The 128,354-nt window shown below is 40.1% G+C and overlaps 5 protein-coding genes and 1 pseudogene across 9 annotated transcripts in view; 2 read left to right on the forward strand and 4 right to left on the reverse strand.

Annotated features, from left to right (window-relative positions):
* LOC122081919 (protein S-acyltransferase 10) overlaps positions 1 to 9,581 on the reverse strand; it is a gene marked incomplete in the record, with an annotated part of 29,925 nt that extends 20,344 nt beyond the window's left edge. Inside the window, 6 exon segments of the mRNA XM_042649328.1 lie at positions 2,616 to 2,649; positions 6,188 to 6,325; positions 6,577 to 6,648; positions 6,774 to 6,848; positions 9,069 to 9,183; positions 9,286 to 9,581. Coding sequence (XP_042505262.1) covers positions 2,616 to 2,649; positions 6,188 to 6,325; positions 6,577 to 6,648; positions 6,774 to 6,848; positions 9,069 to 9,183; positions 9,286 to 9,379 — 528 coding nt within the window.
* A 12,456-nt stretch (positions 9,582 to 22,037) lies between these two features.
* Positions 22,038 to 29,607, forward strand: LOC122082354 (sufE-like protein 1, chloroplastic/mitochondrial). 2 transcript variants are annotated; one of them, XM_042649854.1, is made up of 2 exons: positions 22,038 to 23,259; positions 29,252 to 29,607. In XM_042649854.1, exon 1 carries the CDS (start codon positions 22,158 to 22,160, stop codon positions 23,226 to 23,228), a length of 1,071 nt encoding a protein of 356 aa, XP_042505788.1. In that variant the 5' UTR covers positions 22,038 to 22,157; the 3' UTR covers positions 23,229 to 23,259; positions 29,252 to 29,607. The 2 variants fall into 2 exon arrangements, with proteins under 2 accessions (XP_042505788.1, XP_042505787.1); XM_042649853.1 differs by having other exon boundaries at positions 22,044 to 23,252.
* A 770-nt stretch (positions 29,608 to 30,377) lies between these two features.
* Positions 30,378 to 51,903, reverse strand: LOC122082699 (elongator complex protein 3). Its single transcript, XM_042650424.1, has 9 exons — positions 51,270 to 51,903; positions 37,889 to 37,958; positions 37,610 to 37,782; positions 36,103 to 36,277; positions 35,744 to 35,910; positions 35,373 to 35,592; positions 35,137 to 35,241; positions 32,681 to 32,833; positions 30,378 to 30,953 (listed from the first exon to the last, which is right to left on the reverse strand). Exons 1-9 carry the CDS (start codon positions 51,737 to 51,739, stop codon positions 30,795 to 30,797), a joined length of 1,692 nt encoding a protein of 563 aa, XP_042506358.1. The 5' UTR covers positions 51,740 to 51,903; the 3' UTR covers positions 30,378 to 30,794.
* Positions 51,904 to 62,134: 10,231 nt separating this feature from the next.
* On the forward strand, positions 62,135 to 97,847 carry LOC122082445 (spermidine-binding periplasmic protein SpuE). 4 transcript variants are annotated; one of them, XM_042650012.1, is made up of 7 exons: positions 62,135 to 62,613; positions 63,031 to 63,200; positions 63,689 to 63,937; positions 69,177 to 69,311; positions 94,284 to 94,466; positions 94,888 to 95,049; positions 97,052 to 97,279. In XM_042650012.1, exons 1-7 carry the CDS (start codon positions 62,202 to 62,204, stop codon positions 97,130 to 97,132), a joined length of 1,392 nt encoding a protein of 463 aa, XP_042505946.1. In that variant the 5' UTR covers positions 62,135 to 62,201; the 3' UTR covers positions 97,133 to 97,279. The 4 variants fall into 4 exon arrangements, with proteins under 4 accessions (XP_042505946.1, XP_042505944.1, XP_042505942.1 ...); XM_042650008.1 differs by having other exon boundaries at positions 62,137 to 62,613; positions 97,063 to 97,847; XM_042650009.1 differs by having other exon boundaries at positions 62,137 to 62,613; positions 63,046 to 63,200; positions 97,063 to 97,847.
* Positions 97,848 to 101,312: 3,465 nt separating this feature from the next.
* Positions 101,313 to 105,047, reverse strand: LOC122081050 (probable cinnamyl alcohol dehydrogenase 1). The gene is made up of 6 exons (XM_042648000.1): positions 104,898 to 105,047; positions 103,877 to 103,990; positions 103,548 to 103,778; positions 102,170 to 102,455; positions 101,843 to 101,993; positions 101,313 to 101,711 (listed from the first exon to the last, which is right to left on the reverse strand). Exons 1-6 carry the CDS (start codon positions 104,984 to 104,986, stop codon positions 101,515 to 101,517), a joined length of 1,068 nt encoding a protein of 355 aa, XP_042503934.1. The 5' UTR covers positions 104,987 to 105,047; the 3' UTR covers positions 101,313 to 101,514.
* A 7,981-nt stretch (positions 105,048 to 113,028) lies between these two features.
* Positions 113,029 to 118,448, reverse strand: LOC122081051 (annotated as a pseudogene).
* Between the last annotated feature and the right edge of the window lie 9,906 nt (positions 118,449 to 128,354).

A 128,354-nucleotide genomic window follows, 5' to 3' on the forward strand; every position in this document is an offset into this window, starting at 1 on the left:
GAAAAATAAGACAAGAAATGAACCAATTAGAGTTCATTTAGAAGTAGCTCTAACACATGAGAGAAAGTCATTTGAAGTGGTATGGACATGTGCAACAAAGAGTCGGAGACCACAATAGGATAAATACTTGGTGGTTGGCCTTCAATTTTTTATATTTTACACATTGTAGCCTGATCTATGACTTCACGGAGCCGAAACTTATTTTGTGTTTTCAAAATTTTTTTTTTTTTCTAGAAAAAATAAGGTTAATACTTAGTTTTTGGAGCTCAATTTTAAATATGTTTGATGCAGATACAGCTGCACTTACCTGGGTGGACCAGCATGACCAGTTGTGGAAGTCAAGGGCTAAGAAGAACCAGTCCAGCCCAGGATTTTGGTCCAACAAGGGCTGGAAATAAGCAGTAGTTTCCTAATAGTCTTTTATTTCATGCTTTTACTTGAACATAGGAGTTAGGACTTCTTTCCTTATGTTAGTTTCCTTTTATGCTTGTTTCCTAGTTTAGGCTGGATACTAATTCTAAATAGTTTCTAATTTCATGTCCCTATTTTCCTATATATATAGGTTGTAACAGATGGAATACTTAGAGTGAGTTTATTTTGAATAAAGTTTAGTTTGATTTGGATTGTGAACTGGTGCGTTTCCCCTTTCTCCCCCCTGCCCCAACTGAAGTCGCTACTGCAAGAACTTTTAATCAAAGAACAACTAGATACCAACCAACACAAAACAATAAAATCAGACCAATCAGAAAATAAAAGCAAACCAGCAGCTATCAACTTCAACATCCAGCATTACTTAGAACAGATCAGTATTGATCAAACAGGAATGAACCAGTAGCAGTATTAGGATGCTAACAGCCCCAAATCAACAGTAGACACTACACAAACAGAATAGGACGGCTCAGAACAATCGATTCTGGTTCTGCTCTGGTAAGGCCACTACAGGACAAGAAATCAGAGATTTCTAATGACTCGCTAACCACAGACCAGATAGGGATCAGAACTGGGTCAAGTTCCTCTTTGAATGAGGGAAACCTCTGGTCAAAAGATCAGCCAAAAGTGACCATGGGTTAAGCCTGAACAGAAGTCGAAATTTCTTCACAGGAAGCCTATCGCCTGGACAAGACTGATAAGAAAATATAACTAAATATTTGTAGCAGAAGATCAACAAGTTAACCCCTTGAATACCTTAGAAGAGATGAGAGAAATAGATTGAAGAGACCTCTTGGACTTCACGCCGCAAAGAGTCACCAGATCAAATACCAGTCCACCACTTTGATCACACACAATGCAAACTCAAAAGAGCAAACAGCAGCATAGCTTTTCATTCATAAAAATCATGGGCTGTAGTGTGAGAGCCCTCCTTTATTTATAATAGTGATGGGGGTGATTACAACCTAGAAACTCCAAAGGTACTAAAAACCTGAAATAGGAAACTAATAAAATCTAGTTACTAAAACTGGAATTAGAAACTAGGAAATAAAACACCTGAAATTAGAAACTAAATAGTGCTGAATATTTAGAAACTAAATAACCCCATCGCAGCCCAAACCGTGGGCCTATAGGCTAGATCTGGTCGACCTCTACTAGCCACTGTCAACCCTTTTCTTCCTCCTTGAATATGTCTTCAATTCTGCATCACTCTTATTAATTATGGCAACTCCAACAAGGGCTCAATCCCTTAAATAAAACTACCAATTAAAGAAAAGGACTTGAAAAAGAAGTCCTAATCTAAATAGATTTCCTAAACTAGAAACCGGACAAATTTCAACACCCCAATAACTTGATCGAGACTTTCCTAATATAGCTTGAGATAGCAAGATCTTGGTCTCAATGGTTCAAACAATACCAATTTTTTACTTTCAAAATATAAGCCCTAAGAAATGTCAGAGAAACAACTTATTTTCCTATAATGAAATACTCCCAATCACAAAAGAGCTACTCTTACATTCTGTGGAGCATATCCAGAACACTTGATTGGGCCTGGGGTGCTCCTGCATTAGCAGGTGGAAGTGGAACCCGTAATAAGAGACTTCTCTTTTGTTTTTTGCCTCGCACGTTTTGTGAATAACTGGTTAGTCATAACAATTAAATTGTAAAAAATAAAAACAAAAAATAAAAATAAAAATAAAAAGAAGGTCCATGCAAGTCCACTACAACAACTCCGCATTATCCCAACTAAATGGGGTAGGCAACATGGATCCTTGACCTCCAATCAGCTATATTCGACGTCATACTTAATACAAGGCCTAAGCTAAGTTCCGTGCAAGTCCACTACCACATACAATAAATGCAAGATTAAACAGCATCATCATAAATCTCTTCCCCAAAAGGGAGACAAAAATGGTTACACCTTCCTCGAGGAGGTGGTGGTGGTATTTATTATAATTATTGCCCATGTTTTTCTGACCAGAGTGCCTTGGAAGACAACAATACTCAAGCACACAAATATAATATAATATTCTGTCTTCATATAATTGCAAGAAACAACAAATGGCACATGAGATCTAATTTCTATAAAATGACGATCTTAATCAGTGGAGCAAAACAAAATGCAGAAGTTGATAACATTTGTTACAAATTTATGTGTTATAATAAGGACATGAGAGTAGTAGTACCTGCACAATATTACAATAAGTGCACGTCCAACTTCTGCAAGACATAAAGTAGTCTATAGTTAGTTATAGAATTCGTGAGATATAAGCTGCTAACAAAATATGATTTATTTCTACACATATGATATTACATGAAATCATGGACATGGAACCATAAAAGCAAAAAAAATATAAGGCAACTGAATCTCTTCACTAGTTCAATGACGGAGTTGCCAAGTGGGCTATGGTTGGCTTCATAAAAAGTTTAGTCTTTGGCAGCCTAAGCCCAAACATGGTGCTTCAAAATACAGGGTTGTTGGTTTATATTGTAGGCCCAAGAAAATTCATTGATATGGTCTGGGATAGACTGATTATTACTCTACGCTTACGGGTATTATTGTAATCTGAAATTTAATATTATATGAGTCTTTTAGCTGTCAATGGGTATAGAATTCCTAATAGGGTTTCTAGGGACCTAAGGGACATAGGGAAGAAATCTCAAATAAAAGCCAGAATCGCAAGGAGCAGGAACAATAAAACCAGATAAAGAGAAATATTTTAACTCAACAAAGATCACTCTAATTAGACTCATAGTCTGGTCGAATACTAAATTCAGATAGGCAAACAGTCCTGCAAAATATGAGTTGAATGCAACAGATGGATTTAAAATTATAGAGGTTTCCACTTTAATTAGGAAGCTCAGGTTCAGACAGAAACTCAGAATCTGATTGCAAGGATTTTGTTAATCTATAAAAGAATCAAGTAAGGGCCTCAAATACTGAATTAACATCAATAAGAAACAATAATCAACAACATAAATCAGAGTCCTAAACCAGAGCTAGAAAAAAAATCTAAGTTTTGAAGAAGTTGACTGGAAGTAGTTCTGAAATCAACTTGAATACAGATTATGATAACAGATCTGAAAGACTGAAACTAGTATTCAGTTAAGCAGAGAGAGAAGTTGCATCTGACCTATTCTTTGATTGGAGAATAGAAACAAGAAAGGAAAAATATATGATCAGGAATCCACCCGACCTGGCGGTGGTGGAAACACCAGTTCCCTGCTGAATCCACAGCATTCACACCTGAATCCACAGAAGAAAGTCTGGATCTATAGACAACTAAGCCAAAGCTTCATCTTCATTACTAAATTCGAGGGTATAGCACAGCCCTTGCAAATAAGTACATAATACTTTAAAACGGAACTCAAGCAAAGCCTAAAACTCTTCCATCCAATAGATTGGTTTGGACGTGGTCTTAACTGACTAGGATTCTATAAAATAATCGAGAAAAGAGACTGAAATAGACTGGATTTATATTAACCGATCTAGTCCCACTATTAAAATATAATAATTGGAAAGAGAATTCTTAAAAAAAAAACCCACAATTGGGAGAACCAAGTCTGGACCCACTGCAGTAGAGTAGTTCTGAGTCCAGCTTGCTTTTGAATATTATTCTCAGTTCCAAATTGTGATAGGGAATCCTTAAGTGGGTTGACGTTGGGATTTTTAGAAGCTAAATTATGTGTAATCACCCTATCGATTAACGGTTGAAACTAATAGAAGAATTATGGGTTTTATGTTCCATTATTGCCTGTGACTGTTTCTAGATTTCTTGCTGGACGACTGATATCTTTCTCCTCCTTCCTAGCTTGAATCAGATTTGAGTCCATCTTCACAGGTTGATCACTCCTACTATTACTCTCCTATTCTTCTTCTTCCTTTCTCAGGCAGAACCCCTATTATTTTAACAGTTCTCGGCCACTATATTTATTCATATCTTTCTCATTAGTTATCGGTTTGTTTCCAACTTGACATCTTCGATTCTGTCATCCAAATCTTTTATAATCTAAGCTTAGTTTTCAGATTTCAACTCCATATATTTAAATCTCATTAGCGAAAGTCAGAAGAAGGAAATTCTGTAAGCTAGGCGGCTCTATCGGGTAAGGCGCTTCATGAGAGAACACCAACTCCAAGTAAAGGTGCGCTGTTTTCTGGATATCTTTGCATTAGCCCATCGCAACATCTAAAGTTTCATTAATTTAATATTTTCTGGTTTGAACTTAGCTACAGGACAGGGCAACTCTAGTACTAGAGTTTCAGCATATCAATTTGTATCTGACAAATTGCAGATCAGTTCTCCAGTCCATCTTTTATCATCTAACTCCTCTTCTTGTTTTCTGAAATTTAGAAACTATTAAGGTAGTGTTTAGTAAGTTATAAAACAATTCATTTTTTTTCCTTGACATCACATCAAAATTCTGGATTCATTCTGTCAATTCTGATCCTGGCCCTTAAGGTGTGTGATGCAGGTGCACAACCTTGGGCCGATCTAAACCCGTTTAGGTATCCAAACAGAGATGAACCGGGTCCATATTTGAGTCTTTGGCCAGTAGGATATTTTAGGATTTTTATTTTGGGATTAACATGCAATCTTTTATTTTAGCTTAAGTAGGAATAGATACATAGGAGTTATTTCCTCTTTTTCTTGCTTGGGTAGATTTGGTAGATACTGTGTTCCCATTTGAGTTTATTCCTTAGTAGAAGAGGTTTCTATTTTTGAGATGATTTTTCTCCCATAAATATGTAACCAATGGACAAGTATTTAACAGATTTGAAGAATGAATTAAGATTGGTTTGTGTGGTGTGTGCCTGCGTGGCTTGGCAGCCCTTGGCTCTGTGCGATTCTCCTTCCTCCCCACCCCCTTCTTCTTGAGTGATTCCTCTCTCTCCCGACAACTCTGAGACTCATCTCAGGGATTCTTTCCCTTCTCCTAACCGGCCCTCCATCAATGTGGTTTCGCCAGTCAAGAGGTTCAAGGTACTTTTCAGAACTCTGAACCATATCAACCCCTGCATAGGACATGTCTCCAAAGTTATCTTAGCTTAAAACTCCTTACTTATCCATTCAGGTCATTAAAATTTAAAATTTAATCAACACTATCTAAGTAATACATATAGTGGGTGAGCCTGTGGCACAACGGTCAAGTTGCACTATTGCAACATGTTGGTCACAGGTTCAAAACTTGGAAACAGCCTCTTCTGCAAAGCAGGGGGTAAGGCTGCGTACACACTTGCCCCTCCCAGACCTTGCAGTAGCAAGAGCCTCGTGCACTGGGTTGCTCTTTTTATCTAAGTAATACATATCAGTGTCATTATTAGGATGAGTCCTATCATCAGTTTGGCAAGTTGTCAAGTATCGGTATCAGGCAGTGTCTGTAGAAGCTGGTTGTATTGGTTATGTATCGTATCAGCATGGCCAATCTCGATACACATTGGCCATACTGGTCCATATTGTCTCGATACTTGATACAATTACCGCACCTACGGAAGACCTATTTTGATCTTTCAATTGTCTGATGTATATTGGTAGACCTATTTTGGGCTTTGAATCGTACAATGTATATTTAACTTATTCAGCATCTTCCATCTTCTAATGGCAGAAATGGGACTAAAGGCATTTATTATAGATGTGGATAATCTCTAAAATCCTTGAAACCTCACATAATCAACATCGTGTGATCCATTTATAAAAAATTATTCTGCAGAAGTCTGACAACAAAATAACATAAAAACAGACTCGACAATTATGCTTACCTAATGGATGATCCAGGAGGATAAAAATCCATCACAAGCTTCGTCCATGATGTGCTATTAGATCTTGAAATGCTTTTTCCAAGCTGGTCTCCTTCCACATGGATTCTCAAGCTTCCATTTGTTCTTGAAGCAGATTGTCTTTGCTTAATCAACAGAAGAGTACAGTCAGCAGTAAAGTTGCAGAATCAGTTTACAAACCATTTCCTATAACCAACAGGTGTAAATTCTAGTACAGGTTATGGCACAGATTAAAAGCAAGCAAGCCCATCCCAAAGTGTTTATACTTTTCCCATTTTGCATGATTATTAAATCCAATGCTGCAACCCCCACCCCCCCACCCCAAAAAAAAAAGAACAGTAACAAGAAAATAAATGAAAATCAGCACTTACTTTGAAGCCATCGATGTCTTCCCGAATATAGCATGTGTCTCATTAGCAGCCTTCATTGCATCAATGACATAACTAATATAACATACATGAATGAAATATAAAAACCATGTTAGCCAACAAAAGAAAGAAAATTAAAAAAATTAATTTTGAACTCAAGGCTATCTGAGAAATTTGTTATGCATTAAACTAAGATATACCCAGGAGAAGAACCAGATGTGAAGAAGTACTGAGCCAGTGTCGCAACAAAGAGAGACAGGAACAATGCAGTGTACCTGAAAAATTAAGGAATGGTGTTGGCTAACATAGGATAAATTTGACAAGATCATCAAGCAACTATTGTGACATCACTACAATACTGACCTACAGAAACTCCACATCAAAACTAAAGCAGTCATGAGACATGCGCTATATGCATGAATAGAAACTTTTTCCCTTGATTGAAAAGAACTAATTTGCATGGTCCGAAATTTCAGTTTAAATGACCAATATTTCACAAAATATTTCGATTTCGTGAAGCCTCAAAATGTAACAGGGATTGACTCTGCAGGCAAACCAAAGGTTTTCAGTATCAGTAAAGGGTATGGTATCGGATGGGTGATTTTAAGTTATGTTCTAGTTGCTGCCTTATTTTCTGATTATATTCTACCATATTCAGAATTTGATTTGTGTTCTCATTCTCATATTCAGATTTCTGCTTTGAAACAATTGATTTCTGGCTTCCCAGTTCAAGTCTCAGTCTGTTTACTCTCAATTCTGATTTGTTTTGCCGAAACTGATACAGTTTACGGCTAACTCCTCAACTTAAATCCCTGTTTAATATTCGTTTTGAGTTCTTCAAATTCCCAAATCGATTCTGCAGTTTCTCTACCTAATATACTGACCCTTCGGTTAAAATTTCAGACCCATCAGATCTGTTTTGTTCGAGTTATTAGAGTTCCCTCAAATCTGATTTTAGTTCATTTCCCTGAGATCCTAAAATTTCTGGTTTTCTAACAACCCTATTCTGTTAGAAGGCTAGAAGCCCTATTACATACCCTACAGGATTTCCACCTCACAAGTTTAAATGAATTAGGAGCTTTATTTAGGGTATATTTTAGAGTTTCTGTCTTTTCTCTATTTGGGAAACACTCACAGGGCTTTTTTCAATCTGTAGTGGGAGTCAAAATATTACGTGGGGTCTTTGATTCCAAATTAAGTGAGGCTTGAAGCCGGTTTAAGTAACTTAGATGGGTTTGATCATCTTCTAGACCCTGTAATGAGGGTATTAGAAAGTTAAAATTTACCAAGTTTCAAGAATTATAAGCCCATATAAGAGCAGGGGAGGCATTCAAAACATGAGATGGTTATCCCAAATATGTTTTAGGGAATTGAAGAGCAGTTGTTGCTATGTTTTGCTGGTCTTGTTGTTAGTGCCCCTAAGTTCAAGTGCTAGTTGTTGTAGGGCCCTCTCTCTCTCTCTCTCTCTCTCTCACACACACACACACACATCCACACACCTATGCACACACATATTCTACTTGGAACTTCCATTGGGAGCAAACAATTAGCTTTAGATAAAAAACCAGACCTGTTTCAAAACCAATCCTAAGAACTCACTGCCCTAGACACAGTTAAAGGCCATTACGCATTGCTGGTCCCGCCTGTGCGAGGTCGGGGTCCAGGGAGGAGTGAGTTTGGAGACGGTCTTAGACTTTGGTTTTTTTCACACAAAGTGGCCATGACTCGAACCGGGCATTTGCCCTGGAAGCCCGAACTTTTTACTATTGCACCAAACAATGGCCCATACACTAAACACAGTGGTATGGAAAACACCTATCTAAACACTGACAACAAAGTTTTTTTTTTTTTTATTCTTTCCTAATAGTGCTGACACCATGTGTGTGCATGTGTATGTGCACACATTGCTGCAATGTTCACTTTCTCTCCACACCCCCACAGGTGATATGTAAGATGTTCCCAAAAGTAACATGTAAGATGTTAACGTTTTGTAGAGCACTTTTATAAATAATAATCATGAAAATACAAGAAAGTTGATTCTAGAGATCAAACTAAAATATAAAAACATAACCAGAGATTCCATCAAATTCTTAAAATTATATTGCAATCTAAATTAGTCAGCATATGAGACTTGACAAATTCTTACTTCCACAATTACCTTCTCTAATTCATAACAGGAAAATCAAGAACTCTAGTGAATCAAATAAGAGCATTTTGATACAGGGCTTTACTCTTCCACGCCAAATCTCATAATTGATAACCTAATGATGGTTTAGGGTTTAAAATTTCGTATAGTCAAATATAAAGCATTAAACAATAAGGATTTATTGTATTTATTAGGAAACATTAAACAAAAGTCTTTCAAAAATGTAAAAAAAGAACTTTAAACATATTAAAAAAAAAAAAAAAAAAAAAAAAAAAAGAGAGACAGAAAAACACAAGAAAATACCATTCAGCCACCAAGAAAAAAAGAAAAGAAAAATGAGAGCAAGTACCATGGTTCTTTTTTTGTTTTCTCTATCAAATCTCTATCAAATAGAAAGATAACACCAACATATACAATATGAAGCATCACCAAAGCCACTTTGAGACCCCATGAAGATCGCCGAGCTGAAACCCACAATCAAATTCATAAAAAAGAATCAAAAATTCCAAGAGATGGACAATATGAAAAGCTACCCATGTCAGGGAAACAAAAGCAAAAGGGTTTACCAGGATCAGAGAGACATGGGAACAGATGAGAGCATCGATCCCCTGCTTGATCACTTGTTTCACGGGCAGGACAGCAGAAACACCCAATCGTCATCAAAACCGCCCCAAAATGTCAAATGTCAAAGCCGACTTTTTCAGAAGAGAGTCCCCTTACTCCCTTCTCGTTGTTTACAGGAAAGAGGAAGACATGAAAATAGTCTGAAAACGAAAATGGAGCTCGGAACCTCGGATGTATGTATAACAACCCAACTCGAACGAACCGTCAAACAACAATGTCTAACTAACTGAACAGAGAAGACTGGTAATATTGGGGTTAATGTCAGGGCTGTTTTGCCGTAAATGAGAAATGAGGGCCAAATAAATTCTGAAGGCCCCATTTGGTATGATTCCTATTTCTAATTTCTATTTCTATTTCTATTTGAGTTGGAGATTTTTTATTTAGAAGTTGTTTGGATTTTTTATTTTTTTTTTACGAAATTAAAGTCAATTTTCAATGAAATTCCAAAATAGATGAGAAGCTCTTTCACTTTGGAAATTTAAATTTAAATATTTGTTTCTTAATGATAACATAGTAATTTCATGTTTAAAATAAAACACCACCAACCTTCTTCTCTTGATTGTCTTCGAAATTACGACCAATGCCTCAATGACTCATGAACTTATGAAAAGGTTATCTTTAGGCGGTGTTGCTATCGAAAATTTATATGAGGCTGAGCGTCGACCCTGCACAAGCATAGAAGGTAGAGGCCCCGAGATGTCTTCGGGATTAGTCCTCCGACGCCCAAGTTAGAAACCGGTAGAATAGTTTTTCACAAAAGTAATGGTATATGAGTATTGACCTACCTCTTCCCTCTTTTAAGGTTTCCTCTTATAGGGTTTTCGGAGTCCCACCCGGATACGTCCTCCCTCCTTCGGGGGGGAATCTCCCCTCCTCAGGTATCTCCTCCTCCGTAAGTCCTTAGAGTCCTTCGCGAGCCTCTCTCCTCTTTTTTCCCACTCTGGAGTCCTAGTCGTGGTGGATGTCACCCGGTTGGGTGCCACGTGTCCCCTCTTGGGGTACCACGTGTTCTTGTCTCACCGGGTGACTAATTTAAGTGTATCAAAAGCCGCCTTACTACCACTAAGAACTCCTTCTAGTGGGAGTAACCACGCCTTCCTTTTTCCCCCTTCTTTTCATGTTCCTTCGGCCCTCTCTATTCGGGTTCGGTCTTTGTCCTATTTGTGGTAAAGGCCTCCGGTCAGGCCTGCTCGGCCTTGGCCTGAGCTCACAATCGGGGTAGTGACCTTCGGTCAGGTCTGCTTGGCCTCGGCCTGAGCCTCCAACCAAGATGGTGACCTTCGATCAGGTATGCTCGGCCTTGGCTTGGGCCCCCAACCGAGGTGGTGACCTTCGGTCAGGTCTGATCAGCCTTGGCCTGAGCCTCCAACCGAAGTGGTGATCTGTGCTCAAGTCTGCTCGCCATTGGCCTGAGCCCCCAACCGAGGTGATGACCTTCAGTCAGCTCTGCTTGGTCTTGGCCTAAGCCCCCAACCAAAGTGGTGACCTTCGATAAGGTCTGCTCAGCTATGGCCTGAGCCCCCAACTGAAGTAGTGACCCTCGATCAGGTCTGCTCGGCCTTGGCCTGAGCCCCTAACTGAGGTGGTGACCTTCGATCAGGCTCGGCCTTGGCCTGAGCCCCCAACCAAAGTGGTGACCTTCGGTAAGGTCTGCTCGGCTATGGCCTGAGCCCCCAACCAAAGTAGTGACCCTCAATCAGGTCTGCTCGGCCTCGGCCTGAGCCCCCAACCGAGGTGGTGACCTTCGATCAAGCTCGGCCTTGGCCTGAGCCCCAAACCAAAGTAGTGACCTTCGGTAAGGTCTGCTCGGCCTTGGCCTGAGCCCCCAACCGAGGAGGTGACCTTCAGTCAGGTTTGCTCAGCCTTAGCGTGAGGACCCAACAGAGGTGGTGACCTACGGTCATGTCTGCTCGGCCTTATCTTGAGCCCCCAATAGAGGAGTTGACCATCGATTAGGTCTACTCGACCTTGGCCAGACCCCAACCGAGGTGGTGACCTTCGGTCAAGTCTGCTCGACCTTGGCCTGAGCCCCCAACCGAGGTGGTGACCTTCAGTCAGGTTTGCTCGCCCTTGGCCTGAGCCCCAAACCGAATTAGTGTCCTTCGGTTAGGTCTACTCGGCCTTGGCCTAAGCCCCCAACCGATATGGTGACCATCGGTTAGGTCTGCTCGGCCTTGGCCTGAGCCCCCAACCAAGGTGGTGACCTTCGGGTTTTTGGCTTTTGCAATGCATCACTCTTGTCTCTGGCTCGAGCGACATGTCGCTCGTGTCTTTCTTGGAGTGCCTCGGGAATCAACATTAATGACATGTCTGGGTCATTAATGGCCTCGAGCATGGATCGTCACTTCCTTGCCTATATAAAGTGACTTTCCCTCATTTTAGTCACTTTCTACCAGAGCCATCAACCTTCGGTCTAATACTCTCCCCTTCATCTTCGATTTTTTTCATCCATCATCATCAGTAAGTTCCATGTCTAGCTCCTTCAGTAGTAGGCCCTCGTCCTCTGAGGGGACCATCTCTAACCCGAGGTATTGTAGCCTCGGAAGTGTCCGAGGCATGTCCTCAGGTTCTTCCTCAAAGTCCCATTCATCCCGTGTCTCCTCCTCTATTGCAACACCTCGCGGATCCGCAGGTGGTCCGTGCGTGGAGGATATTATGGAAGGGGTTCTTGAATCCCGAGCCCAGACAAATGAGTCTCTTCCCGTAGTGGCTAGGGACATAGTATCTATTATGTCCGAGGTCGAGGTCGAGCTCAATGAGCTTAGGGTATCCTGTAGTATCCCAAGTGAATTCGACCTTCGGCTCCCAAGGCCCACCGACAGGGCCAGTTATGGGAGCCTTGGTGAACTCTGCTTCTACCGAGATGCCTTCAAGGCAGGGCTTCGGCTTCCGCTTCACCCTTTCTTTAGCCAAGTGTTTTGGCACTATGGCATCTGCCCCGCCCAGTTGACTCTGAATGGGTGGCGACAAATCCATAGTTTCATAGTATACTTTTCTTGGATCTAGAGGCCCATCTCCCTTCCTCTTTTTCTCAACTATCTGTCCCTCGGAGCCAGTAAAGGGGACTCGGGCTGGTATTACTTTAGCCCTCGGAAGGACATTAGGCTACTGAATGGGTATCCTTCGTCGATCCATGGCTGGAAGCATAAGTACTTCTTTGTGAGATCGTCCAAGGGTTTCCCCATCGGCAACGTCTAGGACATCCCCAACTTCGGGGTGGACGCGGAGTCTTTGGCATTGGAAAAACGCAAGCCTCGGAGTCTGCCAGTCGAGTTCGATAGTCTTCAATTAGACACCATCCTGTTTCGGTTCTGGCTTAGCCTGGGTGAGTTAGGGTCACCCGATTCCATTCTTGCTTCATCTGTTTCTACCTAATGCTAACCTTTGCTTCTCTTATGCAGTGCAACTCTCCAGTGCGGCAGCGACCGTGAGGCAGGCCTAGGAGAAGGAGGGCCGGGTGAGAGAGGCCCGAGTGAGGGAGGAGCAACAGAGGTAGAAGCAAAAGCAAAAGGAGATGAGGAGGGTTCCAGCTTCTGAGCCGACCGAGCCTTCTTCTAAGAGGAAGAGGGGTCTCGCGCGTGACCCTATTGAAGGGGCCATTGAGGCCTTAGCCACGTAAGACAAAGATGCCTCTGCCCCACCTGAGCCTCCGTCTAACGTTCATTTCCAGAGCTCGACACCGAACAGAGGCAGGTGCTAGTGTGGCTTCGTCCCCGACTGGTCCGTGAAGGAGGATGACACTTTCGCAGTTGGGAGGGTGTCTCAGGAGCTGGTGCTGAAGGGGAACCTCCCAAGAGATGTTTCCGACTCCCAGAAGCAGGGTACCTCGACCATGGTGACCAACGCATGCTTCTACATGGAAGGGGTAAGATTCCTTCAATCTTCAGCCTTCAGACTTCCTTCTCGATCACTATCTCATTTCTGTAAATGTTTTAGGTCCAGAACCAACTTGCCCAACTCATCGTCCGAGTTGAGGCTATGGCTCGAGACTTTGAGAGATCCGAGCTGGAGAAGGTGAACCTGGAGAATGAGCGCTCTATTCTACTTGAGAAGGTAGAGCATCGGGAGACTAAACTCCTTCGGGTTCGCCAAGAGCACGATCGGGAACTCTTGGAGCTTAAGTCTCAAATGTCTGCGAGGCCTGAAGCAACCGAAGCCCGAAGGGTCAAAATGTACAAGGTCTCGAAAAGACTTCTATGAAGAGGTTAAGTAGGCTGCTGCTCCTGGATACACGATGGGCTTGACCGAGGTCCGTGACTGGGTTCTCGAGCATTACCCTGAGGTGTCCTTCGAGGATAGTGGCCTAGTTTTTGAGGAAGAAGGTGGAGCTGCCTTGGCTCCAGCCCCTGTGGCTACTCAGGTGACTGAGCTCAAGGAGAGTGGTGATGAGGAGGAGGTTCAGAGGCCCCGCGAAGTCCCCCTTACTCCTGGTCGTGACGGTTCAGACTGAGATGTCCCTGGTGCTGTCGATAGCAATGCCGTTCTCCCAACCGAACCCCTTGAGATGTCTGTCTGTTCTTATTCTTCTTATTTTTTAATACTTTTTGCCTTCGGGTCTCCATTTTGTATCTTTTTAACTTGTGCCTTCAGGCCTCTATGTAATTTCGGCCTCCGAGCTTCTTCGATGAATGAAACACCTTTCTCCTTTCAGATTCCCTTGTGCTCTCTTCTCCTCATTTTTTTTTATTTTAACAATTAACTTCGTACCCGAAGGACAGTCACAGGGCTTTGGCTTCGCAGGTAGGGGTAGGAAAGCCAAAGCTCTTATGCAAGTGATTGTCAAGTGATAGTCAAACCTTAATTATAAGTTGGGAGCATAAGGTTGAAGCTTCTATGCAAGTCGGTGTTTTCCTTCAGGCCCAACCATTGGTGCTTCCTTCATGACAAAAGGATGAGGAGGCACTGTTGGTGGCCCTCCTATCGCAACGAGTGGTCCGTCGGTCGGGCCTTTTCGACTTTGCCCAAGCCTTCCATCTTGGGTTCCCTATAGTCAGGTCTACTCGGCCTTAGCCTAAGCCCCCCGACCGAGGGAGGGACCTTTGGTCCTAAGCTCGACCTTGGCCTTAGCTCCCATCCAAGGGATATTCCTTCGATCAGGTCATCTCGGCTTCGGCTTGAACCCCCAACCGAAGGGTGTACGTTTCATAGGCATTATTTGGAAACAATTGCCATGAACCATCTTATATATTATAAAATGAAAATCCTCCAGAGAGCTTGAGATGGAGAATTACAACTTGAAGGCGCTTAAGAATTCAAAAAAATAACCAAGTAAATGTAAATGTGCTTGCTACTACTGCTTAGGCATATTACTACTACTGGTAGAATTTCCTCAAGTTCTTTGAGTTCCATGATCGGGGTACCCTTTCTCCCCCCATAGTCTCCAGGTGATAGGACCCTAGTCGTATTATCCTAGAGACTCTGTAAGGCCCTTCCCAATTTGGAGCAATCTTTCCTTTATGCTTTGGGTCCGATACCTCTGCCCTTCTTAGGACGAGGTCACCCACCCTTAACTTATTTCTTCAGATTTTTGCATTGTAATGCCTTGCAACCTTCTGCTGGTAGGCTACAATCCTTTCTCTCGACGATTCTAGCACTTCATCCAGGAGGTCCAGATTTGCTCTAAGCCCTTTGTCGTTTTCTTCTTCATCGTAGTACTAAACCCGATGGGTCATGGCTCTTACCTCCACCGAGAGCACAGCTTCGGTACTGTAGGTTAAAATGAAGGGTGTTTCCCCAGTGGCGGATCTCTTAGTCATGCGGTAAGCCCAGAGGATGTTGAGTAACTCTTCTGCCCATAATCCCTTGGCATCATCAAGTCTCTTCTTTATTCCTTGGAGCAGTATACAATTGGTTACCTCCATCAATCCGTTGGTTGATGGGTAACTAATGGATGTTTTCCTATGGTCGATGCCGAGGGCCTCACAAAACAAGCTAAAAGTTGGGTTGACGAATAGAGTTCCATTGTCTGTTACTGTCACCCGGGGGATTCCGAATCGATAGACCACCACCCTCTAAAAAAAGTCTCTTACATTCTTTTCGGATATCGTACCCATGCTTTGGCTTCTGCCCACTTAGTGAAGTATTCTACTGCCACCACAACAAGCTTTCATTGCCTCGTGGCTAGGGGAATGGGCTTAGGATGTCCATTCCCTACATGGAAAATGGTACTGGGCTTGACAATGAGGAAAGCTCGGTAGAGTGCTGCCGATGGACTTGGGCGAACATCCGACACTTAACGCACTTCTTGATGAACTCTTCTGCATCCTTCCTTATGGTCAGCTAGAATAGGCCCTACCTCAGCACTTTGTGGGCCAAGGCCCCGAGCTCAAGATGTTGGCCACATATCCCTTCACGCACTTCTCGGAGTGTGTAGTCGGCATCGACAATGTTTAGGCATTTGAGGTATTGTGTGGTGAACCCTATTTTGTACAGTGTCTCATCCTTTAATAGGAAACATGCTGACCGCATTTGTACCTTCATTGCCTCATCCCTATCTCTGAGGAGTACTCCTTCCTTTAAGTACCTGATTATGGCATCCATCCAGCTGGGGCCGTTCTCGCCAACGAGTAACACCTCTTGAGGTCTTTCAATGCTTGGTTGGGGTAACACTTCAAAATACACTGATTGTCCAAGGTTCGTGAAGTCAGAGGTGGCCAGCTGCGACAGTGCATTCGCACTGGCATTCTCTGCCTGCGGTACTTGCCTTACCTCGAACTCCTTGAAGGTTGTCACTTTCTCTCGCACCGTCTTCAAGTACTCGGCCATCCTTAGTTCTTTGGCTGCATAGTCTCCATTGACCTATCGCACCACGAGCTATGGGTCACTGTGCACCACTAACTCTTGTACCATCAAAGCCCACGCCAGATTAATTCTGGCTATTAGTGCTTCATACTCAGCTTCATTGTTGGAGGCATCAAAGTCGAACCATAGGGCATACTTAATTTTGAATCCTTTAGGGATGACTAGTATGATCCCTGCGTCGCTTCCCACACTGTTGGATGCACCATCCATATACAATGTCTAAGTCTTTTATGCCCAGGCCTTGGCAAACTCCTGGGGTTCATCTGGGATCGTTGTCTTGGCTATGAAGTATGCCAGAGCCTGTGCTTTTATCGCGGTCCTCGGTTTGTACTGGATGTCGAATTCTTCCAACTCTATGGCCCAGTTTACCAGGCGGCCGGACATATTCGGCCTCTGTAGTATCTTCTTCAGGGGTTGGTCTGTGACCATGCATATCATGTGTGATTAAAAATAGGGCCTCAACTTTCTTGCCGCTATTACTAGGGCATACGCCACTTTCTCCATATGTATCTTGTTTCGGCATCCAAAAGGGTTCGGCTAACATAATATATTGGCCGCTATTGCCTTCCTTCTTCCTTTATTAGTACCGCGTTTACCGCCACTGTTGATACAACAAGGTATAACTGCGAGGTATCCTCAGTGTCTGGCTTCGTCAGTAGCAGAGGCATCGCTAAGTACTCCTTCAATTGTTCAAAGGACTTCTCGCATTCCTCCATCCATTCGAAATTTTTGAATCCCTTCAAGGTGTTAAAGAAATGAAGGCACTTGTCAGTTGACCGAGACATGAACCGTCCTAGGGCGGCAACTCTGCCTGTTAGCTCCTGAACTTGCTTCACGTTTTGTGGTGACTTCATATCTCGAATGGCCTGTATTTTCATCGGGTTGGCCTCAATCCCCCTCTCCGAGATGATGAAGTCGAGGAACTTTCCTGACGCTACTCCTAATGCGCACTTTGTCGAGTTCAACTTCATGTCATATTGCCTCAGTACCTGGAACGCCTTTTCTAAGTCTCGGATATAGTGTTTTGCCTTCAGGCTTTTCACAAGCATGTCATCCACGAATACCTCCATGGTCTTGTCGATCATCCCCTTGAAGATCTTATTCATCAACTTTTGATAGGTGACCCCTCCGTTTTTTAGTATGAAGGGCATCATTTCATAGCAGTACAGTCCCCCCTTGGTCAAGAAGGATGTCTTCGGGACATCGGCCTCAAACATCTTAATCTGATTGTACCCTGAGTATGCATCCATGAAGCTCAATGCCTCATGTCCTGTAGTGGCATTGATGAGGAGGTCTATCTTTGACAGGGGGTAGCCGTCCTTTGGGAAGGCCCTGTTCAGATCGGTGAAGTTGATACTGATCCTCCACTTCCCATTCGCCTTTGGGACCATCACCACATTGGATATCCACTATGAGTATTGGATTTTACGGATGAACTTGGCCTTCAACAACTTCTCTACCTCTTCGTCTATCTTCTGCTGCCTCTCGAGGGCGAAGGTCCTCTTCTTCTACTGTACTAGGCATGTTTAAGGCTGACCAGGCAAAGATGTCAGAATTTTCTTAGAGGAATGAGATGAGTTTTTCTCGTTGTTTCCTTGGCATTATAGCCCCAACTTGGAATTGACGAGTATTATCCCCCTCTTCGGCTTCAACTTGTATAAGCTCCTCAGCCGATTCCCCCTCTGATAACTGGTGTCATCGTGTAGATCTTCTATCCGGAGTGCCTCGCCTGCTTTTTCTTTTCCCCATAAGGTGGTGGTGTGGCACTTTCAGGACCCCTCCTGATCGCCTTGACATTCACTGACACCGTTATTGGTTGAGAACTTCATCTTGAAGTGTGGTGTGGAGATGAGGGCCTTCAGCAGGTTTAAACTGACTCTCCCTAGATGGTGTTGTAAGCCAGAGTGATGCCCACTACCAGGAAGTTGATCATGACTGTTACTTGGCGGTCTCCAGTATCGACTCTTATTGGCAACTTAACCGATCCCTCTACTTTGATCGGGGCACCCGAGAACCCTTACAACGGGTGTTCGACCTTCTTCAACTTTCCTTCATTTAGGCCCATCTTTTGGAAAGCTTCAAGGAACAGGATATCAGCTTAGCCACTGTCATCCACCGAGATCCTTTTTACTCTACAATCGGCTATGGTCATGGTGATTACCAGGGCGCATCGTCGTGTGGCGTCTGCACCCTTTCTAGGTCGTCATCCGAGAAGGAGATAACCATCCCTATCTTCACCTTATTGTTTGTCCACTTAGCCACATGCACGCTTCTCGTATAGGCTTTTGCTTTCCTGACCGAGATAGAACTTTCTTTAGTGGTTAGGCCTCCACTAATAGTTGCTATAACCCTAGTTGGGCTTTTATGATCATCCCAGAGGAGATGGTCAGCTTTCTAGGGTGTTGGGTCCCTTCGTCGTTCCTGATTGCCTCTGCGGGCTGGCCCCCTTCTTTTATGGTGGCCTCTGTTGTCTCTTTGGCGGTTGTCCCTGCGGTCATTACCGTCTTGGGCATCCTCCTTTTTGTGGTCTATGAATCGGCCCAGATATCTTCTTCGGATCATTCCTTTATTTCTCCCTTTAGGTGCCAACAATCTTCGGTGTCGTGGTCGTGGTCCCTGTGGAAGTGGCAATATTTGTCTATGTTGCATCTCTCAGGGTGTCGTCCCATCTTCCCTGACCACTTCATGGCTTTGGCATCTGGGGAGTCCTTTATCTACATTAGCACATCCGTCTATCTCTAGTTTAGGGGCGCATAATTCTCGAACTTCTTCGACGGACTGGGCGCCCAATCACTTTCGAACTTTCGTCTCTTACCCTCGGAAGGTTTGTCATTACCTCTTGAGGTTCTTTTCCTCCCCGTCTTCGCTTCAGTTTCTTCGTCAGCTTGAAGGGTTTCTTCCATCTGAATATACTTATCACACCAAGCCCTTAACTCGGCTAGGTTCCTCAATATATGCTTCGCTAAAGACCTTTTTAGCTCTTTGTCTTTGACGCCTCCTAATAGGGTCGTGAACTCTTCTTTTGGGTCTAGGTCTCTGATAATGATCTTCTCCTGCTGGAAGCGCTTCATGTAATTTCGCAGTGACTCTCCTTCATGTTGTTTGACGTTGGTCAGGTTCAATATGGTCTTTTGAAGAGGTTGGTTACTGCAGAATCCCTTCACGAAGAAGTAACTCAAATCACTGAAGCTATGAATTGATTTTGTCGGCAGGCAGTTGTACCATAGCCTTGCCGCTCCTCTGAACGTCAAAGGCAAGGCACGACACATGATGTTTTCTGAAACTTGGTGGAACTGCATCGCGACCTTGAAGCCCTCTAGATGATCGAGGGGTTCCCCAGATCCGTCGTATGTGTCGTATTTGGGTAGACAAAACCCGATCAGGAGCAGATCCCTCATGACCTCCTCAGCTAGAGCCGTGTCATTAGTGAGGTCCAGCTCGCAAGTTCCTGTCTGATTTTATGCTTCCTTCTGAACTTCGTCTTTCAGGTTTAGGATCATCTGCTTCAACCCTGAGTCTTCATGTCCCTGACCGTCTCTTTGGTGTGGTTCCTCATGACCGGCCCTTGTGGCACATCGCGTCCTTTCTTTGGGTGCGAGGCTCTCTCTTATTGCTCGATTTCGAGGATTCTGACCAGACCTTGTTGATCCTAAACTACTCCGATCCTCATCTTGAACTCGTTTTGGTTGGACATGGGCGCCTCGCGCTGCTCCACCGGTCTCCTGAGAGATAGCTTTGGAGACCTCCTTCATTGTCTCGGTCATTTAGTTATACTTCTCCTGAAGGGCGTCGAACTGCTCCCTCGTCACATATTCCTGCTCCCTAGGAGAGGGTGGAGGATTACTATCTCTGCACACCGAATGTCCAACCGAGCACTGGTCCCTCGTGGAACCTTCCCAGTCATTATTTCCCCGTTCTTCACTGATGTCGGTCGAGGGGGGGGAAAGATTTTGAAGGTTCCCCCTCATTCATATTTGTACTCGACGCTGCTCTTGTTTTTTTATGATTGTAGATTTTCCCCACCATTACTCTGTCGTTTCCCATGGACGGTGCCAATCTATTACTACCGAAAATCTGTATAAGGCTGAATGTCGACCCTGCACAAGCACAGAAGGCAGAGGCCCGGAGATGTCTCCAGGATTAGTCCTCCGACGTCCAAGTTAGAAACCGGCAGAACAATTTTTCACAAGAGTAATGGTATATGAGTATTGACCTACCTCTTCCCTCTTTTAAGGTTTCCTCTTATAGGGTTTTGCGAGTCCCACCCAGATACGTCCTCCCTCCTTCGGGGGGGAATCTCCCATCCTCGGGTATCTCCTCCTCCGTACGTTCTTAGAGTCCTTCGCGCGCCTCTCTCCTCTTTTTTCCCACTCTGGAGTCTTGGTTGCGGTGGATGTCGCCCGGCTGGGTGCCACGTGTCCCCTCCTGGGGTACCACGTGTTCTTGTCTCACCGGGTGACTAATTTGAGCATATCAGGCGGCATGTGGAATGATGATATTGAAATACTAATGATAGACATAATATATAGTCTATATAAACCATGCGTCAAATTTTATAATTTAATTCAATCATTTACAACTACCATTGTGCATTCTTTCGTACTCTTGAATACTCAAAGCTTTAGTTATCAATTATTTTGCTTAGACCTTAATTTTACATGTGAATAAAAGATTCTAAGATCAATCCATCTATAAAATTTGGGCCTCATTAATCTATCAAGTGACAAATATTTTTAGACCACATTTATAAAATACTTTTACATCAGTTGCATTTAACTTTTCACCAACTTGTTGTCTGGTTAAAAGGGTGGGGTTCATTATGATATAACCCAATCCAACTACTATTGCCAACACCCAACTGCTTTAAAGGAGGTGCTGGCAAGTGCTAGTTCTGCATTGTTTTTGTACAACCTATGCTTTTGGTCCTCAAATCCCTAATATGGATTTAGTAATTGGTATCAGATATTTCCACCAAAAAAAAAAACATGGGTATCAGATATGGTATGGGTCTTGGTCAATATCGATCTGATCTATCCACGTCGACTTTGGAACAGGTTAGAATCTAAAAAACTATACTTTTGGGTTTGAATTTCCCATCATGATCTTAAAAATTCGTATCCTATCAACCCTAATTTTAAGAACCATGACTCCTCAACCTCTTGAAGTTGAGGCCGCTAAAAAATAGCCAAATATATTTTAAAGAAGTGTTACATGTGGGGGAGCGTGGCCCTTGCACATGCACAAGGACCAATGGGAGCACAAATGAAAGCATCAATAGAGGTGGTATTTCCACCTATCATGGGATAGACAATTTGCCCCTTTTTGCACCTGCACAAGGACCCATGAGAGCACTAGTGGAAAAATCAAGAGAGGTGGCATTTCCACCTTTTATGAGTGCTGGTTATCAATTCGTCAATCCCTATATCTTCGGTGCAGGAGCCACACTTTCCCAACAAAGTTCCTTTTTATTTTTTCTTTATTTTTCAGAAAAAAACCATTCAGGCACAGGAAATGCCCAGACACAAGATGGTGCAAGAAAGACCATATTGCCCCCTATGTGCTCTGAAGATGTTCTCATTTGTCCTCTCATTGACCCGCACATCTGGCATTTCTCTGCCCAGATTAGCATGTTTCTTACACATAAGCCAATGAGGAGGAAATACAGGGTAGCACAGTATTTTCGCATCCATTATGTCTAGAGTGTAGACATGTACATGTGCCTGTGGATAGTATTCTTTTTTCCCTAGCCGTTTAACACCTTCACTTGGTCAAATACCAAAATACACGATGAAGTTTTAATCACGAGGCCTCGCTTCTTGAGACGGAGTGTCATGTCCCCTCCAAGGCAGCTGCGCTAAACCGTAGGGGTTGAATCTGAGTAATATTTATATTCAACGGGTGAACCATTGACGGTACCACCGTTCACCTTACAAGATTGCCTTCTCTCTTTTCTCTCTCTCTCTCTCTCTCTCTCTCTCGACACATTTTGAAGAAACTACAAAACTATTCGGCAATGGCAGTTTCTTCCCCTTCGTTCCGTCTATTTGCCCCAAGAATACAACAATTCCTAAAGTCCCAAATCCCAACCTCCAAATCCCTAACTACTTCAGTGACTATTCCATCCAGACTGTTCTTTTTCTCCTCAATTTCAATCGAACGATTACCCACTAGGCTCCCCTCTTCTTCTTCATCATCTTCTGTTACGTCTGCTTCTCTTCAACCCGTCGAAGAGCTCCCACCAAAACTCCAAGAAATTGTGAAGCTCTTCCAATCCGTTAAGGAACCCAAAGCCAAATACGAACAGCTCTTGTTCTATGGTCGAAATCTCTCCCCTCTCGATCCCAAGTTTAAGACATCTGAGAACAAGGTCCAGGGATGTGTCTCTCAGGTCTGGGTTAGAGCTTACCTCGACCCAGATAGGATCGTTTATTTTGAGGCCGATTCTGACTCGGTTCTTACTAAGGGACTCGCTGCCCTTCTTGTTCAAGGGCTTTCTGGCAGACCCGTTTCGGAGATTCTGAAAGTTTCGCCTGATTTCGTGAAGTTGCTTGGGCTTCGGCAGAGTTTGACCCCGTCGAGGAATAATGGTTTCGTGAACATGTTGAATTTGATGCAGAAGAAGGCCCTCCAAGTATTCATGGAGGCCGAAGAAGGTGCCAGTAGGAGAGATCAATCCGGAAGTCTGAATTCTGATTCAAAATTGGATGGGAATTTGAATTCTGATTTGGGTTTTGAGAAACAGAAATCTGATCCGAGTTCAATTGCTGAGATCGAATCTACTTCGATTTCAAGTTCTTCGAGTACGATTTTGGGTAGTAGAGGAGAAAGGATTAAGCAGAGACTGGGAGAAGTGCTTAATCCTGTTGAACTGGAAATCCAAGATATCTCCTATCAACATGCTGGGCATGCGGGTGTTAGAGGAAGCGCGGGTGAGACGCATTTTAATTTAAAAGTTGTTTCAAAGGAGTTTGAAGGCAAGAGTATGGTGAAGCGACATAGACTCATTTATAATTTGTTGCAAGAGGAGTTGCAAAATGGATTACACGCCCTCTCAATCGTGGCAAAGACGCCTTCCGAAAATTGACAGGAGATGAAAGTGGATGATGATGTAAGAGGTTCTACTTCTCACTTATATACATGCTCATAGCATGGAATTACCTGTTGGTTAATTGCACCAATGAGTTGTATATTTACATGATATAGAGAAATGTGTTTGAGACCAGTGGTTTTGCTTACTTTTGTGCCATGCTTTTCTTTTCGGTTGTCTTCAGTTTTTACTGGCTGGGACATTGCTTGCTCCTTTAATGATATGTTATGGTCTGACGTATGTGGTTAAAGTCTGTATAACATTGATAAGTGCAAGTTAATAATAGAAGGGAAGAGAGTTAACCACCATGAATCTAATGAGCAATCTAAATCTCACCATTACATTTTCTTTTTTATTTATATATGTAGGTCTTGCAGGGCTTTTTGTATAGCTACTACATCTTATTATGGATGACCTTATCTGATCAGCTGTAATGCTGAGAAAGCATTTTCGTAATACAATTGTCCCATACCTTCCATTTAGACAAGAGAACTGTCTGTATGTGTTTGGATGCTTGTTGTTGGAGAGGGAAATGTGGTCCATAATATTGTGGAGTCAAATCTTTTGTTCTCTGTCACTAGTTGATCTGAAAGTGGGACATGCTTACCCACAGACGAATCATATGCTTCTGGTTAATTGAGGCTACAACAGAACCTGCAGACAACTTCAGGTTACTTAGGGCTAATGCAATACAGCTAGGCGTTCTATAAGACTCACTTGATTCACATTTCAAGGCCAACTAACATCTTGAGCTACCTTCAAAGTCAACTTCTAGTCTTCTATATATTTATTTTTTATTATCAAAGGAGGTTTGGAGAGTAAATTGACTAATCGTCCCTGCAGCTGCTGGCCTGGATTCGTGGACCATGTAATTGTTGTCCACATTGAAGAATTGAATTCCAAAATTCCATGAAATATTTTTTAATCTTGAAGGATACCATGCTGTTCAAATATTCATTTTCTTGATCACATGCATTGCGTCATTCCTGTAAAAATCATGTTATCTCTTTCTTGCCAAATGCTCCAGACACCTTCCAACAATGTGCATCTCCTCATTCATTGGCCCTTTTAACTCAGTTTTTTATGGTATCATGTGCACAAGAAGTCGACAATACCCTACGGAAAATGCTGAGTAAACCAAGAACAACAAGAAAATAAAACCGTAGCCCATTTGCAAAGTAACAAACAGTGAACGTATGATGTAGATCCAAGATACAAGCAACAGTATAGGCGCAAGAAGAAGAAGAAAAGCCAGCAGCAGCCACCATTGAGCCATCCATTAAGTACCATCGAGCCCAGCCCCTAAAGCCCATATGCGGTTCATGTTTAGGCTCAATTAATGGGCCAGGTCTGGGCATATTTAGGGCCCTTCTCATGCCTTGCATAAGAAGACTATCAATAGCTTCTTTTAGTTATTTGTTTCTAATTTCAGTACTAACTTGTTAGAATAGTTGTTGCTGTTATATTACCACATATTAGGTGCTATTTTGGTGACATAATGGAGATTAAACTTATTAATAAGTAATAAGAGAAGAGTGCAGCAAATGAAATCACAACTTTGATAATCCATTTCTTTGCTGCAATTCTCTGTGTGCAACATGTGGCTGTGAGGGACAATGAACAGACCAGTGGGAAGCCAGGTGAAGCTTGGGTAAGAAATTGAAGTTGTATCTCTTCTTCTTCTCTAATCTTACTTTCTGGTTCTGAAATATTCAAACCCGCACTACCTGTTACTGTGGTGTTATCTTGACTTTGTTTTGTTGCTGTGAAAAGGTTATTGCTGATATAAACTGCCGATGAGTTATGCTAACAAATTGGTGCTTGCGGGATCTCTTATGAGTCACTAGACTGTGGTAATGAAGGTACTGTTATGGTTCATCTAATCATCCGATCCCTCCACATAACCTTCCTCTGACTGTATGAGGGGCTGATCTGATCTAAGGTTTGACACTTTGACTACTTCTGGTAGCTACCAATCCTGATTTTACGGTAGCTATTTCTGTTCCTGTTGAATAGCAACATTAAGGTACTGGTGTACCTTATTCTGGCCATTGATTGGTGGTGAGTTTTGATTCTTATGTGGTTTTTTATCTCTCTACTGTTGGAGAAGTACTGCTCGTTTCTAATTTTGTTTTTAGTTACTGCTTACGTGTTGGTTGTGGTGCAACGGTTAAGTTGCACTATTGCAACATGTTGGGCACATGTTCAAAACTTGGAAACAGCCTCTACTGCAAAGCAGAGGGTAAGGCTGCGTATATTTGCCCTTCCCAGAACTTGCAGTAGCGGGAGCCTTGTGCGCTGGGTTGCTTTTTTACTATTTACATGTTGGTGTTGGATTGTGCATTATGGCCGTTGGAATCATGGTTCAAAAACTCGGCGAAATCTTGGATATTTCCGTATTTTTTTTTTTTATCGAAACAAATTGCATACGAAACACAAAAAGACACAATTTCGGTCATCTTGCCAAAATTTCGGTATTTTGTTTCGAAATTTCAGTCCAAAAAATGCACTATTTCGTCAAAATTTTCGGTCATCTCGGTCATTTCGTTTCGTTCATTTTGCTAATGTCGACCATTAACCCCCAAAATGGCCAAACAAAACACATGGAAAATGTACACCGTTTGAAACCACCGAAACACCAAAACGAAACGAGTTCTTGAACCTTGGTTGGAATAGGAGGGGTTTTAGGTCTTAAGTTCCATCTAATGAGTAGAGGATATGATGCTAATTTGGAGTTGAACTGCGGTTTTGATGCGTGGATATTGTTTTGTTTCTAATTCTGAACTCTTAGTTACCATTTCAATAGCTCTATAATATCTCCAAATCCAACCATTGGATTGGAGCCGTAATTTTAGAGGTTGAAGGACTTGAGGAGACCTAGTTATCCTATTAATTTGTTTGGATTGGTGAGTATTGCAGACCTTTGTCTTCTTTCATGATTCTGTTGTGGGTAGGATTCTGAAATACATTCTTGTGTTTTGGATGAATTCATTAACATGTAGGAATGGTCCCCATCCAAAGGCATTAATGGTTAGTGGTCTTTCTGTTGAAGTGAAATCCATATAAGACTAACTGCAATTCAATCTTTCTTTCCTTGCCAAGTGCCATCATTCATTTCTACTTCATTTTCACTGGATTCTGTGTTTTCAATTAAGCGTATATTACTCTCTTAGGTCTTTGTAATGTTGCTGGTCTGCTCCCTATTTTAGCAATAGCATTTGCACTTGTAATTGAATTTATGCACACTATTCAGACTGATAGCAATGGCATGGATGGTTCTGGTGGTATAATGTGCTGATTTAGCTCCACCTACCAAACGTATTTGTGTGCACAGTTTAGTCTGATACATATCTTACAGTAGCAAGGGATCATAGGCTGCAAGTGTAACCATTGCCAGGAAACTGGGTGTAGATTACTCCTTACACTGTATCTGGTTTTCTCTCATTCATTACAGAAACTGCAAATGAGTGAACGGGGTATTTTAAATGAGGAACAGTTCACAAACTTAAAGCCTGTTTGGCAGTGTATATGGATAGTTTTCCTGGTATTTCCTTGTTCTCAGTATGGAAATGACTTGTTTGGAAATTTATTGGGAGGGGTGTGTTCTTGTTCCCATAAATTTCCAGTCAAAAATATTTGGAGCAAAAAGTTTTGTTCCTTTTGTTCTCAGAACATTTCAGGCAAGCCATCTTTAGCTAGGGCATTTCTCACTTGAGAAAACTTGTGCATTTTACCTCTAATTTTTTTTTGGTAAATGAGATTCAATGAATTATTGGGGTATAAATGGCCTAACCCTTTTTTCTTTCAGATAATAATGAGTGAATGATGTTACTGCTATTTCTGTTGTTATGAGAAGATTTGGAGGGCAATTGCTTGGTGGATAACAATTTTTTTAAAAATTGAATGAAGCAGCCTCTTGTGTTGGTTTGGGTTGCACTAGAAGTGCAGCCACAGGCGGATGCTATTCTTTCTTAAATTCTTTTGTTAGAAGACAATGTTAAGGCTTGGTTGAGTTGCATGGCTTTGTTAACTCCTGATTTACGTGAAGCATGTGTGTAGTGCATTGAGTTAGTGCTTTAGTAATAATGTTGAGGTGATACAGGTGTATGTCTCTGTGTTTCAGCTGTATGTGATGTAATCAGCATTGTTGTTGCTGATGAGCTGCAGTTGAAATTCATGGAACCTGGTTGTGCTCATACCACATACTACTTGTTTCTGTTTGAATTCTGGTCCATCCAAGAACTGATACGAATGTCTACTTAGTCTGCTCTATTATCTGATTTATGCATAGATATGGTATTCTTGCATTTATAGCTGTGTGGATGATTGCATTTAGGCTTTAAATTGATATGTGGAAACAGTTTTACATCTCCCTCTAGTCTGAACTTGTTCATTGGTTGGATTGAGTGTTGATTTTTATTCTAGTAGTCAACTGAATAGAAACTTAACCAAAAAAAAAAAAAAAAAATAGAAAGGAAGTTAGTCAGGTGGTCATGGTTTGTCTCTGTAGGCAAACTCACTTATCATATGATTTCTCTGCTTTGATTGATATGACCCAATAGTTGGTCAATACAGGTCAATACATAACCATTGTATCGAGACAAATGCCGGGGGGGGGGGGAGAAATTGTCCACTGCATAGTTATTGCAGCGTTTGCCAAAAAAAAAGTTATTGCAGCGTGTGGGAGTTGCCACTGCCACCCTCCATCCACCCCTCTCTTGGCGTCAAATGAATCTGTGTAGAAGAGAGGACAGCAGAAATCCTTTAGGTATTTTTTGGACTACTGATAATTTAACCCCATTTTCATTTTCCTTCTTTTGTGATTTCTCTATTCCTAGGGTGTATTGTCACAGATCCTTTCCAAAAGTCACCCATTTGGAATTTTCAATGATGGACATGCCCTCTTGTTCATGACTACTCCTAAAGGTGTGGTCCCTGATGGGCAACCAACCCAACCCCAGGTGATTGGTGAAGGACCGGTTTAACCTTTTCAAGAATTGGGATGGGATTGGCTGGATGGCCAGACCGATCCAGGGACCTATCTGGATCCCAGTTCCATGTTTTGAAACCATGTTTGGTTGTTGGTTGCTCACTGGTTTCATTTTGGGGTTAGGATTTTGGACCTGCCTGAAATATAGTGATTGGAGTGCAGGCGAAGTTTCTAGGCGTAGTAGCATCTCTCCAATATGCCCCACATCTATAATACATTGCTCAATACTGAAACTTCAAACCTTGATGATGGGTGAAGAGATGTGGTGGTTGTAGGTTTAGGATGCCCCTCGAGTCAGTTGGGATGATGCGAGTGGCATCTTCGGAACTATTACAGAACTCATGTGAGAGTCATTTTGAACCCAACCTATGATTAATTGACTTTACCTGATCCATACTTGAACAGGATTGCCTTTGACTGTATAAACTTGACTAACTCTATAGTGCTAATCTAGTATTTTAAGTTACATCTCACATACAAGCCTTTATCTTATTGTTCTGCAACATATAACTGGTTAGATTCCTGTCCACATCTGTGGATGTATTCAGACATAAGTACCAGGTTTTTTCCTTTTGGTTGGGTTTTTTTTTTTTTTTTTTGGGGGGGGTGGGTGGTGGAGTGGTGGGGCTGGGGCTGGGATGGATCAGCAGGATCTTGGTTGTTCTTGGCCCTAGTTTCACCCCTCTGCTTGATGAGTAATAAACTAATAATTGAAAGAGGGGTTGTAGAAAGGTGAACAATTGCCGACTGAACCGTGAAGATCATAGGTGCTAGTACTGCATTGAGTATCACGATGGATGGCCTATGGTGAGAGGAATTGGTTTGCAAAAGCATGAATATCCCATTATATTCTTATTGTCAAAATGTCTTGCAATCACCTTCCATTTGTTATCACTTATTTCTTTTTTCTTTTTTAATTAATCGCAGAATATGAAATTTGAAGTTTACTAGGAGATTCTCAATCAGGTGGTGCGTACAGACTTTCCTATGTTATATATTTAACTTCTTCTTCTCCTTTGTTATTGTGTAGGTAACTATCAGTTGGATTCATGGTTGTGATAGGCATGATCATCCTCGTCTTCGATGGTCGTGGTGGTGCCGTTCTTCTCCAGCATCGAAGCTGGCTGCCCCCATCGACTCGTGGGATACAAAGGGCACATGGATGTGACATGGGAGAAAGTCAAGATCATTCCCAGGGATCTCTAATCAAGCTAAGTCTTATAGAGTAAAGAGATTTCTTTACTCCCTTTTCCTCTCCCCTCTGTCGACTTCGGGTTTTTCAACTTTTAGAGGTTTTGGGTGTTTCTTGTTCTGTATCTAAGAAATACAATACTGAGGAACTAGTTTGGAAATAAATTGGAAAGAATGATGAGATTAGTAACTCCATATTTATAGATGATAACAGGATTACAGTAGAGAAGGTTAAATATATGGCGAAATGCGCTCTCTTCTCATAGCAATCCGTTGTAGTTTTATTACAGTATTTTCTTCTCCACTGTAAACTGCTTTTTGATATCTGCAACAAGTCTGGCTACCGTGCGTGACTCACTACTGACCTTTTGAGGGCACAACGGTCGTCGATTGTGCAGAAAGTGCAATTGCTAGTTCCCCATTGTAATGGAGGGTAGAAGTGGTGTTGGGAGGTTCCCATGGAAGCAGTGGAGCTCTCAATGGAGTAACGAGTGGTCGTCGTGGTGGTTCCATGGAGAAGTAGAAATAGGGAATGGAAGGTTGACTCAGTTGACGAGGGCTGATGAGGATTTTTTTTTCTTTCATAATTAAAAAATAAAAAATAAAATAAAATAAAATCCTCACCTGAGCTAGGTGGAACAAGCAATTAGTGGAGACTACTTGTGAAGCTGTATAAAATTCAAGGTGCATACAAGTATAATACATTTTTTGCTTGCATTTCAATTGAAGGAAAAAAGAAATTAAAAGAAAATTAAGTGGAAAATGCAGCCTCATAGCTTCCATTTCAATTATTGATGGATGTTCAGGTCCTTGAATTGAAATGGTTGCCCAAGAATTTTTTTAGTTCGTTCCAAAACCTTTGCTTGCTTCGACTACTATCTTCTTGGTTTTCCTGATAAGCCCAGATATCCGGCTTGGCCACTAATTAGGCCCAGGCTAGATTTGTGCATCTTTCCTCTTTACCATAACATACAACTCCTTCGAGAGAGTTTGAATTGAAATCTCTGGCTAACTAATTACAACAATACAACCTGTCCCAAACTACAAAATGAATGAGTTTGCTAGGTTTTAACAATATTGAACAAATTATATCCGGCTCTGGTGAAACAAAGGCAATATATGACTCTAACCATCTTTTCCATATTTTACTTCCCATGGAAAGGCATCTCTTGTCGATCCACCTTGTTTCTGAAGCAACTCTATCAATTACAGTTTCTAAGCAATCACAAGACTCCAATTCTTCGTGTTAGCTCTTCTGGCATGCGGATGTGTATTCTTTCCAATTATCATATCGAATTTCAGAACACAGATATAAGGATTTTGATTCTTACATTACCCTTGAGAAAAGATAAAGAAAATTGTGACTATCACATTCCTATTTGTTAAACAAGATATTTTACCATGTATGGCCCTTCAAGCTCATAACCCAGTTTCCTATAGTAATGTCGGGTTCCAACACCCGAAATTACAGCTAGTTTTGTTGATCTATGTTCCCAACGTGCAATCCTCTCTGCCTCTTCCATCAGAAGTGTACCATAGCCCTGTTCCAACAAAAGACAAGAGGATTTAAAAAATCTCAGATCAGGTGTCAACTGATTAAATGCCACAAATACTGTGAAGAAATGGAAGTGACTATCAACCAATTATAAGATAAATTGAAGAAAAAGAAAATATCTACATAAATCTAATCCAACTATATTAAACTTTCTAAGGAAAAACCTTGGTACAGACATTAGGAGCATCATATGTTTTATAAATATAATGGCCATATCTGACAGATGGTAAAATAAAAATGAAAAAGAATAACATTTGGCTTTGATGGTCTGACCTGACTTTTACTGTTCAGACCATCAACGACCAGAGGCCAATGTTTATAACATTACACACCATCACGTGTGAAAAGAAATTGACAAAGAACCGTCTAGGTTTGTCCATTTAAATAGTCAACCAAAATGAAATTATAAATATAACTTCAGAAAGAATAGACTCAATGTGACTCAAATATAGGATTCCATGAATGCAAGGTTCTACGACACAAAGGCATACTGTAGAGTAAGGGTAAAGGTTTTATTCTCTTTATGGCAAGGGTAAAGACTATCTTCCATTTAGCTAAAAACCTAAGGAACATGTTAGGGGTTCTAAACTACCCATTTACCTGCTTAAATATGAATAAGTAAATTTGTAGAATATATAATATACATACAAATACATAATAGATAAGGGGCTCCTACCGTACTCATATGATCTCTAGGGGTGAACATTCTATTGAATTCTATGGATTGTGTACTATTTTATGTTTATTAGCTTCTATTAGTAGAGAACGTGATCATTGGAACGTGATCATTGGTATATTTTGGTTATTTTTTTGGCTGCTAACTAGGTGCTATAAGTGAATGACGTGGTATTTTAACACATGTAAATACTTTTGACTGTTAATTAGGAAGATAGATAGGAAGATTGTTAAAAATAGGGTTACCCGTCTTGGGCGTTATTAACCCATCATATGGCCAGCCATGGTCAACCTTTTTTGGTGACCGATGCATAAGTGCATAACAGTGATCAGACCTGGTTTGATGGTCCTTAAAATACGGCTTAAAAGCATCACCAACTGCATGGTCAAACTTTTCAGGGGATTGATCCACATCAGTGATCTGACCCCAGGGTGTTCCCAAAAACCCTGAATTTGAAAACCCTGAATTGTCAGTGGACCCTCTGGTTTTGACAGTCGCACCATTCAGAACATCTGCACTGTCAATAAATTGGTGAATCAGTGATTAATATTTTATTATTTTCTATAAGAAGTTGAAGCTGGTTAGAGTGGACCTTGAACCAGAATCCATTATGACATAAGCAGAGTGCTATTGCTTGGATCACTGGACCATTGTGCTTTTCCCCCCATACAGTCTGACAAACTTTCCTTTAAAAACAATGCTTGAAGTAACCTACCACATTAGTTCGTTTTTCATTAAGAGCCAAAAGTTTTTAACAAAATGAAGTCCAGATATGTCATCTCATGTGTGTTTAGAAGAAGTGCCAAAATCCTGCGCCATGCACCATGACTTGTTGGAAAGCATATCTTATAGTAGTCACCAAATTAGTGGCATGGTCCAAACATTCAGACCAGGCCGCCACAATGCTGATAATCATCAGGTCAACAACAGTTCAAAACAATGACAGTAACTGACTACTGGGGTAAGATAGGACACTCACCCATTCCCACCCTCCACTCAGAGAGACAGAGATGAATGTAAGAGAAGTGCTACATTACCTGGTGCTGCAGTTTTTCGGCATCCCGTCCATGCACTGGAACTGCAGTTCCATAAACATGGAGTTCACGAACAATTGAACATTTCCCCATGAGTTCTGGGCATGTTGTGTTCCTGCCACATTTCCGTAAACGCAACAAGCCCACAAGAATATCCTGCCCCACACAGAAATAAAGGAATTAGGTGACAGTATGTCAACAAAAAAGAGCTATATTACCAAGGAACAAAATCTCGCTGTATGAGAAGATTGGATCAACAATAACAGCATAGCCTCAGCCCAACTAAAGAGATTGGATCCCTAGTCTTGAATTTATAGTTATAAAACAACAACAACAATCATAACCTTATCCCAACTGAACCCATTCAGTTGGGATAAGGTTATGATTGTTGTTGTTGTTGTATTTTCCTGTCAATTCCTTTCCCTTTTCTTCATTTGTTCTTAAAGGAACAGCAAAAGTATAATTAAAAAGTAAAAACAACTATAAATCTATCACATTAACATCACCCCAGTGTTGGCATAGGATGTTTTGAAGGCCGTCCCTAGTATGGGCCGTTGGGACGGATGTATGGGACAAAAAATGGGCATCCCAGACTGCGAAAAGGCCGAACGGGGCCCGACAGTCCTGAATTTAAACATGTTTTTAATACAGCTGCCTCATCCATCCTTTATGTCAACATCTGAAAAGGAAATGAAAAACAGATCCACCACAGTAAATTAAAGATCAACAATCATTTCAAAGCATGGCTAGTCTACTCCCAAAGTTCTAGTAGTAGCCAATGTCCAATCATCTTCTGTTCCAAAATACTATAACATCAATTTCACAATATTGAATAAATGTAAAGCAATCTCCTCCTGTATAAATAGAACACACCTGCAAGAAGTTTAAATACTCCCCCTTTGAATATCTGTATTCAGTAATTCAGTCCAAAAGACAAAATCCATGCATATAATTCCAGTTTCAGAGGTGCCATTGACATCCACAGTTCAGACAAAGTTCAAGTCGTAACTCGTAAGAGGCCAACAATCATTTCTATGCATGACTCGTCCACTCTAACGGTTTAAGTAGCCAATGCCCAATCCATGAGAAGGAGACATCATCAAAAACAAATCTTAGAGATGTCCAATCTTTGTTTTCACAAGATTGCATCCCTTCCAATAAGCTCGAAGTGATGTCAAAGTGAACCAGTCACTGTCATATATCTACTCTTGAACTTAAAACAATAGAATGCCTTCCAGTGAAGATCATCTTCAATTTCAAAATGATATGAAATCAGCAATGTCACAATATTGAATAAATGAAAAGCAGTCTCCTGTAAACATAGAACACACCTGCTGGCAATTTAAATATCTCCTTTTTCAATATCTCTATTGAAATAATTCAATCCATAGACAAAATTCATACATATGATTCCACTTTAAGAGATGCTTCTGACACCCAGAGTTTAGCCAAAGTCCATGTTTGCATTCGAATCAGACGATCATAGGACTTGACATATTCATGAAACTCCCTATCAATCAGCTCTCTTCTGAAGAAAGGAGCTCCAAAGACCAACCAATTGACCACCTAACAAATTTCAGTTGAGACATCTTTCTCTACAGCAACCTGAACAGCCTAGGTAGCTTTCAGCCAACTTCATATCACCCAGGACAGCTTCAGAAATCTTGATTTACTCCCCACATCAAATCCCAGAAGATACCCAAGTACAAAAATTGTCTGCCCCTTTTATCATATTGCTACAAGCACCTAGTCCATTATCTACACATTTCTCTATCAACAAACCCCCTGACCCCATCCTGTCTTAGAGCAATCACCTCCTTTGAAGGCCTAAAGCATCACTGATGCCTTCTACATAAATATTTATAAGGAAAAACTCCATTCATCTGTTTTAGGAATCAAATACCCAAATTCCCCAATTTAGGATGTCTACAAATTACCTTCTTACAAACCAAATCACCAATGCTAGAAGCCTAGAACTACACCACAATACTACCAAGAGAGTTAACTCTTCTTTCATCCTTTTTTTTTTCGGTTCTTGGGGTGTGGGGTGGAGTGGAGGTAAAAGTAATACATGCAACACTGTTCCAAGGACAAGGCCAACAGGACCTTGTCTCATCCCAACGTATCATTATGAATCCATATAATAGCAAAGACAATGCAACCATAAGATGCTAGAGCTCTTTGATGAATGTATTTTCTAGACTATTTATGAAGCAAGTCTATGGAGTACTCTGCAAGATACTGCCTACAAGAAAAATATGAAATTCAGAAAGGGGCCAGGTTATGAGAATATATGATTTGCATTAAATATTGCACCAATTTTGACTAAGGTATGCAAGCTGCACCTAGATGGCAAATGGCTCCATAGGTTCTAAGGTTGAAAAACAAATTATGTAGATATTTGTTTGTTTTCAATTTTGAACAGGCAAAGACTCCTTTGAGAGAGAGAGTCTCCATACCTGGCGTGTATCTTCATATGAGAGAAAAGTTTCCCAACCCTCATTTGCTGTATAATCACGTCGGACCAGCTCCACTTCCTCAGGCTTAATTTTATGGTGAATGTCCTGAATTTCCAGAAAATATGCATAAAGGATTAGAAAAGGACGGAAATGGTGGAAGGGGAGAGGGGAAATCAAATTGTCAACGTCTTATTTCTGCACCACATGCCCAAACTTAGCACAGCTGGTCTTCTTACCTGAATTCCAGCTTCACGAGTTCTAACATCACGGCATTTCAAACCCAAGTCATCCATCCGAGCCAAAGCCAGCTCCCTAAGATTTCCCTTCTCAACTCCAGAAGAAACTAAAGGCATAGGTATGTCCCTCTGCACTCTATAAACACGTGTCCAAGGAGGTACCATTGCAAGAATCCTTGCTATTATGTCCACAAGTTGCTCTGGTGGGTAATTTCTATACCTGTAATGGGAAAACTGAAAATTATTCACCAAAAATGGGCTTGAAACTGACTACGTATGACCATGCCATGCCTTCCCCGACGAGTACAAGAGAAATTGCCCAACTGCTAATCCCATCATCAAGGACTACATTTATTAAATGAAATATGTACCTGCCAGTCTTCCATAACTCATAAAGCCCAGTACCACGAATTACAAGGGTGGGGTATATTTTAAGACCATCTGCCCTAAATAATGGGCTTTCAAAGAATTCCCGGAAACTTTCAAAATCTCTCTCCACACCAACATTTGGAAGATCAGGCATCATGTGAGCAACAACCTGCGGAAACATGGAAAACAAATAAAAAGGAGAATAAAATAAAAGAAAACTCAAAGATAACAAAAACAGAGAAAGTCTACTCTGAACAAACTAGAAAAACAATATGCCCATATTGTAAGTGGTTAAACTTAACTACTTGACATTCCCAAATTGAAAAAACAACGTAGTGCAAGCGCTAAGTGAAGTGCACACCTTAAAACCAGCATCTTTTGCCAAGCAAAAACAATCAGCTACAGCAGCTACAGTATGCCCTCTATTAGTGTCACGGGCAACATCCTCATATGTACTTTGAACTCCTATCTCCAACCGAGTACAACCATAAGAAAGCATTTGCCGCAAATGAGGCCCCAGGCAATAATCTGGCCTCCTAATTTATTAAAGATCAAACGGAAGAACATCAGCTAATAGCTCTTTTTAATAATGATGAGATGAATACTGACACAACATCAAAGAATTTACAATTTGTTATTTGAGCTAAAGACGGCAGGTCTCGGCATAATGGTAAGGTTGCTACATTTCGATCTAGTGGTCCCAGATTTGAGTCAGGAAACAGCCTCTCCGCGAAGCAGTGGTAAGACTGTCAAAATTATAACACTCCCCAGATCCCGCAGTGTTAGGAACCCCGTGCACTGGGTACGTCCCTTTTTTTTTTTTTTTGGATGTCTGGAAGAAATGGAAAACATTCAGAGGTAACAGCTTTGTAATAATTCAAGCAAGATGAAATTTAACCTAGGGAATATACTAGACAAGATCAATTGATAGTAAGTTCTGATACTATTGTGTATCTGGATGTTTTACAGCATGAGGAAAGGAAATATGGGCATTTCCATCCTGTCAGGAATAACAAGGATTTGCCTCAAGTTTAAACTCTAAAAGTGTGTGGTGGTAGCATCCCTTAATGACAGATCAGTAGCGTGCTTATGCTTCAAAAACCACATGATCAGTTTTACTGATTGGGAATGAGTTAGTTCCAATACTTTACAAGAAATTAGATATTTCCATCACTTTTCTTAGGTCTACTTTTGGAAGCTCAAAATTCCTCTTTTTCAGTGTGATTTGATTCTATTTGAGAGCTTATTGAGTTACGCATCCAACGAGACCAAAATCTAGCAATTCTGAGCTATATTTGGGAAATAATGGCGAACTTTCTGAAGGACTGTCAGTCAGTAACGACGTTTCTGTTTTAAAAAGTCTAGTTAGATAAGGATTCTTGCTTTGCATTTGTTTCTTAATTAGTATTTTGTTTATCCAGGGAAGCAATTAAGCATCCACCGAAATTGCTGAAACTGTAATTAGAATCAAATTAGATTTTTTAAATAAAAATTTGTCAACGGACATAGGGGTCTAATTACTGTCTATAGAAAGCACTGTAAACAGCATATTTTGAGTAGAATGAAAAGTTTATCATTACGGTCAAGGGAATAATGGTTCTCATTTCAATGGTTTAATAATCAAACCCAAGCCTGGTTCATGGTGAACAAGCCTCTTTCCTATGCTTCTTCAATTTTCCGATTCAGTTAATAGTTCTATTTAGGACCATTAACTGCATCAAAGTGACACAAGTTGGGCAATAGTTGACTTGCACCATTTCAAACATCAGTTTGAACATTTGGACTCAGCTTATTCCTTCCATTTTAAACAGGGAATTTTTTTTAGTGTGGAGGGAGGAAGAAGAAGAAAGAAAAGAAAACACACTCACGTTTCAATAGTCATGCCGATACACTTTATTGCACTGTGCTCGGAGTATGAAACAGCTTCCTCAACATTGGCAGAAGTATGTCCAGACAAAGCGTCATGAAGATTCCGTATAAAGTAATCACGATATTCAGATGGCAGTGACATAAATGTACCACCCATTAAGATGAATTCAACCTTCATAATATTCAGAGTGCATCAGAGGAAAATCATGCCTGAAGTGTATGAATCAAGTTCGGTTTGAACAAGCAAAGGGTTACCAAGAGGAGGGTTGGGGCCAAACCTTATCAACACTATGGCCCAGACGCTTCAGTTGGTCTATTCTGCTTCTAGCCTGGACATAAGGGTTGTATCTGAAAAATAGAAGCAAAGCAAGAAGATATAAGTCAACTAAAATTAAAATATTCATTAAAATGGATACCATGTTAAGATTTGGAATGATCAAACAACAAACAGTGAGATAATGATTACTTCAGATACAAAATTACAAATTTTGAAAAAAAAGAATGACAGATTGAATTCCAGTAATATGTAGAAAAAACACATTAACCTTGCACAATATACAGGTAATAGTTTTTAAGGCACTGCTAAGGCGACGCTATTAGCTAAAGGAAATAACTTTATTGCTATGGAAAACATGAACTAATTACATGCCCAGTTCTCAGTCACTAGATAAGTAGTTGGAGTCCTATTTATTCTTTAGGATTTAGTTCGAATTTTATTTCTGAATTTTTCAGGTCTAAAGATAAGACTTGGAGTATAAGAAACTAAGAATAAATGAAATTAAAAATAACATAAAAAGCTAGTTTTTGGTTATGGCAGAGCTTCTAGTTGGACTGGTACTTCCTACTAGTTCTTCAAACTTTAGTTTCAGAGTTCGATTATGATCTATGTAAATAAAGCTTAACCAGAATCTGTGAAGAAGAGAAATGAGAGAGAGACAGAGAGATTGGGGAGGAAGGCTTGTGTGACGTCCAGCTAGTCTCTTTATATTAAACTTGAAACAGTTAAATAATATGAGTAGGACTCTAATATGAGCAGAATTCAAAAGACTAATAGAAAAATCTAACTAACAAAGATTAACTTGTAATAAAAACCATCCCATGGAATGGAGGTCTATGGACACCCATAGACCTCCAACCGACACATACACTCTTAACATTGAAATTGTAGACACACCAAAATCAACTCCTGAAATGGTTTAACTGGCAAAATTCAAGAATGAAGAACAAATTAAAATCTGGAATTTGCCATCGGCAGAACTTTATGGAGGGACTTGGCCTTGCTGTGCTGAAACCTCTTCTAACAGGTACTAGGTATTTTGAGCTTTGATTCATACTTGGATTGATTGAACTAACCAAAACAGTGCCGGTTGTAGTGATCCAGGCCACCAGAAACCCAACCTGATGATGTTCCAACTCATGGATTGGGCTGCTCTGCTTCGCTACACTCTCTTCTAAAAGTATTGCTTGTCTCTGCTTTTAGACAAATGAAACTTATGTACCCTTACATTACGGTACAAAGAACAATATAGAAGCACTTAAAAAAATCCTTTTGTTCAATAATCACCTTTATTTTGGCTCAATAATTTTATTGAGGAGACAGACCAGCATTCCACCTCCCCAAAAAAAAACAATTTTATAGCTTTAGGAGTTCAATGTTACAATCGAAATGATAGTCTGTATATCACATACTATCGACGGTCACCCTTAAAACATGTACTTGGGCACCTAGAGCGCTAGAACAAGCTGAAAAACTACAACGCACGTTAGCGCTTTAGTTATTGAAAACTCAAGGAAAGCCCTTTTGAGTATGTTTAGTGAACCTATGAGACCTCAAAAAAGTGTGTGTGTGAGAGAGAGAGAGAGAGAGAGAGAGAGAGAGAGAGAGAGAGAATTTGAAAAGAAAAAGGAAGTTCCTATTTGAGTGGTGATGAGCCTAAATAAAAACATGGCTCAGCACACGTTTGACCGAGCCCCAACCAAGGAACTTAAGATGCCGAGCCTTTGGACCGGCATCTACTTGCCCGAGCCGTTAAGCTCGGATGAGGACCGGCCGAGCTCTAGTCTTGGCCACGGCCTTACCGAGTTCTCATACGTAATCTTACTGAGCGTTAGATTCGGACACGGTCCCGCCGAGCCATGGGTTCGATCGAGGTCCTGTTGAGCTATAGGCTCGGTCGTAGTCCTGCCGAGCAATCGGTCGACGCCCTGCCGAGCAATAGGCTCGGTCGTCAATCTTTTGAGCAACGAGCTCGATCATATATTTGCCAAAAAAACACCCGGCCGTGGTGTTGCCGAGCTTAGGGCTCGGTAAAGCCCTAAGCTTAGTCATAGTTCTCCCACCTTGGTCATAATTCAGCCCAAACATCGGGCTAGTAATGATCCCATCGAGCTTTGGAGCGTAGAGACTACCTCAACAGGCCATTGATCCGAGCAACCCTCGGCTGAGCATACAATAGACCATAATCCGGGCCCCTTTACTCCTCTTTCCTGGGTGTGAGGCCAAACCTTAGGCGGCCCGGGGACTTCTTAGGCCTGTCACGTGCCTGTGGGGTTGAGCACATGTTCTTCCTGGGCCAGATCAGCCTATAATCACTAAACTATGGGGCACCGCTCTTTTCCCTTCTAAACCCATGCAGGAAGACGCCTTCTGAATGCGCACACCAGCAAGAGAATCAAGGATCGAAAGACCAGCCCCAAATCCAGGACAAGCCCGCACATACAAGACCTAAACACGCACAGCCGGAGGGAATATTCTCAGAACCATCTCACATACCGAAATATTCCTGGGAATCTTCTCAGGGATAAGAATATCTTGAAGAACCAGAGAGTCACCACCCCTTAAAACTCATACTGGGGGAAAGCTCACCGAAGGTGACCACAGCCAGGCATCCTATAAATAGGAGGTAAGCCCAATGAAACGGGATGGAAAAAATTCTAAAAGAAATTACATATAGATTACCTGTTGTTGCATTTCTGACTTAGGCATTGGACGGTTTTTAGCACCGGCCCGACGCGGTGCTTTGCTTGCTTTCTACTTGCAGGCTTCATTGAGTACTCAGGACCTACACAAATTTTGTGCCGGTCAGATCTTGCCGCATCAAGTGGCAATAGAGTCATCATGTCCACTATTTTTTCCCCTTTTTTTTTTTTTTGGGGGGGGGGGTTACATTGACATCCATTTCTGAATAGGTGCTTTCTTCTTTCCCTTTATTTATCTTTCTGTTTTAGTGATATCTTCCCAATATATTCTATTCTGCCACCTTGTTCTCCAATTGTACTTACTGCAGGTCACAATTCGATTTGTTTCAAAGTGGCAGTTCAACATGGAATGGATTGGATTTATTTAGGTTCATATGGACTATGGCCGAACTGAATTTTCAATTCCTATCCTGCAACTCATTTAAGACCAAAAATGATTGAACTTATAACAGTTTAAATCTTTTCCATTGTATGATAAATTGGAAAAGAAAGAAATACATTAGGCTTTGGCAATAGGAGCAGCTAAACCCAAGATTACATGCATATAACCCTTACTTCCTGCCAAACCAGCTTATAAAAACAAATTCAGGATGTGAGCACCAGAAGCAAATGGTTGACTGGTTCTCTTGCTCAGAACTATCCTGAATGAAACTAGGCTCTATCCAATGTCTCTAATAAGTCCACAAAGCAGCGAAAGCATATGGGGCTGTGAAACAAGCTTTTAGCACATTGAGTGAATTCAGAAATTGCAGAACAAGTTCAGAGCTGTGCAGATTCATTTGAATATAGATGGTTCTGTCCAGCTAACGTGAGATTTAATTATAAGCTTAGCGCATTTTTTTGTCTCACCGTGTGGAGTAAGGATCCATTAATTTTAATCAGGATTTCTGGAATAAATTCTCCATGTGTACCTAATGTCTACTCTAAAAATCATAGTGTAGTGATATGGCAACTAAACAGGTTGTGGACCTCACCAAAGGAGACAAATTGACTGGACCCAACTTTGATATGTGGCACCAGAAAATCCAATACTTGCTCAATGAGCAAGATTACTTAGTATCTGGCCGTTGCTATGGCCAAACTCGTAGAGGGTACCTTTGCTGCACATCGCCGTGATATGGACGCCTACAATGAGTGGCTGAAAAAAGATTGTAATACGCGCTTTATTATGTTAAGTGCCATGCAACAAAGTTCTGATTGGTGATTATGTGAAAAGCACCATGGCTAAGTCCATGGTGCTAAAAACACAAGCAGCCATAAGATCAAGATTTCGACTTGGCACAACCGCAGTGATGCCCGGAGATGTGTGACGATGCAACCAAGAACATATGCTCTGATACCAATGAAAGATAATGAAAACAACAGAGATCTAGGCTTACCTTAATGATGCTTCGTTCACAGATGAATGGATCTAATTGTCCTACGCGTCTTTCCTGCATGAACCGTCACGTTCAAGGTTTGAGGCGATCTCGCTAGGAAAAGTTTCACTCTCCAAATCCAAGGATAGCATTGAAATCCTTAGAGACACACTCTCAATTGGGAGAGACAAAATATAATAGGGAGAGAGTTTTTTAGATTAGGTCAAAAGTCTACTTTGTTGTGGCTAGACCTCTTATTTATAGAAATCTGGCCATCTAGGGTTTATAATCTTAATGGGTCTATACTTGCCCCACATGGACGACCTATGAACAAACCGGGTCAAGACCTAGTTTGATTTAACACTTACAATTAGCTTCAAGCCTCCAACATGCATCTGTTACAATAACTTATACCAAAAGCTCGAACTTTAAGTAATATAATACTAATTTAAAGGAATAAACAGTACCAGAAAAGAATCTTTCAACAGAGAAATAAGCAAGTAGGTTTTGGAGAAATTCAAAGAATAGAATTGGAACAATGGATGGGCATAAAATTTATATTGAATCCTCTTGACACTACAAGGAACCTTTGCTGAAAATTTCCAGAGTAATCTAAGGGGCAGATATGGAATTATGCAGTAATTCTAATTGTAAAGCCCCAGCCCCATTAACCTTACACAATATTATCTTCTTTGGCCCATGGGCCTCAACGCTTTCAGACGCATTGTGCCATGTTAAAGAGACTAGAGATTATTAACTAGCCCAGTAATCTCTCCCTAGGTGATGCGGGACTAAAGTTTGCACACCTTCACCGATCTCCCAGGCGGGTCTAGTACTTGCTGTATTCTTGGGTGTCACACTAATGACACTAGGAAAGGGGTGAAACTGTCAATTCACAAGTTATATTATAAACAAAATAGAAATATAATGTCAAAACATAATTGATATGGGGACATTAATCTTAGGAAGAATGAACCAACTAAACAAAGAATCGATTAAGATAATAGAAGAGTAATGGAATCCTAATGCAAATAGGAATCCATTACGTAGCCACTCAATCTAAGATCTGAAAACAGAATAAGGATTCTGACAAAATCGTTGGTGTACTTCATTGATCAGATATAAATCAGGTATGCTCTCCACTATTAAATTAGCAATCCTAATAGAAGTAGCATTGCTCTAAATAACCATTAGATGAAGAAATTAAAAACAGCAACAGGTAGAGAACAAAATCTACAGATGGTTACTGATATCAGAAATTGAGTCCAGCATGAATCTCACCTTCAAACCAGCAAGTTTAATTGTGGTTCGATTAAAGAGTTTCACAGATCAGAGATGGACAGATTGCATAAATCAATATCAACAGTACCGGAGAGAACTAGAGAGAGAGAGAGATATGCACCCGAGCTTCCCACCACAAGGTGTTTGGACGGATCAAACATCAACCAACCTTGATCAAACACATGAGATTCTTCATACAAGAAGGAGAAAGCAACATTTTTGTTTTGATTAATCAAAATTAATGTATAATGCTAGTACCCCTCACAAACTTAAGTAGAAAACTCAAAACAGACTCGTACACTAAAAAGGAAAGGAGAGGCATAACTCAATCCTTAACTAATTCAATAACATAAACTGAGTAGGAAACTCAAAAAATAACGTAAACTGACTCAAAACAGGGCTCTAACTAAACTAATGGAGTAAATCATGTATTCCTACCTTCTACCCATATTTTAAGCGTATTAAAGTGGCTCATTACATTAAAAACACATGGGATCAAAGGCCTAAAACATATATAACCCATCCCAAATCTTATTTCTAATAAAATAAGATCGTTTCGGTGATTCAACTACATCAGTTAGGGCAAGCACGCGCACACACACACACACACACACACAAACACACACACGCAGGGCTCTACATGTGACACCATCATGTGGCACCAAAGGGCACAACCAGGGATCGAACACCCATGCTCCTGGCTTTGATACCATGTTACGCCCACTTATCACAAAAACTCGAGCTTTTAAGTGAGAGAAAAACCAATGTCTATCAACAGTATATATCAACACACTCCATGCAAGAAGTAGGATGAGATTTGATTCTTGACACTTCTACCACAAGGAATTCTCCCAATCTAGAACCTACCCACCCCATTTATCCCACTTTTAGAAGAACTAATGTGAAGTCATGAACTATCACAAAGCAACGAGCACACATTTAAGACTTTAAGTGACCTCAACTGTCTTTTAACAATATGACATATAATTTTTCTCCACATTTTATTGTGACTCCCTTCTAAATCCATAATTTTTTTTTCATAGTATCCTTAAAAGCCTTTTTCAGAGAACTTGTTAAGGGAAAATGCCGAAACACTAATGACCATCCAAAACAGCATAACTAAAGTAGGGGAAAAGGATGTACACGCAGTGGCATGAGGAATGTGCATCCCTCTCACACCCTACGAGTCATGATGCACCCACTCCTGTGTGCCCATTGGCTTGGCGCGGGAGATGCCATTACATGCGAACAACATGTAGATCCCCGATCCATTAATGTAACCTAGGATTCCAAAACCTAATGTTTGTCGCTTTGGGCCACCAAAGTGATAAGAGTTCAAATATGAAGGAGCATTGGCAATTTCGTAAATTTGAAATCAGTTCAAGACATAGTTTTTAAGGCGGTAAGGCGACGGTGGCGTATGAGGGTCTTTCGGAGCACCTTAGCGATAAGGCGGGCATAAAGCGTCGCCTTATCGACTAAAGCGTTCATGTGTAATTTTTTTTATAAAACCAATCTATTTGGCTCAAATCCTAGTTGAATCCTATTACTTATATGTTAAATAAATATTAAAGGTTCATATTCATACCAATATAAGATATTCATCAAGAAAACAAATCAATAAAGTGAATAAACTAAGTTCATCTTCATCAATCATCATAACATATTAACATATAATATAAATACATAATTATGAAACAAAATTATAAATATAAAGAAAAGAAGACAAAAAATACAAGTGTTTATTATACTTACCTCAATGATACCAAAATGAGTGCCTAAGCCCTAAGGTCATCCATTATATTTCTACTCCTGTCAAAGAAGAATGAAGCTCACCGCTGCCGGAGCAAGCTCACCGTTGTCGGAGCAAAAATGGTCACTTGGATCAGTGGTTCTTCCTTGTTCCTTGATTCCTTCTCAAAGCCCTTTCTTAAAACCCTTGACAAAATCCAAATGTTGTTTATGAATCGTGTTTTTGTTTTGTTTGTTTTGGTTATTTTTTGTGGAGTAAAGCTGATCCCATACATCTCAAGTGTTAACAAAACTATACACCTACCAATAAAAAATCTATATTTGGAATCTTCATCAAGTAATTTTAAAATGTGTTAAAAAAAAAAACCCATAAGGCGCCACTGCACATAAGGCGGAGCACTGCCTTACCATCTATAAACTGCATCAGCGCCAAGGCGCAGGTAAAGCGACGCCTTAGCAGCGCCTTAAAAACTATGGTTCAAGACCCCTTTTGGGAAAGCAATCAGAATCTAGGATGTAAAAGTAATCAGAATTGAGAAATTGGACGAAACTGGAATTTTAAAGTAAGAATGGGGTAAAACAGGACAAACACTAAAAATAGGTGCTCAGATAGATTATGTCCTCAATCAAAATTAAGAAGAAACTTCTTCTTCCTCACAATCATAGTTGTAGGCATCCAAGCGCCCCTTGCTAGACAAACCACCTTGGGCGCCGCCTACGATTCGCATAGTCTCCTTCTTGGTGTTGCCTTGATATACAAACCCCCTCCAATGGCTTGAGTCTCCTAGACACCATGACAAGAATGCTCATGATAGGAACAGCCAGGGCAGTAGAACAGAACCTGATTCAATTGTGAGAACTCCCCCATATGATCACAGATCGACTCAGGATTTTAGAATTAGGTAGCAAATCCAATGTCTCTGAAACCCAAGCAAGATTCTCTTGAAACAGCAACCTGGAAGTTAATAAAATTCCGGGCCGTAAGTACAGGTTTGGTTGTTGTTGTTGTTGTTTATTTTTCGTAGGTACAGGTTTGGTTTCTGTTCAGGCCTGTAACTCCCAGTATAAGAGAACTTCGGGAATGGGATTCAAGGGCTTCAATCACCCTAGGGAGAACACCTGATGCCCAAAATCTCAGGTTGAATAGGCAGGTAAGCTGGGGCGATCTAACAACTCTTTCCCAACCCAACCAGTAACACAGAAGCAGTAAAATAGGATAACATGATTAAACAAGATAGACTCAACAGGGATAATAACAGACAGAGAGGGGAAAAAGAGGTAATCAGACCTGATAAACAGAAACCAGGGATGAATCGAGCAGGAAGAGTGAATGAGAGAGAGAGAGAGAGAGAGAGAGAGAGAGAGAGAGAGTCAACCAGCCGTTCGGCCATCACAACAGTCAAAATAAACATTTTGTTCCAATCCAAATCTCCATTTGTAACATTTACATATATAGACTCAAGACTACTAATCCCAATTGCCATCCAAAACTGAAACAAATTTCAAAAGTGACTCAAACTCAACTAACACCTATCATAATCTGAAACAAACTTTGAAACCGGACTCCTACCAACCACAGATAAACATAAATAAATAATAAATATGAATTGACAACTTTTTTTTTTTTGTTGAAAATTGAATTGACAAAACTAACCCCTAATAAAATCCCCTAAATACCCCAAGCGGACCAACCCAGGTTTGGACCTGGTCTTCTCAGCCTAGTTTTCCAGACACGGTCAAACCTGTTCAGCCATAGAAGTGCAACTGCATCACCCTAAAGTAAATTGCAAACTTCTTGTCATATATTCGTTTCTTAATTTCCGGCTCTTCAGATGTTGTTTAGATTGGAGAAGCTCTCTGAAGATGCAAATATCCTTATTTGTCTTGCAAGCTAGGCTGAATAATATAAAAAATTTAACACCCATTCTACACGTGAGTACTTCTATGCCAGGTGATGGAGAACCCTTAGGGAAGAGAGGGGAAATCAAGGTAGAGAGGGGGAAAAAGGAGAATCACACTCAACACATTCATTCAATAATCAAACTCACTCTCTAAATCTTCAATCGATTACAACCAATATATAGGAAAATAACTAGGAAACAACTATAAAAAGGAAACCAAAGCAAGGCAATAAATCCTACTCCTACGTTCAAGTCTGGAAAATAAAAGCATGAAATAAAATACTAAGTAAACTACTAATTTTATTTCCAACCCTTGTTGGACCAAAACCCTGGGCTGGACTGGTTCTTCTTGGCTCTAAGCTTCCAAAGCCGGTCATGCTGGTCCAACCAAGAAAGGGCAGCCGTATCTGCATCAACTCTCCTCCTCTGAAAAGAACTCGACTCCGTCGAGTTAGGGAAAGGACCGAGGAGACCGTCTGAAGGAATATGCTAAATGAGGAATGATCCCACCATCTTCTTGAGCTTAATTTCAGGGAGATCTTTGGCAGGATGAAACTTCATAGTCTTGTGGGCATGCTTGAAGGCATAGGTATTGGCATAGCCACAATGTTGTACTTTCTTATCAAACAACCAAGGTCGACCAAGAAGGATATGGCACACCTTCAGAGGGAGGACATCACATTGGACTGTATCCTTAAATCCACTAATAGAATATGTGACCAAGCACTTATCTGTGATTTTGAGATTAGTGTTGTTCACCCAAGCAACCTTGTAAGGATTAGGATGTGGTTCTGTATTCAATCCTAGCTTACGAACAGCGTCTTCAGAGACAACATTAGTGTAACTGCCTCCATCAATGACCAAGGTTAGCAATTGATCATTGCATTTCACACGAGTCTGAAAAATACTACTGCGGCGCCAATCTTCATTTTCAGTGGCCTTCTGAGTGGTCAACACATGACGAATGACATAAAAAGGATGTTGGTCATCGTCACTGAGAGTGTCATTGACTTCACCTGTTGCACGCTCTTCTCTTAAATCAACTGTGTCAGAACCAAGTTGCTCTTCGGGAATATATGGTATAGGAGAATCCTTATCAATAAAAACAACCAAACGGCTGGGACATTGGGCACTGATATGTCCAAATTCATGGCATGAGTAGCACCGAACTGTAAATTTTGAAGAATCAGAAGGTTTATCTGAACCACGCCGAGGGGGTGAGTATGGGCGAGTAGGCCGTGAAGATGACATTTCAGAGACATGTCGAGGTGGAGAATACGGTCGACTAGGTCGTGAAGAGGCCATATATGTAGCACTAGCCTGTGGTTTGCTAGATGACCTCTCTTGGGTAGGAGACTATTGCCAAACGGAACTAGTACCTCGAGAAAAAGTATCTGCAAAATTTCTCCGGTTGTATGGGCGTTTCAGACTTTCCTCAACCTGATATGCTACTTGTACGGCGTCTTCCATGGTAGGCAATCGACTAGATGCAAGGGAAGCACTAAGTTGAAAGTGCAAACCATTGTGAAATTGTGCCACTAATACTTCTTCATCCCACTCAAAGTCAGAACGAGTGGCCAAATAATAAAATCTAGCAACATACTCTTCAATGGTCAAATTCTCTTGTTTCAACTGTGCAAACCTGAGATGCATACGGCTTGTAATCAGAAGGCAAGAATCGCCGGTTCATGACTTCATACATTTCAGCCCAAGTAGTGACCAAACCAATGCCTCGGGTTCGGTTCTGTTGTTATTGCTTGATCCACCAGACTTGAGTCGTGCTTTTCAGTTTGGCCTCTGCAAATAGGATCTTTCGAGCCTCAGTCAACCCGTACCATCTGAAGAATGTATCTAAACTGTGAATCCAGTCAAGGTACAACTCTGGATTATTGTCTCCACAAAAATCAAGGACATCCAATTTTGCTGCTCTTTCTGCTCCATCATCATGTCTATCAGTCCCATATGGTGGTGGAGGTGGTGGTGGTGGTGTATGATGTGGTGGTGGTGGTAGTGTTACTGGCGGATCCTGTGGAGTGGTGTTAGAAGAATCCCCAGATTGAATGGGACTCTTTCCTTTATCTGCTGCCACCAAACGATCAATAGAAACTTGCATGGATTCCACCATTGTTTTTAGGGACGTGACCATGTTAGTGAGAGCATCAAATTTTGTATCAGTTTCTCCTTTATAAGAATTCAACTGTTGAACAACTTCACTATTGGCTACCATGGTGATGATTAACAAAATAGCACTCAAGAATATATGGTAGAATAGTATATAACTTCTTTTTCTTTTTTTTTTAGGAAAGGCAGAATTGCAATTACTTGAGATTCAATTAAACCACAAAGGATATCAAGTGTGGGCAGGGATCCAAATGTAAATAAGAAAAAAATGAGGGATAGAAGGAATTAATAGATAAAAGAGGGGTAATTCTGAAAAATCAGAAGAATTAAGGGAAGAAAAAAAAACAAAAAGAAATCGTGGGAAAGAAAAGGGTTACCGCTGGCCGACTGAAGGGCAGTGAGGAGTTTAAGCCAGCGAGGAAGGAGAAAGAGACATCCAGGGCTCTTTTCTTGGCTACGGCAAGTAGATGCGGAAACCCAGGGATCTTCGACTCCAACAATGGATCGTGACTTACATGGGGGTTGTGATCAACGGTGGTGACTTCAATCAGCTGCGAGGACTTCGCAATGACGAAAGTCGACATGGAGCGGGAGGCGAGAAGCTGGGAACCAGTTATGTCTGCTTTCTTTCTTCTTCTTTTTTTTTCTTGGTTTGATCTTGCTTCTCGCTGCCTCTTCTCTTCTTCGTCCTTCGCTTCCTTCTGGTTCTGTTTTCTCTCTCTGCTCTTTTTTTTTTTTTGTTAAGTTTCTGTCGGAACCAGAAAGAGGAGGCGGTGGCTGCTGTCGGAAGGGAAAAGTGAAAGAGGAGGCAATGGGATTTTCTGGTTGGGAATCGAAGTGAGGAGAAAAAGAAAGGGAGGCGAGACACTTCAGGGGTCCGACGGAAACCAGGTATGCGTCTCTCTCTGTTCTACTTCTTCTTCGTCTTTTCTTCTCTTCTTGCTGCTCCTTTTCTTTTTTTTTTTTTTTGCTGCTGTCGGAGGAACAGAGGAGGCGTAGAGAAAAAGGGTCGATTCTTCTCTGGATAGAATCGGGTTTTTTTTTTTTCTCAGTATCGGTGGAAGCCGACACAGAGAATGGGAAGCGAAGAAGAAAGATGGGGAAGGAATAGGATCCTTCGGCTCTGATACCAAGTTGATGGAGAACCCTTAGGGAAGAGAGGGGAAATCAGGGTAGAGAGGGGGAAAAAGGAGAATCGCACTCAACACATTCATTCAATAATCAAACTCACTCTCTAAATCTTCAATCGATTACAACCAATATATAGGAAAATAGGAACATGAAATTAAAAACTTAACTGAAATGGAAACTAGCCTAAACTAGGAAACAACTATAAAAAAGAAACCAAAGCAAGGAAATAAATCCTACTCCTCCGTTCAAGTCTGGAAAATAAAAGCATGAAATAAAATACTAAGTAAGCTACTAATTTTATTTCCAACCCTTGTTGGACCAAAACCCTAGGCTGGACCGGTTCTTCTTGGCTCTAGGCTTCCAAAGCCGGTCATGCTGGTCCAACCAAGAAAGGGCAGCTGTATCTGCATCACCAGGTCCTGTTTCATCATATAAATGGTGTAGGAAACAAATCCATATTCTGTTTAGCTTCACACAAGAAACAGAAAATATTAAGGCTACAAAGTCAATCAAATTTTGGACCATCAAGAACATTTTGGATATTCAACAAGAAGCTATCTTTCTAACATCAAAATTTACAGTTGTCTTATAGGAATAAATTAACAATAGTGCTTATAGCAGCCTGCAGCACTATATCTCATTTACATTCACTTGTTAAAGTTCCAGTTAAGTGTTTAAAAACAAACACCAAACCCCATGTTGCTCCACAAGCAACAACAGACATACTAAAAGTCCACTCATACATAATGAAACAGAAAGAAAAATCCATCAGAAACATTCAAAATCCAGATTAATAGAAGTGAAGGCACCCACCAAAGAATTTCTAATTAGACCTGATAAGAAACAAGATAATTAGATAAATAGAAAGAGGAGGGGGGGGGGATCCAACAAATAGAATAGAACTGAAAAAAAGCTACCCACAAGGATTACCAATGAAATTAAAAAAAGAAAACATACAGAGCACGAATTAAATAATCAAAACATAAGCAGTTCCACACGTTACACAATACATAGGCAATTAAGAACAAGATAGCCAAGTAAACATAGAAGCCCACCTAAAGCAAACCCAATAAAAAGAATTGAACAAAAACCACCCACCAAAAAATTTCTAGAGAAATTAAAAAATGAAAGCTTACCGGGCACGAATTGCTCGCATACTGGTGGGTTCGTACCCCGTGTAAGACTGAGTGCTATACTCGAAATCAGAGTCAGGCCCCCCAGGACAATACACACAGATGTTCCCGGTGGTGGCAATGTGAGGACACCGATGGGGTTTCGACATGACAGCAACAACGGCAATACCAGAAGCTGTACGGACGGGTTTTGCTTTGAGGCAAGGAAGCAGAGACTCGCGTTCGGACTCGGGCAATGCTGCAATCATCTCGACGAGTTTCGGGGCACGAGAAAGGCCGTACTTGCGACAAGCGGCGGACTTGAGGGCGTTGAGGTCGACGTTTTCTCCTCTTCGTGAACGTTCTACCATGGCGTTCACTATCTCGGCTATGGCTCGAACTCGAGCTTCTTCTTCGGTGAGTCCGTGAGAGATGACTCCACCTCGACCGGGGCGAGGCATCTTCCTCACCTCGATTTCCTCTACCGTTGCCATGGAAGAGAGAGATTTGTAACTGTAGATAGTTGAGAGTTAACTCATCAAATGACAGGGTTAGTTAGAGCAGAGAAGGGAAGAGAGAAAGGAAAAGAATGAGAGGGGAATAATAGGTTTCAGTTTACAAAACTACCTTTCTAACCCCAAAAAAATAAAAGAGTAAAAGTTTACAAAACTATCCACCCAGTCATGGAGTTAACGTTAACCAAAGTCAGCGTAACCCTATGCCCTCACACAGTGGGGATGAACCACTTATGAAAGGTGAAAATCCTATTATTGTTGATGTTGCACAGGCATAGTTGTCTTGTGGGAACCCTCCCTCCAACCAAAATACTTTTCTTGTGAAGAATAAAGAAAAAAGAACGCTATTTGGTCTTGTACTAAACTCCCCTCTCTCATAGGTCCCATGAAATGAACCCCCTACCCCTTATTTGGTCTTGGTGCTTGGACGGCTGACTTCCCCATGGAACATCTCAAATTAGACAACACCATTGGCGTCTTCCTTGATAATCCCTCTTTATATAAGCATTTTGAGAGTGCTTAACGACTATTAGTCCCAACATTGTTTAGTTAGTGCACATTTTGAGTTAATTCATGCATTAACCTTAGAAACCTCACATGGATATTACCCTTTGGCTATTGCAATACCGCTTAGGCTTTGTATGGCAACGATTCTGTTCCAAATAACTGTTTATGAGTTAGAAACCTTCTTTTTCTTGATATGAGAGTAATTTTGTTGTATGGTAAAACTAGATAAAACAATTGTTTTTGTTGTTACATAAAAGCAAAAATGCTCACGGGTGTCGAAAACAGTGGGTTCTGGGAATTCAAACTTATGATTTCATTCCTGCTAATTGTATATTTAAATACACATTACAAGACAAAACATATTGTTGATTTACATTTAGTTTCCTAAAGTGTAGAGAATATACAGCTGGTCCTTGGTGTTGGGCTTATCTCTTGGGTATTTTTGGAATGTATAGGTGTGTTACACGATGAAGAAGATTTGGCTTCATCCCTTAAGCGATTGGAGCCTATGATTGAGTGAGTGGATGTGTATCACCATTATGCCCCCGCAAGATGGTAGTTCCATGAGAAATACCAATCTTGGACCGAAGAGAGAGATGTCATTGACGAGAGAGGGGCTTGGTGAGAGCATCAACCAATTGATCACGGGTCGAGACATGAGATACCTTGAGCAGGCCAGGTGATAATTGGTCACGAACAAAGTGGTAATCAATGGCGATATGTTTCATGCGGGAGTGGAAAACTGGATTTGCACACACATAAGTTGCACCAATAGTATCACAGATAGATAACTGGTGGTTGTGTTGAAGAGACACCAAGTTCATGTAGAAGGGATCGAACCCACATCAACTCAGAGGTGGTGGCAGCAACAGCTCGGTATTCTGCCTCGGTAGAGGATCGAGCTGCAGCACGTTGTTTGCGTGAGCTCCAAGAGATGGGATTGCCACCAAGATAGACAATATAGGCAGTAGTACTAGTGCGATCATCAATGTTCCCAGGCCAATCGGCATCCGAGTAAGCATGAAGTTTCAAATTGGGTTGCTGTTTGAGGAATAAACCATGATATAAAGTGCCTTTGAGATACCTGAGTAGGCGTTTGGTAGCAACCCAATGGGATTGTGTACGCTTGTGCATGAATTGAGACAATTTGTTGACAGCAAAAGCAATGTCTGGTCTTGTGAGAGAAAGGTATTGAAGAGCACCAATGGTACTCCTATATTCCTTTGCATCAGTTGGAGGAGACCCATCATGAAGTTTCAAGGCACATGTAATAGAGAGCAGGGTGGCAGTTTCCTTTGCACCAGCCATGTTCGTGGGTTCAAGGAGATCATGAATGTATTTGTGTTGGGAGAGGGATATACCAATAGTGGTTGAGATGACTTCAACACCTAGAAATAAATGGAGATCACCCAAGTCTTTTAAGGAGAACTGTTCGGAGAGAGCTTGGACAAATGTTGATAGAAATTCTTTGTCATTCCCCGTAAGAATGAGATCATCCACATAGACCAAAAAATAAGTGATAATGCCATTTTGAGAGTAAATGAATAGAGAGGCATCGGCCTTGGAGTTGGTGAAGCCATACTCAAGTAAGAATGACCGGAGAGCATGATACCAAGCCCGAGGTGCTTGCTTGAGTCTATATAGAGCCTTCCGCAGGCGAAAAACATGAGAGGGTTTGGTAGAATCTACAAACCTAGGTGTTTGTTGCATATAGACTTCTTCAGATAAGGTACCATGAAGGAAAGCATTGTTGACATCCAATTGATGAAGAGACCATCCTTGAGCAATAGCCAAACTGAGGACAACACGGATGGTGGTAGGCTTTACTACTGGGTAGAATGTGTCATGGTAATCAAGACCAAGACGCTGATGAAATCCCTTGGCAACGAGGCAGGCTTTATAGCGATCAATGCTTCCATCGGGGTTGTGTTTTATGCGAAATACCCATTTACATACAACAATATTTTGGCGAGGATGAGGAGGCACCAATTCCCACGTGCCATTGTAAATGAGAGCATTAAATTCATTAGACACGGAAGCATGCCAATGAGAATCCCAAATAGCTTGAGAGACACTGGTGGGCTCAAGAGAGGGAGATATAGGGTGTTTGGTGGTGGCATGAAGTTGTTTTGGTTTAAAGATGTTATTTTGAGATCGGGTGGTCATGCGGTGTGTAAGAAAAGAAGGATGTTGGGGAGCTGGTATAGGTGTTGTGGTTGTAGATATGGGGGATGACGGGGAGAGTAAAGTGGTCGGGGAGGACATGGGAGTGGGAGTAGATGACGATTCACACATCAAGCTGGTAGTGCTTGATGATGTAGGGGTAGCAATTCCATTTTCACCTGTGCTCGGGCCGAGGCTTTGGCAATGTTGAGATTGACATCCAAAGTGAGTGGTAAAATAAAATGTGGTGGGGAGGAACTGGGAATCCATTTGAGAGATTGAGGAGGCGGTAATGCGGTTGAGTATGGAGTCAAGAGATTTAAAGGGAAATTGAGTTTCATCAAAAATAACATAGCGTGAAATGAACAATTTCTTTGAGGATGGATCAGGGATAATGAGTACCCAAGGAAAACACAGGGACGAGATTGAGCAACAAGCTTGTGACTGTTGTATGGCCGAAGCCAAGGGTAACATATGCAACCAAATATGTGAAGCTTGGTGTAGTTTGGTTTGGTGTGATGAAGGGCTTCAAATGGAGATTGGAATTAAAGGGTTGGTGTAGGGAGACGATTTATAAGATATGTGGCAGCTTGAAAAGCATAGGACCAGAAGGTAGTGGGAAGTTAGGCATGATGCATGAGAGTAAGACCAGTTTCAACTACAAGGCGATGACGTCTCTCAGCATAGCCATTGTGTTGAGGCGTATGAGGTGGGGTGGTTAAGTGTTCAATGCCATGGGTGGTGAGAAATTCTTTTAATTTTTGATATTCACCACCACCATCTGAGTAAAGTGAACCAATGGTGGTTTGAAAATGATGTTCAGCCAATTTTTAAAATTTTGGGAACAAGAGGAAAACATCTGATTTATTCCAAATGGGATAAATCCAGACATACTTGGTGAAGTGATCAACAAAAATAACATAGTACTTGAAACCGTCAATAGAGAGCATGGGAGCGGAACCCCAAACATCAGTGTAAATTAAATCTAGTGGGCCCTGACTTTTGAGAGTAGAGACATGAAAGGAAAGTTTATGACTTTTATTGCATTGACATGAATCACATAGAGAGGTGGGAATGGAGGTTGAGGTGTGTGGCAAGGATCCTGATTTGAGAAGGAAATGAAGTATACGACGAGACAGGTGACCAAGGTGTTGATGCCAATCTGAGGGGGTTGTACAAATGCTAGCTATTGCACCGGTGGAGCCACGTAAGGAGAAATGGAAAGTGGTAGCTCATAAACATCATCCTTATGCTGCCCGCATGTGCGAATCGCCCCCGTGCGCAGATCCTTCACCAAAAAATAAGATGGAAAAAATTCAATGGAAGCATCATTATTTTTGCAAAACTTTGCAACGGATATGAGATTGCGATTAAGGGAGGGAACACACAAGACATTAGATAATGAAAAATTAGTGGATGAGGAAGGTAGAGTGGTGGAGCCTGTATGTGTAACTGCTAAACCTGACTCATCGCCAATAATTATTTCATCCAGTCCTTCATATTCAGCATGAAGAGAGAGATTGCTTATATCAGAGGTCATATGGTGAGAAGCTGTTGAATCCATTAGCCACCCTTGTGAAGAAGAAGATGCACAATTTGCTATAGGTTCAGATTTATTAGTTTTGCTGAGACGGAAGCAATGCTTAGCCGTATGACCTGGAGTATCACAAAATTGACACACAAGATGTGGAGTTGTATAATTTTGACTCGGTGGATATCCCTGAGATCGCCTTTGGTTAGAGTTGGTATAATTGCCATGGTAGGAGGGGCGACTTTGAGAGGTGGGGTGGCTGTAGCTATTGGTATAGCTATTGTGGTTGGAATTCCCCTTGTTGGATTGATGAAATGATTTACGGGTAACATTTGCGATGACGATGGACACCTCATTGTTGATATCACCTCTTTTAAGAAATTGTTCATATTCAGTGAGCTTATCATGGAGCTCTTCAAAGGTGATGGTGCTCTCTCGGGCACGAATTGCGACGGAGATTTCTTTAAACTCTAGACCGATTCCATTGAGGGTGTGAATTATGAGATCATCTTCATCCAATAGAGCATTGACAAGAGCTAGCTCGTCGGAGATACCCTTCATGAGTTAAAGGTATTCAGCAGCTAACTTTGCCCCTCGTTGTGTGAGGGTGAGTTTTTCCTTGAGGTTCATGACACGCAAATGAGATCTATCTGTATAGAGCCGGGTTTTTGTTATAGAGGATGTAGTGGATGTGTTTATCTAGGTTCTTGTAATATATTTGTGTTCCTTTTTTCAGTAACTGAAAATGGATGGGTGTAGGCATATGGCAGTGGGCTAGGTTGGTAACCGATAGGGGTCTTGCTATTGTTTATTTTGAAACCATAAAAAAATATGTTTTTTGAATGACAAAAAAGTGAACAAAACAAAAAAAAAAAAAAAAAAAAAAAACAAAAAACAAAAACAAAATTGAGAGTCTAGAGATATTGACTACTCTATCTATCGGGTTTAAGAGTTATTGTTTTAACTCTGATTGGAACAGTACTCTCTAACTCTAGATTGGGATAATCGTTTTTTTTTTTTCCCGTAACTAGAAATTCATTAAGATAAAGCCAAGAAATACAAAGCAGATAAATACATAAAACACACAATGCATGGATACGAAGTACCAAGAGCCAAGGATTGGAATATTACCATGTTATTGATATGCCATAAACAACGATCTTCCATACTAGGGTCTGGTCAAAGCCAAAAGTTTTCTTAAAAAACTTGCTATAGAAATAACTACAACTAGACACAAATTCTTCTTTCACGAGGGGGATAGGTAGAGTTGTAATTTGAACAATGCATACAAGACACGGAGTATCACAGTATATATACGGTCCAAAGCATGGTCAATAATCAAAGATTACGGTCGACAGCGTGCCTGATCTATATGCTCCGATACACCTCTTGCAAGTCCTCCTCCAAGGCCCTTCGTGATGCCGGTTCTAGTTAAGCATCTGGCGTCGGTGCTATATTGTGCGTCACCCATTGAGATCCCAAGGATGAAATATGAAAGGGCATCATTGGTGACAATGGTCCCAATGGAAAATGTCATTTCAAAAATTTCTTCGATGAAAACGAAGCCATGTTGCTTAGAGAAACAAATTGATTCTCAAATCTAGTATTGTCAACATGTGAATCAACCGACGAACAGAGCATAAATTCTTCAAATCCGAGAGAGAGGCCAAGAGGAATACATGGAACCACATCAGACTGTCAGGAGCGTTTGGTAGAGCCTTTAATGGTATATCTATCCGACCGTTGGATTCTATTGCAAAGGAAATTATGGAGGTCGTGAAAATGGTGGTTGTGACGGATAAGGGGGAGACAATGACAGAGATGATGGAGGTAGGGATGAGGATGGTGTTGGAAAAGGCGGTGGTGGTGGTGGAGATGGGATGGTGGAGGTAGAGATGAGGATGGTGAAGGCAAGGATGAGGACGGTGGTGGTAGAGGTGGGTGTGGTGGTGATGGGAATGGTGGAGACAAGGTTTGAGGAGGGGGTACTCGGGCCTGTAGTAGAGAAGCAGTGAGACCATTGTCGATGTACATAAGCTGGTCATTAGATTATGGAGTTCATCCATGGCGGTAGAAGCTCTAGCAAAAAAGTCCTTGAGAAATCTGCTACAGATTTGTAAAGCAAATCTACTACATATATGTAGATCTAAGCTCACGCCTCAGATCTGGGCAAAAGAAGCTCCACGTCATCATCTTCCTCTTTCCCACTACCACATCAAATCGGAAGGCTGTAGCAGAAGCCACCTCAGAGCATGGAGAGGGTGCAAGGTCCTCGTTATCTTTGGCGGCGGCATCCTCATCCTCATCTTTGTTGCAACCAAGGCTACCAACAAGGATCATGGCGGAAGGGGTGAAAAAAATCTCACTCACGAAGATGAGAAAGGAAGGAGGTTAAAAACACGTCACTAGGATGGAGAAAACATGCCATTGATATGAATTGTGATAATCTCTCTCTCTCTCTCTCTCTCTCTCTCTCTTCTCTCTTCTATATATGTATATAGGTGGGGGAAAATTTTGGTGGTATGGGAAATAGGATGGAGTTTATGGTGGGGATATATCAATATACCCCCATTCTCACTAGTGTTTTACTATGACTATTTCTATAATTAATGTAAGCGAACATGCCCATGTGGTGCTTGATGTTTGTGATATAAGCAATGTAGAATCAAATTTGACCCAAATTATTTCTCAACGTACACACACACAAATTTGCCTTACAAACACTAATAATAGGGCAAATTGCATTTTGGCCCATTGGGGTTTGATGGTTGGAGTTGGCCTCTTTAAGTGCAAATTGTTAAGCCATAATAGTATAAGATTTGATTTGTCTTAGACCATTACTGAAGCCAAAGGCAAAAAAAAAATGGTGGTAGAGTTAGAAGCAAAGGGTGGAGACAAATATGTATGATATTTGGACCATATACAACCTGAATCAGACTTTTCCTCCTAGATCACTACATTGAGGTCTTGATGAACCAAATAATTCCTTAATAAGGTTTTGTTGTTTGATGGAGAAAAGTGGAAAAAGTAAAAAAGGGGTGGAAAACTGATGTAGGGCCAGCCCAAAGTTGTGGTCCAAGCCCATGAAGTAAAGTCCAAACAACCATACCAAAAAAGAACCAACTCGAGATCATCAAAACCTTGCTAGTGGAGAATCTCTGCAATGCTTTTAAACTACCATAGTGGATTAATGATGTGGAGAGTCCATATTGCATGTCTTTTCAACTACCCTAGTGAAAATATGATGTGGAAGCATAAAAGATGATACAAACTCTTTTAAATTCAAAGTACTTGATGAATTGATAACCACCTACACATATATTTTATTGAAGAACCAAAGTCTTCTCTTGAAAAAAGAATCAATGCATTCAAAAAAGAACCAATGCCTTGAAGTATGAATAAAGATATAAAAGAAAGAACAAGGTGTTGAAGTAATTACCAAGACATAGGAACTATAACCTATGTGATGAAATTTAATATTAGTTTAACCCACTAGATAGTGGATTGTTTCTACCATATCAAGGTTTAACTTTCTTTTGTTTTATATGTAATAGTTTATAAAGAGCAAGAGGATAGTAATAGAAATGGAACTTTGATGAATGGAAATCATTGTTATCCCATTGAATGCATACTTGAACCATGATGAGTTCTCTTAAGAAATCAAATTGAGTTTCACCCATCTTTTAAGAGATTGGGCTTTCAGTCAGTTTAGAAGAGTTGAGTTTTCAACTTTAAAGAGTTGAAGTCACACTTTCCTAAATATCCAACATAGAAGAGCTGATTTTTTTAAGCTATTAGTATTTTCAGATTTGAACCTATGTAAGTCCATTATCTCGATAGTCATTTTATACCATGTTCGCCCAAAATCTCAAAAATTATTATTTCTTAATTTTGAATCATCCCAAACCGAAATTGGAGTAGAGAATTATCCCTAAATTATTGGCCATCGGTCATTCCATCCAAGATTGATTTTATTTACAAAAGCAAGTACTCTCCCAATCTTTAAATTTGAGCAATCCCGTGAGGGAGTTTGCATCATAAACTTGTACTTGTTTTCCACAAACTACCAAAATATGAATGTTTGGATAAATTTGGCGGGAAACTTACCGGACCAGGTCATTTGTTGGTGTGACACTTGACTTTTCTCACCCCCACTCACTTCCAATTTTGGTATGATTCATGAAAAAATTGTTGTGTCTATTACTTTTTTCCTCATATTTATGCTTTTTCCCATAGAATTTCACCCCACCTCCATATCCTTGCTTTTCCACAGAATCCCACACTACTAAAAATTACATATTCCATTATTTTATTTCTTTCACTTTCTTTGTTAACTCAACCCATAACATGTGGGACCCATCATTTCAAGTTTCCCCTAATTTTGTTATCATTCAAACATAAATTTGCCTTACAAACATTAATCATAGAGCAAATTTCTTCTTGGGCCAGCCAGATTTGATGGTCGGACTCTTGGATGGTCCACTTATAATTTGAATGATATTTTGGATCCAATCCAATATAAAGCAAGCTTCCGTTTGAGATCACTAGTTCACTACCTTGAGGTATTGACGAATCAAATTATTTCTTAATAAGGTCTCGTTTGTTTGACAGAGAAAAGAGGATAATGTAAAAAGGGTTGAGAAATTTGTACTTGTTTCCCACAAACTACCACATATATGAGTGTTTGGACAAGTTAAGTGGGAAACTTACCGGGCAAGGTCATTTAATGTGATAATTATTGTCTACTGGTGCAGTAGTGTAGTACTTGACTTTTCTCACCCCACTCACTTCTAATTTTGATAGGACTTCATGCAAAAAAAATTTTTGTGTCTATCGCCTCCTCCTCATATATATATATATATATATTTCCTATAAAATTATACCTCACTTCTATTTCATTGCTTTTCTATATAATCTCACACTACTAAAAATTACTTATTATATTATTTCATTTCTTTTACTTTCTTTGTCAATCAAACTCACAACATGTCGAACCCACCCTTACAAGTTTCCCACTACTTTTTATCCTTCAAACAATTGGGGCCCAAATTATAAACACAAATTTGCTTATTTTATATCTGATCCTACTCGAACCGGATCTTCCTTTTGCGATCACTAGTTCAATTAAGCATGTCAAATCGAAATTGAAAATCGAATCCAGTTCCGAACTGAATACTCGGAACCAAATCCAACCCATTATAATATGATTAAATCCTGTATTTGAAATAAGTATTTATAATTCGGTTGGGTGCAGATCTGGATTTATGCCAATGACCGACGGTTCTAACCGAAATCGAACTGAATAACTTAATGTCATTTTTTCTTCTTCAACTAAAAACTTGACATAACTTATATGAAAACCCGAAATAATCAATCACCTAAATGATAAATCATCTAATAGAGTTTCAATTATAGTCCAACTCTAAAACCCCTTGTCTGTCAATTATCATTTATGTGATTGATTGATTAGGATCATTAATGGTATTTAGTTTCAATTACCTAAATGATAAATCATCTAATAGAGTTTCAAGTAGTGAACTTAACGATATTAAAAGTTCAACAGATGATCAATTGCTCAGGATCATTAGTGGATGTTAACGACATGAAAACATGTCCATTGATAGCTCATGATTTTTTGTTCATTCTTTTGTTGGGGAAGATCAATAACTTAGTGAATGAGCATTTATATTTTGTCTTATGAATAGCAATTGTATAACAAAATCGAATTTGAAACTGGATACTAGAACCAAATAAGAACCGGATACAAAACATGAGAAGGAACCAGAACCGGACCGATTGACTAGGGGGTGTTTGGTTCAGTAAATCTTTGGGATGACATTCTTTAGAATGATAATTCTTAATTTTTTGAGTTGTTTAGTTCCACTAGGTGAGCATCCTACTTCCCATGAATGACCATATTACAAATGATGTGTTCCAAATCTGAGTTTACCTCAACACTTAAATTCAGATTTGAACAATATTTTTACCACCTAGTATAAAAGGAGAAAGCGGAAAGACGTTCTCTATAAAAGCTAATATCTCAACAGAAATATGTACTAGCCTTAAGGCAACCAAACGATTTTTCAAAAAGAACACATAATTCAATATCTATCAAAAGATTGACATTCATATCCGAAATATACACCATTTGATTTACCGAACCAAACACCCCTTAAGTTCAATGCCTTGAATTCTTAACGAACCAAGCTCTCTCTCCCGTGTGTGTGTCTGGCAACAGCAATGGCGTTGCTGCCATTACCCACTCACAAGGATCCATTCTTCCAATCCCAAAATGCAAGCCTTCCCAGCTCTCACGTCCTCTACAGCCTGAAACCCCTGTTTCTACAGCACAAAAACCTCAGATTCTCTCAGAACCTTTTCACCATTTCTGCCTTCAAGAATCTCTCCCCATTTTCGCAGCCTAAAACCTTTTCCAAGGTTCCTCCCTCGCGTTCTGAGACCCTAAAGGTTCACCCAGCTTTGCTTCAGTTCGCTGCCTCTGCTATAATCTTCGTGGGGTTTGCTGCCAGGGCTTGTGCGGGTAACCCTGGCCAGATTCCCACCGTAACAGCTACAGTTTCCACGGCAGTGCAAGAGGAGAAAATTGGAGAAAAAGCCCATGTGGGGAACGACTCAGTTGAGTCAAATTCAGGTTTGAATCTTCTGGTCTTGTTGTATCAGGTGCTAATTTGTTTGTTTTTGGTTTTCAGCATTTTCTCAATGGATTTTTACTGTTATGATAATGATATAAAGTAGATTTATTTTCTTGGGGTGAATTGGATGCTTTTAATTTTAATTTATGAGCTTGGGAGAAAGATACCAACAATTTAACTGGGTCTTCTTTTGTCTTTCGTGTTAGTTTGTTGGTTTCATTTGGCTCTCATCACTTGTTGAACATTGCTTTTACTGTTATAATGAGCTAAAGTGGATCCTTTGCTTGGGTGTGCATTGGTTAAACTTCTACCTTTTATTTATTTATTTATTTAAATTTTCAATTTCCATTAGTTTTGAAATGTTTGACTTTGAAGGGTAAGGTTCTGATTAAACTCGGTGTGGAATTTTGAACTAGATTCTTTTACCACAGATAACCATGGTGTGGGGAAATCTGATGTTCTGGGAAACATACAAGACGAGAAGTTGAAAGCCGCATTAGAAAGTTGGAAGTCTAAGACATATGCATTGACTGTCCCTCTAAGAGTGGTTGCTCTGCGTGGCTCTGTTCCTCCTTCCTGGCTCAAGGTTGGTGCTCAATCTCTCTGAAATCATTGTTTCAACAATTAACATAAAAAATTCTGTTTGCTTTGGTGTTTTTCATGACATTTGGCCAAAATAAGAAGATGGTCTGAAATGGCTGGAGCTGGACAAAGACAGAAACAACAGGATTAAACTTTTTCTTAACTGAAGCATTTCAAGAAGTCCAATGCCTTGGTTTACTAAACCAAGTGAAAATTTTCATCATCTTTTTCTGAAACAAAATGATATTTATAATAAAATCCAGAACTTGTCTTTAGTGATTCTCACCAAGTTACCATATAGGTCAGAAATTTTATTATAATCTTTTTGATTTTTCTGAAACTAGATAATGTGTTCTAGCATCAACACTAGGAATGGTGGAACAGTATTTGTGGAACAAACTGTGGTAATTGGCATCGGGTTTTACTTGACTTATCTACCATGTTGGTTTCAGTATTTGTAGCATGTTTTTCTTTATTATTTCTGTCATGCAGGAATTTATGCGAGCACAAGGGAGAAGATCAAATTTACGTTTGGAGTTCCGTGGTAATCTTGTGGATATATTTTCTGATCTCTCTGTGGCTTCGACTAAAGGAAACCTTGAGCTAAAATCTGCCATGGCAGCTGATATCATTACTGTTGGTGATTCCTGGCTCAGTTTGGCCATTAAAAAGGGTTTAATTGAACCAATAAAAGACATAGAAGGTCAAGATTGTTTTAAGTGTTTAAGTGACAAATGGAAGGTGAAGATCCTAATTCATATCTGGTTCAAAGTTCTAATCTGTCACATTTTTCATTTCTTGCATATTTTATTGGTAGATTATGCACCCCTCTGATGTTACAAATGACAAACAATAGATATCATATGCCCTCCAATAATTGCATATTTAGCATGGTAGGCTAATAAACCTTTTGTATACTTTAGATATCATCTTCATTGGACTACATGTCCTTGAAATTGCTAGCGAGTTCAGTTGGTAAGGACTTGTGCTGGTTGGAGCTTTATGTCTGGGAATGAATCATGCTTTACCCTTTGCATAGCATGCACCTTTCTTGTGCAGCATGCACTCCTTTCTCTCTCTCTCTCTCTCTCTCTCTCTCTCTCTTTGTGGCTTGCACAATAAAGAAACATAGATAGAAGTGTTTCTGAGCCAGAAGTTTTTTTTTTTTTTTTTTTTTTGGGGGGGGTGGGTGTCTTGGGGAGTACTCTTTCAAAGAAGAAACTTGTTTGGTAACACTGATTAAGAAGTGTTTCTTAATCAAATACCGTTCTCCTTTAAATGGTGTCAAGAAGCCAAGCATACTTGGATATTCAGAGTCTACTACATAGTATTTGCCTACCATAAATTACAGTAAAAAAATTGCCTTTGTATATGTTGGGGCAAAGAAGAAATCTCAAATGTGGATTCTCTAGTGCTGAAGCAAAAACCCGAAAATCATTCACAGTGCCCTCTCAACCATAATTACTAACCTGAATTTCATGTTGAATGAACATGCACACACCACATTTTGGGTTGACACTTATTTTTGTCTTCTATATGGGAGTTGCTTTACCCTAGGTACTGATGTACTTACATGTGAGCTGTCGATAGCACCGGCACAATCCTAATATGTAATTAGTATAGGAATGAAAACAAGTTAAGTATAGAGAGGAAAAAGCCTTAAAAATCTTAGCAGAAAATATATTCGAGATTACCTTGAGATATTGGAAGTACTTGGTGTTTTCGACAATCTTAGCTGGATTCTGTTGGAGGTTTGATAATATCTCTTGCCAGCTTCATGAAAGCCTTCAATAATATCCTAAAGTACCAGCTTATGGTTTCCCCTGAGTTCTGGAAACTTTCTGCCACAAATTTGTTTATAGTCATGAAGGTTACAATTTGTTCGTTGACTATGTTCTAATGACTATGTTCCAACCACTCACGTTATCCATCTGGCAAATTATCACTACTGTCTACTACTTTCAACACATTCATGGTGTAAAATTGAAACAAATGAAGGTTTTTGGAACAACACAATAGTGAAACCCAACTCGTACTCAAATCTGGTAAACATAATAGAAATCCACATGGTGTATAAAACAGTAATCTGTATAAAACATTAAACAATATTCATCCATAGTCATCCATTAGAAATACTAAAAGATAATCATTCACGTTACTGGACAAAATACCCTTAAAATACAGTCATCCATCCAAAGCACTAAAAGAAAGAAAAAAAAGGGAAAACACCATATGGATTCGGGTTTACAAGAAACCCACACAATACACAAACTGTCAAGCCTTCTAGAAGCAACTGCTTTCTTTCTGTGGGACAATGCATGGATGCCTCTTTCCAGTTCTAGTTTTCCATAATCCATTTCGCTGCCTTCTTATGCATGTCATCCTAATCTCAGTGAGGATGCTTAGCACATTCATACATTTACCGATTGAGTATGGGCAGATGTGGCAGAGGTACTATTGAGCCTTTCTGTCATATTTCGAGACACGTCTGCATTGACCTGCAAGGCCATGGAGAACTTTGAGATCTTTCTCCTTTTCTTGGCATTCAGGGTCCTATCATGCTACTGGGTTTCAGTTTGGGGGTTCTCTGCTGGCTTCCCTCCATCAATATCATCAAACCATCAGAAGTGGGAAGGCATGATCAGACCTGTAAGACCAACGTCATGTGTCCTCATCTGTGTTTGGAAGTTCCGCTGTGTTTTCAAATGCATTATCTAAGGCACTTTCAAATTACAATTTTAGTAGAGCTACCCTGATGTGCCTAACCATGCACCATCATCGTCAACATTGCAAGTTCTGGTCAAAGAGTTCCAACCGATGCCAGAGGTCTCCAAGAGTTATGTAATCTTGCTTTATTTTGTTCATTTGTTCTGTAACTGCACCATGGTATATCTATGACCAGTTTTTTTCCTCAAACTGAGTTTTAATGTTTTTCCACTCAGCCTTATTGAATGTACTATGAGTCCAGTTTCCCTTCTTCACCTCATCTACCATTAACGTGCCATATATGTCAACCTTAGACCTTGCCCACTTCGCATCCTCAATGTTGGTTTGTGAACTGCTAATCATTTCTTCCAAACCTGATACTGACAGAAATATTAGTTAATTTTCTCAATATGGGTGCAACAGGAATTGCCACTAAATTGTAGTTATAATCCAAGGGATGTGATAAAGAAGAAAGTGATGCCAGTCACACGCACATGATGGAACCATTTTAGGCTGCCACATGTAAAATTTCATCCTCAGTGCAATACCCATCTAGAATGGCCACCTTCTAAGTCAGCAAAATCAGAGAAAAATCCATGGGGACCAGTGATGCAGATCATAGAAAGATTTAGAGAATATTCTAGAAAATCTAGAGGAGATTTGAGTGGGGAATATTTTGTTAAAGATATTCCAGCTGCTATGGCGATTGTGGGTTTCACTTTGTGGCTTCTTACTTTCTATTTTGTAGAGTTGGATAGATATGTTACAATCTAGCCATAGTTTTATATTTTATAATACTTAAGATAATTCTATTTTGAAGGAAGACTTAAGTTGTAAAGGATCCCCTTACCATACTAGAGGTTTCCTATTTTGTTGGTTTCTATGAAATTGCAAAAAAAAAAAAAAAAAAAAAAAAAGGAGAAGGTGGCTTAGACCTTCTAATGATTGGAAAAAAGTGAGTTTTGGCTTCAGCCTTGTTGGTGCAGTACTGCAGTGGTGATGTTGTCCTTTTCAGCTGCAGTTCCGGCCCTTTTGGTGGTAATTCCATAAGCCTAATTGGTAGTGATTCCAATCACCCTACTGTAGTGATTCAATAGTGACTCGATAGCTTAGGTATGGTGGTGATTCCATTCTCGCAGGCCATGTGCTGTAGCCTTGGTCATATCTTTTCTTCTTTCTTATTTCATATGTTAAAAAAAGAAAAAGAAAAAAGAAAAGCAAAAGAGAGTTGATAAAATTTCCATTATCAATTTATGTTTATCCCATATTATGATCCTGTTCCAATGGAACTGTTGTTGGCTTTACTGGTTTGAGATCAATTCTGCATTAACCAGGGTATAACTGCGAAAGAACTGTGCGGCGGGTAAACATTGCCTCATTAGGGAAATGGTTATGGGGATTAGGAGAGGAGAGTCGGGCAGGTTTTATGGAAGCAAGTGATATAATGCTACCCTGAAACCCTAATTCTAAATAAGACTAGAGCAGAATCTGCAATGGAATTTTTTAGGAACAGAAATAGGACAAAACAGATGTAGAGAGTAAGTGTAAACAGTTTTTTTTTTATCAGCCAAAAGAGAAACATTCATTAGCCATAGTTATGTACATTGTACACCATATCCATCTTATATATAGATTGTATATATAAAGAAATTTAACACCATAGTAAGTGTAAACAGTTGATAATAAAGAAATAACACTGAAACAGAAACAGAATAGATGTAAGGAATTTCCAGGACAGTAAAACAGATTTTAAGGTTTTCAGAAAGAAATTCTATTACTTATAATCCACAAGTCCAAATCCTGTGAAACTCTAGTTGAGTTCTCACAGGGTTCAAAGTAACTGTTTGAAATAAAAAAAATTAGAAATCTCTGGTCTTCTAGAGGTTGCAATTGGATCAGCTGAAGAAATAAAATGAAACTGAGTAATGAACTAATGATTAACAGTGATATGTAAGGGCTTTCAAACTGGTATTCAGCACTCAGATATATTAGAACAGATCAGAAGAAACACGATTACAGAATAAGAAGGTTCAAGACAGAATATGAGAATAGGCTGATTCTAAACAGAAACAGTGGCAGATTTTTAGCCAAAAGAGAGCAACGAGAATATAGCTTAGGAACTCAGAATTCTGAACTGTTTTGTAGCACTTTGGTATTGATTAATAAGAACAGAGAGGTTGAAGGAAATAAAAGAAGATGTTTGCAGGAATCAGCTCATGAATAAGCTTAGGAATTTACCTCGAAACTGAACCATAAATTCAGTGTTTTAGCAGCGAATAGCAGCTTTCCTTCATAAAAAATCATATGCCTCCCATGGGTCAAGAAAAATCCATGGAGAGTATGATAGAGACAATCCCATTGGGCAATATCAGTTATGAGGCCCTCTGATAGTTTAATATTGAATTTAAAGACATATAATTTGCACAGATACATGGCTGAGAGGGATAAAGCAGTTCGCCTATTACAATACATTTACATTCAAGATAATCCTTCAAAACAATTGCAAGGAACCGAAATTTAATGCAGTCGACTGGATTAGACAACAAATATCATTCTATTATTCCAATAAAACATGATATATCATCTGCAGAAACAAACCCAAATATTGAAGAGAAAAATAACAGAAAATCAGGAATAAGATTGAGGGGTTGAAGACCTTTACCTGAAAGTATGGAAGATCACGCGAGTGGGTTTGGAAAACAAGATTCCGGCGACTGGATTTGGGATAGTGAGCAATCCCAAATCTTTTGATGCTTAGGTTTTGAGAGAAATGTGCTGCTGGGAAGACGCCTGCTGTTCAGAAGATGTTGCCTGCTTTCGGGAAGATGACTCTCATGAGGTGTCGGCTTCGACCTTTCCTTGTTTTTTTGTTTTTGGCAAATGTGTTCGGAGAACACAAAAACATATTTCATTTTGTTTCTCTATTTCTATTCCCTGAGGCCAGTTTATTCCCAAAGAACACAAAAATGAACCGGTGTGTCCAAATAGTTTTTTGGGGGTTTTTTTTTTTCCGGTGAAGAAAAGAGCATGAGAAATGTTTCCAAACAGAGTCTACATGTCTTTCACTTAGGAACATCATTTGAATTAAAAAATCCAATCAGGAAATTGTCAGTGCTATATTGTCAGTTGTTTATATGAATACTTGTCCGTACTGATGCTAATGAAAATGAACTACATCTTATGACATTTCTGCTGAATCTGGTTCTTTAGTTAATGTGACATTTGCAATATATGTAGCATTTTTGTTCCTATCATTTTGCTAAAATTATCTCAGGTTTATTTACGCAGGAACAATAATGGAGAGTTATATTCTCGAGGGGAAATTTGGGCAGTTCCTTACCGGTGGGGAAGCATGGTGATAGCATACAAGAAAAGCAAATTTCAAAAGCATAATCTGGCACCGATAGAGGTAAATTACCTGTAAAGCACAAAGTAAGCCTTTCTACTTGCAATTTTGAGGAAAGATTTTGATTTCTTTGAATAGGATGTGATAGCAATATAGCAATCATGGCTGATAATTCCAATAAAATCTCTAGCTCCTCATTTCTCTCTACCATGCCTTCTACGTTTTAAGGAAATAATTGCAACGTTGCGATAACTAACTCCCATAAGCCTCTTCCGGCTATGAACAAATTAACAAAAAATTCCAACTCATCAACTGTATGTTAAGGAATCCCAGCTGGAAGAAAACTTACTCCTTACTACCCCATCAAATTCTCTACAAGCTAAAGCCCAGTCAATTAAATACCGAGCAGTATCGGCACAACTCCTGCCGCAAATTCAAGAATTGTCTTTAAGCACCCTTCTAATTTCTTCTTCCACAATCCTCAAATAAAAGCTTGTGGTATTGAATTCCACAAAACACAAACTCCAATGGATTCTTTGGCTGCTGATATATAATTTGATTTCTAGGACATGTTACTGTACACCAGACATATTACCAGAAATATCCACACTTCACTGCCAAATTGGTGTATAGCAAGAGGTGTGCTGCCGATGATGTGGATCCGGGTTCCAAAAAGTGGAATCGGCACTTAACTAATTAAAAGCTAAACACAACCTTACACTGGCAATTTTGTAAATAATCTGAAAAGAATGGCAGTATCGTAATTATTGGGACTTAAATAAGAAGAAGAAAAAGGTAGTTTTGACTTAAGAGTGTGCAATGTATGCCAAATATGGATCGAAGAGGATAAAAGAAGAGGAAAGGGGAAAAAAATGGGAAGAAGGAACAAAATAAGGATACAGGAATCGTGAGAAGAGAAGGGGGGGTGGGAAGGAGATATCTTCCTCACAATCAGTGAAGAACCAGGGAAGGGAAATCGATGACAGGCCTTGGAATCAGATTCAAACGACACTGAAATTCCAAGATTAAGAATCGCCCACACCTATGGAACTGAACCAGCAGCAACAAATCCCGGATTTAAGTGCAGGTCGGGTTACATGCTTCTGGCACTGAGAGCAGCGGTAGTTGCAGTCCTGCGATTCACAGAAGAAAGCTATTTCAGGTATGATATTCTGGGGTTCATATCGCCTATGGGAGCCCTACCCTTGATCCAAGCTACCAGGCCTGACCGATTGCTCCTCTAGCAAGATTTGCAAACCCTTTTCTGTTGGTAGGGAAACAGTTGCAGGAAATAAAGAGCAGAAGAGGATAAGAGAAGGAAGAAGAGGAAGAGAAGATGGGTATCACTGGAAAAAGAAGACAAGGGAGAGAGAAACACAAGGGCCAGCAGGCCATGCCACACCCACCAGGGTAGAAACTCCACTCGAAAATTTCTTTCAATTCCAAATTTACAGCGATTTAAAGAACTCATTACTTAAAATTGGAAAGCAATTAAAAGATAGAAACTTATCTAAAATAAACACTAACTAATTGCAAAGGAAACCCTACATATCTACTTCTAAAACAATTTAGAAAATCAAATAAACTGAGATTGCTTCCCCTCTTATCAACTACCAACCCTTGCCAGACCAGAAAATCAGTTTGGGTTGGTTGTGTCTTGGCTTAGGCCTCCATAGTCGGTCAGTTCGGTCCAGCCAAGCCAAGGCATCTGCATCAGCCGTATTCTCTTCACATAAACAGAAGTAGCACCTGTTAGCTAGGTGTCATTCGTTGTTTGTAAACTGTTACAATGTTTAGTCCGACATCCAGGCAAACATGCCTACTCTTGTTGTGGTCTTTGTCTTCCAAACCATGCTAATCACCACTAATCTTCCCTCTTCCTCTTCAACAATCTCCTTAGTACGAGGCTGTTATAGGAGGCTACTAAAACAGCCCCAAGAACCCCAATCCAAACCCTTGTATCGTCCTTCCCCAACTGAACATTTGAGCTGTACAAAAGTTAGGTGGAATCTATCAAAGTCCCTGATTTTGAGATCAAACTACATGAAACACGACTGAACTTGCTCTTGCATTACCAGGTCTCTTGTGATGTGGAATTCATCTCTCGCATGGTCTGTTGAAATCTAATTTAATATGCCTTCCTGCATAACCTTTAAACGATGTTTCTTGGTTGTATGCATGATATGAGTGCAAGTAAATTCTAATATGTCCACAGAAAAGAATAAATTGGGTGTAATAAAGTTCCTAATGAATGGAGATGATTTTTTTTTTTTTGGGTCTATGGTCCATAATGAACTTATGTAGTTGAGGCGGAGGAAAGATAGAGATTCTGTCTGTGAGTTCCAACAGCCAGTGATTTGGTTGTCTTTCTCATATTGGAGCATGTATGGACACCAGAAATAAAATACTTCTTCCAAACTTTCCAGACCTTCAGACCTCCATCATAAGGTCTTTTTTTCCCCCCCACTGTACTGCCTGGTGCTCGGACATTTTCTCTACCTCCTTCTTACACTGAAAAAGCAAATTCACCTTGCATCCTTGAACCGATAACTATCTTTTGAGCGGAGGACGCTCTTCCATATAGATGTTGAGAAGGGACAAGCAAAGAATAAGTGGTTGAGGTCTTCAATTCCATTCCAATAGAGACAACAGGATGGAGGAACCTGAATATGTCGGTAGATAAGGAATGATTGAGTAGGAAGACAGTAGGAGATAGCGCGCCAAGTAGTGAAATTGTGGCAAGGAATGTGGCCTTTAAACCAGATGATGTTATGCCATGGAACAAAGGGGCTTGAGGATCGAACGAAATCCCAAACAAAGGCAGGGGAGAAAGAACTAGAAAGAGAGCGGAGCCAAGTGATCTTGTCATCTCTATCATGGTGGCCAGGAGGAGGGGGAGGTGGGGAGGTAGGGAGGACTAGATGTCAAGTAAGTGGGGGTAGGAGTTGGAGGGAGGAGACTGAGTCGCCAGAGATAATAGAGGAGACTATGGCTGATCTACTCAGCCCAGTGGAGTAGATGATCCTAGGACTAAGAATGGAGAGGAGCACACCTGAGAGACGCCAGGGATTAAGCACACCTGCTACTGCTTTTATTAATCTTCTACTGCTGTTTTTGCGTGTTCTACTGATATGAATTATTATTTTTTTGGGGCAAATTGTAATGCCTCGGCCCCCATTAACCTTGCACAATATTGTCCTCTTTGGCCTATGAGCCTCAAGGCTTTAAAACTCGTTGTGCCATGTTAAGGAGGCTAGAGATTATTAACTAGCCCAGCAATCTCTCCCTAGGCAATGTGGGACTAAAGTTTGTACACCTCACCGATCTCTCAAACCCCTTGGTACTTGCCGTATTCTTGGTGGGGACACCTCACCGATCTCCCAGGTGGGTCCGGTACTTACAGTATTCTTGAGTCTTACAAACTTTCTCCCTTTCGGCACAACATCCCCGCTGTGGCCCCATATGTTGTCAGGGTCTACTCTGATACCGATTGTAACGCCCCGACTCCATTAACCTTGCACAATATTGTCCTCTTTGGCCCATGGGCTCAAGGCTTTAAAACGCGTTGTGCCATGTTAAGAAAGTTAGAGGTTATTAACTAGCCTAGTAATCTCTCCTTAGGCGATGTGGGACTAAAGTTTGCACACCCTCATCGATCTCCCAAACCCCCTGGTACTTGCCGTATTCTTGGTGGGGACACCTCACCAATCTCTCAGGCGGGTCCGGTACTTACCGTATTCTTGGGTCTCACACAAATTCTAGTGTATTTTTTTTTTTTTGGTGAATAAATAATTTATTACCAAAGGAGAAGAAAATACATACTACCCTAAAAAGGGGTGGGGGAAGGGAAAGAAACCAAACACCATAATTCTCAGGGGCAATCATGATTCCTGATTATAGAGCTTGGAAGCTCCCATGCAGCAACAATGTAACAATTTCTTTGGGAAGGGGAACAGTTGGAAGAAACTTTTGAAATCTTTGCTTTGATATAAAAGAAGATGGAGCTCCAAATCTTTCATAACGGCGAGGGTTGGAGGTCCATTTCATATGATTTCTCTCTATCCAGATTTGATTGATAGTTGCACAGAAGGCAAGTGTTCCCACATAAATGGTCTTCCCTTGAAATGTCATATCTATCTAGATCCACTCCCTTTGAAGAAGAAGAATTCTTCGATTAACCGGCTAGCATTTGGAGAGAACAAACTTCCATATAGAGGAGACGAGGCAAGCAAAGAAGAGATGGTCAATGTCGTCAGGATCTGAACCACAAGATAGCATAATGGGGAGACCTGGATCCTTCTTTGGACGAGGAAGGCTTGCGTAGGGAGGCATTTCATGAAGACTCTCCAAGCTGTGAAACTTTGCCGAGGGATATGATGCTTGAACCAAATGAGCTTGTGCCAGGGGGAGGAGGGCTCATGAGATCTGATAAAGTCCCAAGCAGACTTTGCACTGAATAGGCCATTCGGGGCATGATTCCAAAGAATAGTATCAAGCCTCCTGAGACCAGCGTTGGGGATGACAGGCAAAGAATTCCAAATTTCAGCAATTTAATCAGAGGCAGGGGGCAGGTGTGAGGGTAGCGGGCCTCGGATCGGAGATATCCCCGTCAGGGGGAAGGTCTCCGGGATTCGGGCCTTCTCTCCTCTCTCTTGATATCATTTGGTCGATAAGGTGGGGAGTGCTTACATGTGTGCTTCTGCGGGCGCCGCACCTTAGTATCACCGCTCGGAAATACGTGGAGGCCTATTTCGTAGGTGGACCAGGTTCGTCATAAAGACGGGGTTTGATGATGGTCCAATGTGGGGGATTGGGATCATACAGAAAGGTGTGGATTCGCCACCTAGGGTTATGGGCCTAGGACCCTGGGGGTGGGCCTGATTCCTGAGAAAAGGGCCCGAAAATTGGTCTAGTCCAGAGATTTAGGGTAAGAGTCAGGTTATAGAGTTGGGAAGGTGTTAGGCACCCACTCTACCCGGTTCAACCGGTCTTCCTACTAGATGCTTAAGAACGCACATTTTTCACAATTTATTCCTATTCTACATGCATGGCTATATTATCAAACATATGTACATTAAATAAAAACAGCTGTTTATGTACACTAAAGCAAGGTTAATTAGATATCTACATTATGCTTAAATAAAGAGAGATTATACCTGAATTTGACCCCTGTTTCAGGTTAAAGAGGGGTGGGCCCCTAGTTGATGCTGGCTCTTCAACTCCAACTTTCGATTTCAAGAGATGTTGACTGTGGTTATCTGCGGACAGAGGTCCGACTTAGGATTGGCTTGTTTATTGACTGTTGATTCCGGCAGAGCTTCCGCTGGGGCTGGCTATTTTTGGAAAAGATTCCAGAGGCACTCGGGCAGAGCTTTCGCTGGGACCAACTACTTTTGGAAAAGATTCTAGGAGCACTTAGGCAGAGCTTCCGCTGGGGATGTGTTATGGAAGGCTAGGTTGAGGTGGCACTCGAATAGGGCTTCGGCTTGAAACTTTCCTTTTTAAAAGATTCCAGGGGCACTCAGGCAGAGCTTCCGCTGGGGATGTGTTATGGAAGGCTTGGCTGAGGTGGCACTCGAACAGGGCTTCGGCTTGAAACTTTCCTTTTTTGGCAAAAAACCAAAAGCACTCAAAGGGGAGCTAAAAACTTTCCATTTTTGGCAAAAAAATGGATCGAACTAAAACTTGGATTGAAGTTCTTCGAAACCCCGAAGAACACTTCGAAGATCCGAGCAGAGCTTCGGATCTTTACGAAGATTGCTTCGAAGGCCCGAAGAAGCTCAAAGGGGGAGGGAAGGAGGAGAGAGGGCAGAGCTCCTATAGGAATGGGGTTGCTCTTAGGAGAGTCTTTGGTGTCTCTTTACAAGTGAAAGGGGGGGTGTTTATAGTTTTTTGAAATCAGTGAGGTGATGACACCTAATTTTTACCCAGGGGGTATAGACTAGTGACATGACATAAAGTGTGATGTGATATTTTTTAAAATGGTGAAGGTTTTCTCTTGCTTGTGAAAGTGGACAAGATATTTTCTTGCTTTTAAAAATGAAGATATTTTCTGGCAAATGGAATCTTTTCTCAAAAAGTGGGAATTTTAGCAGAAAACCCGACTGTCGGGGGAATTTTTGGAAAAAAGACGAAAATGTTGAAAAATCTTTGGAAGTGCCGGGAATGACTTTTGGGAATGATTATAGATCTGTAAGTCTGATTTTGGACACCCCATATATCGTTGGAATCATATTCCAAGTACTATCCATTCGTACAGTCACTTTCGACCGGATTCCTTCGCATATGAAAAGTCAAAATTGGACCCTCTTTCCTCCCGCATCGGGTTTTAGGATTTTCGGGTAAATCAGGGTTTGGATAGGTTTGGGGATAGTTAAGGGTAGATTACCACTATCAAGCATCTTCGTTGATTGGAAGTGAGAGTTCGAGTCCACCGTCCTTGTATCGTCATTGCCGAGGGAGGATGACAAAATTGGGTGTCTACAGAATGCCCCTTTGGCCGAGGCCTGTGCCAACAGTCGAAGGGTAAAGAAAAGAACGACCACATTTTGTCACCTAGAGCATGTACTGCCGTCATCTTGCTCAACATTGACAGAGTTGAAAATGCACTAGGTAATATTTTCTAACTAGTCAAAGTTTAGAATCTTACCTGGTTTGCTGATCTTGCATGCAGGGATTTTACGCCATTCCTGCAGAAGATGTTAGTACTTGAGATTGATTTGGTTTGGCGAATGCCATTCCAGAAATGTTTGCAGATGTTTGAACCCTCTTTGCAGAAGGGATTTAGCAAATTCACCTTAGTTTCCTTTGACCGGGTTTCCATATGCCGGTCTCGGGTGGGGTTTTCAGGTTAGGCCTTTCGATCCAATCTGGGCTTTAACAAATTCACCTTAATTTCCTTCGACCGGGCTTCCATATGCCGGTCTCGGGAGGAGTTTTCGGGTTGGGCCTTTCGATCCAATCTGGGCCTTAGTCTGGGTTTGGATGTACAATGAAACTAGACTCCTTTAGACTGGTGCAAATGATTGCAGGTCACTAGGGTTGGTCAAATGAGGTTGGCCTGCTCGGGGCCGGTGCAATGATATTTGGCCACTTGAGGCCGATGTGATGATGATTTGGCTGTTTGGGGCTGATGTAATGAGATTTGGCTCCTTGTGGCCGATGTAATGATGATTTGGCCACTCGGGGCCGATGTAATGATGATTTGGCTACTTGAGGCCGATGTAATGAGATTTGGCCACCTGAGGCTGATGTAATGATGCTTACCATGGATTGCTCCGAATATGGTACCAAAGAGGATGTTGATCCTTAACGATCCTTTCCTGGCAAGATACAGATACAGTGTTTTTTTGGATTTTTCTTTTCCCTCCCCATGTTTGTTCCTCTTTTATTTTCTTTCTGTTTTTTCCTTATGTACTTTGCACTTTTGAAATGAAGAATTTCTTAATTTTAAGAAACTTTTCTGCATTTTGATTATTTAGGCATGATGAATTCTACAACTCAAGCATTCATCTGGGCAATTGGAATAATGTGAAAATTCAAGCATCACCATACTTTACTACCAAGGGAAAGAAAATGGATTACGTGAGTACAATTCTCCTACCAAAGGGAGGAAAGATGAGCTACAATGTGAGGAGACAATTCTTGGAGTGGATAAAAATCCACCAATTCCTCCGAAGTTGGATATATCTCAACGGTCCTGAACCGAAATACATGGAGATTAGCTTCCCAATGTTGAGGTGCTTGTTTGAGAAGCCATGGTGCAATTCCATACGTCCACTTCCTCAGTGTCTCATCCAAAGAGTCCATGATCTTTCCTGAAACCAAATTAAACAAAGAAGAGGTATAATGACATTAGCCATTGTCACAACCAAACCTTTACCATTATGTATCAAAGTCCTGACTAATCAAGGGTGGGGAATGAACTGTCCTTGATTAATAGTGCCGGGTGGCAATCTTTGGGGGAGAGATGAAACCCTGGATAGGTATTGGGAGGACCATAGGGGAATGGCAGATTCCTAATGGCCATGTATGGCGAATGGCGATTCTTAGGGAAAATGAAGTTCTAGATGAGATGTGATGGACCATAGGGGAATGGCAGATTTCTGATGGTCATATATGCCAAATGGCGATTCTTGTGAGACACAAGCTATGATGATCTTTTAGGGTACCTTGATTATTAATCTGGGAATCGATTTATTGACTTGAGATGGTTAAGACCGCACTTGAGCATGTCAAGTTGCCTACGTATCCCTTGGGAAGAATCAGGTCTAGCGTAGTTCGGGCTATTCACCCGATTAAACATAATATCTCTTGAGTTGATCCATGTTGACCAATCCTGATACTTCTTCCCCATTGAGGTCAGTAAGCTTCACTGTTTTGCCTGGTAGAATTTTTTGACAGTAAACGGGCCACTCCAATTGGGCCGAAACTTTCCTCTTGGATCATGAATTGAAGCTCTTTGTTCACGAAGAGCAAGCTCGCCCTCTTCTATGTGTCGAGGCTTCACATTTTTGTTGAAAACCCTTGCTATTCTCCGTTGATACTTCCTTAGATGATCCATGGCCTTCATACGCCTTTCATCAATAAAATTGAGCTCATCGTGCCTAGCTTTCACCCATTCTCCTTCTGGTAATTGACTATCCAACAGTACCCTTAGGGATGATATTAGGATTTCTACTGGCAAAACTGTTTCGACTCCGTGTACCAAGGAGAATGGAATTGCCCCAGTTGAGGACTGCACAGAAGTCCGATATGCCAATAATGCAAGTGGTAACTTGTCTGCCCAATCCTTGTGTGTTTCTGCCATCTTCTGGAGGATAACCTTGATGCTCTTGTTGGCTGCTTCTACTGCCCCATTGATCTGTGGCCTGTAAGTAGTAAAGCGATGCCTTTTGATGTCGAACTTTGTGCAAATCTTATCAGTCTCACCCTAGAAATGTGATCCTTGATCTGATATCAACTCTTGCTGTACTCGGTACTCCATACCGGCTAATGATGTTTTCTCGAATGAACTTTGCTACCTTGGCTGATGTGAGAACTGCATATGATTGGGCTTCAACCCACTTGGTGAAGTAATCAATGGCCAACAAGATGAATTCATGTCCGTTGGATGCTTTGGGGTTGACCTTCCCTATGATGTCAGTGCCCCAAGTGGAGAACAGCCAGGGGGAACTGAGTGAGTGCAATTCCATTGGCGGGATATGTATGATGTTGGCAAATATCTGGCACTTGTGGCATTTTTTGACATAGCTGACACAATCTGCTTCCATTGTATTCCAATAATATCCCAATCTGAGGATCTTCTTGGCTAACATTTTGGCGTTCATATGGGGTCCGCAAAGGCCTTGATGAATTTCTTCCATGATTGTCTGAGCTTGCTTTTCATCTACACACAACAGCTGTATCCCGTCATAGGATTTTTTGCATAACAAATCTCCTTGGAGGATGAACTGGGTAGCATATCTCCTCAGGAACTTCTTTTCCTTGTCGGTAACTTCAATTGGATACTTCCTCTCCCTGATGAGTCCACAATGTGAGCGAACCAAGATCGGCCATCTATAGTGAGAGAATTCACCGTATTCTGGTAGATGGGCTTGCTTCTTTGCTCCACTTAGAATGGTCGAATCTTGGCTATCGGATTGCATTCTACCATTGATGCCAAGGTTGCCAGGGCGTCAGCAAACCGTTTGTTATCTCTTTGGAAGTATTCAAATGAGATATTCTCAAAATGTCCGTTCACCTCTTCCAAATGTTCTTGGTACGGCTTCAACTTTTCATCTCTGGTCTTCCACTTTCCTTGTGTCTAACATATGACAATGGCCGAATCCCCATATACTTTGATTCTTTTTACTCCAATGGTTAGGGCTATCTCAAGTCCCAAGGCACATGCTTCATACTCAACAATGTTATTGGTAAATGGAAAATCAAGGCGGAATGACAAGCAAAATCCCTGTACCACACCCCTTCTGGTTGGCTGCTCCATTAAAGAATAACTGCCATTCGTTGGATGTCTTCTTCTTCAATTGTTGAAATCTCATCATCTGGAAAAGCATCATCTAGGGCTCTTCCATCTTCTGTTGGGTAGGTAGCCAAATGATCGGCTATAGCTTACCCCTTAATAGCTTTCTGAGCAACATAAGTGATGTCAAATTCTGATAACAATAGCAGCCAACGAGCCATTCTTCTTGTGAGAGCTGGTTTCTCGAAGAGATACTTGATTGGATCCATCCTTGAGATCAATTGTACTGGATATGCTATCATGTAATGTCGCAGCCTTTTGGTGGCCCAAATCAATGCAGCACAGGTTCTCTTCAGAGATGTGTACCGTGTTTCATACTCCAGAAACTTTTTGCTGAGGTAATATATGGCATCCTCCGTCCCCTTATCTGTTTCTTTCTGAGCTAGCAACAAGCCTATGGAATTTTCTCCAACTAAAAAATACAGTAAGAGCGGTTCTCCTTCCACTGGTGGTGTCAACACTGGCGGGTTCATAAGATATTCTGTTATCTTGTCAAAAGCTTGTTGGCATTGATCATTCCATTTCGTGGGCTGATTCTTCTTCAGCAACTTGAAAATTGGTTCACAGGTCTTGGTCAGCTGGGCTATGAACCTACTGATGTATTGGATGTGACCCAGGAACCCTCGGATTTGCTTCTCTGTGCGAGGTGCGAGCATTTCTTGAATTGCCTTGATCTTGATGGGGTCAACTTTGATGCCTCATCCATCCATAAATGATAGCAAGGCGTGCCCTGTGCTGTTGACCAATACATCAATATGAGGTAATGGGAAATCATCTTTCGGGCTCACTTTGTTGAGATCTCGAAAATCCACACACATACGTATTCTTCCATCTTTCTTTGGAACTGGTACAATGTTGGCCAACCATCGGGGGTACTCTACCACTTGTAAGAAATCCACATTCCATTGCTTCATGATTTCTTCTCTAATCTTCTCACTCCATTCAGGACGCATCCTTCTGAGCTTCTGCTTGATGGGCTTTGCCCCAAGGTAAGTTGGCAAACGATGCTGTATAATGTTGGGGTCAATTCCAGGCATATCTTCGTACGACCAGGCAAAGACTCCTGCAAATTCCTTTAGTAAGTTGATCATCTGTTTTGCTTCTTCATCTTCTAGGATGATACCAATTTTTGCCTCTCGAGGGCATTGGTCGGTTCCCAAATTAATAACCCGGGTATCCTCACGGATGGGCTGGGCTTTCTTTGGTTTGCATTGTTTTATTAAGTTTTGATATTCATTTAGATCATCATCGGAAAAAGGAGGCAAGTCATACTTGGAATAGAAAATTTCATTCATAAATGAAGGAGCGACAGACCCGACATACATGGACTCTTGACTTTCCTCTACGGGAACAACAGACTCATAAATAGAAGACTTGATGACAGAATATATAAACATAAGGTTCATCGACAAAATCGACAACTGACTTGATGCTAGTGGTAATTTGGTTGGTTGACTCAATGGCATGAGTGAACTTGAAATCCTCCCCAATGCTCGTCCAGTTCAGGAGTGGTTCTGTAGACTGGTGGATGAGTAAGTGAGGCAAAGGGCCGTCTTCTTCTCCTTCCAGGCTGATTACTGTTACCTCTTCGACGGCAGCGGTGTACTTGTCCAGCTTCTCCCTTGGGCCATACTTCATTTGCCTGATTCCATGGTCTCTGAAACCAAACTTGCCGAGGGAAGAGTGACGGTTGAGGCTGCTCAAGCCCTCTTCTATGTAGTCCAGCTTCATTATCCTATTAAGTGAAGCCATCCCCGCTCCCTAATCACATCTTTGACCGCCTTCACGGGATCTCCCATTACAATTGGTTCTAGCATAGTACATGCAAACCATCATCCTCTGAGATTTTCTCTGCTGGGCAAAAACACTTCTTCCCCTGAACGGCGTTGGTTTGAGGTCATGAAGCTCTTGTGCTCGAGGTTCTTGTAGAAGAGAGCATATGTGGATCTTCAAATCATTGGGAAAAGGTAGACTCCAGGTGAGCTTTATCTTCTCTTCCCATTCCCATTTGAGAAGAATCCTAGGGCTTGGTGGCTTTTTTGACTGGATCAAATTTGCGGGATTGCTATTGGAAGACCCACTCTCAATGCAGGCAACTTCAATTATTCCAGTAATACAAGTCTCTTGATCACTCTTCTGAACTCGCAACTGTTCTACTTCATATGTCACCCAGTCGAACTCGTCCTGGAAGAACACTTCGAATCCTGGTTGCATTTTGGTGGCGGTCTCATCAAACCATGGCTCGACATTTCCATAGAATGGGAAATCTTCTCCTCTTACAAAGTACCCATTGAGAGTGGGGTAGTAAGTGGTGGATATTTTTCTAGTCATCTTCAATATCTTGGCCTTGCCCTTACTTGGAGGAACATACCCCAATCCATTCTTGCCCTTATTGACAACTGGGGTTGGTAACTTAGATACACCTTGTGCGTACTTTCCCAATCCTATACCAGGGAAGTACTTCATGTTCTTCATCATTTGGCCCACAGGAGGGCTTAATGTTGCCTCATAGTCAATTGGGGTTTTTGCTTCGACCGCCCCTTTTGCAATCAAGGCACAAGTGCCTTCTATCTCAAATCCGTCGAGGCGGACCTCTTCTGTCTTCTCTTCCCCTTTCTCTATACTGGCCACAGTATTAACTACTTTTGGGTCCCCTGAGATGACAGTCATTTTTCCTTCATGTATGAAGTTGACTTTCTGGTGGAGGCTAGATGACACAGCCTTAGCATGATGTAATCACAGCCTCGCCAATAACATGTTGAAGGAAGCCGGTATATCAATGACTTGGAAGTTGACGTTAAATTTCACCGGGCCGATCATCACAGCCAAGGTGAGTATTCCTAGAATTTCCCTCTTGATGTTATCATAGGCCCTTATGGTTTGGCCTGTTGCTTTCATTTCACTCATGTTGACGCCAATGCTGTTGGCTGATCTTAAAGGCAAGATGTTCAAGGCTGACCCATTGACGATGAAGACCAGAGGAACAGTTTTGTCGAGGCAATCCACCGTGATATACAATGCCTTGTTGTACGGCCCCCCTTTGGGAATGTTAGCGTCTGAGAATACTAGAGATTGTATTGCGTATGTTGCCCTTACTATGTGGGAAAGCTGCACCGGGTCGATCTCGATCGGTACTTGTACATGAGTGAGGGATTTCAATACTGCCTCACGATAAGAGGGAGAAGCCATCAACAATCCCCAGATGGAAATGTTGACTTGAGCCTTCTTCAATTGAGCTAACTCTGGATTTTTTGGTTCCTTTTTCAAGCTGCTAGAACCTGCCTCATAATTCTTGGGCTGCTCTACTGCTGTACCGCTCCTGGTTTCCATCACTGTGACAGGCTTCTTTATAATGATCTTGGTGGGATACTGATCTTCATCATCACTATCCGTAGTGGTAATTATCCCTACCATCAAATCATCTTCATCGGACTCCCCCACTCAGCTTGGGGTAGGGAGTCGGGGTCCTCCACAGATATCGAGAGCCCTAGCTCTCATCTTCTTAACCGCATTGGACAGCATTTGGAATGCAGCGTCCACCGCCTCTATAAATGTATCATGTGGCCCAATTTCTTCCAGGTCATTTAGCTGCTCCTTGTAGTACTGTTTGTGACAGTCACTTCGCCTAGCATCTGGCTGATTTCATCCACCCTTCTTTGCATTTCTAGTGTATTTGAATAAATCTCACACATCTTTTCTTCCATCTCAAATAGAGGGGTCTGCTCTTCCATGTAAACCTCTATTGCCTTTCCTTCGTCTTCAGGCCCATCATCATCTGAATCTGACATGGAATCACCTTCTTCTAGAGAGAAGGCTAAATACCAGCTATTGGATCTGGTACCAGGTCATCGCTCCCGATGGCAAACAGTGAGTAACTTCCTGGATCCCTGGGGAAATAGTACACAGATTCATCATCTACATCCTGCTTCCATGGCCCAAGGTAGTCATCCCAGTCCGGATGAGCACTATCATTGTCATCATCATTGTCAGTGTCTTCTTCCTTAGTGACTTCCTCCTCACTGGGTTCTTCATCTGATTCATCTTCTTCTGTGTCACTCCCTATATGGATTAGGGAGGCATCTTTTTTCATTTGCTCCCCTATTGATAGTGCTATCATTGTCCTCAGGAGATCATGTGAAACTTCCTCAACTGTTTTTGACTTATGTTCTTGTGAGGCCATTGGCTGAATCATAGGTGTGGGATCTACCTCTTGGTCTTCCTCAGAGCATTCACCGATCCTGATGATGAAGTCATTTTTGGAGAATTGGGCAATTCTTGCATGTTCCTCCAGTCGTACCCACCAAACCATCCTTCCTTTGGGGTATGAACTGAAACTTGGGAATGGGATTCATAGGAAGTTGATGAGGCATATAAGCGGGGTGGTATGATGGGGATGTAACGTTAGAGGTAGGGTATCCTGATGGAGAAGGTGAATGGTAAGATGGAGTGGGTGTATGATGAGAGGGAGATGGGGTTTCCTCTATTTGAGGATAAGCTAAAGGTTTTTGGTGATGTAGAGGGTGATAATATTGTAGAGGTAGAGGATTGTATAGTGGATATTGGGGGTAGTTGGATAGAGGTAAAGGTTGATTGGATGATGATGGAAGGTTTGATCTCTCAGACAATAGGGAGGAAATGGTTGGTTGGATGGAGGGAAGGTGGACATCTGCCATCTGCCCTTCTGCATCTTTTGATGACTCTGATGATTCTTCTACTTAGGGAAGTTTCATAGCCTTTGTTCTTTGTGCCAAGATCTTCCGATAGTCACGAGCAGTCAGACGACCCTTCTGCTTCTTAAGCTGAATGAACTGCGTGGGGTCACTTTCTTCCGAATCATCATCCTAATTACCAACTGTACCATGATCTGGAAGTGGGTTGGTAGTAACATTAGGAGATTGCTCGAATTTGACTTCAATCGTCCCGTTTTCCACCAGATCTTGAACTGTATGCTGCAAACCTAGATATTTTTCAGTGGAGTGCCACTTCTAGGTATGATAAGCACAATACTCATGGTCCTAATACCACTTTAGGAGAGGATTGGACATCACCCTTAGAGCCACTGTTCCCAGTAACCCTTGCTTCTTCAGTTTCTCATATATTGCTGTGATTGGCATCCCCAAGTCTGAAAACTGCCTTCTTTGACAAGGGGGCCTCTGAGCCGGAGCATTCACTTGTATCACAAAGGGTTGTGATGGAGATATGGCCGCCATTGATTGTTGGGTTGATTGGTTTCATGACCCTTTCCCCATCCAACCTTGGAGCTCTTCGTGGCATCTTGAGACGTTCCTAGGTACTGTGCTTCCCTTAAAATCCGATTCTCAATGCGTGTCCCCTTAGCTATCAACGCTTCAAATGTTTGCAAGTGTTGGTAGTAGAGGACATCATAATAGGGCTTAGACATACTCTCGATCAGCATTTCTACTTGTTCTGCTTGAGAAGGCTGCTCTGTCATCTTGGCGCCTTGTCCCTGGACCTCATCAAGAAGACGGTGAACCCTTCCCTAGGCTGTTGCCTCAAGGTTTCTAGCTCTCGACGCTTCACATCTACCTCAGTGTTATACGAATATTGTTTGGTGAATGCATTTACCAACGTTGCCCAATTCTATGTCTGCGCTGGCTCCAACTGTGTGAGCCATCTCAAAGCTGTTCCTGACAATGTCAACATAAATGCTTGACCAATCTGATTGTCTGCTAGTTGCCATGACTTGGTAATGCTGAGGAAGACTTTCAAGTGTGCTTTAGGACCCCCTGATTTATCAAACCTGTCAGTTTGCCACTTGAACATTTTAGGGATTCTTGCTCCAGAGAAGAAGCTTATATCATTAGAATCTGCCATCTGACTCTCTTGGCTCTTCCCAACTCGGATCAATTCTTTCAGTTTCTTCAGCTGTTCTCAGAGCTTTCTTTCTCTCTCCATCTCAGGAGGTTCTATTTTGATATGTGCTGCAAATTCTTCTTCTTCCTCCTCGATCACCACCTTTGGAGGGGGGACTCGAGATCACCACCCTTGGAGGGGGGACTCGAGAGTAGACTCCTCTCTGACCATTTTGACGAGTGGGTGAAGCTCCCCAATGTCCCATAGGTCCATTATGCTCTTGCTCTCCTGTAGTCGGAGTGGGATCAACTTTGGGAGAGTTCTGAAGTATGTAGAGTACTTATGCTAACCCGGTGCTTACTTCTTTCATTTCAGCTTGCAATGCCTCAACGGGGTGTATCCTTGCCTGAACTAGAGTTTCATCGTCTGCTGGATCCATATCTTCCAAGGTGCACTCACTTGGCGGTAAGCAGTCTCGAAGAGACAACGTCAGTGACACTGGACTTAAACGAGTCAACCTATTGCCCTGGCGTGTCCAAATGGACTGCGGCGAGTACTTGAGATGTGGAATTGCGCCTGAACCAAAAGGCAGTTTATTTTAGATCTCTGATACCCCCTTCCATGTTCAATCATTCATCAATTTTGATTAATCAATTATTTATCCAGAGTCAGTTCACTATATGATAGAAAGTGGATAGGGGAACGTGCCCCTAGTCCACTTGATATCATTGTTGAGAATTTCATACAAATGGCTTGTTGAGAACATTCCTATAAAACATTCCATATAATAAAGTCATGCTTTCCTTTCTCTTTTTCCCATATAGGTGTCCTTCCTCCCAATTTCCTCGAGACTTCTCGGGACTTTACGTGACTTTGACGGGATTGCCCCTAAGTCACGTGTTTTGAAGTTTTTCTCAAGGAGAGGGGACACCTTTTATCCGAAACCCATTTAGGAAAGCAATTCTTTATGACGGGAATATAATTTAGGAAAATTCCTTTCCAAGACTGCAAACAAGTTCTACAGCTAGCTTGTGGCGCTCCTAGCTTCTCCATCTATTTTCTACATGATGCTGAGTATGCAGTGGATGCAATAGGACCGACAAGGCTACCTTGAAAAGATCGATATACGCTAGGTACTGATCCTTTAACGTACCTCAAGGGTACTTGGCTAAAGGTGTAACTCCCTACCCTATTCTACGTGACTTCACACGAGGGGATGGTAAGGACCACTACGGGGTTGGTGATAAGTGAACGTGTGTGAAGTGTAGTGTAGGGTAACCATCATTCTATCTCAGAATGCCATAAAGTGCACGGACCTCCCCGAGGATGCTGGCACAATTACGGACATCCTCGCCGTTTGATGACGCATTCGATCTCAGAATGTCATAAAGTGCACGGACCTCCCCGAGGGTGTTGGTATAATTACAACATCCTCGCCGTTTGACGATACCTTTCACTCTTGTACAGGAAGCGGCTATCATTTGCTCTCAGAATACTTGGTATGTCATGCACTGACCTCCCCGAGGGTGTGGGCATGACAGGGAGTACCCTCGCCAAATGATTTCACTATGAGCACGATACATGATGTAGTTAGTGAATACAATTTACAAACATGGGGTTAGCCAAACATGTTTTCAAACAGATGTGGTGGAAAATGTTCTTGCATTTAAAGGTAGCATTTAGTATCAGAAGCTTGACAATTCCCCAGTGGAGTTGCCATCGTGAGGGTATCGGGCCTCGAATCGGATATATCCCCGTCAGGGGGAAAGTCTCCGGGATTCGGGCCTTCTCTCCTCTCTTGATATCTTTTGGTGCATAAGGTGGGGAGTGCTTTCGTGTGTGATTCTGTGGGCCCTGCACCTTCGTATCACCGCTCGGAAATAAGTGGAGGCCTATGTCGCAGGTGTACCAGGTTCGTCATAAAGACGGGGTTTGATGATGGTCCAATGCAGGGGATTGGGATCATAGTTGTCACGGCGTCAAATCGATCCAAGGCGGTGGAGGGGTGGCTAATCGATTTGGCGATGAATCGCCGATTATGGCGTTACCATGGCGGTCAAATCGCCCATGTGTCATTTTTTATTTTCCCTATTTTCTAAAGTTATTTAGTATGCTACTTTTTTATTTCCTCTATTCTCTAAAGTTATTTAGCATGCTACAAGCCTACAATATATACTCTATAACGTATAAAACCAACATTAAGCAACATCAAATCATAAAAAATCAACATAGCCCTATCAAAATCACCCTGCATTTTACAAAAAATCGACCGCATAGTGAATCAGGAGTGACATGGCGTCCATGGTGGTGCCATGGCGATGCTTATCAGCTAATGGCGACCGCCATTTGTGAGTCACGTAAATCGTAGCACTGCCATGAACTTCTTTTTCTGCCAAGATGCCAAATCGCCGCCTTGGCGACGCCATGACAACTATGATTGGGATCATACAGAAAGGGTGTGGAGTCGCCACCTAGGGTTATGGGCCTAAGACCCAGGGGTGGGCCCGATTCTTGAGAAAAAGGGTCTGAAAATTGGTCTGGTCCAGAGATTTAGGGTAAGAGTCAGGGTATAAAGTTGGGAAGGTGTTAGGCACCCACTCTACCCGGTTCAACCGGTCTTCCTACTAGATGCTTAAGAACGAACATTTTCCACAATTTATTCCTATTCCGCATGCATGGCTATATTATCAAACATATGTACATTAAATAAAAACAATTGTTTATGTACACTAAAGCAAGGTTAATTAGACATCTACATTATGCTTAAATGAGGAGAGATTATACTTGAATTTGACCCTTGTTTTGGGTCACAGAGGGGTGGGCCCCTGGTTGATGTTGACTTTTCTCATAGATTCTCCCGGCTCGGGGGAAGATGGTCTTGAACTCCAACTTTCGATTTCAGGAGATGTTGACTGTGGTTATTTGTGGACAGAGGTCCGACTTAGGATCATAGTTTTTAAGGCGGTAAGGCGACGGAGGCGTTTGAGGGTCTTTCGGAGCGCCTTAGCGATAAGGCGGGCGTCGCCTTATCGACTAAAGCCTTCTTGTGTAATTTTTTAATAAAACCAATCTATTTGGCTCAAATCCTAGTTGAATCCTATTATTCATATGTTAAATAAATATTAAAGGTTCATTTCATACCAATGTAAGATATTCATCAAGAAAACAAATCAATAAAGTGAATAAACTAAGTTCATCTTCATCAATCATCAATCATCATAACATATTAACATATAATATAAATACATAATTATGAAACAAAATTATAAATATAAAGAAAAGAAGACATAAAAAATACAAATATTTATTATACTTACCTCTATGATGCCAAAATGAGTGCCTAAGCCCTAAGGTCATCCTCTATATTTCTACTCCTGTCAAAGAAGAATGAAGCTCACCGCTGTCAGAGCAAGCTCACCGCTGCCGGAGCAAAATGGTCGCCTGGATAAGTGGTTCTTCCTTGTTCTTTGATTCCTTCTCAAAGCCCTTTCTTAAAACCCTTGACAAAATCCAAACCCTGTTTTTGTTTTGTTTGTTTTGGTTTTTTTTGGTGGAGTAAAGCTGATCCCATACATCTCAAGTGCTAACAAAACCATACACCCACCAATAAAAAATCTATATTTGGAATCTTCATCAAGTAATTTTAAAATGTGTTAAAAAAAAAAACCCATAAGGTGCCACTTCACATAAGGCGGAGCACTGCCTTACTATTTCTAGACCGCATCAGCGTCCAAGGCGCTGGTAAGGCGATGCCTTAGCAGCTCCTTAAAAACTATGCTTAGGATTGGCTTATTTGTTGACTGTTGATTCCGACAGAACTTCCGCTAGGGATGAGCTACTTTTGGAAAGATTCTAGGGACACTCAGGCAGAGCTTCCGCTCTGGCTGGCTATTTTTGGAAAAGATTCTAGAGGCACTCGGGCAGAGCTTCCGCTAGGACTAGCTACTTTTGGAAAAGATTCCAGGGGCACTCGGGTAGAGCTTCCGTTGGGGATGGGTTATGGAAGGCTTGGTTGAGGTGGCTCTTGAACAGGGCTTCGGCTTGAAACTTTCTTTTTTTTGGCAAAAAACCGAAAGCACTCAAAGAGGGAAGCTAAAAAATTTTCATTTTTGGCAAAAAATGGATCGAACTAAAACTTGGATTGAAGTTCTTCAAAACCCTGAAAAACACTTCGAAGATCCGAGCAGAACTTCTGATCTCTACAAAGATCGCTTCGAAGGCTCGAAGAAGCTCAAAGGGGGAGGGAAGGAGGAAGAGAGAGCCAAAGCTCCTACAAGAAAGGGGTTGCTCTTAAGGGAGTCTTTGGTGTCTCTTTACAAGTGAAAGGGGGGTATTTATAGTTTTTTAAAATCAATGAGGTGATGACACTTAATTTTTACCCAATGGGTAAAGACCAGTGACATGACATAAAGTGTCAAGTGTGATGTGATATTTTTGAAAGTAGTGAAGATATTTTCTTGCTTGTGAAAGTGGACAAGATCTTTTCTGACAAATAAAATCTTTTTTCAAAAAGTGGGATTTTTAGCAGAAAACTCGACTGCTGGGGGAATTTTTAGCAAAAAACCCGACTGTGGGGAGAATTTTAATCAATGAGGTGATGGCACCTAATTTTTAACCAATGGGTAAAGATCAATGACATGACATAAAGTGTGATGTGACATTTTTGAAAATGGTGAAGATTTTCTCTTGCTTGTGAAAATGGATAAGATATTTTCTTACTTTTGAAAGTGGAGAAGATATTTTCTGGCAAATGGAATCTTTTCTCAAAAAATGGGATTTTTAGTAGAAAACCCGACTGTCGGGGGAATTTTTGGAAAAAAATACAAAAATGTCAAAAAATCTTTGGAAGTGCCGGGAATAACTTTTGGGAATGATTACGGGAGTTCCGTAAGGCTGATTTTGACGCACCATATATCGTTGGAATCGTATTTTCGAGTACTATCCATTCATGCGGTCGCTTTCGACCGGATTCCTTCACATATGAAAAGTCAAAATTGGACCCTCTTTCCTCTAGCATCGGGTTTTCGAGTAAATCAGGGTTTGGGTAGGTTTGGGGATGGTTAGGGGTAGATAGTTCCATTGTCAAGCATCTCCGTTGATTGGAAGTGAGAGTTCGCGTCCAACGTCCTTGTATCGTCATTGCCGGGGGAGGGTGACAAAATTGGGTGTCTATAGCAGGGGGACCAAGAACCAGAGGATATGATGCCAGCAACCATAGCATGCCTTGGGAGCCTTGAACTGTAGATACCTCTGGCACTGAGAACATGAGAGAGGAGCCCTTTTTGGGGTCAAGGCTCCAGCCAAAGATAGGTGGAGGATCCATCCCCGATTCGAGAGGAAATGACTCTGGAAGCAATAGGTATCAAGGAAATTATCTTACGCCACACCTAGGAGGCATCGGATGGAGTGCACACTGACTAATAAGTTTCTAGCTTGAGGAGATGGAAATACACCCAATCAACCCAAATGCTTTTCTTCTTGCTAACCACCTTCCAAATTAACTTGAAAGATCTTGCAAAGTTGACATCCTTGATGCGTTTCAAACCCAGGCCCCCTTCTTTTTTGGAGAGACAAATAGCAGCCAACTAAGAGGACGAAGGAATCTAGAGGACCCACACCCTTTCCAAAGGAATGAAGCAAACAAGGATTCGAGCTTGGATATATTCGCTTTGGGCAACTTGTAGATTCCAAACCAGTAGATGTAGGAAGCTTGGAGGACTGATCGGATGAGCTCAAGGCGGCCAACAAAGGATAGGAGCTTCCCTTTCCACAACTGGAGGCGCTTTTTGATGAGATCAAGCATAAGAGTGCAGTGATGGCTTGTGAGTCTCACAGGGATAAGAGGAAGGCCCAAATACTTAACTGGGAGAGTGCCCAGAGCAAATCCAGTTTTCTGAAGAAAAGAGATCTTGACATCATCTGAAATTCCAGACAAGAAGATGAGAGCTTTCCCAGGGTTGATACTAAGACCAGACATTGAAGCAAAGAGGCTCAAGCAATGCATAATAGTGTCTAAAATGATCCATTAGCTCGGGAGAAGATCATTAAATCATCAGCAAAAGCAAGATAGGTAGTCCTGTTGTTTGCATCAGAACTTCTTTGCTTATGTTTACATCAACCTTTTAAAGATCTGATCTGTTTTTGGAGATCACATGCCCTGTTACTGTTATTTATATAATCGGATTAATCTGTTAGCAAATTCCATATCTACTTCATGGTGTTATTTATATGATTGGGTCAATGGTTCTATAAACTAAAGCTAAGAAGAGCTGATCAAATCTTGATCATATTTCTTGGGTTTTGCAAGAAACATCACTTGGTTCCGTTAGTTTATCTCTTGACTTCTGAACATTTTCTTGATTGAGTGGCTGATTTATAGTGATCTTTCCTTGCCTATGTTTGATATTTCATCTGAAATGACCAAAACCTCGTGAAATAATTTGGTTTCAACCTAGTTCAAAACAAAATGGGCCTCGACTCACTCGGCATGCAATCTCGGTCTTGTTTCAGTTTCTGGTTTGACCGAAATGTTGCATTCCATATATTATATAAAACAAGTTTTGATCAAAATGGGTCACTATTTTGACCCATTTTGGTAGTTTTGCTTGGTTTAGACCTTGGGTGCCAAAAAAACCCTCTTTTTTTGTCTTCTTTGGCCAAATTACCAAAAAATGTGGTGGAACGTGTTGGATATTACTACAACACATCTAAAGTGACGATTTTTTGCATTTGAGCGAGATTTGTTGAAGGTTCAAACTTTGAGGTAATACTCCTTTTCCCTGTAGTTAATTTTTGCAAAATAGGATAATATTTGGTTGGTATTCACTTTTTTATATGTTAGATATTGAGGCCGATCTATGACTTCATGGAGTTGGATTTAGTTTTCTGTTTGTAAACTATATAATCTGTTTGTAAGCAACCCAGTGACAACATAATTTGTAACCGGGTTTATTTGCCCATCTCAAATTACTAACCTTTTAAGGTGAGGGCATTTTTTTTATTTACCGCCCTTCTTCCTCTCCTGTTCCCTCTCCCCTTTTTCTCCCTGTGCGGCTGCCCTCCTGCCTCCTCATTGGCTGACTTCCATCTCTTGAAGTGAGTCCCAGTATATTGAGAAAACAACTGACTAACAGTCAAGAAGGCTCTTCCCACTAGCACAGCAGATCCGAAGTGTCGGATTTGGGGATTTTTCCTCCCCGAGCTTGACCTTACACACAAGTTTCAGTGCCATGGAAGGTCTTCAGAATTTGGACACATTTTCTCTCCTCCAACCGGCAAACAGGAAATGAGTTGGAACTCTTCAAGGAGAACGTTAAACCGTTGAAGAAAGTTGTAATATTCGCCTCTTAAATAGTGACCTCAAATCCCAGTTTTTGATAATCGCCTTCAAAATCTCTCTTTTGGAACGGTAAGTCTCGAACGTTCTCTCTTTATCTTTGTAATCGCCCTGTTTCTTGTTATCTTTAGCAGGACTTGAGATTTTCAAGACCTAAAAGTGTTTTAGATGTTCCATGATTCATTCAGATTTTGCAGTCCCTAATTTGCTTTCGTGGGTGTAGAGGTTTACATCTCGTAAGGACTGGACAACTCAAAAGGTCAATTAATTTCTGTTCATTAGCTGTTCATGTGTTACAGAACTTAATGGAAAGCCACAACGAAGTGAGACATGTTAATGATATACATCAATTGTGGAGAAAAGAAATATAAAAAAAAGGAAGAACGGTATAGCATGAAACAGAATCAGATGTATCCCCCAAAGAGAACCATAAGTGTGGAGAGTGGGGTTGGGGCAGGGAGGGGTGCGATGGGTTGAAATGCAGGGAGTAAGGCTGCAAAATTACAATATTAGTCCTTCTATCCTAATGACACATCATCATATAATGGGAAAAAAGTTCGGTTACAGATTCTGTTTGAATTAATATAAATATATATATATATATATATTAATAAATATTGGTTGGGACTCAATTTTATATATGTTAAACCATGTTGGTTGATCTACAGAATCATGGTGTCGCCCTTTTTTTTTTGTCTAAATTAATATATATGTTTTTCGAAAACTAGAAAATAATTTATAAAATAAAAATTTGAAAAATAAGGAAAAATTTCTGTTAGTTTGAATGAAATTTTTTTCTGTTTTGGTTTGAAAAATATTTTTTAATCGGTGGTAGCAGTCTTCCTCATCTTTCGAGCTTTGTTGGAACTCTGTGTTACCGACATAAAACTGGAGGAACGGCTTCGTAGGGGTCTTTTGAGTTATACCTTGGTTGTACTCTCATAGTTGTAAGTTGTAACATTTGTACACTTGTACGTGTACTTGTAAGTTTTGGAAAACTTTGACATTTATTAAATTTTTTTTCCTATTTCATTCAATTTTAGGTGTTAGATTACATTATGTTTAAAGATGCTTAATTAGGATTTCCTTATAGTTCCGGAAAAAAAATCTGGCCATTTGATGACTGAAATGGTCAAATGAATCCAACCACCGTAACGAGTAGGGTTTTGGACACGTTTCGGTCGAAACCTGAATATATCGGTTTCTACCAAGATCGAACACAAAATTTCAACCTTGTTCCTTGCTGGCCAATTACCATTATAGATCAATATTGTGTATTTCATCTTCTTGATTGGTTGGTTGATTTATAATGGCCTTTCCTTGCTGGGCCAATTACCATTACATTCAATTTTGTGTTTTCTACTTTTCACCATCAATAACCATAACTGCCAGGCATTTATGTGATTTAAAGAAATCTCTCTGACATTGTTTGCAACTTTGCATGGCATATCATTCCATTTTGGAGTATTGTTTCAATTTTCATAAGGTTGGATCGAAGTTAAATTTATTTCCCAACCTTATTCCTACTTATATTATTTTCTCCATTATTTTTCTTCAGTTCTTTCACAACTCTTGCTGTTGTCGCAATCTCTAATCATCTGTGCTTCTTATATTTGGAGTTTGGACCATAGCGTAGAGGTTGCAGAGGTTGTGAACCTTTTGTAATATCCTGCACCCACTCAGTTCTGAACCTTGGTCTGTTTTTTAACTGGTGCTGAAACCCAAAAAGCTTTTAACTGCTTAACAATCTGGAATCTTGGATAGTTATTTGGCATGCCACCCATTTCTGAGCAATGAATCAATTGGTTCCCATTCTGAAGCTTTTTTAAGTATCCATTCACAATTTAGTAAGTCACCATTGCAGGACTGGAGAGATTTGTGGAGGCCAGAGCTTGCAGGGAAGATTTCAATGGTGGATTCTCCAAGAGAGGTTGTTGGTGCAGTTTTGAAATACATGGGAGCCTCATACAACACGAAAGACATAGAATCCCAAGTTAGCGGTGGCAGGAAAACTGTCATGCAGAATTTGGCAGTGCTTCAAAAACAGGTAATTTGTTGAATATGATTTTCAGGTTGTCATTTACTACCATTCATGGTTGTCTGGATTTAGCATGAGAACTAAACTGGTTGGACGATACTGATATAATGTTTTACAATAAGGAAATAAAATATATTATTGAAAAAGGTTATAATGAATAAAATAATAACAATACAGCCAGAGCTGATGCAGAGCAGGGAAGAAGATCCATATGTATCAGGATTGCCATAATGTAATTTCTGGGTCGTTATTCATCTAACCAGTGTCTTAGCATTTGTGCAGTTCAGATAAAATGAAATGAGCATTTCCACATACTGCATATATTATGCATATTATGTCAGATAACAATGATCAATTGTTTTGCTGTTGTAAGGACCTGGCTGTGTTAATGATAATACCAAGTTGTTTCTGTTCAACTGGCTTTCTATAGGTCCGACTTTTTGATAGCGCATACTACCTAAAGGCTTTTGGAGTGGGAGATGTTTGGGTTGCTGTTGGATGGAGCAGTGATATTCTTCCTGCTGCCAAGAGGATGTCAAATGTTGCAGTTATTGTTCCCAAGTCTGGAGCTAGTTTGTGGGCAGATCTATGGGTAGGTCCTTGATCCTGTTTCTTCTCAAAGTCCTTTGGCATATGTTTGGATGCTTAAAGAATCTAGACTGCCACAGAATACGTCTTTATATCGGATTAGATGGTGCTAATCAAGCATCTACAGAGAGTTACTTCTGTTATCTCTCCCATTTGTGGTTCTAATTTAGACTGAAATTGTCAGAATTTCAGCGAAAGGATTTGGTTTTGACACGAGTCAAAACGTAATCATATGTGAAACACTGGGTAGTCCAGATTTTGGCGAAATTTTGACTCGTACTGGTGAAATTTCGGTCGTTTCGACTCATTTTGAAAAAAATTTGGTCATTTTGATTCATTTCAGAGAAATTTCAAACTTGGACCTATATATAAAAGCAAGGCTTGGACGAAATTTCAACTCATTTCGTCAAATTTAGAGGTTTTGCACCCTTTTGCCTGAGCTCTGGAACTGCTAGAAAATGAAGAAATTTTTCTGTTGAATTTAGGCTTGGTGGTTAACTATGGAGCATCCACTCTAACATTTTGGGTGGATTTGAAACATCATTTTGGCAAAATTTCCACCTATAGAACTACTGTGATGGATTTGAACAGCCCCCCCCCTCCCCCCCCCCCCCAAAAAAAAAATCTGATGATTTAAACATGTGTAATCATACTTACATAGGCACAAAAGTTTCAGAGAAAAATTGAATTCGACTTCTCATGTTAAAACCTCATTTTAAATTATTGAAAAGTCCCAATAAACTGATTAGAGTTCTAACTCCCCCAATCCAAAAACTGTGGTTCTCAGAAGTTTCTCCTTCCTTTATTATCATCGCTCGAGGTCTCGGTTTTCCCCCGGCCGAAAACTGAGATCTGGCGAGATCTCGGTGAAACCATGTATTTTTTGATAGAACAACTCAGGAAAACTTGGGGATGGGTTTCGGTGGCCGTATGGCCAAGTTAGACCCTGAAATTTGTCATCTAGCATGTTTCAGGCCTTCTAAACACAGTGGAAACATTAAATTTTTAAAAATCAGACCCAAAATGGTACTTTCATTGCAGACCCTAGGTTGTAATGTATATGAAGTAGGTGAGCTCTACCTTGGCTATTCCACACAATATCTATTACTTTTAAAAGACATATAATTCAAGTAAAATCGTAGTACAACTTAGGCATAAGGAATTAAAAAACGTCAAAAATGGTTTGTTATACATGGATGACTGATATACATATAGCCACATATATCATATGAGAGTGAACAATAGACAATAGTATAGGACAATAAAAGTGGATGACTACCTTATGCTCATCCTGGAGTCCTAGACTCCTAGTACTGAAATGAATGCCGGGCCGGATCATCATAACCATCATATTGTTGTTGCTGTGTTGAATCAAGTTTTGCTCTGATTGAATCACAAACGCTGGCCATGTCTTTGTATGCTAGAAGTAATACTTGAAGTCTTCCACAGCAGCTCTATAAAGATCATCATCAGTACTTTCCTATTGAGCTTGAACTTGCTAAATCTCCATATTGAGCTGGTTGATCACACAGCTGATTTGGATGATGAGTTGGACCAAATGCGTCCTAAGCTGTATAGCATGACTTAAAATTTTTTAAATTTGTGAATGTGGAATTTCTGAGAAGATGGATGCTTTGTTTTCATGACTGTTGTTGCCCTGGTTTCAAATTTTTTCTTCTTATTCTTCCATCTGCCCCTGTATTTTGGAGATATGACACGTGTACCTGGCTGTTAGTAAAAGGATAGTTACATCCGTACATTTGTTGAGTTGAGGTGAGTTTGAGTTTATTCATGTTACAATTCCAATGCTTCTTTTTGTTGATTAGTTAGAGCTTTCATTCAGTAAGAACAAGTAGTTATGGCCTCTGTAGTGTCCTGGGCCTGGACAGAACACCCACTAGAGTTCCAAAATTTCAAGATTTGAACCATTTCACGCCTATATAACATAGTGCTTCACTGCTACTGCTGTTTTACTACTTCAAATACAGAAGAACACATAAATGTAGGCTCTGTGCAGGCAATTCCTTCTGCATCTAGATTTTCTACAAATCGAATTGGTGGGCGAGTCAGAGGTCCTTCCCCATTAATCTACCAATGGATGGAATTTTGTTTGCAAGTTGCAAGAGCATTACCTTTCAAGCAGGAAGTAGTCCCAGGTGCTTCTCCCTTTACCCCTGAAGAACCTTCCGTTGAAGCATCTCTAGAGTCAACTAGGAGGAGACCAAAGCTTGAGACAAACCTCATTGCTGGGGTACCTCCACCCGAAATATTATCCAGGTGTGAGTTTCTGGAGCCATTGACAGAAGCTACATTATCAGATTACCAGTGGCTGATCGCAAGCATGAAGAAACCTGCTCATGGTGTGAAAGAAACTCTGCAACATTATATCTCTTCAATGACTAATTCCTTTGGGTGGAAGCCAGAAGAAACATAATCTAAGCAGATGGGCTTCTGATGCTTAGTCTGTCTTTAGCCTGCCACAAAGTCTGCAGAGAATCTTCAAATTTGGTTCAAACCATGATCTTTAATGGGTTTCATCACAGGCCATTGTTAGAAGCAGAAGAATGAGGCTTTGACAGTTTTGACCACATTTCACTTCTGTAAATGTTATCATAGCAATGGAATCTGTTTTGTAGAATTTTGTTATTGACAAATACGGGTGGTTGTTTTTCTTCCAATCTCTCTCTCGTGTAAATGTTCATATTGCTGTATACAGATCACAACTAATGAGATATAGAGGGGTCACCTGTTCATGGTATATCTGAGAACGCCTAATGATCAAGATTTCCCTTTTTTTCTTCTTGTTGCTGGATTTCTCATTTGTACACATTTCTGTATTTTCAGAGCCTCAAGTGAGGTACAAACATTGGAATTGTACCATTAAAAGTTTTGTTTGGTTGCAACGGAAATTTAAGAGAAGGAAGTGGAATTTTAAACCTATGTAATCATTACCCTACAGGATTATATTACTAACTCCAAGTTATTCCATTTTTAGTTATAAAAATTCATTTTACTTTGGGTCTAAATCCCTTTGATTTGAAAGTAAAATAAAAACTACATTTAAAAGGCATGTACCATATATATATGGTAAGAATGGACCCTGTCTAAATCCCTTTGATTTGAAAGTAAAATAAAAACTACATTTAAAAGGCATGTACCTATATATATGGTAAGAATGGACCCTGTCTAAATCCCTTTGATTTGAAAGTAAAATAAAACTTACATTTAAAAGGCATTATTACTATATGGCACCTGTTGGCATGAACCCTGGCACCCTGTTGGCATCTTCCTTCTTCTCACCTCTCGTCGGATTCTCTACTCCTCAGGTTGTCCCAGATCTGCAGTTGTTGCCTTGATCCTTTTTTTGGGAGAATGGACCCCCAACTTCCCCCCTCATTTGGTTGACCTTTGGTCCTACCTTCCTCCCACCCCTCCTGGCCACCGGGGTAGAGAGGATAAAATCACTTGGCTCCCTTACCCATCTGGGATATCCTCCTCCGCCTTTGCGCGGAACAATATTCATACTCCGGGAACCTCTATCACATGGCGTAACATTGTTTGGTTTATAAGCCATATCCATCGCCATAACTTCACTGATTGTTGGTTTATAGGTCATATCCCTCACCATTGCTTTATTGCTTGGCGCTCCCTCTCCAACTGCCTCCCTACGCAGGCCTTCCTCATCCATCACCACGTTCTGATCTCCCTTTCTTGTTGCCTCTGTTGGAACGGGGTTAAAAATATTGACCATCTTTCTTCTCTTTCCTCTACTCTGTGGAAGAAGGTTCCTCGTAGTTGTTCGGCAATCCATAGATCTCCCCTCCCCTTGTGCAGAAAATGGATCTAGGTGGATATGACCTTCCACGGCTCCATCATTTGTGACACGGTAGGGAAACTGGCATTTTGTGCTACCATCACCCATATTTGGATGGAGTGCAATCTTCGTAGATGGATTTCCAATGCTCGCTCCTTTGAGAAGATTTGGAAAACTATCTACTTTGATGTTAGCTCTAAACTTTGTTGCCTCCACCTTGGCAAGGCGCCTGACTCTCTAAAGAATAGGCATATTGTTGCCTCCTGTGGTCTACCCCTTTCCTCCTCTGCGCCCCCCCCTCCCAAATTCCCCGCCTGCCCTTAATGTATTCTCTTGGTTGTTTTAAGTTGGCTCAGCCGTGGCTATTCCTCTTCGTAGGCCTCCTCTTGGCCTCCTCTTGGCCTTGCCTTTCTTGTACGCTTTGTGGATTTTGCCTCCCCCCCCCCCCTTCTCTTTTCCCCCTTTTTTATTAATCCATTTTTTTTAAATAGTTAGGATAATGATTATTAAAGTTTTATTTTTTAGGTTTAAAATTTTCAATTCCCTTACCTTTAATTTTCCTTAAAACCAAGCGGAATAGGCAAAGAAAATTCATTACTAAAAAGAGCAAGTGTTTACATTACGGGTTACATTACGAGTTATATCAATACTACAAATATGAAATATCTAAAGCTGACTCACTGGGAGGAATCCTTCTGGCTCATGATCCCTCTTACCATAACCAACACGTCTCTTAGCTCACTCTTCCTTATTGGTTTATCTAGCCAACCCACCTACCATAGAGTTATTAACCATATGTAACTTCTTTCTTTATTTATCCCTTTCTCAGTGGGATCTTTATCTTGTAACTTTGTGTATATAAACACACATATGATTTCAATAAAATCACTACATTCAATCTATCTCTTGCATTATTTTACATAATATGTTTGTTTATAGGAGACCTACATTGGATGAAGGTTTCACGTCTTATAGATCCTTTTACTGGAGAAAGGTTTCATGTCAGATTTCTTTGTCAGCAGTGATTTCATAAGAATGCAAGTTATGGGAAGCTTCCTGTTATTGCTCTTTCATTCCTGTTTTGATATAAAGAATGCACGAAAAAACCTATAATTGGCCAGGGTGTAATTCTTCTCCAGTTGAAAGAAGAATAACCCACAAAGTACACCCACCGTTTTGTTTTGTTTTGTTTCACCAGTACTGGAGCCATGGTCTTGGCCGGGCTGGGTTCAATTTTGTGTATAAGATTTGAACTAAGATTAACACAAAACCAACCTGGCTAGGTTAGATGGTGATTGGTTTTTTCGCCATTTTTATTTTATTTTATTTTTTTAAGGATAAACTTCAACTTGCATTTTTAATAGCACAAAATCATTCAAATATCAGTGAGCTAATTAAAAAAAATTATAGACGCCACCCTTGGCTTGTTGGGAAAGTCCAAAACTTTTAATAGTGGAGATCTAAGATCAAATCTGGTCTTAGGGGGGGTGTTAATAGGTTTCATTTAAGTTATTGGTCCGGTTTTTAATTGGTTCTGGCCTCTTGAGAGCAGGACTAGAACTATAACCAACCAATTAAATAGAGTCCGATATATGTAGACCTTGGCAAATTGGGAACCACATGTTCTTATGTTGTTCAGTGGGTGTTTCCGATTGAAATACATTCCATCACAACCACAACCACAACCACAACCATCTTCTCCTCCTTCATCATCGTCCACTGTGGACTTTGCAGAGCCAAAGCCCTTAGAATTGGAGTCGTTTACCGCCAATTGATTAATGAAATACTCTTAAAAATTACTATCTTATCATTTTCTTACTACTTATTGTGTGTATCTTCTTTACCAAAAGGAGACAAAAAATAAAATAAAATTGTGGGTATCCTCACCGCCAGATCAATGTGTATCCAAACAAAGTTCCCATCCTTCCCTCGAATGAGTACTACATCGTTACTGAGAAAAATGGCAATGAACATTACCATTCTAAAGAATCCACACAAAACAGAGCCATTGGGATGAATATAACCGAATAAAGTAAGCCTACTACAAAAGAAAAACTAGAAGCCTCATCATGAAGTACTGCTAAAAGGAAAAACTAGAAAATTCTTCAATAAAGAAAAACCTAGAAAAAAGGGAAATGCCAACCCTAAAACTGAACCAGTTGGAATTTCATTGATATCACCATTCGGTTGCCATTAATATAAATCCACGAAGTCAGCTATATGATCCGTCGTCAGATGAAAGGCAGTTGGAATTTAATATTCGAAACTCAAGAGGTGCAAAAAGATAAGTACCTCTTCAACCGTGCCACACCTCTACACACACGTGTGTGTAGGGTACATGAGCTTTCGAGGGGGATTAGTCGGGCCAAACTGGCAAAGGTCTAGACACCCTTGTTGGCAAAATAAAAAAAATATAAAATGATTCTTATATAACAGGGTATCCATGTATGGTATTTTTGTTTCTGTGAAACATGTAAAATTCTAGTTCTTATTATATGGGATCCATCCCATCACTGCAAAAAGAACCTGTCACTCTTTCTCTCTCCCAAAATTCTAATTAACAAGCTGGATAAGCTAATAAAAAATGCAAGATACATGGCTTGATCTTATGATAAAAAAACCATAAGTGATCAGCTACAATTTGTAAGTGCGATATTACTTCAAAGAGTTCTCGATATCAATCACAAAACGGTACTTCACATCACTCTTTATCATCCTCTCAAGTGCTTCATTTACATATTGAATGGGAATCACTTCAATCTCTGGATATATTTTGTTGGCAGCACAGAAATCTATCATTTCCTGTCTCAATTTAGTACCACCTGTGGCACTTCCTGAGATGCTTCTCATACCTGCAAGTTATTCATACATTAAGCCTCAGTTATATTAATCAACTACCTACCATTCATGCTTTAATATATTGAGTGCCACATTGTATAACCAATCCCAACTTTATTTTTGGAGGATTGGAGGACTGAGTTACCATGAATAAGGCTAACAGGATGAAACTTGATCTCACTTGGAGCGCCGACCACTGCCAGAACACCACCAGTCTTCAAGAGCGACAAGTACATATCAAATGGATGATCACCAGATGCAGTGTCAACAATGAAATCCAGGGATTTTTCCAAGGCCTATAAAGGAAGAGACAGACACAGAATACTAGCTTAAAAGACTAGTTAAGTACCATCTCAGAAAACACACACATAATCAGTAATCAGTCTAGAGGAATTTGAGATATTTGTGTTTCATAAGATTCTATCAGGCATGAGAAATTTTCCAAATGAAGCGATTTATGTCAATATGTTACCTTCATTTGGTCCTTATCTGATGAGATCACAAATTTGTCTGCTCCAAGGAGATTCAGAGCTTCTTCCTTCTTGGATATACTTGTGCTTAATACTGTGACATTTAACCCAAATGCCTTTCCGAACTTCACAGCCATATGTCCAAGGCCACCGAGCCCAATTACACCAAGAGACTTACCAGGTTGGTTCATCTTATGGCGCATCATGGGTGTGTAAACTGTAATTCCAGCACATAACAATGGTGCTGCTGAAGCTAAAGGGTAGTTATCAGGTATCTTATGACAGTACCTGTAGATTAAGCAACACATAATTTATTCCTGGCTGGTTATTGGCTACACCATGTTCCCTTAGAGGCAGGATATTAGTTTAACAATAAAAATCATTGATACTACAAAGTAGAGACCAGGTTAAAACAGAAGAATATGAATTCAAAAACTAGATGTTGCTTTTCTTTGTTCCTTATATTTGCATCAACACTGTTTAGTGTAGAGAATATGTAGCTGACATTAGAATGCAAATGATGCAGTTTACACTTGAACATGATTTCTTTTTCCATCTTAATCGATAGCTCATATGTTGCTCATTAAGTTAATTAAGTACTGGGAAGGATCTAATCTTATTTAAATAGAAGTTTGAGAAACTTCTCAATTTGAAACATATGAAGATTCAAGTAGCCTTTTCTTTTATTTAAAAAAAAAAAAAAGAGTGAAGAACGATGAAAGAGAAAAAGGGCGAGGAATTGGATGCCCCAAACATTTTGACAAACAGAGCTCCCTCCTACCTTTTCATCAAAAGATGATTTTGTTTTTACTTTATTTATTTATAAAGAAACAATGTCCTTACCTGAACAATTTCTTTCAGAAAGATAAACCATAAAAAGGAGGATAAAATATAATTTTAAGTAGAAGGGGTCTTGAAATCCAGAGTTGAGAGATTTAGAACTAATATCAAGAGATTTCTAATGTTTAGGTGTGAACCCTCACTAATTTCTAGTCCTTTTTTTTGGTTCTTCCTGCTTGGTTAGCAGGGCTATTCATTTTGTGTCTCTGTTTCTGCCTCTTCTGGGTTCTGGAATGGGAAAAGAGATGATATATATATCTCTGAGGAAAGCTGGTGTAATGGAATTTCTGATAATTAGAAACCTTACTTCGCAAAGATGAAGAGGATTCAGGTAAAAAAATTTCTTTCTGATATGAAGCTAAACTATTTGAAAATAGAAGATTAAAGGAAGACATGAGATTTTGTAGTTCACCCTTTCCACAAGTTCATGGTGGTGAATGCTTAATCAATTACCAAGATACAAATAGATGGTTATTAGAAGAAGGATCAATACAAACAATGGGATTGAGATTAAATCCATATATGATATAACTGACCCACCTTTCAAGAACTACAACATGACTGGAATATCCACCTTTCGTAATTGTACCATCAACATCAATGCTATTAAAAGTGCGGATTGATCCCTTAACGCAGTGAACTTCTAGAAAATCATTACAATACTCACAATCTTTGCATGAGTTCACAAATGTTCCAACTCCAACATGGTCATTGACTTTGAAATTCTTAACATTGGAACCAACCTCCATGACAATTCCAGCAATCTCATGGCTGTGACAGAAACAATGTGAATACATGATTTCAAATTAACAAATGCTCTGCTCAGTAAGTTTTGAACATTTTTAACTTGAACAATAGACTATACATACCCAGGCACCAAAGGGTATATTGAATCTCCAAGTTTATTTCTGGTCCACAAGACATCCGCGTAACATATTCCACAGTGTGTTATCTTAACTGAAACATCATCAGGTCCAACAGCCCTGTATGGGTTTTGGCTAGTCAGTCAATAAGAATGTGATGCTCTCTAATTTCAAAAGCTTTAGTTAGAAGGCAATTGATGCAACAGATGATCATCATTATAATAAGATCAAATATTCAGAATAGGGAAAGATCTTTCAAGGTTTGTAACATTAATGCTCCAAAGTCCAAACATAGGGCATAAATATGCATCATATCTATTTTATAATAAAAAACCTCAATCAAGATTAAATCTTCAAAGGTTTCAGTAATGGATGTTTGGACTTTGCACAAAACCATGGTATTAATAACCCAAGTTCTTCCAAGTCTCCAAGAAAAACAAGATAAGAACAATAGAAGGAAAGGGTAATTATGAAATTGGGAAGTGAAAGGTGTGGTTTGAATCCTTTTATCCACTACAATCTCATATGCAATTGGATTGAAGTGTCTATAATCCCTGATCTGTTGTTTTGGTGCAACAGTAAGGTTGATCCATTGCGACCTAGTGGTCGTGGGTTCAAGTCAAGAAACAACATCCCTGCAAAACACGAAACGGGGTTAAGGCTGCGTACATTATGACCCTCCCCAGACTGGGTGGTCGTGTGTTTCTTTCTTTTGTTTGTTTATGAAGCAATTTAAAATCCTAGCTTGGATCGACTAGGAAGTACGAATTTAGAAAAACCAAGCAAAAGAGGTTGAAAAAGCAGTTTTGATGGATATAAATCTGCTTATTCTTGTAAAAACAGTAATACTTCATCAGACAATTATAACAGAATAACTAACTTTAATCGATGAACAACTAATCTACAATGGGTTTGAAACTCCTTATTCCATTACTGGTTCAGAAAATTAAATTTCAATTCTTATCACCAAATGAAAATAGGAGAAATGAATTAAGAAGCAAAGATATATACTAGGCTTGTGTCATACCTGCGGCTGAAGGTATAGGGTGACAGAAATCCAGACTCATCCCTTGCTGCCCATCCTAAGCAGTTCTCACTTGCTCCTTCTGTGCTCATTGTTAACCTCTCTCTCCTTTTTTTTTTTTGGTAAGGTCTCTCTCTCACTCTGCTTAAGACCGCAAAGATAGTAAGAGCTGGGTGTTTGAAGCAAGCGAAAGGTGGTATTTATACTTGTCCACATGGCGCTGTGAGAGAGAGGGAGAGAGAGCGAGGCGTCTGTGATGGACTGGTAATGGCCTTGTTATTAGGAGTCAGAGTGATTACCTTGGGAAAAAACAAAAAGGGTGATTAGCTTCGCTCATGCATGACATCATTGTATTATTCACCAAAAATGACTTGTGTGATTCGCTCATGCATGACATCATTGTATTATTCATCAAGCATGACTTCTGTGATTCGCTCATGCATGACTTGTACATGTGTGGGAAAATTACCTCAGTAACCCCTTTTTTTCGTTGGGTTACAAAACACAATCTGAACGCACACCCTTGTAGCTTCAATCAATCAGAGTATTCATCTAATTCAAAGATGCACGTAGGGTTCTAGGCTGACATTATCATCATCGGTGATGGTAGTAAATCTCTAATTTATCGTCATTTTTTTTCAAAATTTTTTTCTTGAAATTGGGATTCAGATGATGATGAGATCGATATGATGGGTAGGGAAATCGCGAAATTGGATCTGCTACTCCAATTGCTGCTTCTTGTTCATGGGGAAATGGAAGGGGCATAGTATGTGGGTTGGATTTGGATTGTGAAGGTTTAGAAGGTGTGGGTGACAACATAGATTGGAGTTCTGAAAGTTAAACTGTGGCTCTCCTTGTTGGGTGTTGCAAATGTGGGTCTTTTGATGGAGAGCTGTGATTGGGAGTGTAGAAATGCAACCCTAAATGATGCAGAAGATAATAGAAAAACAAAAACAAACAATGCACATAGGTTTACGAGGTTCAACAAGATTGCCTACGTCCTTGGTGATATGAGATCTTGCTTCATTATCAATGGAGAATAGGGTTACAGGCTCGACCTCAAACCTCTTAGTATTTATTGCATTACAGAGAAATAGATCCCTCACTACAAATATATATTGAAAAAATCCTAATCCGAAAAGTACAAAACTGCCTTCAAATGAAAAATTCGAGCGGGGCTGCACTTCCCTACACCCTGGCTATGCAGGGGGGGTCTCCTACCCCCTTTCAACACATTGCTAGTAGGATCGCCATCCTGCTTGTCGAGGCGCTTGCACCAGTACTTCCTGGATTAAACTTGTAAGATTTCCTATTAGGTGGGCTAGCATAGTCAAAGATTTGTTTCCAAAACCGGTTTAGTGGTGTTGACTATAGATGGAGTAAGCAGAAAGAATCTAATATTATTGGTAAGTGATCTCTATGGAGATATTGGATTCTATTAGCACACCTTAATAGTATGAAATATTTATTACTATGTGTGGACCTAAGGTTTTGTTTCCTTAATGGGGAGGAAACCCTAATTTTATTGTAGGGTTGGTTCCTACCCTCACCCCTATATATATAGTTATCACTGACCCATTAGGTAATGCTAACGACCAAAAGCAAAAGGAAAAGAGGGTATACCAGACCAACATTGACCCATTAAGTGATGCTAACGACCAAAAGCATACAAGAAGACATTGAGGAGTTCTTATTCTTCAGCCATGGATTCAGGTATGCCTAAAACGTGTTTTTTTGTAGTGTTTGTCGTGCATGCTTATCGATCTTCATGAATCGATCCGTATTTATTTTCTATGAAAATTATGACGAATACAAAATATCATACACCAACAGGGAGGTGAGCAATGGGAGTGGTGGTCTTGCAGATGGGGGAGAGGTCTAAGGACTTACAATATTAGGGGTGGAGTGGGGGCAGTTAGCAGCAAGGAGGGAGCTCATATGGGCAGGGGCGTTGATGGGCGGTGAGGGGGGAAAGATGAAGAGTGTGGGAGGGGACAGTGAGTGGGTTCAGGGTGGGGGCAGCCATGGGAGAGGAGATAGGTGGGGGAGGGGCAAGAGGGTGAGAGAACTGGGGCATGGGTTATAGTGCCGGGGATGGCTTACCGGCATAGAGTATGGGTTGCAGCGCAAGGAATTTGATTGCAAAGTTTAGTAAAATTTTAGTAACCAGATTTGAAATGTTGTGTTTTTATTTTTTTTGGGTGCAAAAATGTTTTGTCGTTAGTTACACAATCTTAATTTACCAAAAAAAAAAAAAGTTACATAATCATAACCCAATGGTTTAAAAGGTAATCATTTTAGCTGTTTCATCTTCTTTTCTTTTGGATTTTTCTGTCAATAAGGTTATTAAGTAGTGCTATTAACTCTGATGTTATTCCTAAGAAAGATTTGACTTTTTTTTTTCGGTATTTATGTTTATATCTTACTTTATTTAGAAGCACAAGAACCAAACTCTATTCTGGTGCCAAAAAGTCAGATCATTCAACCATTCTCAAAAAGGTTGACTATTAGATCTTCAATGGAATTTTCAACAAGAAAAAAAAATGAAGTCTAGGTGATATTTGATTTCTCATACTATAATACTTTGACTCCTTCCCCTTTAGCACTATCACCTCATCATCACAAGTGTCACTAATAATACAAAAAATATGACTGCAAGGGTGATTTGTCTTGTTTTTCAGAAAAAAAAAAAAAAAATGTTTTATATGAGGCAAATTACTTGTTGACATGAGAAAATGATGAGGCAAAGGCTTTAGGACTGCTCAAAGGTATGTCGAAAGCAAAGACTATGAATTGAAAGGTGGACGTGGCATGGAGTGATGTAGAAGAAATTATAATATTTTCTCAAGAGGAAGCATGAACATTTGCTAACCTTATGGCAAAAAACATTAATATTACTATATTTAGCCATCCTAACCATCCTAACCATCCCAAATTTTGTATTAAAACTAACAATAGATCTGTGGGGAAACTCAAAGCTAGCCAAGGAGGATATAATAAAAAAACAATCTTTTTATAAGTTGGATATGACGTCTAATTTACAAGAATCTAATTAGTATATTCTTCTGTTTGAATTAAAAAAAAAAAAAAACTTTTTTTCCCTTGCAACTGGGGAAAAAACTTTTGGCAGCCGGGAATATTTTAAAAAATATACAATGGGGGTAGGAAACTTATACTTAAAGACAGATGTGTCAATCCTAAGTTCGCATCGATTTGATAGATTGAGGGTTCAACCATTTAAAGATTGGCCTAACTTGCATCGATTATTAAATGTGTAGGGCCTAAGCTCGACCCGTTTATAAACAAGTTGTACACAGTGCAAGGAGTAAGCCCAATGGGCACCTGATCGGCCAGGTTCGGCCCATTTACAAGTCCAACTTGGCCCGACACGTTTAGTCGACTGTCTATATGTCTATTTTGATTTTGATTTTTTTTTTAATTCATAGAATATGATATATACTAATATTTTTATCAATTATTGAATGTAATTAAGTGTAATATATTTTCTAAATTGTTGATGATTTAATAAAATAGATTATCGATTGATGGCTCAAGTGAAGGTATACCATTCCCTGACGATGAAGATGCTTGCGGGCAAACTCTTACTAGATGGCATTGAGATCTCTTCGTATGACGTGGTCAATCTGGTTGATCAAGTGTTACGCGACAAACTGACACGATGTGGAAGATTTTGATCGAGGAGCTCTAATAGGCTTCGCCTTCTCCCAGCACCATGACGCTGATTGAAAAGATCACTGTTCACCTGTAACATGGATCCCAATCCTACGATCGCCATTTGTGCTGCCGATTCTACGTAACATGGCTATACGATGCATTGTAATTTGATCCCAATCGGAGGGATCCTATGAAGCACCAAAAATGCTTGACACGACCTACGAGATCCAACAAATCTCCTAGTAGAAGTTTGAGCCTAGAGGTTTGAGGATCGACTCTAACCAAGGAGTAGGTTGGGGATTAGCCCTCCAATGCCTCACCTTCTAGATTAGCCAAAAAAAAAAAAAAAAAAGACAGATCCATCGAATTGCTGCAATCCCACCTGGCGTAATTCTGATCGCACGGCCAGGATCAAACATATCCTAACCGGACCAATCCCGCTTCTAAATGTCTCCTGCCACCCTGCACCGTTCACCATTTTCATGTCACCATTTTCCAGATCTGCCAGTCTTTCGACATTGTGGATCACGCATAATATCCGATGACCAGTATGAAGCCCGCTCTTTTGATATGCTGATCCAATGCATGCGGTGTGCCCTGGTGTGGTGCGGGTGTACCTAATTTGCCCCTTCGAATCCATTTGGAATGTTGTGGTTAGCTGAAATTAAAAGCATCATATCTTGGTCATAGGATATCCGATTGGGGTGATTTAGAAGGCCATCTCCCCCATTTTAGGAGGACTAAACGACCAAGACAAGTATAAATACTGGATTTATCCTTAAACTTGGGATTTTAAAGAAACATGAAGATGGAAGATTTGGTCATAATGGTTGCTTGAGTTCTTCTCCAACTATCAAGAGGGGATTGAAAAGTCATCAAGAGATGAACAATGTTGTTTATCCATATTGAGCTCATTATATTTGGTACTTTCCAAATTATACCAAATTCTAAAAAAATCTGATATTTTGGAAAGACTGGGAGATCTAGAATTTCTATTATGGAAAGTATAGATTCAGCTATGGAGAGGCATTTTCTTAAGGGTTTCAAAAAAGTCCATCAACCTGAATCAGCCATAGCCCGCCCTGAGTCCGAATAGGGATTGGGCTGAGATTTTAGCCCATAGGGTGGGTTAGGGTTGAGATTTTCAGACCCGAGGTAGTGTTGGGTTGGGCCTGGGTTGAGAACCCAACCCAACCCAACCATATTTATTAAGTATATAATCATATAAATATGATAATAATTATTAATGGGTACTTATAGAGAAAGGACTTTCGTTTTTCACAATCTACACATATACAAAAACTTTGGTCTTTGACCTCTGCAATGCATCAAGATCAAGCAACCAAGTAACCGATAGTATTGGGTTGGACTGGATTGGGTTAAATCCAGCCCAATTAGGGTTCATTAGGTCTGGATTGGCTTTGGCTAAACCCAACAGGGTTGGGCCTGGACCTGGGATGAGACATCCTAGCCCTAGGGCTATGCTTGGGTTGAGTTAAGAGACCTTAGGGTAAAACCCAGCCCAACTCGACCCATTGACACCCTTACATTTTCCTAATTGGAATGGGTTGTTTTGGAAACCTTGGTTCACATAGTTTCCTATTTGAAGTGGGTTTTATTATGGAAGCTTGAGATTGACCAACATACATACTTGACATATGGAGATGAACATCTTTTATTTTAAAGGCTTATATATGGTATAAGGATGACTTGGAGGATCACTCAATCCTAGCAGCCATAGGGGTCCATGATTTGGGAATGAAAAATATAGGGGTATACTTATTCGTCTCTAGTTGAGCGACCATCTCTTTACTAGGTCTTGTCAACCATACCAAGTATGGAGAATATCTATTTCAATAAATCCACAAATATTTACAGAAGATAATAGACTAACTTATGGGATGCAAAATCCTATAAATTGGAGAATTGAAAGATTTCTCAGATTAGGAAAGTTAATTCTAAAATATGTAGAAATTACAAATCATTATATTTGAAAAATATTGTTTGATGGCCAAAAAAAAATTATCTTACCACAAATACAGAATTATATAAATTCAATAGAATTAATGGAACATTGAAGAAATTTTGAACATTGATACAACATAGACCAGCTCACAAGGATTCATTTGCATCAGTGGCTAGACAAGCCCCTATTTCAACAACTTAACAGACATAAAAGATCTTTAAAATCCAGGACTCCCCTCGAATATCTATGAAGATTTGAGTGGTGCATGGAAATCACACCTTCTAGACAATAAGGATCATTTTCTTAGGCATGTGGGGCAATTGCTAGATAAGGTGACTGAGCAAACAACGCAACTTAAATTTCTGAAAAATCTCAGTTTCAATCTCATCAGGCAGATGAATTGGGATGAAGATTTTCCTATGAAAAAATTTCATTATTTCTAAAATTATCTGACTTCTTAGCAGACAGCTTTGAATGATTTTGGTGTTGAGGACAGCAATTTGGACCACATCAGCCATGCTTTCATGGAAGGCAACATGTCTCGGCCGAATTCGACATGTTCCCTTTCTTTTAATTGGGTTTTATTTATTTTTGGTTGGGGTGTCAAAATTTAGTCTGAACTGATGAAATCGATCGAAACTGACAAAAAAAACTCAGACCGAACCAAATCGATCCTTATTGGATTGGTTTTGGACTGAGGTATGTTAGGACTGGTTGAAAATCGATCCAAACCGAACTGACCAATAACCAAACCGAAACCAAACTGAATGAAACCGATAGAAAATAAATGATTATGAGATTACAAATTGGTGAATTGATTATCCTTTTTTCACAATATTAGTGAGAATATTTTTTATTGTAAGGCGAATTGTTACAAATCAATGAATATGAGGTTATGAATAGAGAAATTGATTTGTATTGTAATAATGTTTCCATTGATTTCCTTGTTCACTAATTAGTTGGATAGTTCAATGAATGATTGGATAATAGGGTTCAGTTTGTGATTTCGATATTAATTATCCTTTTAGTAATTAGTAATCCATTAGTTTCATTATTAGTTATCTTCCCATTACAATGATAAAACATGATTTAATCATAAATTAAAGGTGTTTTTGTCAATCTTTTGTCATTGCAGGTTATGAATATAAGATTTCATTATGGTTCAAACCCAATAATAAACCGATTCAAACCAATATCAACCCGATATTGAAAAATCGAAATAAACTGAAATCAAAACAAACCAAAATCGAAACTGATCGAAAACCGAAGTTCCTTAACGGATTAGTTTTGGTCTCCCTCATTCCTAGACCAAAATCGATTCAGCCCGATCGAAATCGAACCAAACCTGTGTTGAGTGTTAGATTATATACGAGACCTTATTTAGGGTATTGCTTTGTGAATGTAGGTGACTTGCCGAACTACATATATTGTGTATTATATGCTTGTGCTATTGTCTATTGTATAAGAAATATTGTGAATGCTTACGTGGTGGGTGTCCACAATTTGATAGAGTTGACCACTTGATGATTACAAGGTGGATGTGCATACAAATGTATAACTGGGTATGCTTGTAGCTAGTGACAAAAGTAACGAAAATGCCAGATTTATAGACCCAATCAGTGTATGTGAGTGGATGCCAATTCCAACAGAGTTGTGATGACTATAGGGATGTTGTCAGTGCTAATATAGGGGAGTGCCATCATTATTGGGAACATCAAGGAAAGTGCTGCAAATTGTCGAAAGAATTCAAGTGAATTTTTATAGACCCATTAATGGGGTTGGTAGTCTAGTGGTAAAAATACTCTCAATTCATCATTGTTAGAGTCGTTTGGTTGTAGATTCGAGTTTTGGCATGCCCATTATTGTCCATTGGTCATGCGGAAACACTGCTTATCGTACGGAGACTTGTTCTGTTGGCTATGATCATTACCATGGAGTACTCTTTTTTCATTACCAAAAAAAAAAAAAATAGATTTTTTATAGACTCAGATCCATCCACCTCTCGGTGTAAGTCGGGAACTTAAGAAATCTTGCCTAGACAATTATAAATTTTTTTTTTTTTTTTTTTTATCAAATATTAAAGATGCTTCCTTGGTTCATTATCCTTGATATATTTTTATTCAACGAAGCTTAGAGCCCATCTTTAAAGACCCATTACTGTATGTGCCCCCAAATGGTGGAAAAGAGTCGACCTCAGGACCTTTGGTTTTTGAAGCATAGTCCCTTGCCAATTACACTGCCCTCAGCGATTGGCCGGCCAGATTTACATATGGTCTTTATTTATTTATTTAAATCAATCACATGCTATTGATTAGGTATATCTAGAAGTAACTTAATGTAGAAGCTGTTACACCTTAACATAAGAGTTTTAGTTAATACTACTTAGCAGTAAATGAAAATAAACAAAGTCTTCTTCTCAGTTCCACCACTAATCTACTAACAATCACATAAAAAGCTACAAGGCCCAGTAAGATATAACGAGGCACAATCCCACACAACAAAGAAAGTATATAATATATCTTTTAAAAACTGTACGAAAAATTTCCATACATGAAACCTCTTTTGAACATATATATCTACCGTCACAAAAACCACACAAATCAACGGTCACAAAAACCACTTGACTGACTTCCAAAGCTCTGTTGTATAAGTGAGGCAACATAACATCTCCTTCTACTTTACCGCCTTTACCCGGTGGGATCCTCTCTGCAAGGGTTGTTCGAGAAGCTCATACTATACATGACCACTTGTTCTTGGTTGCACGAGACACTAATTATGCTAGGCAGCATGTAATATCCATAACAGTTTTTTTTTTTTTTTTTTTAAGTGCAACATTACTTCAAGGACTTCTCAATATCAATCACAAAACGGTACTTCACATCATTCTTTATCATCCTCTCGAGTGCATCATTTGCATATTGAATGGGAATGACTTCAATATCTGGATATATTTTGTTGGCAGCGCAGAAATCTACCATTTCCTGTGTCAATTTTGTACCACCTGTGGCACTTCCAGAGATGGTTCTCATACCTGCAAGTTATTCACACATTAGGCCTCAGTTCCATTGATCAACTACCATTCATATATTGAATGCTGCATTGTATAATCAATTCCAAGTTTTTTTTAGAGGATAGGATGAGTAAGGTACCATGAATAAGGCTTCGGGGATGAAACTTGATCTCACTTGGAACGCCCACCACTGCCAGAACACCACCAGTCTTCAAGAGTGACAAGTACATATCAAATGAATGATCACCAGATGCAGTGTCAACGATGAAGTCCAGGGATTTTTCCAAAGCCTGTAAAGGAAAGAGAGGCAGACACAGAATACTGGCTTTAAAAGACTAGTTAATCGGTACCACCACAGAAAAAACACACATAAATCAGTAAGCAGTCTAGAGGAATTTGTATTGTTACTGTTTCATAAGATTTTATCAGGCTCGCCTGCACCCCAGATCAGTGCTCACCTCTCTTGATGTAGATAAGTCACTTTGACTTATTTTATTGCAAATAAGCCTTGGGTTGTGTTATGTATGTGTTGGGCCTTTGATCCCATAGGTTTTCTTTGAAATGGGCCACTTTAATAGGCCTAAAATATGGGTAGAAGGTAGGAAAACGAGATTTTATTCATTAGTTTAATTAGTTGCTATTTAATTCAATAAAGGGCCATTAGGCCATTAGTTGGTTGTAAAGTCCTATATGGACTATTAGTTAGTTGGCCCTACTCTATGTTGGAGTCATAAAGTCAAGTCCTAGTCCTATTTTGAATTCCTAGTTGTAGTAGGAGTATCCTAGTCCTATTTTGAATTCCTAGTTGTAGTAGGAGTGTCTAGTCCTATTGGGAAACTAGCTCCTAGTTGTAGTAGGAGTGTCTAGTCCTATTAGGAAACAAGGATTGTAAACTTCCCCTCTATATATAGAGAGGCATATGTACCATTATTGGACAGATTTTGAATGAAAGAAAGTTTGCATTTGTGAAAGAAAATTTGCAACTAAATGCTTACAGCAGCTGAGATAGCTGTGGGTGAGAAGCCCAGGCTGAGATAGCCACTTCCTTTATTCTCTTTCACCCTTCTCAACCCCCCATTTGTTTTATTCTTTTTTTTATTATTTTATTTGCTGTAACATTCAAGAGGTATAGTTCAAATTTTGATAAAAGTCTCCAAAAATCAGAACTGATTAGCAATCCTAGTGGGAATAGGAGAGAGATCGATCTTCTCTCTTTCTCTCTTCTGTACTTTGTTTAGCCAGGTCTTCAATCAGAATATTCCCACGATCCTTACCTAGTCACTGTTGGAAGCATTCAACTGCTATTCTTGAAGGTTCTTCTCAGTTTTCTCTCTCCTAGATCAGAAAATCAAGAAAGCTTGTAACTTCACAACCAGCCATCAGAATCCTCTCAACTTTTGGGGGTTTTGTACCCTCCCTAGGGACTATCTATGCCCAAGAGTGCAACTCAATTGGACTCCTACAGACCTGACCGCACTTCTCTCTGCCCAACTCTATAGCATGTCTTTCTCTCTCCTATCGGGTTGGGTTTTGGGCTGGTTTTGCTCCTATATGGGTATTGTATCTTTGGGGGTTTATTTGATGGTCTTATTTCTTTGTTTCCTAGTCCTATTTGTCTTGTTTGGGGTTGTAAACTGCGGCGTTAGTTATTTGTAATCTACTCCTGCATTATCTCTCCCTCCGATTTCCCCCACCCCTTTTTGTCCCCCATCCCCCCTATGTGTCTATCACCGACTAGATATTAGCTCCCCTCCTTATCCCAAGAAGTAGCCCCTCAGGGACTATTCCCTGCCCAGCAATGTGAAGAATTTGCCCCCAAGTAAAGTTGCAGTCATGCCTTTTTCCGAGACAATTTAAGTCAAGTAGGCCTTACAGCGTCTCCAGCGACCTCTACCTTTTCTGGTTCAAGCGTTTTACTTATATTTGGGTCTGTTTGTTGGGTTGTGGCTGGCCTTCTCTTTTTTCATCTGTTGTGGTTTCTTGGGGGTTCTTCCCCTTCCCTTTTGCAGGACCTTGCCTTTCTTTCATAAAGGCAGGGTCTTGTATTTCGATCGTATCTCCCCCTTTTCTTTCCTTTGGTAAAAAAAAAAAAAAAAAAAAAAAAAAAAAAAAAAATCTATCAAACGTGAGGAAAAATCCAAATGAAGCAATTCGTGTCAATATATTACCTTCATCTGGTCCTTATCTGATGAGATCACAAATCTGTCCGCTCTAAGGAGATTTAAAGCATCTTCCCTCTTGGATGTACTTGTGCTTAAAACTGTGACATTTAACCCAAATGCCTTTCCGAACTTCACAGCCATATGTCCAAGGCCACCGAGCCCAATCACGCCAAGAGACTTACCAGGTTGGTTCATCTTATGGCGCAGCATGGGAGTGTAAACTGTAATTCCAGCACATAACAATGGCGCTGCTGAAGCTAAAGGGTAGTTATCAGGTATCTTATAACAGTACCTGTATATTAAGCAATACACAACTTATTCCTGGCTAGTCATTGGCTACACTATGTTCCCTTTGCAGCAGAGTATTTGTGCAACAATATTGTATCTGTAAATCAAGAATACTACAAAGTATAGATCCGGTTAAGACAGAAGAATATGCATTAAAAAACTGGATGTTGCTTTTCTTTGTTCCTAATATTTGCATCAACACTGTTGGTTTTGCAAAAAATAGTGCAGAGAAGATGTCGCCGACATTAGAATGCAAATGATGCAGTTTACACTTGAACATGATTTCCTTTTTGATTATAGTGGTCATGTGATGTTAAGGAAGTCAATATCTCATATGTTGAGTTCTGGTAAGGATTTAATTTACGGAAATAGAAGTTTGGAGAACTTCCCAATTTGAAATATCTGAAGATTCAAGTAGCCTATTCTTCTATTTTAAAGCACAAAGTGGGAAAAAAAAAAATGGGAGCAAGTTGGAAGCCCCACACATTTGACAAATAGTGCTCCCTCGTCTTTTCATCAAAAGATGATTTTGATTTTTCAGAAAGAAACAAAGTCCTTAGCTGAACAAATTTTTTCAGAAAGATAAATCATAAAAAGGAGGGTAAAATAGACTTTTAAGTAGGAGTTTTGAAAACCAGAGTTGACAGATTTAGAACAAATTTCAAGAGACTTTTAACGTAATGGTGTGGATACACTTCTAATTTTTAACAAGGTTTCCTTTTTTTTTTTTTTTTTCCAAGCATTAATGTTGGTCTTAGACATAATCGGTGAGCCCTAACTAATTTCTAGTCCTGTTTTGGTTCTTCCTGCTTGGTGAGCAGGGTTATTCATTGTCTATCTCTGTTTCTGCCTCTTCTGGGTTCTAGAATGGGAACAGTGATGATTTATAGCTCTTAAGGAAAGCCGGTGTAACAGAAATCGGATAATAAACGAGAAGTCTTCAGTTCAAGAATTCGCAAAGATGAAAAGGATTCAGGTAACAATATTCATTTATAATATGATGCAAATGGAAGTTAAATCTAATGAAAAAGAAACAAAAACTACAGAAAGAAATAAATACTTAATGTAAAGTGGCAATTGAATGTGCTAATAGAAGATTAAAGGAAGACACGAGATTTTGTGGTTCACCCTTTCCATTAGTTCATGGTGGTGATTCACTTAATCAATTATGAAGATATAAATATACGGTTAACCCCCAAAATTGGAAAAAGGGTCAACAGAAACAATGGGATTGAGATTGAATCCATATATAATATAACTGACTCACCTTTCAAGAGCTACAATATAAGTGGAATATCCACCTTTTGTAACTGTACCATCAACATCAATGCCATTAAAAGTGTAGACTGCTCCCTTATCGCATTGAACTTCTAGAAAATCTCTACAATTCTCACACTCTCTGCATGAGTTCACAACTGTACCAACTCCAGCATTGTCGCCAACTTGGAATTTTTTAACATTGGAACCGATCTCAGTGACAATTCCAGCAATCTCATGTCTGTTACAGAAACAATGTGAACACATGATTTCAAATTAACAAATGCTCTGCTCAAGAAGCTTTAACATGAACAATGGACTATGCATACCCAGGCACCACAGGATACTTTGCGTCTCCAATCTATTTCTGGTCCACACGACATCCCCGTAACATATTCCACAGTGTGTTATTTTAACTGAAACATCATCAGGCCCAACAGCCCTGCATGAGTTTTGGCTTAGTCAGTTGAGAAGAATGAGATGCACTCTAATTTCAAAAGCTTTCATATCAAGTAAGAAGGCAATTGATGCAACAAATGATCATCATTATAATAAGATCAAGCATTCTGAAGCTATTTAGTACTTAACAATTACATAGAACAAGCATAAATGGCCAGATAGTATTTCCTCTGCTAGGCCCCAATAACTTGATGCAAATCATATCTATTTTATAATAAAACCCTAAATCAAGATTAAATATTCAAAACCCTTTTAACCATCACCCAAGTTCTTCCAGATCTCCAGGAAAAACAAGATACTAACAATGGAAGGAAAGGGTAAGAATGAAATTGAGAAGTGAAAGGTGTGATTTGAATCCTTTTATCCACCACAATCTCATATCCAATTGGATTGGGGTGTCAATAATTGCGACCTAGTGGTCGTGGAATTCTCAGGAACTAGCCTCTCTTCGAAAATTAAATTTCAATTATCACCAAATGAAAATAGGAGAAATGAATTAAGAAACAGAGATATATAGTAGGCTTGTGACATACCTGCGGTTGAAGGTATAGGGTGATAGAAATCCAGACTCATCCCTTGCTGCCCATCCTAAGCAGTTCTCCGTTGCTTCTTCTGTGCTCATTGTTAACTCTCTCTCTCTCTCTCTCTCTCTCTCTCTCTCTCTTTCTCTGCCCTCGAGGCAGAGGTGGTATTTATAGTTGTCCACATGGCGCGCAGAGAGAGAGAGAGAGAGGATACCCTGGACTGGTAAATCCTCGTTATTAGGAGTCAAATTGATTAAGACAAGGACGACATATGAATCATTTTATTTTTCATCAAGGATGACATATGAATTATGATTAGGTCATGCATGACTTGTACTAACTGCTAATAAAATTGATTTTTTTTTTTGGGTAAAGCTGCTGATAAAATTGATAACCATAATCTTATCTCAATTAAATAATATAAAAATCAGTAAATAAAAAAAATAGAAAAAAAAATTAAAATGATAAAAAAAAAAATGAAGATAAAGCAATAGTGAAAGTTGAATGGTTCTCACTCAGCTCCGATATGATTCGGTTCATACGATTATGAGGTTAGTATGAACCTACGGGACTAGTCAAACTGAAAACTTAGACACCCACGTGCACAGAAATGAGTGGCCAGCCATGGGAACCATTCACACAATTGGGGAATTTGAATTTTTGAGGAAATTGCAGAAATTCAATGGTTACTCAATCTTGAAGCCGCCAAACATGAAGATTGCCAAATGAGTTTGATCCAAAACCATCTAGGCCCCATTTAGATAGTGGAGAGGATAAGATGGAAAAATTATCAGGAAGAGTCCTATGTGTTTGTGACAGGAGTGATTGAAAGTTTGACCTTTAAAAAAAAGTCTCCTATGTGTTTGTGACAGGAGTGATTGAAAGTTTGACCTTTAAAAAAAAGTCCACAGGATTGATTGACAGTTTGACCTTTAAAAAAAAGTCAACAAGATAATCTATTTTACCCAGAAGAGATTAGAAGGTCTATTAAAACTGCTTAAACTCATGGTTTTCATTGTCTTGTTAAACAATTCAAGAGGTGGGATCTCATTTGGCGACTTTGACTAGGTTTCCCTACATGTGTAGATCTTTACTTCTAAAACAAAGATAGTTACATATATACCACCTTAGGGGTAGTGGTGTCAAATGACCGATTTGGCATGGTTTTGGTTGGGATATCGGTTGGTTTAGTGCTGTTCAGTTTTCTGCTGGTCCTATCATACTCCAGTCCAAAGTCAGTCCGATATGAATCGATTCGATTCGATTCGATTCAATTCAATCCGAGTTTTTTCCATCAATAGTGGTTTAGGCTAGGTTTTAACACCCCTACTTGGGATAGAAAATGGGCATTTTAGAAATATATTTATTACTACTTAACATACTTGTCAACAAGGGGAGCTGATTGTTTTACTTTACTTCTAATTCTTCTTAATTGTTTGGAAATAGAGACTTGGGTAACTTTAAATATGCGTAAAATCATGAAAAATGGGGCATTCCTCTTGACAAATTTGTAGTAACCATCCAAATTTATGTTACGATTGTTCTAATTTATTTATTTATTTTTTGAATAAAGACTTTGGTAACTTTAAACTTGCATATCCTGAGCATTGGCGTTCGTGATAAATTTTTAGCAACCATCCAAATTATGGTCCAAAAATCCATAAATTATGGCCCACTATTTTTGTTTGTCCTTTGTTTTTACCCTCCCACATCTATTTCTTGCCATTCTTGCCATTCTTGCTTGGCCTGATTATGGCCTAATAGATAATAATCAAATAAAAATTGCTTTCAACAAAAAATAATCAGTCAGATTCAATCTAGGTTCATCTAGACTGATCTCATCCTATTCGAGACCCGCTAACTGACTGTTCGTCTGATATATATCCATCTACATCTTTTTTTTTTTTTTTTAACTTATATTAAATGAGCAACAACTCTAGAAGATACAATGCGTGATCGAGAGGTTCCATTACAGTCATCCAAAAGCAGAGGCAAAATAAAAGCAGGGGGAGTGGACTCCAAAGCAACCATGTACATCTCATTAGTCAAATTTAATTTAAAAAAAAAAAATTAAAGTCTAGAGTTTCATAAAATGCACTCTGTTTTCGACATGACTAGAAATTTTTTTGTTAGATTAACATTTTAGGTGTTTATTTTCAGGTAAGAGAAACTTATCTAGTTGGGTAACCACTGTATCAACAAGCAGGTCAATGGGAGACTGTGCAGAGGCATTTAGGTGGGGGACACTGTCATCTTTTTGCACCAGCCTATGTCTGAATGTAGAGACATGCAAGCGGACAAAGTCATGTTCTCCTTATCTTTATTGTTTGCAATTTTGAACTTCTATTTATGTTGATTGGTTGCCTAATATTTTGGATTCCAACTCCGGATTTTGCAGTCGAAGCATCAGACTTTGTGCTCTCTAGACTAGTCTTAATTGGGTTCTAGTCAAGAACTTATTGCTCTCTCCATCATGGTTTAAAAATGTGGTATCAGATTAAGTGTATTGGCTGATCTGCATTGGTACCTTGTCTAATTCAAATACTTGAAGATGAATCTGTTGAAATTGAAGATAAATTTGTTCAAAAATAAAATTTTGGCTGATTTGTATTGGTATCAGTATCATATCTTGCTTGATCTTGTAGAATAGTTCTAATTGAGGATAAATCTGTTGAAAAATAAATTGTTGGGCACGAGAAGCCTATCAGCTTGCGTTCTCTCACACCCAGACATATGAGGAAGGCTGTCAAGGGCAGCGATGTTTTTTCACAGCTTGCTCCATTTGGTCTAATACAACTGAACTATATTGGTATCCACATTGGCCTCTAGACCAATACCACTTCCAATACTATTTTTTAAAGCCATGCTCCGAACTCAATGGGTTTTGACTAAGAATAAAATATTAATCCATTTGGTCTGGTTTGGTTGGATTTTTCTTATTTCTTCCTCTTAATAGATAATTTTGTGCTTGCTTGCTGACTCTGCTAGCTATTTATGGCTTGTTCCCTCTTCATATTCTAGAAAATGGAGGGTTGTCATGATCAGTGGATTTCGTACAAGTTGCTCAAGCGAAGAAAACTACAAGGGTGGTCAGAGTCCATTTACGAGCTAATTGGCTTCTTAGACCCACAATGACTGCATCATTCAAATTGATTTTTTTTTTTTGTGACTCTCGGACATTTTTTTTAGGGTGAAACCATTTTGGACTAAGAGTCATACAAGAAATGAAATAGGAATTTAATACCAACAATGATATATATATATATATATATATTCTTTTGATTAATAAAATTGAAACCATAGTATGGAGTGTAAATAGGGAAGCAAACGGGTATTGGGGATTATCTCAATATAGCTTTCCTCACAGTGAAATGGATCGCGTTGCATCACGCGTCGATCCACATGAATAGCGACGAACGAAAAGTTGCGACGATCTCGCTAGGCAATATTCCACCATCAAAATTCAAGGATTGCAATGGAGATCCTTGGAAACACACACTCTCAAGTGGGAGAGACAGAAGATAATAGGGAGAGAGAGAGAGCTTTAGAGATTAGGTCAAAACCCTAATTGGCTTTGTGGCTAAAACCCTATTATTTATAGAGAATTGGCTAGCTAGGGTTCCCAATCCTAGTGGGTCTCTGATTACCCCAAGTAGGCGAAGGAACAGGGTTGGAACCCAGTCTAATCCCATATTAATTAACATCTCTCCCACGTAGGGCGGATATACTCAATTGTCCATTCTAGAAGTCTCTCTACCATAGGTGTCTCATCATATAGGAAATGGAGTGTGCGACCGAACGAGATAATATGAATGTAGGAGTGCTATATCAAGCTTTCATCTAACCAACATAGCACATCACTAACAAATAATTTGGGGTACTCTAAACAATCCAATTACACTAAGTGTAGCACTTTCAATCCCTCAGGATGAGCAGTGTTGACCTTAAAAACATGCAATGTGCTTATGACTACATCAAAACATAAATACGACAAGTTGCCTGGGCAATAAGCCACAAAACAATGGTGCGATTTCGAATAGTTTTTCCTAAGCCCACATGTCAATTCGACTATTTTCAATCGCTTTCCCAATCGTGTCCAGCTGGACGGCATCATCTATGACCCTAAGGAGCACGTCAACGTAGCGTAATTAGGCATCCTCTTCATGACATGGTCCCAAGTAGAGGGTATCCATAGGATCAACTCAGTTTTGATCAAAGCGGCTCACACTGTGACGAATAAAGGATCCATTCAGTCACTCTCACAAACGGTTGTAATAAAACACATACAATATGAAATGTATGTTATAGTGCAACTCCAACTAAGGTGGGCAAGTCACTTATAAAATAAAAAGAACACCATATGAATTTGGGTTCAGTCACGCTTGCAAGCGCCTAACCTGAGTAAATCAGCCCAATTGCCCCATGGTGTCTGCCTGAGTTCTCACACTAAGCTATAAATAGGCTATACTGAGACGTGGGATCTCTGTGTTCGACTATAGAAAGGTTTCATTTTAGCTCTAAATAAGGCGCCACTTAGCTAAAAAGTTGTTTGTTCATCTCGCTTGCTATCTTCAAGCACCAAAGTGAATTTGGCTCATCTTGCGCGTTGTTTCCAAGTGCCAAAGTGAATCACCTGTGTGATTGGGTCGACTCAAGCCTAGTGACATATTTACTAAATAAATGTGTACACACATAAATCACTCTAAAGAATTATATGTCTCATATATAAATCAAATAGTGATAACAATAATGTCTAAAGAAAATGCCAAAACTCAAAATACAAATCATCCACGTCTAAGTCCCTGATTCCTAACATGAGTAAGGAAAATGTCCCGAGCAATAGACTTAGTCAATGGATCAGCTACTATGTTACTTGTGGAGATATGCTTCAAGACAACTTCCCTTTGAGCAACCATTTCTCGAATGTAGTGATATCTGATGTCTATGTATTTGGCTTTCCCATGGAACTTGGGTCCTTAGCGAATGCCAAAGCTGTCGTACTATCACAGTGTACAAGCACTGTATCTCTTGAATGAGAGGTAATGCTAAGGTATTGTAGGAACCTCCTCACCAAATGGCCTCTTGAATGGTCGCCGAGCACGCAATGTACTTAGACTCCATCGTGGATAGGGCGATGCAGGTCTGCTTCTTGCTACTCCAAGATACGGTCTCACCTCCTAGGACAAATGCATATCCCGAAGTAGATTTACATTCATCTCTATCACTAGCTTAGTCGGCATCACTATAGCCTCTCAATTTCAAATCTGAACCACTATAGGTGAGGGTGAGATCAGTGGTCCCACGAAGGTATCGAAAGATTCTTTTCATTGTTTGCCAATGGTTTATCTTGGATTACTCTGGTAACGACTAACCATGCCAGCTACGAAACATATATCTGGACGCATACACATCATCGAATACATCATACTTTCTATTACTGCTGCATAGGGTACTTTGGACATTTGATTCTTCTCTTCATCAGTCTTAGAGCACTAGTCAAGGCTCAAAACACAAGCCTTGTCCATAGGAGTGTCAATAGATTTAGACTTATCCATGTAGAATCATTCAAGGATCTTCTTTATGTAAGTCTCTTGAGACAAACTAAGAATATTCCTATAGTGATTCCTAATAATCTTGATGTCTAACATAAAGTTGGCTTCACCCATGACTTTCATCTCAAAAGTAGAGGACAACCACTCTTTAGTGGCGACAATCTACATGTCATTCCCAACCAATAGAATATTGTCAACATATAAGGATAGAATAAGGAAGCTTCCCTTAGACCGTTTCACATACACACAATGGTCCTCTTCAATCATTTCAAAACCAATAGAGGTAATGGCATAATGAAATCTAAAGTACCACTGCCTAGACGATTGTTTAAGGCCATATATAGACGTTTGAGATGACAGACTTTGCGCTTTTGTCTTTTAGCCTCAAAACCCACTGGTTGATCCATAAAGATCACATCGTCTAGTTCTCCATTGAGAAATACAGTTTTAACATCCATCTGAAAGAGCTCTAAATTCAATTTTACGACAATGGCTAGAATGAGGCAAATTGAGGTAATTCTCACCACTAGGGAGAAAGTCTCATCGTATTCTACATCCTCCTTTTTGGTATAGCCCTTCGCCACAAGGCGTGCCTTCTACTTGTCAATTGAACCATCTACCTTATATTTGACTTTTAAAACCTATTTGTTTCCAATGGTCTTACGCTCAAGAGGTAGGTCAGCTAACCATACCTAGTTTTTACTCATAGAATTCAGTTCATCCTCCATAGTAGCTTGTCACTTATCCTTAGCAGGTGAGGAAGCGCCTCTCACAAAGAGGCCGGCTCATCCTCATCCTTTGGAACATAAATGAGAGTTTTCCCTTTAATCTTAAAACGTCAAGGAGGAATTTGCCCACGAGTGCCCCTACGCGCGAGGAAATCCTAATGACAGTCTAGTGGTACACTCCCACTAGGTTGATGATCAGTCTTACTTTCTCTGGCCATTACAGGATGAGTTAATTCCCCACCCTTACCAAGAATAAGTGAGATGCTTTTCTCGTCCTCTATTTCAAAGAGTTTGAGATCCCTGGTAGCGTCACCAATGCTAAGAAAATCTGTCTCAATAAAGTCGATATCTCATGACTCTATCTCAGTCATTCCTCCATCAAGATGTTCACAGTACATAACGTAACCCTTCGAGCATTCGTAATATCTTATAAAGATGTGTTTCCTAGCTCTAGGGCCAAGCTTCCCAAACTTGTGGGAGGTACTATGAACATAACCTGCCGATCCCCATGGTCGCATGTGCCCTAAATTGATTTTGGCCCTTCCATAAATCATAGGGGGTCGAAGGAACTGACTGTGAAGGCACTCGATTAAGGATGTAGGCAGCAGTCAGAGGAGCATCCCCCCAGAAAGATATCGGAAGGTTGGCTTGCACCATCATCGACCTAACCATATCTAAGAGTGTCTTATTTCTCCTCTCAACTACGCCATTTTGCTACAGAGTGCGAGAAATGGTTAACTGCCTGTGAATCCCCTTCTCCTCACATAGTTCTTTAAATTGGTCGGATAGATACTCGCATCCCCGGTCAGTACGTAGAGTTTTTAAGCTTTTACTTGATTGATTCTTAACCTCTGTCACGAAGTGTTTGAAGCAATCTAATGCCTCGTAGCGGTGAGCGATCAGATACAAATAACCTTATCGCCAATAATCATCAATAAATATGAGAAAATAAGATGTGCCATGGCATAACTTTACATTCATAGGTCCGTAAATATCTGAGTCGATAAGTTCTAAAGGCTAGGTAGCTCGAACTGCCTTTCCAAAAGGCTTCCGATGAGCCTTACCTGCTAGACAGGGCTCGCACATAGGGAGGTTGACTTAGCGAGTGGGCCTAAAAGGCCTTCTTTAGCTAACCTAGTCATCCTGTCTCGCCCTATGTGTCCTAATTTAGCATGCCATATAATAGATTGAGAATTATTACATGTATTAACTACATAAGAAACAGATGAAGCAGAATCAATTAAATCTAATTTAAAAAATCCATCAAGTAATGATCCACGTCCAACAAAAATACCACTCAAATAAAACACTAAACGTCAATATAGAAAGAATATCCTAAAGATAATAATGCAGAAATTGAAAGTAGATTATGCTGAATATCCGGTGCGTAAAGCACATCGTGAAGAAGCAAGGTGCGTTTAGTACGCATCTTGATTTGATAAATACCAACTCCTCGAACTACTTCACTTGTACGGTGGTACTGTTTCCCATGAACCCATTCTGCCATTTGGTCGGAATTCTGCGATAATCTACAAAACACCCTCGATCTCACTCTATATGTTTTGTTGTTCCTATATCTACAATCCAATCAGACTGTGTATGGGTAACCAAAACATGGGTACAAACATATGTACATGGAGAGTGGGATAGAAATGGTACCTGCTTCAGCTTAGTGTAATCACGAACGAAGTGCCCCATCTTCTGGCAGTTGTAGCATTTGATTTTAGATAAATCTTTCTTTTCACCACGCTTGCCTCCTTTGTGCTTGGCGGGCTTGTCTTTTTTTGGCACCTAGTTTTAAGCCATACCCTGATTTCTTGGGCTGCCCTGTCTTTTGCGCTTGAACTTGTGTTTGCCTCCCTGGGCGACTAGGGCAGTTATACGGTTCACCTCTTGGTGCTCCGCCTCAAGTTCCACATGTTGTGCAACATCAGTAAAATTTCTAATGCTATCATTGTATGTGAGAACGAGCTTTATGGGATTTCAAGCATAGGGTAATGTCCTAATGACAGCTTGAACTTGCTGTTTATCAGTAAGAGTGGTCTCAGCATCTTTCAACTTTTGAATCATGTCCTTGACCACCCTAAGGTGTTCAGGCATAGTGTGCTTAGGATCCATCTTATACATCTTAAACTTCAAGGTCATACCCCTTAACTTTGTAGTAGATGTACCTCTGAAGTCAATATTTGGTTGGTCTCACATGGACTTAGCTTTAGTGTGTTTCTCATAATCACCAATCAAGTCATTATACATAACGCTTAACATAATAAAGCGTGTATTATGATCTTATCTACGCACTGATTATAGGCTTCCATATCATGACGGTGCTGAGCGATAGTACCCTCAGTGGGTTTGTCCATAACATTGGTCAAATACAAAAGATAGTTTTGCTCATTGAGCAAATATTGAATCTTTTGATGCCACATGTCATAGTTGGGTCCAGTCAATTTGTCACCCTTTGTGAGGTCCGCAACAACATGATTAGTGACCATATCACTGCACACAAAAATGTGCAAGGTAAACATTAGGTGCACATTAGGAATTTGTTCCAGAAACCCTAATTAAAATTAATGGTTCCTCACTACACACGGTAAGATAAAAAATTTCACTAATTAAGCTTATAATCAAATCTCACATGTGTGGGTCAGGGACATTATTTTAATCGATTTCGAACAAATACAAGGAGAATTAGGTATCTCCAATCCACAAAACTACGTCATATAAACGGATGCGCATGGGTCCCACATAGGAACCCGATTAGTACTTAAAGTGACATGTCGAGGTAGTGTAAGTATATGATATGTAATGCGAGGCACTTTCCCTTTATAAGGCTTCTCAAAAAAAAATTATATTTTTCAAAAAAAAATAATTACATCCTTTAAAAGTCCTACTACATCAATCTATTGAGTAGGGAGCATCGCACTTTACATCATACACGAAGACTATCTTTAATGTACATACATGAACATGCCCACTTTAATTAAATATCAATCATGATCTCCAACCTAAAAAATAAATAAATAAATGTTCATGGGTCAATGGGTGAAGTTCGACCACACGTCCCAGTGGAACAAGTCTCAAGTTAAAATCGTCAAGGGAAAGTATGATGATTTGTCAATACATACACATTTACATGTTAAAACATATTTCAAAGCAATAATATGTCTGACCTAATAACGCGAAGGTCACATGTTCGAGTCATACCAATAGAACCAATAATATAAAGCAAACAACATAAATATGCATCATAATATCAACAAATAATTTCAAATAAATCATCTGAGAAATTACTCTCCCTTTGACCTAAGTCAATAAGGGCAGAAACATAATTTTAGGTAGGGTTACACAAACCCAAACCCTGAATTACATTATACAAAATAAACTCTTGGATAGGCTTCAACAAATAAACCCTAATTTACAATCAGAGTTTAAATTTGTCAATATTTGTGAGTCACAATATATTAAAGCAAGTAACAAAAAACATGCATCATAATATTACCATAGCAACGTAATGGCCAACTCCAACTCTCTATTGGTGACAATTTGGATTGGAACCCTTTTTTTTTTTTTTTTTTTTTAAATCTTTCAGCCATACCATCCAAAGGATGGTGTTGTCAAAGAATTGAAACCGGACAAAACATATACCGGTCTATTCTATCCAATCCAATTGGAATCGGATCGGAAATGACTCTTCTTTTGACCGATCACTATGCCTTTCGAAGAGGGAAACAAGTTTTCTCTTTTTTTTTTTTTTTTTTATTAATAAACAAAAAGGTAAAAAAGTTAGTCAGACACTGTTCATAAACAGTCCTCAATTCACTTTAATTTGTTTTTTTTTT

Source organism: Macadamia integrifolia, chromosome 6 (assembly GCF_013358625.1).
Source record: "Macadamia integrifolia cultivar HAES 741 chromosome 6, SCU_Mint_v3, whole genome shotgun sequence".
In the NCBI taxonomy this organism is placed as follows: domain Eukaryota; kingdom Viridiplantae; phylum Streptophyta; class Magnoliopsida; order Proteales; family Proteaceae; genus Macadamia; species Macadamia integrifolia.

Bases quoted from the DNA above. Each gene is read 5' to 3' on its own strand.
- LOC122082354 (XM_042649854.1), top strand. From the start codon at position 22,158: ATGGCAGTTTCTTCCCCTTCGTTCCGTCTATTTGCCCCAAGAATACAA.
- LOC122082699 (XM_042650424.1), bottom strand. From the start codon at position 51,739: ATGGCAACGGTAGAGGAAATCGAGGTGAGGAAGATGCCTCGCCCCGGT. The intron at 36,278-37,609 runs GTGAGTGTGTTT...TTAATAAATTAG, and splicing joins ATCGGCATGACTATTGAAAC to GAGGCCAGATTATTGCCTGG. The intron at 35,911-36,102 runs GTGTGCACTTCA...ATGTTTCCGCAG, and splicing joins CAAAAGATGCTGGTTTTAAG to GTTGTTGCTCACATGATGCC.
- LOC122082445 (XM_042650008.1), top strand. From the start codon at position 62,202: ATGGCGTTGCTGCCATTACCCACTCACAAGGATCCATTCTTCCAATCC. The intron at 69,312-94,283 runs GTAAATTACCTG...TCACCATTGCAG, and splicing joins ATAATCTGGCACCGATAGAG to GACTGGAGAGATTTGTGGAG. The intron at 94,467-94,887 runs GTAATTTGTTGA...GGCTTTCTATAG, and splicing joins TGGCAGTGCTTCAAAAACAG to GTCCGACTTTTTGATAGCGC.
- LOC122081050 (XM_042648000.1), bottom strand. From the start codon at position 104,986: ATGAGCACAGAAGGAGCAAGTGAGAACTGCTTAGGATGGGCAGCAAGG. The intron at 103,779-103,876 runs GTATGTATAGTC...TTTCTGTCACAG, and splicing joins ATATACCCTTTGGTGCCTGG to CCATGAGATTGCTGGAATTG. The intron at 101,994-102,169 runs GTAACATATTGA...CTTCCTTTATAG, and splicing joins CAGATAAGGACCAAATGAAG to GCCTTGGAAAAATCCCTGGA.